Below are 121896 nucleotides of genomic sequence, written 5' to 3' on the forward strand. Positions count from 1 at the left end.
TTCCCTCAACTCCCTTCTCTCTCCATCTCCCCATGTCCTCCATGTTATTTGTTATGCTCCACAAATAAGTGAAACCATATGAAAATTGATTCTCTCTGCTTGACTTATTTCACTCAGCATAATCTCTTCCAGTCCCGTCCATGTTGCTACAAAAGTTGGGTATTCATCCTTTCTGATGGAGGCATAATACTCCATAGTGTATATGGACCACATCTTCCATATCCATTCATCCATTGAAGGGCATCTTGGTTCTTTCCACAGTTTGGTGACCGTGGCCATTGCTGCTATAAACATTGGGGTACAGATGGCCCTTCTTTTCACTACATCTCTATCTTTGGGGTAAATACCCAATAGTGTTTCCACTAATTTTTAAAATTCTTCTTTAATTTCCTGGTTGACCCATTCATTCTTTAGTAGGATGCTCATTAACCTCCAGGCATTTGTGTTCCAAATTTTCTCTCATGATTGAGTTTAAGTTTTAAAGTACTGTGGTCTATGACATTTTTCAAAGAGCTGGAACAAACAATCCTAAAATTTGTATGGAACCAGAAGAGATCCTGAAGTGCTAAGGAAATGTTGAAAAAGAAAAACAAAACTGGGGGCTTCATGTCGCCATTTCAAGCTTTACTACAAAGCTGTGGTCACCAAGACAGCATGGTACTGGCATGAAAACAGACACATAGACCAGTGGAACAGAGTAGAGAGCCCAGATATGGACCCTCAACTCTATGGTCAAATAATCTTTGACAAAGCAGGAAAAAATATACAGTGGAAAAAAGACAGTCTCTTCAATAAATGGTGCTGGGGAAATTGAACAGCTATGTGTAGAAGAATGAAACTCAAACATTCTCTTACACCATATACAAAGATAAACTTGAAATGGATAAAAGACTTCAACATGAGGAAGGAATCTATCAAAATCCTAGAGGAGAACATAGGCAGTAACCTCTTCAATATTGGCCACAGCAACTTCTTTCAAGATATGTCTTCAAAGACAAAGGAATCAAAAATGAACTTTTGGAACTTCATCAAGATCCAAAGCTTCTGCACAGCAAAGGAAACAGTCAACAAAACAAAGAGGCAACCCACGGAATGGGAGAAGATATTCTCAAATGACACTACTGAAAAAGGGCTGATATCCAAGATCTATAAAGAACTCCTCAAACTCAACACACACTAAACAGATAATCATGTCAAAAAATGGGCAGAAGACATGAACAGACACTTCTCCAAAGGAGACATACAAATGGCTGACAGGCACATGAAAAAATGTTCATCATCATTAGCAATTAGGGAGATTCAAATCAAAACCACATTGAGATAAAAATTTAAAACAGTTAGAATGGCCAAAGTTAACAAGACAATAAACACCAAGTGTTGGAGAGACACTGTTGGTGGGAATGCAAGTTGGTGCAGTCACTTTGGAAGACAGTGTGGAGCTTCCTTAAGAAATTAAAAATAGAGCTACCCTATGACCCTGCAATTACACTACTGGGTATTTACCCCAAAGATACAGATGTAGTGAAAAGCAGGACCACCTGTACCCCGATGTTCACAGCAGCAATGTCCACGGTTGCCAAACTGTGGAAAGAACCTAGATGCCCTTCAGTGGATGAATGGATAAAGAAGATATGGTCCATATGTACCATGGAGTATTATGCCTCCATCAGAAATGATGAATATTCAACTTTTATATCAACATGGATGGGACTGGAAGAGATTATGCTGAGTGAAGTAAGTCAAGCAGAGAGAGTCAAGTACCATATGGTTTCACTTACTTATGGAGCATAAGGACTAACATGGAGGACATTGGGAGATGGAGAGGAGAAGTGAGATGGGGGAAATCAGAGGGGGAGATGAACCATAAGAGGTTGTGGACTCTGAGAAACAAACTGAGGGTTTTGGGGGGGCGGGGGTGAATCTGACATGGTGGGTATTAAGGAGGGCACATATTACATGGAGCATTGAGTATGGTGCATAAACAATGCAAAACATAAACAAATAAATGTAAACAATTTTGGAACACTGAAAAGAAATAAAATAAAATAAAATAAAATGGAAAAAAAAAATAAAACACTGTGGTCTGAAAATATGTGGGGAATAATCCCAATATTTTGGTACCAGTTAAGACTTGATTTGTGACCCAGTATGTGATCTATTCTGGAAAATGTTCCATGTGCACTTGAGAAGAAGGTGTATTCTGTTGCTTTAGGGTGAAATGCTCTGAATATATCTGTGAAGTCCATTTGTTCCAGTGTGTCATTCAAAGCCCTTATTTCTTTGTTAATCTTCTGCTTAGATAACTTGTCCATTGCCATAAGTGGGGTGTTAAATTCCCCTACTGTTATTGTATTATTGCCAATGAGTTTCTTTAATTTTGTTATTAATTGGTGTATATAACTGGCTGCTCCCACTTTAGGGACTTAATATTTACAATTGTTAGGTCTTCTTGTTGGATAGACCCATTTATTATCATATAGTATGATATATGATATATGATATATATATCATATAGATATAGAATATATAGATAATATTATATCATATTCTACACTTCTTATTACAGTCTTTGGTTTAAAATCTAGTTTGTCTGATATAAGGATTGCTACCCCATCTTTCTCCTGACATCCATTAACATGATAAATGGTTCCCACACCCTCACTTCCAATCTTGAGGTCTCTTTGGATCTAAAATGAGTCTCCTGGGGCCACCTGGGTGGCTCAGTCAGTTAAAATGAGTCTTCTGTAGAAAGTATTTGGATAGGTCTTGCTTTTTCATCCAGTCTGTGTCTTTTGATTGTCTGGTAGAAGAATTGATACCCCACCTTAATTTTGATGTCCGTTAGCATGATAAATGATTCCCACTCCCTCACATGCAATCTGGAGGTCTCTTTGGATCTTAAATGAGGCTCTCGTAGACAGTATACAAATGAGTCTTTCTTTTTTATCCAGTCTGCCTTTTGATTGAGCATTTAGTCCATTTACATTCAGAGTAATTATAGAAAGATATGAACTTAGTGCAATTGAATTACTTGTAATGTTGCTGTTTCTGTAGATTGTCCCTGTTCCTTTGTGGTCTTTGTTACTTCTGGGCTCTCTCTCCTCTCAAAGGATCCCTTTTAATATTTTGTGCAGGGTTGTTTTAGTGATCACAAATCCCCTTAGCTTTTGTTTGTCCCGGAAACTCTTAATCTCTTCTATTCTGAATGATAGGCTTGCTGGATAAAGTATTCCTGGATGCATATTTTTCTCAGTTAGCACCTTAAATATATCATGCCAGTCCTTTCTGGCCTGCCAGGTCTTGTGGACAGGACTGCTGCAGTCTTAAGTTCCTACCCTTGTAGGTTAAGAACATCTTGTCCTGAGCTGCTTTCAGGATTTTCTCTTTATCTCTGAAATGCACCAGTTTCACTATTATATGCAGAGGTGTTGACCTATTTTTATTGATTTTGAGGGGGATTCTCTGTGCCTCCTAGACTTGAATGCCTGTTTCCTTCACCAGATTAGGGAAGTTCTCAGCTAAAATTTGTCCAAATAAACTTTTTCCTTCTCTCTCTTTATCCTCTTCTGGGACCCCTATTTTCTAATTTTATTTCACTTTATTGTATTGCCAATCTCTTGAATCCACCTTTGGCGATCCAGTAGTTGTTTTTATCTTTTTTTCTCTTCTGTATCACTGACTCTCTCTTCTGCCTCATTTATCGCAGCAGTGAGAGCTGCATCTGACTAATAGCCTTTTAAATTTTGGCCTGATTAGATTTTAGTTCTTTTATATATCCAGAAAGGGATTCTCTATGTCTTCTATGCTTTTTCAAGCCCAACTGTTCTCTTTATAATTATTGCTTTGAATTCTAGTTCTGACATCTTACTTATACCCATATTGATTAAATCCCTGGCTGTCAGTACTGCCTCTTGTTCTTTCCTTTGTGGTGAGTTGCTCTGTGTCATTGTTGTATCCAGAAAAGAGGAGATGAAAGAGAGAGAAAAGACAAAAATATAAACAACACCACCAGAAAAATACAAACCAATCAGAAGAAAAAGGTGAAACAAAAAAAAAGAGAGAGAAAAAATCAAATAAAAGTAAAAGAGAACAAAACAATAAACTAGATCCTGGGTGTATTTTGGTCTGTTTGTCAGAAGAAACTAGATGCTGGAGTAGGAAAGAGAGAAAAATTTATATATATACAAAAATAAAATTGAATACAATGAAAGGAAACCAAAGATAAATATATATATATATATATATATATATATATATATATATATATATCATGTAAATATAAAAATAAAAACTGAAGAGACAAAGAAAGAATTGATAAAAACAAGAAAGAAAATAGCTGAAAATGAAAAAAGTAAAAATTAAAGTATCGAAATAATAATTTAAAAAAAAAAACACACAACCCTATGAATGGTATGTATTGTTTTCCCCAACAGCCGAAATTTTCAGTTCTCTATCATCAGTAAACTTATTGTTAGAGGGATGTTCTTGCTGGTCTTCTGGAAGAGGGGCCTGTTGAGCTGATTCTCAGATGTCTTTGCCAAAACGGAATCCACCGCCCTTGCAGGGGGCCAGGGTCAGTGTAAGTGGCTCCAGATTGTACCATGTGGTGCTGTTTTGCTCCCGGAAGGCTGTCAGCACCGATTGGGGGTGATGAAAATGGCAGTGCCTCCATATCTAGCTCCAGAGCTGAAAGCTCCTGCCCCCCACTCTTCAGTGAGCCATCACAAAAAAGCAGTCACTCACTTTTGCCTCCCTGATTTCTGTCCAAACTCGGTGTTCACCCAGCCTGTGACCAAGTGTTTTTATCTCAGGCACACAACCCCCTTTTGAGTCTCCAAACTTCATGAACTCCTGTGGTGCACACCCATGCTCCTCCCAGAGGAGGGAATGGGGATCTTACCATGCTGCCTATTGCTGGGACGCTGCTTGAAGAGCATTTATCCGATGGTGCAGTCGTTCATGGTTTACAGAAACACCAAGCAGAAAGCTAGAACCTAGACTTGCTGTATGCAGCTCTACAACACTTGCAAACTCTGCCACACTTTGGCACCCCCATTCTTTTTGTGAGCCTGGGGATCCTGAGGCCATACTATCCCACCTGGGATTCTGCCCTACTTTGCCACTTGAGCCCCTTTCAGGCAGGAATGTCCCGCTCTGCAGCAGACTTCTGAAAGTTCCAATTTTGCACTCTGCTGCTTATACTACTTTCCAATAGCCAGTTTAAGGAAGTTCTCTCCCACCACAGTTTATCTTCCAATATATTACCTTGGACTCACATCTCCATACCTCCTACCTTGCAAAAAGTGGTCACTTTTCTATTCGTAGAATCGTAGCAATTCAACAGAACATTAAAAGAATCATTCACCATGATCAAATGGGATTTATTCTTGGGTTATAAGGGTGGTTCAATATTCACAAATCAATGTGAAACACCATGTTAATGAAAGAAAGGATAAGAACCATATGATTCTTTTAATAGATGCAGAAAAAACATTTGACAAAGTACAATATCCATTCATGATTTAAAAATAACCCTCAACAAGTGGGGATAGAGAGGATATACTTCAACATAATAAAGACCATATATGAAAAACCCACAGCTAATATCATCCTCAATGGGGAAATACTGAAAAGATTTTCCTCTATGGTCAGGGATAATAAGACAGGGATGTCCCCTCTCACCATTGTTATTTAACAAATACTGGAAATCCTAGCCTTGACAATCAGACAACAACAAAAATAAAAGGCATCCAAATGAGCAAGGAAGAAGTCAAACTTTCACTATTTACAGATGACATGATACATGAAAGACTTCACCAAAAAATTGTGAGAGCAGTTACCCAAATTCAGTAAAGTCACAGGATATAAAAATCAACATCCAGAAATCTGTTGCATTTCTAGACACTGGTAATGAAACCTCAAAAAGAGAAATCAAGGAATCAACCCCATTTACAATTGTACCAACACCCATAAGACACATAGGAATAATCCTAACCAAAGAAGTGAAAGACCTGTATTCTCAAATGTATAAAACACTGATGAAAGAAATGGAAGAGGAAAGACATTGGAATGGAAAAACGTACCATGCCCATGGATCAGAAGAACAAGCATTGTTAAATTGTCTATACTACCCAAAGACATCTACACATTATATGCAATCCCAATCAAAATACCGCTAGCATTTTTCACAGCGCTAGAACAAACGATCCTAAAATTTGTGTGGAACCACAAAAGACCCCAAACAAGGAAGGCTGGAGGCATCACATATCCAGACCTCAAGTTATATTACAATGTTGTAGTGATCAGGGCAGTACGGTACTGGGACAAATGCAGACACATAGATCAATGGGACAGAATAGAAAACCCAGAAATAAACCCACAATTATATGGTCACTAACTCTTCAACAAAGCAGGAAAGAATATCCAATGGAAAAGACAGTATTTTCAACAAATAGTGTTGGGAAAACTGGACAGCAACATGAAGAATGAAACTGGACCATTTTCTTACACTGTACACAAAAATAAGTTCAAAATGGATTAAAGAATAAAATCTGAGATTGGGGAATCATTAAAATGAGCTGTGTGGGGCTGTATGGGGCTCTTTCCATGGTATAATGGGACAGATAGGACCATGTCTGGAATCCTGGAGAACACTTGGATGCCACTTAGTATTTTATCTACTTAATAATAAATCTTAATGGAAAGTCTAATAACCTAATAAATACAGGACCAAAAAGGGTGCATATTCCCTAGGAATGAAGGTTCCCATTATACTACAAAGAGGTCACAGGCAGTAATCTCTTTCACACTGTCCTTTACAATTTCTTACTAAATATGTCTCCTGAGTCAGGGGAAACATAATAAAAAATAAACTATTGGGACTTCATCAAAATAAAAACTTCTGCACCGTGAAGGAACAATCAAGGAAACTAAAAGGCAACCTACAGAATGGGAGAAGATATCTTCAAATGACACAGCCGATAAACAGTTAGTATCCAAATATATAAAGAACCTATCAAATTCAACACCCCAAAAATGAATAATCCAATTAAAAAATGAACAGAAGACATAAACAGACATTTCTCCAAAGAAGATATACAGTCGATCAACAGACACATGAAAATATCCTCAACATCACTTGTCATCAGGGAAATACAAATCAAAGTACTTTGAGATATCACCTCACATCTGTCAGAATGGCTAAAATCAACAATATAAGACACAACAGTTCTTGGCAAGGATGTGGTGAAAGGGGAACCCTTTTTTTTTTAACTGTTGGTAGGAATGCAAGCTGGTGCTGTTTCTGTCCTGTTACCTCCATTCTGTTACCATGGGAAACAGTATGGAGGTTCCTCAAAAAGTTAAAAATATAACTACCCCTATGATCCAGCATTTTTTAAACAGATTTACCAGAAAAATACAAAAATGTTAATACAAAGTAATACATGCTCCTTATGTTTATAGCAGCATTATTTACCATACTTCAATTATGAAAACAGTCCAAATGTCCACGGACTGGTGAATGGATAAAGAAGATGTAGTGTGAGTGTGTGTGTGTGTGTATGTGTGTGCATGTGTGTGTATGTATGTGTATCACAAACAATGCAATATCACTCAGCCATAAAAAGAATGAGATCTTGTCATTTGCAACAACATGGATGGAGCTAGAGAGTATTATGCTAAGCCAAGTAAGTTAATAGGAGAAAGACACATACCATATGACTTCACTCCTATGTGGAATTTAAGAAACAAAACAACGAAACAAATGGAGAGAAGGAAGGAGAAAAAAAGAGAGAGAGAAAAGAGAGAGAGAGACCTCTATAGTAAACAAACTGATGGTTACCAGATGGGATGTGGGTGTGGGGATGGGCAAAATAGTTGATGGGGAATAAGGAGTACACTTGTCAGGCAATGGGTGTTGCATGGAATTGTTGAAACACTATATTGTACAAGTCAAACTAACACAACACTGTATGTTAACTATATTGAAATTTTAAAAAAAGAATATCCCCTAGCAAGGGGCCTCATTACATAGTGACATATTGTCTACCAGTAGGTCAAAGGCAGCCACTTTTCCCCCCCATTCTTTAAAAGCTAGTAACTTTAAATACCTTAACTTTAAGGTAATTTTAAATACTATTTTAAAACTTTATATAGTTTTTTAGTACAGCACCAATGAAATGCATGCCTGTATCTGGAATCCTGTTGTACAAGGGGGAAAAATATATCTCTACACACTAAACTCCTGCATGGTGTGTGAGGTACTCATAATTCATTCATTCATTCATTCATTCATGCATGCATGCATGAATTTTTGTCTCTCTCTGCTCCCTGTTGCTTTCTGAACATCTATTATCACATTTATATAAGCTAAAATTAAGGTGATTATATATACCAGTTTGTCCTGTAGAGTCCCATTATTAGACTCCTTTTACTCTCAAGGTATATTCCAGTTTGATCTATGAAGATACAATACAATAGACATCCTCATGATGAAGAGACAGTTCTAGCATTCTTTTGTTGGTGTTTATATATATCCATGTGGGTAACAGAGTATCATAAATTACACACAAAGAAATGATAATAATAATAATTATTATTATTAATAGTAATAATAATAATTCCAGTTCATGGTGATGTGCTAGTCAGTTTCCTGGTTTTGTTAATGTATTCTAGTTATATAAAGTGGTATCACTGGAGGAACCTGGATGAGGTATAAATTATCTTTCTGTACTATTTTTTAAATTTCTTATGAGTATATAATTATTTCAAAAGAAAAATTTTATATATTAAATTCATTTGGACAATAAATTATATGACCTCTCAGCTAAATGTACATAGTTTAGTCACACTTAACCCCCTTTCTTGACTTTACAGTTACTTCGTGCAACTTCCCTGATAGTGCAGCCAGTCTGGAAAACAGCCTGTAGTTTCCTCAAAAAGTTGAAAATAGGGCTACCTTATGAACCAGCAATTGCACTACTGGGTATTTACCCAAAGATACAAACGTAGTGATCCAAAGGGGCACCTGCACCCCAATATTCATAGCAACAATGTCCACAATAACCAAAATACGAAAATAGCCCAGATTTGCACTGACAGATGGATGGATAAAGAAGATGTGATTGGGGCACCTGGGTGGCTCAGTGGGTTAAGCCGCTGCCTTCAGCACAGGTCATGATCTCAGGGTCCTGGGATCGAGTCCCGCATCAGGCTCTCTGCTCAGCAGGGAGCCTGCTTCCCTTCCTCTCTCTCTGCCTACTTGTGATCTCTCTCTGTCAAATAAATAAATAAAATCTTTAAAAAAAAAAGAAGATGTGATTGATACACACACACACACACACACACACACACACATACACATATACATACACTGGAATATTGTGCAGCCATTAAAAAATGAAATCTTTCCCTTTGCAATGACATGGTTGGGACTAGAGGGTATTACGCTAAGCAAAATAAGTCAATCTGAGAAAAACAATTATCATATGATCCCACTCATATGTGGAATTTAAGAAACAAGGCAGAGGAATATAGGGGAAGAGAGAAAAAAAATAAAACAAGATGAAACCAGAGAGGGAAACAAACCATAAGAGACTCTTAATCCTAGGAAAAAAGCTGAGGATTGACAAAGGGGAGGTGGTGGAGGGATGAGGAAACTGGGTGATGGACATTGGGGAGGGTAAGTGTTATAATGAGCACTGGTTATTATAAAAGACAGATGAATCACAGACCTATACCCCTGAAACAAATAGTACAGTATATGTTAAATAATTGAATTTAAATTTACAGTAAAAAGAAAAAGAATGGTTTTTAAGTTTTTGGAGTCAGGATTTAAATGCAGATGGGATGGCAAAGCCAGTGCTCTTTGCCTTATGAGTGAGACCTCCTGACTACCAGCTTGGGAAACAATGGAAAGGATCCAAGAAACTATATTTAAGTTTTGAAAATTAAAGTAACTCTATTCAAAAAGGTGCACCACTTTGGAAGACATTTTGACAATTTTTAAATAAAGGCAAATACAGGCTTGCTATACAGCACAACAATCTTGCTCCTAGCTAGTTACCCAACTGATGTAAAAATAGGTCCATTTGATTCTTTTTGATTCTACATCAGTATTAAAACTTCTGCACAGCAAAAGAAACAACAGAATGAAAAGGCATCCTATTGAATGGGAGAAAATATTTGTAAATATCTCATGAAGTTATATATCCAAAGAAATGATATCAGGATCTCAAAAAGATATCTTCACTTCTGTGTTCATTGCAGCACATTATTTATAATAATCGAGATACGGAAACAATCCAAAAGTCCATCGACAGATAAATGAATAAAGAAAATGTAATATATACATACAATGGAATATCATTCAGCCTTTAAAAAGAAAGAAACCTTGATATTCAAGACAACAGGGATGAACTAAAGGCCATTAGGCTAAGCGAAAAAACCCAGTCACAGAAGGACAAATACTGCATGATTCCGTTTTAGATAGGAGGTATTTAAATAGCCACACTAGCAGACAATAAAAATTGAATAGTGCTTGTCAGGGGCCAGGGGGAGAAGGAAATGGAGAACTGTTGTGTTTTTTTTTCAATGGGTATAAGATGTTTTTGTTATAAAGGTGAGTAAGTTCTAAAGATCTGATGTACAATATAGTGCCTACAGTCAATAATATAGTATTGTACACTCTAAAATATATAAAGAGGATAGATTTCATGTTAAGTGTTCTTATCAAAAAAGAAAAGAAAAACCACAAAGGAACAGAAGGAAATCCTTGGAGATTAAGGATATATGTAATATCTTGGTTATGGTGATAGTATCATGGATATAGGGGTAAGTCTATACTCATCAAGATGTATACATTAAATGTGTGCAATTTTTATCACTTACACTTCTGTAAAGCTAAAAACCAAATGGAGTATAAGGGCAGTGAAAGCTTGGGGAAATATAAAGAGTTCATTTTTTTGCAGGTTGATTGAAGTTCTCATGGAGCACCAAGGGGAGATGTCTACTGTGAAGATGAAAATAAAAATTGGGAACTGGTGAAAGATCTGCAGATAGAGATGTGGCGCTAAGTAGAATATATGAAAGGATTAAAATAATGGATTTAGATGCCATCAGCTAGGGGAGACAACAGGAAACAAACCATCCAAAGTTGGGATTCTAGACAATGCCATACATGGGGTTAAGACTGAAAAATCAATGGCTTTGCCCTTTATGCTGAGGTTGGGGGGAAAGGAGAAGAAACCCTAAAATTAGACAGTCTGAGAAATTAAGTTCAATATTGACCAATTCTGGGACTTTGGCAAGCCATCAAATTCCACATATTCAATCTTTTTTTTTTTTTAAGATTTTATTTATTTATTTGACAGAGAGAGATCACAAGTAGGCAGAGAGGCAGGCAGAGAGAGTGAGAGGGAAGCAGGCTCCCCGCCAAGCAGAGAGCCCGACGCGGGACTCGATCCCAGGATCCCAGGACCCTGTAAAACTTGCTTAAAAATTCCAAAATACTAAGCAGAAGGGAGACACCCTTAAACAGTAAGGCTGTTAACCAGGCTCTGGCTTTCCCATACCTGTGGGAGTAACCTGCAAGGTCCTAGGTATACATTAGCTCCCAGGTAAAGACAAACTAAACTATTGTAGCAGACAGAAGGTCCACTTTAGGTTTAGGTCAGGTCAGAATGTAGACATGAAGATAAATCAGAGGAGAAAAGGTTAAAAGACAGAATGGTGTGAACCTGTGTTTGGGAAGAGGTAAGTAAAAATCTGCATTCAACAATGAAAGTCCAGTTTATCAGAGGTAAGCAGAGGGGCAAGATGCTTGAGTTTTAGTCAATATTGACCTGGGAGAGCAGGGTATTATGTAAAGCAGAGTTGTAGTTTAAAAAAAAAAATAAGCACACGACATATTAGTTGTTTAACAACTGGAGACAGAAAGATCAATTAAAAGCTTAAAAATAATGCTTCTTCAGTCACCTTGGAATAACAAAGAGAAAGACCTTGTTGGCAGGTCACTGAGACTCCCTTTTGCAGAGCAACTACACAACTCCACTTCTTTTATGTATTGAACCATTATCATGTCATTTTATTTTATTTGTGTATTTTTATTATGTTCAATTAGCCAACATATAGTACATCATTCGTTTTTGATGCAGTGTTCAACGATTCATTAGTTGTGCATAACACCCAGTGCTCATCACAACCCATGCCCTCCTTAATATCCATCACCTGGTTACCCCTTCTCTCCAACCCTCTCCCTTCTGAAACCCTCATTTTGTTCCCAGAGTCCAGAGTCTCTCACGGTTTGTTCCCCTCTCTGATTTCTTCCCATTCAGAGCTCCCTCACTGCCCATATGATTCTCCATGCTATTCCTTATGTTCCACATATGAGTGAAACCATATGATAATTGTCTTTCTCTGCTTGGCTGATTTCACACAGCATAATCCTCTCCAGTTCCATCCATGTTGATGCAAATGGTAGGCATTCATCCTTTCTGGTGGCTGAGTAATATTCCATTGTATATATGAACCACATCTTTATCCATTCATCTGTTGAAGGACATCTCAGTTCCTTCCACAGTTTGGATATTGTGGACATAACTGCTATGAAAAATGGCTTGCATATATCCCTTCTTTTTCACTACCTCTGTATCTATGGGGTAAATACCTAGTAGGGGAATTGTTGGGTTGTAAGGTAGCTCTATTTTTAACATTTGGAGGAACCCCCATACTGCTTTGCAGAGTGGATGTACCAGCTTGCATTACCACCACAGCGTAAGAGTGTTCCCCTTTCTTCCCCACACCCTTGCCCACATTTGTTGTTTACTGTCTTGTTAATTTTTGCCATTTTAACTGGTGTAAGGTGGTTTCTCATTGTGGCTTTGATTTGTATTCCCCTGATGGTGAGTGATGTTGAACATTTTTTCATGCGTTTGTTATCCATTTGTATGTTTTCTTTGGAGAAGTGTCTGTTCATGACTTCTGCCCCATTTCTTGACTGAATTTTTTTTCAGGTGTTGAGTTTGACAAATGACATTACAGATAAAGGGCTGGTATCCAAGATCTATAAAGAACTTATCAAACTCAAAAAAAAAACACCACCAACAACAACCAAATAATCCAGTTAAGAAATGGGGCAGAAGACATGAACAGACACTTCTCCAAAGAAAACATACGAATGGCTAACAGACACACGAAAAAATGTTCAACATCACTAACCATCAGGGAAATACAAATCAAAACCACAATTACATACCACCTTAAACCAGTTAAAATGGCAAAATTAACAAGATACCAGCCCTTTATTTGTAATGTCATTTCCAAATATTTTCTCCCATTCCATAGGTTGCCTTAGTTTTGTTGACTGTTTCCTTTGCTGTGCAGAAGCCTTTTATCTTGACGAAATCCCAAAAGTTCATTTTTGCTTTTGTTTCCCTTGCCTTTAAAGAGATGTCTTGAAAGAAATTGCTGTGGCCAATGTCAAAGAGGTTACTGGCTATGTTCTCCTCTAGGATTTTGATGGATTCCATCTCATGTCTTTCATCCATTCTGAGTTTGTCTTTATGTATAGTGTAACAGAATGGTCCAATTTCATTCTTCTGTGGCTGTACAATTTTCCCAGCACCACTTATTGAAAATACTGTCTTTTTTCCATTGGATATTTATTTCTGATATGTCAAAAATTAGTTGACCATGCAGTTCAAAGTCCATTTCTGGTATCATAAAAACCATCTATGAAAAGCCCACAGTGAATATCATTCTCAATGAGGAGAATCTGAGAGATTTTCCTTAAGGTCAGGAACACTACAGGGATGCCCACTCTCACCACGTTTGTTCAACTTATTACTAGAAGTCCTAGCATCAGCAATCAGACAACAAAAAGAAATAAAAGGCATTAAAATTGGCAAAGAAGAAGTCAAACTCTCTCTCTTCACAGATGACATGATACTTTATGTGGAAAATCCAAAAGACTCCACGTCAAAATTACTAGAACTAAAACAGCAATTCAGCAATGTGGCAGGATACAAAATAAATGCACAGAAATCAGCTGCATTTCTATATACTAACAATGTAACTGAAGAAAGAGAAATTAAAGAATCAATTCCATTCAAATAGCACCAAAACCATAAGATACCTAGGAATAAACCTAGCCAAAGAGGTAAAGGATCTATAGATCACTTATGAAAGAAATTGAGAAAGACACAAAGAGATGGAAAAACATTCCATGTTCATGGATTAGAAGAATAAACATTATTAAAATGTCTATGCTGCCCAAAGCAATCTACACTTTCAGTGGAATCCCTATCAAAATACAATCAACATTTTTCACAGAGCTGGAACAAACAATCCTAAAATTTATATGGAAACAGAAAAGACCCCAAATTGCCAGGGGAATGTTGAAAAACAAAACCAAAGCTGGGGGCATCACAGTCCCTGACTTCAAGCTATATTACAAAGCTGTGATCATCAAGACAGCATGGTATTGGCACAAAAACAGACATATAGATCAATGAAACAGAATAGTATGTTATTTAAACAGAAAGTGTCAGAGTGAAAAAAGGTCTGGGTCAATATTCTGATATTAATATCAATGTATCTACTTGATAAAATAATGTAAAAGTTCCCATCTTTACCATTATACAGGCAAGGTAATTTTCTTCTTGAAAAGAACTCTTCCCAGGGCCCCCTTCATGTCTCTGTTCCTTAGGCTGTAGATGAAGGGGTTCAGCATGGGGGTGACCACAGTGTACATCATGGCCATGACAGTCTCCTTAACAGTAGAATTATTAGCTGATGGGCACAAGTAGAGACCAATAACTGTCCCATAGAAGAGAGACACCACAGAGAGGTGGGAGCCACAGGTGGAGAAGGCTTTGTGAATACCCCTAGCAGAAGGGACCTTGAGGATGGAGGACACAATCCGTGCATAAGACATGATGATGAGCAGGAATGGGATGACAAGAATGAGCCCTCCCATGATAAATATCACCAACTCATTAACTCGAGTGTCAGAGCAGGCCAGCTTCAACAGAGCAGACATATCACAGAAAAAGTGGGGGACTTTGTTGTCTGCACAAAACCACAATCTGGCCATGAGCAGAGTGTGTAACATAGCATGGAACATGGTCAGCACCCAGGAAAGCACCACCAGGGAGAGACAGAGCTTGGGGCTCATAAGGCTGGTGTAGTGCAGAGGGAAGCAGATGGCCACATAGCGGTCATAGGCCATGGCCACCAGGAGGAAGCTCTCTAGATCTGTAAAAAACAGGAAGAAGTACATCTGGGTCAGGCAGCCAGCATAGGGAATGGAGGAGACTTGGCTCGGCATGGTTTGCAACAACTTGGGAATGGTCACAGAAGAGAAGCAGATATCAGAGAAAGACAAATTGCTGAGAAACAAATACATGGGCGTGTGGAGGTGGGAGTCCAGGCGAATGAGGATGATGATGAGAAGGTTCCCCAGGACGGTGGTAACATACATGGCCAGGAACAGGGCATAGAACAGGTCTCGCTGATCTGGATCAATGGGCAGGCCCAGGAGGACAAATTCTGAGATGATAGTTTGATTCTTTCTTGTCATGCTCTGTGTCCAGTATCTTTTGTCCATTATAAACCTGAGTAAAAATGAACAATTTCTATGACACACAGTAAGTTGTTCTGCAATAATTGATTTCATTCTCATTATCCAGAACAACATTCTGTAACCACAATATAACAAATCACTAAATCCAATTATTTTCAGACTTGTTTTTTTCATTTCTCACTCATTACCATTTAACAATGGTTGTTAAAATGTTAAATTGTTGACTCTTTCCTCTCTTCTGAAACACTTTTATCTCTTATCTTCTGTGCGATAATCCTGGTTCTCAGCCCTTCGTTCTCAGTAACTGATTGGTGTCTTCTATAACGGTATCTTATGTATTGGTGTTTTCTTGGGCTTTTCCCTCAATACTGTTCTCTTATAACACCACATATGCAGCCCTAAAAGAATGGCCTACTCCCATGGCACAAATTACCATTTAAATCTCATTGATAAACCTCTATCACCTCAGAAACTATATCATCAATTGCGTAGTGATTATCTCTTCATATACAATCACAAGCATCTTTGGTTCAAGAGATCACAAATAAAACTCATGATCTCACCCTGCCCCCCTCCCAATCTGTGCCTCTATATCTCTCACATCTCAATAAAAGCAATCCAAACACAAGTCATATACCTGAGAGCTTTCTTTCCTTCCATCCTCTCTCATCCTCAATATCCAATCTGTCAACACATCCTAAAGATTCAGCCACATTAAACCTCTGTCTCATTCATCCATTCCTTATCTCAACCTTCACTATCCTGACTGGGCTGACATCATGTCTTGTCTGTACTATTGGAACAGCCTCTTTTCTCTTCACTTTACTCCCTGCTTCCACACTTGAACATTTTCTCCTTCTGGACAGCTGAGTGGCTTTGTCCATTAAGCATCTGCCTTCTCAAGCCAGGAAGGGCTGGCAAAATATATTCAGAGTACTAAATGAGAAGAGCATGCAACCAAGAATACTCTATCCAGCAAGACTGACATTTAAAATGGATGGAGAGATAAAGAGTTTCCAAGACCGGCAAGGCTTAAAAGACTATGCAACCACCAAGCTGACACTGCAGGAAATATTGAGGGGGGTCCTATAAAAGAGAAAAAATCCTAAGAATATCATTGAACAGAAATATAGAAACAATCTACAGACAGAAAGACTTCAAAGGCAACACGATGTCAATAAAAACCTATCTCTCAATAATCACTCTCAATGTGAATGGCCTAAATGCGCCCATAAAACGACACAGGGTTGCAGATTGGATAAAACGGCAGGACCCATCTATATGTTGTCTACAAGAGACTCATTTTGAACCTAAGGATATACCCAGACTGAAAGTGAAGGGATGGAGAAGCATCTTTCATGCCAAGGGGCCTCAGAAGAAGGCCAGGGTAGCGATTCTCATATCAGATAAATTAGATTTTAAACTAAAGACTGTAGTCAGAGATACAGAAGGACACTACATAATTCTTAAAGGGACTATCCGCCAAGATGATCTAACAATTGTGAATATCTATGCCCCCAATATGGGAGCACCCAATTACATAAGAAAACTATTAATCAAGATAAAGAGTCATATTGATATGAATACAATAATAGTAGGAGATCTTAATACCCCTCTCTCAGAAATAGACAGATCATCGAAGCAGAAAATTAATAAAGAAATAAGAGCATTGAATGAAACATTGGACCAGATGGACCTCATCGACATATACAGAACATTCCACCCTAAAACAACAGAATACTCATTCTTCTCAAGTGCACATGGAACCTTCTCCAGAATAGACCACATACTTGGTCACAAAGCAGGACTCAACGGATACCAAAAGACTGACATTATTCCCTGCATATTCTCAGATCACAATGCTTTGAAACTGGAACTCAACCACAAGGAAAAGTTCAGAAGGAACTCAAACACCTGGAAGCTAAAGACCACCTTGCTTAAGAATGCTTGGATCAACCAGGAGATCAAAGATGAACTTAAACAATTCATGGAAACCAATGAGAATGAAGACACTTCGGTCCAAAACCTGTGGGATACAGCAAAGGCGGTTCAAAGGGGGAAATACATAGCCATCCAAGCCTCCCTCAAAAAAATTGAAAAATCCAGAATACACCAGCTGTCTCTACACCTTAAAGAACTGGAGAATCAGCAACAAATCAAACCAACTCCACATGGAAGAAGGGAAATAATCAAGATTAGAGCAGAGATCAATGAGGTAGAAACCAGAGATACAGTAGAACGTATCAATGAAACTAGAATCTGGTTTTTTGAAAGAATCAATAAGATCGATAAACCATTGGTCACACTAATCCAAAAGAAAAGAGAGTCAGCCCAAATTAATAAAATTATGAATGAAAAGGGAGAGATCACAACTAACACCAAGGAAATAGAAACAATCATCAGAAATTATTACCAACAGTTATATGCCAATAAGCTAAGCAACCTAGATGAAATGGATGCATTCCTGGAAAACTACAAACTCCCAAAATTGAACCAGGAAGAAATTGACAACCTGAATAGACCGCTATCTAGTAACGAGATTGAAGCAATGATCAAAAACCTCCCAGAAAACAAGAGCCCAGGACCTGACGGATTCCCTGGGGAATTCTACCAAACTTTCCAAGAAGAAATAACACCAATTCTCCTGAAGCTGTTCCAAAAAATTGAAGCAGAAGGAAAACTTCCAGACTCTTTTTATGAAGCCAGCATTACCCTGATCCCCAAACCAGGCAAAGACCCTACCAAAAAGGAGAATTTCAGACCAATATCACTGATGAATATGGATGCAAAGATTCTCAACAAGATCCTAGCAAACAGGATCCAGCAGCACATTAAAAAGATTATCCACCATGACCAGGTGGGATTCATCCCTGGGTTGCAAGGTTGGTTCAACATTCGCAAATCAATCAATGTGATAGAACAAATCAATAAGAGAAGAGAGAAGAACCACATGGTCCTCTCAATTGATGCAGAAAAAGCATTTGACAAAATCCAGCATCCGTTCCTGATGAAAACGCTTCAAAGTATAGGGATAGAGGCAACATTCCTGAACTTCATAAAATCGATCTATGAAAAACCCACAGCAAATATCATCCTCAATGGGAAAAAGCTTGCAGCCCTCCCGTTGAGATCAGGAACACGACAAGGATGCCCACTCTCACCACTCTTGTTCAACATAGTATTAGAAGTTCTAGCAACGGCAATCAGACAACAAAGAGAAATAAAAGGTATCCAAATTGGCAAGGAAGAAGTCAAACTCTCCCTCTTCACAGATGACATGATTCTTTATATGGAAAACCCCAAAGACTCCACCCCCAAACTACTAGAACTCATACAGCAATTCAGTAACGTGGCAGGATACAAAGTCAATGTACAGAAATCAGTGGTTTTCTTATACACCAACAATGAAAATACAGAAAAGGAAATTAGAGAATTGATTCCATTTACTATAGCACCAAGAACCATAAGATACCTGGGAATAAACCTAACCAAAGAGGTAAAGGACCTGTACTCAAGGAACTACAGAATACTCATGAAAGAAATTGAAGAAGACACAAAAAGATGGAAGACTGTTCCATGCTCTTGGATTGGAAGAATAAACATTGTTAAAATGTCTATACTGCCTAGAGCAATCAATACTTTTAATGCCATTCTGATCAAAATTCCACCAGTATTTTTCAAAGAGCTGGAGCAAATAATCCTAAAATTTGTATGGAATCAGAAGAGACCCCGAATTGCTAAGGAAATGTTGAAAAACAAAAACAAAACTGGCGGCATCACGTTACCCGATTTCAAGCTTTACTACAAAGCTGTGATCACCAAGACAGCGTGGTACTGGCATAAAAACAGACACATAGACCAGTGGAATAGAGTGGAGAGCCCAGATAGGGACCCTCAACTCTATGGTGAAATAATCTTCGACAAAACAGGAAAAAATATTCAATGGAAAAAAGACAGTCTCTTCAATAAATGGTGCTGGGAAAACTGGACAGCGATATGTAGAAGAATGAAACTCGACCATTCTCTTACACCGTACACAAAGATAAACTCGAAATGGATAAAAACCTCAACGTGAGACAGGAATCTATCAGAATCCTAGAGGAGAACATAGGCAGTAACCTCTTCGATATCAGCCACAGCAACTTCTTTCAAGATATGTCTCCAAAGGCCAAGGAAACAAAAGCAAAAAATGAACTTTTGGGACTTCATCAAGATCAAAAGCTTCTGCACAGCAAAGGAAACAGTCAACAAAACAAAAAGGCAAACCACGGAATGGGAGAAGATATTTGCAAATGACAGTACAGACGAAAGGTTGATATCCAGGATCTATAAAGAACTTCTCAAACTCAACACACACAAAACAGATAATCATATGAAAAAAATGGGCAGAAGATATGAACAGACACTTTTCCAATGAAGACATACAAATGGCTATCAGACACATGAAAAAATGCTCATCATCACTAGCCATCAGGGAGATTCAAATTAAAACCACGTTGAGATACCACCTGACACCAGTTAGAATGGCCAAAATTAGCAAGACAGGAAACAACGTGTGCTGGAGAGGATGTGGAGAAAGGGGAACCCTCTTACACTGTTGGTGGGAATGCAAGTTAGTGCAGCCACTTTGGAGAACAGTGTGGAGATTCCTGAAGAAATTAAGAATAGAGCTTCCCTATGACCCTGCAATTGCACTGCTGGGTATTTACCCCAAAGATACAGATGTAGTGAAAAGAAGGGCCATCTGTACCCCAATGTTTATTGCAGCAATGGCCACGGTCGTCAAACTGTGGAAAGAACCAAGATGCCCTTCAACAGATGAATGGATAAGGAAGATGTGGTACATATACACAATGGAGTATTATGCCTCCCTCAGAAAGTATGAATACCCAACTTTTGTAGCAACATGGACAGGACTGGAAGAAATTATGCTGAGCGAAATAAGTCAAGAAGAGAGAGTCAAGTATCATATGGTCTCACATATTTGTGGAGCATAACAAATAACATGGAGGACATGGGGAGATGGAGAGGAGAGGGAGTTTAGGGAAACTGGAAGGGGAGATGAACCATGAGAGACTATGGACTCTGAAAAACAACCAGAGGGTTTTGAAGGGGCGGGGGGGTGGGAGGTTGAGGAACCAGGTGGTGGGTAATAGGGAGGGCACGTACTGCATGGAGCACTGGGTGTGATGCCAAACAATGAACACTGTTATGCTGTAAATAAACAAATAAACAACAACAACAACAACAACAACAAAAAGCATCTGCCTTCTGCTCAGTTCATGATCCCGGAGTCCCAGGGTTGAGTCCCACATAAGGCTCCCCACTCAGTGGGGTGTCTGCTTCTCCTTCTTACCTCCCCTCACTCGTGCCCTCTCTCTTTCACTCTCACAAATAAATCTTTAAAAAAACAAACAACAACAAAAAAACACTCCCTCCTTCAATATCCTTCATTCATACTGTGGCATTCTAAGATGAAAATCTGAATCATCATTCTCCCTAACATCTTCATGGAATTCTCATTGCTCTTGAGATAAAAGTCAAGGGATGCCTGGATGGCTCAGTCAGTTAAGCATCTACTTTTGGCTCAGGTCATTACCCCAGAGTCCTGGGACTGAGTATTGCATCAGGCTCCTTGCTCTGCAGGGAGCCTGCTTCTCCCTCTGCCTCTCCCACCTGCTCATTCTCTTTCTCATACTCTCTCTCAAATAAATAGATAAAATCTCATTTTAAAAAGATAAAAAGCAAAATTCCTCTCAAAGGAATTGCACAAAAGATGCTTCAACATCTTGCTGACTTCCACAGCTTCACCTGGCCCCATAGTGACACTCACATTCACCTCTCCAGAAATGCTGGGCTTGAAAGGCACAATTTCTTGCCACCAGTCTTTTCTACTTGCTGTTCCCCTGCCTCACATCTTCCTCTCTCTGCTCCCTCTTCACCTGGTTTGTTCCTTCTTAGCCTTCAGCCATATTACATGTCATTTGCTCAGCTGTATCTCTCCTGGCCCCCTTCCCCAGACCAAGTAAGAACCTGCTACTATGTTTTCCAGGCATCCCATACTTGTCCCTCAAGCACTGAATGCCCAGGAGATTGGTTACAGCTGTTCTCCCTATTGGACTGTCAACATGGGGAAAGGCCACGTCTGCCTTCATGACCACAGAAGTGTCAGCACCTGGCACAGTGCCTCGTTATAGCCAATGTTTCGTAAATATTCACTGGCTGTGCTTCAGGCTGAGACATGCATTCCTTCAACTTTAGAGACAGCAAACTTCTATTAGAATATTTACTTCTACTAAATCATCCTAGAACAAAATTAATAACTTTCAGCACTTTATTATAGAATTGCCTGACATAACCTTGTTACTCATGGAAAATTTGAACTCCAACTATGCTGCTCTTTAACCTAACTACCAACCCAGTATACATCCACACCATCACTATTTCCTTTTGCTCTATCCACAAGATTCAGTGATATTGCTGTAAAAAAAAATGAACCTGATGGATCTCGAGATTTAGTAATTTGGGGATAAAAGGAAGAAATAAAGGTCATTTCTGGATTTGAGATCTTATATAGTAATATTTATGAATATTATCATTAAAAAAAGACAAAATGTAACTGGTGAACTGATGTAACTGATGGTGAACATTAGTCAAAATATTTCTAGAATGTAGGGAAGTCTCAGGAGGCAGGGAGATGAAGCAGAGGAGGATGGGGCGCCTGGGTGGCTCAGTGGGTTAAAGTCATGATCCTGGGGTCCTGGGATCGAGCCCCACATTGGGCTCTCTGCTCAGCAGGGAGCCTGCTTCCTCCTCTCTCTCTGCCTGCCTCTCTGCCTACTTGTGATCTGTCTGTCAAATAAATAAATAAAATCTTTAAAAAAAAAAAAAAGAGGAGGAGGAGGATTATCATACCTGAAGAACCTATCCTGCAGAATGTCATATAACCTGGGAAAACAAGACTCTTGGGTTAGAAGGACCCTAATGGACCAGCTCATTCACCCTCTGCCCAACCTACCCAGTATGCCTGAGGGTGACACCAGCACACTAACTTAAGGTCCTGTTTCCCTTTATCTACTAAGACATGTGAATTGCCAGCTTTTGTAGTCATCACCTGTCTCCGCAACATCCCTTCTCAAATCTCCCATTCTATACATCCCTGGGCCTAAGGGGCCCTGATCCCAGAGAAGTCTAGATCCTAAAGGAACTCATTAAAGACACAGAAATTACCCACGACCCTTGGGACAAATTCTCTGAGTCCAGGATCAGTGACTGATTACATCACTGATCACACCTGACTATACTTTGGGGGAAGGTGGGGAAGAAGAGAAGTTCATAATATGGATGCTTAATCATTCCCTGTTTAGGGAATTCCCATGGGGCTGGAGCCTTCCTTTTGGGAGGTGAAGGAGGATGCTTGGAGAAGCCACAGAAAGGAATAGGGACAAGGCTATGAATTCCCAAAATATCTTACAGGGTAGAAGGCTTTATCTTGAGGGCAAGAAGTCGTCATCAGTGGTCTTTGAACAAAGTGCCATGAAAGACGTATTTTGGAAATATTCCCAGGGTAGCATCACCTCTCACTACAACCCAGTTTCTCATAAACATACTCAAGGGGAGAGATAAACCTGCAGCTAATAAAGATTAGATCCCTATGACCCAATCATATGCAGATGCATAGGAAGTACTGGAATAAAAGGTAACTCTCCCAGATAATTTCAATTTTTCCTCATGCAGTGATGGAAAAGAAACACAGATTTTCATTCCATTGAGGTATGTTTAGCTTCTTACGTCTGTAGGAAACCTTAATAGCACCCTGCCACCACTATCCACATGTGTCAGATTACCTCCTAGTTTCCAGTTGTTTCTTACTCTCTATTGGTCATAAGGCCATAGCTAATATTTATAATTCCTTCTTCCATATTTCCTCTATGTGTATCACTGTAGCTACATGGTTTCTTTACATTCAACTTTCATTCCCTGTGAGCCCAAATCCTCAGTGTTGATGTCTTTATTGGGTCACTATGGTTTTCCATTTTCTTTTGCTAAGGAGTACTCCAAAGAACCTCCTGGATATCAGGCAGGGTCTTTCCTCATTGTGTAGAGAAATCCAATTTTCTATTGTTAATTTAGATTTAATTACTCCAGACAGTATCATAGCTCCTTTCTTTGCCTGTTGGTTCAGTAACACAAAAAAACTAAAATGGCTAAGTGGCAGTCTCAGCTTCCCATAGAATAGAACCATTAAAGCAATCCTGGTAGAAATATTCGTTAGGAGCTGTACCAGAAACTTCTTGTGCAGCACTTCAGATTCTCTCAGACATCTTTTATTCCAGCTACAGCTGCAGTAACCAGTTCTGCAGACTTTAACCAACTTCACATATGATCTAACTATATTACCTCAGACCTGCTCCACCTGATTATTGCATCCTGTCATAGGGTTTTTCTGCTTCCACGGAGTAGAATATCACAGGTAGCCAGTTTAATACTGATACATACACACCTAAAAATGTAAGGGAGTTCAGGACCCATGTGCCAACCCTTAAAGAAACAAGTGGTGGGAGCTAAGGAATATACGCTTCCCATTTTCACTAAGGTGGACGGTTCTATGATGCATTTCAACAAGCCTTATTCACCAGTAGTGGTCAACTTAATAAGCCACCCCAGTTATTGGTTGTCCTTTCTTCGTTATTTATACCCTTCTGTCTCTTCCTGTGAGATAACAGTACCAAAAAAATACTAGCAAATAATAAGATTTTGTTTGCATTTTGAGCAACCCAGACTATAACAGAAAGTAAGATCGCTAAACCAGAAGCCTAAAATTGTTGGGGTGGGAAGCAAAAATTTTGTGAGGTCATCATTTGGTGTAATAATGACAAAAGTGAGTCCTGCTACCACCTCTTGATTCCCAGACCCATATATCATGGCTGTGGGAGAAGTAGCACCATGTATGGGTTCCTGGTTCATATTCTATAGAAGTATACATCAATCTTTTGGGATGTGATCTCCCAACTGGCATCACACCTTTGGTATAAGGCAGTAACTGTGAAGCCAGAAAGAACTTGCTATCATCCTCTGCATCCTCCTTCCATGTACCTTCCAAGAGATTTCTCCATCTTAATTGCTTTTGAAGCTGGAGACTATTACTCCCCTCCACTTATTTGTTTTATAGAGCGGTGAGCAATTAAGATTGTAAAAATGAGGGCAGGGAGAGGAGGTAGGGAGGAAAGACTAGAGTGCAGATGCATTTTAGAAGAACAGATATAGGAAAATAGAGAATTAAGTGTTTAAATTAACATAGATATATAAATATATATTACATATGCACACTAAATCTTTGAAATAATTAAATAAACTGCATAGACTAGCAGTTCTTATATAAATTCTTAGTAACAGTACCGATAGTGGGCACCCTTGTCTTATTCCTGATTTTAGTGGGAATGTCCCTATATTTTCCCATTAAGCTTGATGCTGGCTTTTGGGATGACTCAAATATATTATTACATCATGTTAAATAAGCATCTATTCCTACTATTTTGAGGATTTTTATCTAGAAATGGTTGTTTAATTTTAGCAGATGTACCATTTTCATTAAAAAAAAAAAACGCGGGGAGGAGTCAAGATGGCGGAGAAGTAGCAGCCTGAGACTACATCAGGTAACAGGAGATCAGCTCGATAGCTTATCTAAACATAGCAAACACCCACAAATCCAACGGGAGAGCGAAGAGAAGAAGAACAGCAACTCTAGAAACAGAAAATCAACCACTTTCTGAAAGGTAGGACTGGCGGAGAAGTGAATCTAAAACGACGGGAAGATAGACCGCGGGGGGAGGGGCCGGCTCCCGGCAAGCGGCGGAGGAACGGAGCACAAAATCAGGACTTTTAAAAGTCTGTTCCACTGAGGGACATTGCTCCAGGGGCTAAACCGGGGTGAAGCCCACGCGGGGCCAGCGTGGCCCCAGGCCCCGCAAGGTCACAGAAGGATCGGGGGTGTCAGAGTGTCGGAGAGCTCGCAGGTATTAGAACGGAGAAACCGGCTGCAAAGACAGAGCCGAGGACTGAACTCTCAGCTCGGGGTTACCTTGAACTGGTCGCGGGCTGGGTGAGCTCGGAGCACGGCTAGAGGCTGGGGATACGGGAGTGATTGGGTGCTGTCCTCTGGGGGCGCACTGAGGAGTGGGGCCCCAGGCTCTCGGCTCCTCCGGGCCGGAGACTGGGAGGCCGCCATTTTCATTCCCGTCCTCCGGAACTCTACGGAAAGCGTTCAGGGAACAGAAGCTCCCAAAAGCGAACCCGAGCCGATTACTTAGTCCGGCCGCCGGTAAGGGCGGTGCAATCCCGCCTAGGGCAAAGACACTTGAGAGTCACTACAACAGGCCCCTCCCCCAGAAGATCAACAAAATATCCAGCCAGGACGAAGTTCATCTATCAAGGAGAAAGCAGATTCAATTCCTAAGACAGCAGAGCAATTCCAGAGGAGGAGAAAGCAAAGCACGGAACTCATGGCTTTCTCCCCATGATTCTTTAGTCTTGCGGCTACTTCAATTTTTTTTTCTTTTTTCAATTTTTTATTTTTTTTTCTTTTTTCAATTTTTTTTCTTTTTTCTTTTTTCTTCTTCTGCTAAATTTTTTTAAAAACTTTTACCCTTTTCTTTTTTAACGTTTTTTGACTAGTTCATCTAAATATATATATTTTTTCTTTCTTTTTAATTTTTTTTATTTTATTTTTTAAATTTTTTCTTTTTTTTTTTTTCTTTTTTTTCTTTTTTTTTCAGAACCTGTTTTTTATCCCCTTCCCCCCCCCCCCCCCCACAATTTGGGGTCTCTTCTGATTTGGTTACAGCGCATTTTTCCGGGGTCTTTGCCACCCTATTAGTAGTTTATTTGCTCCTTCATATCCTCTTATCTGGACAAAATGACAAGGCGGAAAAAATCACCACAAACAAAAGAACAAGAGACAGTACCGAAGGCTAGGGACCTAATCAACACAGACATTGGTACTATGTCAGATCAAGAGTTCAGAATGACGATTCTGAACATTCTAGCCGGGCTCGAAAAAGGCATGGAAGATATTAGAGAAACCCTCTCTGGAGATATTAAAGCCCTTTCTGGAGAAATTAAAGAACTAAAATCTAACCAAGTTGAAATAAAAAAAGCTATTAATGAGGTGCAATCAAAAATGGAGGCTCTCACTGCTAGGATCAATGAGGCAGAAGAAAGAATTAGTGATATAGAAGACCAAATGACAGAGAATAAGGAAGCCGAGCAAAAGAGGGACAAACAGCTACTGGACCATGAGGGGAGAATTCGAGAGATAAGTGACACCATAAGACGAAACAACATTAGAATAATTGGGATTCCAGAAGAAGAAGAAACCGAGAGGGGAGCAGAGGGTCTATTGGAGAGAATCATTGGAGAGAATTTCCCTAATATGGCAAAGGGAACAAGCATCAAAATCCAGGAGATGCAGAGAACCCCCCTCAAAGTCAACAAGAATAGGTCCACACCCCGTCACCTAATAGTAAAATTTACAAGTCTTAGTGACAAAGAGAAAATCCTGAAAGCAGCCCGAGAAAAGAAATCAGTAACATACAATGGTAAAAATATTAGATTGGCGGCAGACTTATCCACAGAGACCTGGCAGGCCAGAAAGAGCTGGCATGATATATTCAGAGCACTCAACGAGAAAAACATGCAGCCAAGAATACTCTATCCAGCTAGGCTATCATTGAAAATAGAAGGAGAGATCAAAAGCTTCCAGGACAAACAAAAACTGAAAGAATTTGCAAACACCAAACCAGCTCTACAGGAAATATTGAAAGGGGTCCTCTAAGCAAAGAGAGAGCCTAAAAGTAGTAGATCAGAAAGGTACAGAGACAATATACAGTAACAGTCACCTTACAGGCTACTAATGGCACTAAATTCATATCTCTCAATAGTTACCCTGAATGTTAATGGGCTAAATGCCCCAATCAAAAGACACAGGGTATCAGAATGGATAAAAAAACAAAACCCATCAGTATGTTGCCTACAAGAAACTCATTTTAGACGCGAAGACACCTCCAGATTTAAAGTGAGGGGGTGGAAAACAATTTACCATGCTAATGGGCATCAGAAGAAAGCTGGGGTGGCAATCCTTATATCAGATCAATTAGATTTTAAGCCAAAGACTATAATAAGAGATGAGGAAGGACACTATATCCTACTCAAAGGGTCTGTCCAACAAGAAGATCTAACAATTTTAAATATCTATGCCCCTAAGGTGGGAGCAGCCAACTATATCAACCAATTAATAACAAAATCAAAGAAACACATCAATAATAATACAATAATAGTAGGGGACTTGAACACTCCCCTCACCGAAATGGACAGATCATCCAAGCAAAAGATCAACAAGGAAATAAAGGCCTTAAATGACACACTGGACCAGATGGACATCACAGATATATTCAGAACATTTCATCCCAAAGCAACAGAATACACATTCTTCTCTAGTGCACATGGAACCTTCTCCAGAATAGATCACATCCTGGGTCACAAATCAGGTCTCAACCGGTATCAAAAGATTAGGATTATTCCCTGCATATTTTCAGACCACAATGCTCTGAAGCTAGAACTCAATCACAAGACGAAAGCTGGAAAGAACCCAAATACATGGAGACTAAACAGCATCCTTCTAAAGAATGAATGGGTCAACCAGGAAATGAAAGAAGAATTGAAAAAATTCATGGAAACAAATGATAATGAAAACACAACAGTTCAAAATCTGTGGGACACAGCAAAGGCAGTCCTGAGAGGAAAATATATAGCGGTACAAGCCTTTCTCAAGAAACAAGAAAGGTCTCAAGTACACAACCTAACCCTACGCGTAAAGGAGCTGGAGAAAGAACAAGAAAGAAACCCTAAACCCAGCAGGAGAAGAGAAATCATAAAGATCAGAGCAGAAATCAATGAAATAGAAACCAAAAAAAACAATAGAAAAAATCAATGAAACTAGGAGCTGGTTCTTTGAAAGAATCAATAGGATTGATAAACCCCTGGCCAGACTCATCAAAAAGAAAAGAGAAAGGACCCAAATCAATAAAATCATGAATGAAAGAGGAGAGATCACAACTAACACCAAAGAAATACAGACAATTATAAGAACATACTATGAGCAACTCTACGCCAACAAATTGGCCAATCTGGAAGAAATGGATACATTCCTAGAGACATATAAACTACCACAACTGAACCAGGAAGAAATAGAAAACCTGAACAGGCCCATAACCAGTAAGGAGATTGAAACAGTCATCAAAAACCTCTAAACAAACAAAAGCCCAGGGCCAGACGGCTTCCCAGGGGAATTCTACCAAACATTTAAAGAAGAACTCATTCCTATTCTCCTGAAACTGTTCCAAAAAATAGAAATGGAAGGAAAACTTCCAAACTCATTCTATGAGGCCAGCATCACCTTGATCCCCAAACCAGACAAGGATCCCACCAAAAAAGAGAACTACAGACCAATATCCTTGATGAACACAGACGCAAAAATTCTCGCCAAAATACTAGCCAATAGGATTCAACAGTACATTAAAAGGATTATTCACCACGATCAAGTGGGATTTATTCCAGGGCTGCAGGGTTGGTTCAACATCCGCAAATCAATCAATGTGATAGAACACATTAATAAAAGAAAGAACAAGAACCATATGATACTCTCCATAGATGCTGAAAAAGCATTTGACAAAGTACAGCATCCCTTCCTGATCAAAACTCTTCAAAGTGTAGGGATAGAGGGCACATACCTCAATATTATCAAAGCCATCTATGAAAAACCCACCGCAAATATCATTCTCAATGGAGAAAAACTGAAAGCTTTTCCATTAAGGTCAGGAACACGGCAGGGATGTCCATTATCACCACTGCTATTCAAAATAGTATTAGAAGTCCTAGCCTCAGCAATCAGACAACAAAAAGAAATTAAAGGCATCCAAATTGGTAAAGAAGAAGTCAAACTATCACTCTTCGCAGATGATATGATACTATATGTGGAAAACCCAAAAGACTCCACTCCAAAACTGCTAGAACTTGTACAGGAATTCAGTAAAGTGTCAGGATCTAAAATCAATGCACAGAAATCAGTTGCATTTCTGTACACCAACAACAAGACTGAAGAAAGAGAAATTAAGGAGTCAATCCCATTCACAATTGTACCCAAAACTATAAGATACCTAGGAATAAACCTAACCAAAGAGACTAAGAATCTATACACAGAAAATTATAAAGTACTCATGAAAGAAATTGAGGAAGACACAAAAAAATGGAAAAATGTTCCATGCTCCTGGATTGGAAGAATAAATATTGTGAAAATGTCTATGCTACCTAAAGCAATCTACACATTTAATGCAATCCCTATCAAAATACCATCCATTTTTTTCAAAGAAATGGAACAAATAATCCTAAAATTTATATGGAACCAGAAAAGACCTCGAATAGCCAAAGGAATATTGAAGAACAAAGCCAAAGTTGGTGGCATCACAATTCCGGACTTCAAGCTCTATTACAAAGCTGTCATCATCAAGACAGCATGGTACTGGCACAAAAACAGACACATAGATCAGTGGAACAGAATAGAGAGCCCAGAAATCGACCCTCAACTCTATGGTCAACTAATCTTCGACAAAGCAGGAAAGAATGTCCAATGGAAAAAAGACAGCCTCTTCAATAAATGGTGCTGGGAAAATTGGACAGCCACATGCAGAAAAATGAAATTGGACCACTTCCTTACACCACACACGAAAATAGACTCCAAATGGATGAAGGACCTCAATGTGAGAAAGGAATCCATCAAAATCCTTGAGGAGAACGCAGGCAGCAACCTCTTCGACCTCAGCCGCAGCAACATCTTCCTAGGAACAACGGCAAAGGCAAGGGAAGCAAGGGCGAAAATGAACTATTGGGATTTCATCAAGATCAAAAGCTTTTGCACAGCAAAGGAAACAGTTAACAAAACCAAAAGACAGCTGACAGAATGGGAGAAGATATTTGCAAACGACATATCAGATAAAGGGCTAGTATCCAAAATCTATAAGGAACTTAGCAAACTCAACACCCAAAGAACAAACAATCCAATCAAGAAATGGGCAGAGGACATGAACAGACATTTCTGCAAAGAAGACATCCAGATGGCCAACAGACACATGAAAAAGTGCTCCACGTCACTCGGCATCAGGGAAATACAAATCAAAACCACAATGAGATATCACCTCACACCAGTCAGAATGGCTAAAATTAACAAGTCAGGAAATGACAGATGCTGGAGAGGATGTGGAGAAAGGGGAACCCTCCTTCACTGTTGGTGGGAATGCAAGCTGGTCCAACCACTCTGGAAAACAGCATGGAGGTTCCTCAAAATGTTGAAAATAGAACTACCCTATGACCCAGCAATTGCACTACTGGGTATTTACCCTAAAGATACAAACATAGTGATCCGAAGGGGCACGTGTACCCGAATGTTTATAGCAGCAATGTCTACAACAGCCAGACTATGGAAAGAACCTAGATGTCCATCAACAGATGAATGGATCAAGAAGAAGTGGTATATATACACAATGGAATACTATGCAGCCATCAAAAGAAATGAAATCTTGCCATTTGCGACGACGTGGATGGAACTAGAGCGTATCATGCTTAGTGAAATAAGTCAATCGGAGAAAGACAACTATCATATGATCTCCCTGATATGAGGACATGGAGAAGCAACATGGGGGGGTAGGGGGATAGGAGAAGAATAAATGAAACAAGATGGGATTGGGAGGGAGACAAACCATAAATGACTCTTAATCTCACAAAACAAACTGGGGGTTGCTGGGGGGAGGTGGGATTGGGAGAGGGGGAGCGGGCTATGGACATTGGGGAGGGGAGGCGAACCATAAGAGACTATGGACTCTGAAAAACAACCTGAGGGTTTCGAAGGGTCAGGGGTGGGAGGTTGGGGGAACAGGTGGTGGGTGATGGGGAGGGCACGTTTTGCATGGAGCACTGGGTGTTGTGCAAAAAGAATGAATACTGTTACGCTGAAAAAATAAAAAGGGAAAAAAAAAAAACGCCACATTTAAAAGGATTGAAATATTTTAATTCAACAAATGAACTACAAAAAACAGCAGCTATAAGCATGGAGATGATCATTTAAACAATAGGAAAGTGCATTAAATTATAATATTTAACTTCTCTTATTACTATTTAAATTTCATTCATTGTATCAGTATAATACTTCATCTCAGCATCTACAATTTTAACAAATGCTTGGAAAGTTTTTTGTTCAGAAACAGATGCTGGTCTAACAGAAACGCATTTGAAAATATTCTTTTTCTGGTCATAGTTTCCAACACACCTATGAACTCGGCCTCTAATCAGTCTTGGAAGTTCACGATCCTGTTTTAAAAAAAATAAATATCAAAGAAGTTATTATTTATTTCATCTGAATTTCAGTTTTTTAAAACTAATCATATGACGAACTAAATATGAATCACCCCAAAAAGCTGTAATTCCCTCAACCTGATTTAGGGCCCCACTGCCTGTAAGACCAAGATAGCTAGGCATATATGGGTGTCCTGCCATAGAGGAAAGACATTAACTTGGGTAGGGCTTCTTACAAGCTGGTAAGCTATTGGTCTTTTTTTTTTTTTTAAAGATTTTATTTATTTATTTGACAGAGAGAGATCATAAGTAGGCAGAGAGGCAAACAGAGAGAGTGAGAGGGAAGCAGGCTCCCTGCAGAGCAGAGAGCCGGGCGTGGGACCCTGAGATCATGACCTGACTTGATCCAGGACCCTGAGATCATGACATGAGCCAAAGGCAGTGGCTTAAACCACTGAGCCACCCTTAGGCGCCCCTAAGCTACTGGTCTTAAAAGACTGAATAACTCCCAGTGTAATGGCACATGAATGATTCACTTTATTATACTGCTAGAGTTCCACTTCCAGTAGACAGCAGACCAGGTAGTTCCACCAACTCTCTAGCTAAGAACAACTCAAATAGGTAGATGAAATATTTTTAAATCTCCTCATAGACATTAGAGAGATACCAATGCAGTGAGGGAGGAGAGAGACTCCCACCTGGGAAAAGACAGAAGTCCAAAGTGGGGCTTGACATTTAGGAATGTTTCCCCTTGAGATTATCTGTTAAGAACAGTCAAGGCAGTTGAGAGTCTAAGAAACTGAGCAGAGGTTTTGAAAGGCTCCTAGGACTGGGAGATAAAAAACAGAATCAGAGGCTCCCAAGGAAAAGAGATTCTGGTCACCACTCTCACCCTCACCCTTGGGTTAGGGTTGGTACCCAAAAGGGCTACACCTTTCATGGGACTAGTAAAATGGAAAAAGACCAGCCAGCATCAAATCTTCTGAATCATTAATTAAAGGTGAGTATTCTAGAATTCCCTTCACCAAATGGTCATAAAAAACACTAGGTATAAAAGGTAGCATTGATAATTGCTAAAAAGGCTATATTAATTTGTTCCTCAACAGCCATCACTAAGACTAAAAAAGCAGGGCCTCGTGTGGCTTAGTCATTAAGCATCTGCCTTCAGCTCGGGTCATGATCGAGCCTGGCATCGAGCCCGGCATTGAATCCCACATCAGGCTCCCTACTTGGCGGGAAGCCTACTTCTCCCTCTCTCACTCCCCTGCCTGTATTTCCTCTCTCACTGTGTCTCTGTCAAATAAATAAATACATCTTTAAAAAAAATAAAAGACTAAAAAAGCAAACTATGGAGTATGAGAAAAAATTTGCAATACAATTAATGGACAAATAACTTGTACCCAAAATAGTCACACACAAAAAACCTTCGATAAATCAGTAAGGATAAAACAATAACTCAATAGAAAAGAGTAAGAGGTCTGAAAAGACTTTACAGAAGAAAGTGTCTAAGTGGCCAGTAAACACACAAGGTTTTCAACCTCATTAGTTACCAGGGAACTGCAGAAAAGTAAGGTAGCACTAAAAACCTACATAGCTGAAATTAAAAAGACTGACAGTACTAAGTGTTGATAAGAAGCAGAAAAACTGTTAATTTCTCTACACTGATTGTGAGAGTGTAAATAAGTATAAGCCTTTGGAAAATTCTTTGGTAAATAACTACTATATTGGAACATACGCATGAACTATGATGCAGTGATTTTACTTCTAGGTATATGCTCAACAGAAATGTGTGTATATGCACAAGAGATATATACAAGACTATTCATAGAATATTATTCATAACAGCAAAAAAATCTGGAAACTTGGATATCACCAACAGTAGAATAGAAAGCTAAATTGTTTTACAACAGAATATTGTACATGGAAATATAAATAAATAGACTACAGCTACACGAAATAACAGATGAATCTTGCAAACATTGTACTGAGGGAAAGACTTTAAAGACATACCATATAATACATTTATATAAGGTTCAAAACTAAACAGATTTATTTTGTGATATTAAAAAGCAGCATAGTAGTTGCTTTTAGGTAGGAGAGAGGAGGTCAAGAATGGGAGGAGACACAGGATGCATGGAGTGACAGCAATGTTCTTTTTCTTAGCCTTGGTAATAATGTCCACTTTGTGATACGTTATAGGTACATCACAGAACTGTACAATTATGATTTGTATACTTTTAGGTATATGTTATACGTCAATAAAAGATTTTTTTAAAGATTCTATTCATTCATTCATGAGAAACAGAGAGAGAAGAGGCAAAGGGAGAAGCAGGCTCCCCACTTGAGCAGGAAGCCTGATACGGAACTCAATCCCAGGACCCCGGGACCATGACCTGGGCCGAAGGCAGACGCCCAACCAACTGAGCCACCCAGGTGCCCTCAATAAAAGATTTTAAAACTTAACAGGCTAGAGAAAAATAAGCATTAAAGATAATATAGAAATTAGTAATATAATTATTTTTTAATCTACTATGTGTCAGAAGATGTACATTCATATATGTTATTATCTAATCTCCAAAACAACCTTTCAGTAGGAATTAGTCTTCCCATTTTACAGATTAAAAAAACTCAGGGAATTTAAGCAGCTTACTCAAGGTCATAAAGCTAGTAAATAGTGGGGTAAAAACTGGAATCTAAGTCTGAATTAATACCAAACTCTTCTACAAAGTATGTAAGTTTTACAAAGCCTCCAGCCTCCGTTGTCACCTGCAGCCTTATTCGTCAGCAAGAATCTTTCCTAAATCCCAACCCACTCCCTGCCTTTCTCCAACTTCAGAACCACTGTCCTTCCACACTCTGTTGATTATAAACTATGTGCAGTTTCCTCTACAATCCATGCTCTCAGCTTCATGCCCTTGCATATGCTGCCCTCTCACCGAAGAATTCATTCCTCCTACCTCTCCCCTCCCCCAACACACTTTGGCTTCATTTATTACTCTTTAAACATGTAAGATAACTTACTACATTCTTGAAAAGTCTTTCTCTGACCTGCTCCATCCTGTCTACTTTTATAGCACACTGTACATACCTCTACCTACCACTTATCACACCACAATGTAACATTTATGTACCTCTTTCTATCTGAGACTACAATAAACTCTGAGAGAAAGAGCTGTTTAGCACTTGTATTCTACTTTGTATCCCTTGCATCTAGTACAGCACCTGGCACACAGTGGTTATCTCTATTAGCTGAACAAATAAACTTTAAAGTCAGAATTAAAACCAAACAAAATGTTGAAAGTAATACTAAATTGTTAACAGAATTTCTGCTATGATGGAATTATAGCCAGCCTTTGTATGTTTGGTTGGCACAAGCTTTGCAAAGAATATGTAAACAAATACTCACTATTTCATAAAATACACAAGGCAGAGTGTTTTTCCCATCTCTCATAAGAAAGGTCTTTGAATAATACGGACCAGGTGTAACAGCTGAATCGAGAACAGCTAAGCAACATTAAAATAGGGGAGAAAATCAGTGCTGGTAAAACGCAAATAAAATTTAACAGTGGGAACTAATATTTAAATAATTACTCCTACACAAAGCTCTTCTAGTTTTATCTATACAATAATAAAGACTACATCTGAAGCGGGAACAATATCTCTGAAACTGTTATATACTAAGGAAAACAAAATTTCTGGCCCTATTCAACTCAGGAGTTAAGACAGAGCGCCTGTAACAATCTTTCCCATTTTAACATTATGAATCAGAAGAATACTACCAAAAATAACTAAATATGTCTTAAGTCACACAAATCAATAACAAATCTAAGAAAGGAAGAAAATCCTAATAAACCATAATCTCCTTTTGCAAATTTTATTTTTAAGATCCCCTAGGTATTCCCATAGACATTCAAAACTATTGTCTAAATAGTATTACTGAGGTTTTCCAAAGTACTATACCTACCCAATATTTCAAAAAGAAGTACAGTCTTCTGTGCATGTTCACGCCAGTACTTCATGCTTTCAATAACTGCAGATATAATTCTTAAAGAATTATCTTTTTCCTTAAGCTTTAACTGATACAATGAGCTTTCCTTTTGAAAAATAAAAACATAGCATTAGAAAAAACTTTCTTTTTTTTTTTACACTTGATCTTAGCCAAAAGGCTGAGAAGCGATTCATTTTTTTTTTTCTTGTCATACTCTTTCACTTTCCATGTAAAGATTCTAGGTCCTTATGTATAGAATATATAAGAAAATATTGAAAATTGTAGAAGTTATTCCCTTAAATTAAAGACATCATTAGCAGTTTATAGGAGGAGAAACTAGGATATACTTGAAGACAATAAACCAAGAAGAAAATTATTTGTATGGACATTCACGCACTCATTTACTTATTCACTGAATATTTTTAGAGCATTGTGTGCCAATCCTCTGATAAACACAGGTGCATAAAACACAGTTCCTTTCCCTAATGTGTTCACACTCTAACAGGGGAGTCAAACACACTCACTCGTTCATTCCAAAAGTACTTACTGGCATTTACTATGTGCCACACACAGCTAATGAGGAACCAGCACTGAACAAAACAGACAAGATACCTCACCGATATTGCCCTCTAAGGGAGTATTCAGAAAATAAACAAATAAATACATAATAGAATGTCAGGAATTAATATATCCTATGAATTAAAGAAAAAACAGAGTAAAAGGATAAAGAGAAATAGAAATTACTATTTTAAATAGGTTGTTAAGTGAGGGTTGAAGGAACAGCAAAATATAGAGGCCCTAAGATGAGAATGTGTTTGGCATTTTTAAAGATCAACTAAGAATACAGTACGTCAAGTACTAATTTCAGGGGGGAAGAGGGTACTTTCCCTTGTGAGGGTGGCAGCACATCGAAGAACACTTGGTGGGACTTTTTTTTCTAACTACAGTTACCTTCCTTCCTCCTCCCCTTCCTAACCAAGATACGAATACCTCCCATTGAGAGTTACTGCCATAATGAACACTTGTTACTAAGGTAACTATCATTCTTTTGTACAAGGAAACATAAGGTTGAAAGCCACTGTGATATATGCTACATTAGTCAGATTTCTAGCAAAAAAAAAATTACCCCAAATGGCTTGAGAAGACTTCTTAACAGGTGTATGGGCAAAACAAACAGGGTACTTATGCCCTCCAGACTAACAACAACAAGAGACTTCTATTATTCCTAGGCTGAAAGGACAAGGGAAAGAAATAAAGTTACCACACCTATGAAAGCTGGACTCATGGAGGAGCTGTATCATTTGGGGACAGCTACTGCCCACAATACAACATTTAAACAGGGAGAAAATAGGAAAATCCAACCTCTCCCCCTCCCCTCTGATTTCCTGCCAGTGACTCCCATTGGCTGACCCCTAATAAGAGCTAGCCTGGGGACCTCAGGAGGCTGCACTACGTAGGACAACTCAGCCTTCCAGAGCACAGACAGTGGAGAGTAAAGAATCTCTTGGGCCAGGGTACAAGGGAAGGAAGGTAGCGAACAATCAGCACACAAAATATATAAAAGATATTTACAAAGAACAATTAGAGCAAAGAGTGGTGAGAGGAGGAAGTAAGGGTGATGTATAGATAGAGAGAAAAAAATAAACCAAAGCAGAGTCATATTAGAGTACATATCATGTTCAGAGAATTGTGAAAGATCTGAAATGGCTAGTATATAAGAGACTTTGTAGATTATGGAATATGAAGCTGGAAGAGTAAAATAAACTCTGGCTTGAAGTCCAAATCTAACCTGTTGTCTGTTTTTGTAAACTTTTATTGGAACGCAGCCAAGTCTATTATTTATGCATTGTCTATGGTTGCTTTCAAACTACAATGGTAGAGCTGAGTGGTATACTTAAAAGAGACAATATGACTCATAAAGTAAAAAAAAAATTTACTATCTGGCCCTTTAAAAAAAGAGTTTGCTGACCCCTGTTACAAAAAATTAGACTGACACATAAAGAACTGGGAGAAATTTCTGTAAGTAATGGATAAACTCTCATCATCTCAATAATCAGTCAACAGTGAGATTCAGAACCCAGTGAGATTCAGAACCCAGTAGGACACTCTAAGGCAACCATAAAAAGGAGCAGTTATTCATAATCACAAAGAAAATATTTTGAAACATTCGTCTACACCAGGGACCAGGCATTTGTGTTAATCATGTAATGCATGCCATGAGATTGATTTTTAAATGCTCTTATCCCTGTAATTTAAGTATTTATCTCATATTTTTAAATGTAAATGATCCATATTTATAAAGTTTACCTTAAGACTACTTTTTTCTGGAATATCATCCAACATTTTCTTCTTAAATAGACTTTGTTGAAAACTAGGCTCAAATGCCTGTAAAGCACTGCTTTTGTCTAGACCTCTCATTGTAGAGCCAGGTATTTCTGACGAATGTGTTTGTCTGAGTACTTTGGCTTCTCTTTGGTGAGAGAAGTTAGGAGGTTCTGATATTCTTAATTGTTTCCCTTGCTGAGCTCCCCAACAGGAATTTATTCCATCATTTCCCACCAGGTTTGTTCTTTTGCATTGAGGCCTAACATCATTTCTGTCCGATGTTTTCCAGCTGGTATTTTTGCTGCCATCCCTGTAGCTGTAATAGATTTTTTAAAAATTAATATTAGCTTTTTGTTTCTACATACTTCTTCTTTTAAAAAATTCATAGGAGGCGAACCATAAGAGACTATGGACTCTGAAAAACAACCTGAGGGTTTTGAAGGGTCAGGGGTGGGAGGTTGGGGGAACAGGTGGTGGGTAATGGGGAGGGCACGTTTTGCAAGGAGCACTGGGTGTTGTGCAAAAAGAATGAATACTGTTACGCTGAAAAAATAAATAAAATGAAAAAAAAAATTCATAGTGAAAAATTATGATTTATAACATACTTTGTAACTACTGAGTAGTTGGACTTCCAAATACATTATCACAACTCAACAAAAGATCATACCTCTCTTTTTAGGTGATGAAACCGAGGAAGTAACTTGCCTGAAGTTATACAGCAAGTTATTGTCAATCTGGAACCCAGAGAATCCTGGTCTCCTAACTCAGAGTCTAGTGTTACAAAGTATATATTTTTTTAACTGTAGGCTTTCATATGATAGTGGTTGTCTCTGAGTGGTAAGATTCTGAGGATATTTGCCTTCTTCTTTATGCATTTATTTTTTAAATTTTCTACGATAAAATTTCAACAAGTTAAGTTATGGCTTATAGGTGATTTTAAATCACAAGGAGAATAAATAAAAGCAGTGTAGATAACTTTGATTAGAAATTTTATGCTTTTACTACATAGCTTAAAAGTCCAATTAATGAATCTGTTGCAAAATTTTAGTAACTACATTAATCTAAGTGAATTATATTAGCTGATGAGAACATGATGTTAATGAAGCCAAAATCCAAAGTATAATTTCTAAGCAGACCAGTTAAGAGTTCAACAGGGAGAAACTAATCCAGGTCACAAATTCTTATTTCTGGGTAATTTTCTTGGAAATATCACTTGTATTACAAGGGGGCAAATAATACAACTCATCCCTTGTTAGAGAAAATAATACAGGTTCCCTAGTGACCACGCACAAGTCCAGACTGTATGGGGCCTGAAGCTTGTTAATGTGGGCAGCCTTCTTAAGTAAATTAGGTGCAAAATTAGGTATGAAAATAAGGGCAGAAGAAATCATGAATAATTTCAAACCTTTAAAAGTTGATAAATCTCACAAACTTCAAAATATCCGGGAACCGTAAGAGACTATGGACTCTGAAAAACAACCTGAGGGTTTTGAGGGGTCAGGGGTGGGAGGTTGGGGGAACAGGTGGTGGGTAATGGGGAGGGCACGTTTTGCATGGAGCACTGGGTGTTGTGAAAAAAGAATGAATACTGTTACGCTGAAAAAATAAATAAAATGGAAAAAAAAAATATCCGGGAAAAAAATCACTTGTATTTTTATTAATTGTCTGATACACCTCTTTAAAATTTTTTCCTACATTCACCACCTCTTCATATGACAGCAATTTTATTTTCAGTAGAGAGAACAGAAACCAAACTTCGCCTTTCTCCTCTCATGGCTATAAAAATTATGTTTATTATTCAATTTAGAAAAGTTTCTTTGTTTCACAACTCCTTATTTTTTTTTAAGATTTTATTTATTTATTTGACAGATAAGTAGGCAGAGAGGCAGGCAGAGAGAGAGGAGGAAGCAGGCTCCCTGCTGAGCAGAGAGCCTGATAAGGAGCTTGATCCCAGGATCCGAGCTAAGGGCAGAGGCTTTAACCCACTGAGCCACCCAAGCACCCCTCACAGCTCCTTACTGATAATGCATTTTAACTTCTTCCCACATTATTGTCTAGGAGGCGCTCCTGGCCTGGGGACAAGCCCTGGAAGAACCACAGTCCTTTGACCTTCCTGAGTGAGCCCACCAAGGATGCTGCTTCAGCAGCCAATCTAGCTCAGCCACATACTCAAATCCCAACCAGACCATGAAAGGTACTAAAGCTGTAGTGGCTTCTGAGAAGGGAAGGGGAGTGTCTGCTTTGGATCCTTCTCTTTGGATCTAGGTGTCCAATGAGATCCCAAGAACAAGCTCTTAACAGGGGCTACATCGATGTGAAGATAAAGCAGAGATTCTAAACCTAAGCAGAGAACCAGTTAAAAGAGCTTCAGCAGATTACCAGCCACCTACCTGGGTTTTCAAATGGTTTTGCTCCTGGATTTTCTGTTGTTATAGTCCAACTGTCTGATAGATTATCTATGATTTCAAATTGGAATATCTAGTACTGACTGCCTGTTACCTAATTCTCAAATGCCAGTCCGAAGGCATTTTGTTACAGCATCTGCAGGTGAAACTGTGCCTCTGAGGATGATCTCAAACCACTGAATGGCCTAGGTAGTAAGCCCTGGTTCTAAAGAAAGTAAGTAACTGGCTCTGAGGAAACCAGCATGATCAAAACTATTTTAAAATATATATATTGTTTTGATGTACTTATTAAGTATTTTACTAATGTTTCTCCCCTTTAAAAAATATGGTATCTCAAACATAGTGATCCGAAGGGGCACGTGTACCCGAATGTTTATAGCAGCAATGTCTACAATAGCCAGACTATGGAAAGAACCTAGATGTCCATCAACAGATGAATGGATAAAGAAGATGTGGTATATATACACAATGGAATACTATGCAGCCATCAAAAGAAATGAAATCATGCCATTTGCGACGACGTGGATGGAACTAGAGCGTATCATGCTTAGTGAAATAAGTCAATCGGAGAAAGACAACTATCATATGATCTCCCTGATATGAGGACATGGAGAAGCAACATGGGGGGGTAGGGGGATAGGAGAAGAGTAAATGAAACAAGATGGGATTGGACTCTTAATCTCACAAAACAAACTGGGGGTTGCTGGGGGGAGGTGGGATTGGGAGAGGGGGAGCGGGCTATGGACATTGGGGAGGGGAGGCGAACCATAAGAGACTATGGACTCTGAAAAACAACCTGAGGGTTTTGAAGGGTCAGGGGTGGGAGGTTGGGGCAACCTGAGGGTTTTGAAGGGTCAGGGGTGGGAGGTTGGGGGAACAGGTGGTGGGTAATGGGGAGGGCACATTTTGCATGGAGCACTGGGTGTTGTGCAAAAAGAATGAATACTGTTACACTGAAAAAATAAATAAAATGAAAAAAATGAAAAAAAAATATGGTATCTCTAATAAAAGTGAAGGTAATGTTAACTTTACAAGATTGCTGTAAGGATTATTAAAATAATGTATCACAGCACTAAACAAGACTGATACAAGATATATGTTTGATGTTGTTTCTCTAATATTTTGTTCCCAAAATTATTTCCTTCGGTAGTTACTAGTTACTCAAGAATACTAAAATCCAACCTAACAAATAATCCATGTCCTTTCCCTAACTATTTATTTCTTCATCATATTTAGGGATTAATCTTAGACTCTTATAGCAATAATCCAGGAGCATTCTCACCATCTTCCTTGATGGTCATCTTCATTTCCTGAGAACCTACCACTGTTTATGTACACGCATTTTGGTCATCATCTTTCTTTCTTACTCTGTTCTGTTTATGGAGCTGACTGTCTTACTAAGGTGAGATTTACCATTCTATTTGGTTGGCAGTTCCTAAATATATCCAACACTAAAATACAGTTATTCCTGACTCTTTACCTACTGCCAATTAGATGATTAATGATCTGTAGCATGATGACAAATATAGGCAGAAATTTCGATATAACGTGAAGAACGCTTTGGAAACATACTCACTGACAAATTTGCCCATTTTTTTAAAAATTTGCCTATTTTTAAAGTCTTATATAGCATTTTTAAACTTCTTTTACAAACTGTAGCTAATACTGCTATGGGGTTAGTTACTATTTAGCATAAACATTTCTAAATGTAATTTTGCCTGAGAAAGGAAGAAGAGATGAAGGAAGAGGGAATGGAGGAGAGAAAAAGAGGGGGAAGAGAAGGGATAGAAAAAAGAAAAATCTTAAGTAAACTCACCTCCAGTGACTCTTGCTTCTTTCAGTATTTAATTGAATAGACTTAGACATGGAATCTTGACTTCTCAGAGGATTCAGAGAAACTGAATGTGGTATTTGCCTTTCAAAGAAATAGGTCTAATTAAATATTAATAGTTTGTTTCCAAACTGACAAATGTAAAATATACAATGAAGAATAACATCAGTCAGTAACAGACACATATAGTCAGTGGTATATATTTTTCCACCTACCCTGTGTTCACTGTTTTCATTAAAGGAGGAAACTCTGGATTCACAGCTTCCCAAGCCCAATCTCAAAAGATACAAATAGCATAGACAAAAGTAAGATATGTATCATTTTTTAAAGATAATCACTTCATATTTATTTAATAGGTGGAAAACTAAAAGCCTGGAGAAGAAAAGGACTTGGAAGTTATGGGTATGTTGTTCAAACAGCACTTTATTGTGGAATTTGTCACAGCCTGCCTTATTAATTTTCATAGATGTCTCCCGTTCTCATTGTATTTTAAACAAGGTAGTAGTTTAATCTGTATCTTTTCCATGATCAGTTCTGGCGTAGTACCTTGTACTTTGTAGCATGAATATAGTATAATCAATGTTTCTTCAATTTTTTTGAACCCAACCCACAGCAGAAAGTACATCATAGCCCAGAATATATGCGTGCACACACACACACACGCATGGTGTACATGAGAGAGAGAGAGAGAGACAAAGGAGAGAGAGCATAATAAAACTGCAATATCAATTTGATCCTTACCATGTGTGATGCACCCTGACATTTTCTATTCTACTCTATTCTCTTCTATTTCCTTCTTTAAAGATTGTATCCCAACCAAACTAATGGATCAAGACGAAAATTTGAGTAACACTGATCTAGCCCTATCTCTTACCCAATACAAGAATCATATTACATCTCTGACAGATTTTAATCCTGCTCAGAGCTTGGACAGTCCAGGATTTCAGGAGGATGAACATTTCCCTATGGAGGACAACATTTATGCTATTTATAAAAATACTTTAAGTGTCAGAGAATTTTTTTAGATGGCAGAGGATGATCAGATAAATGCCAATTTATGCACATCCATATGGATTTTTTCTTTCATCAATAAAAATGAAAATAATATAAAATTCCTACTGTGAATTCCTCAAATGTGGAAGAAAAGAAAATAATTATAGATTTACAAGCAGACTAAGGCCTGGAGGGGTGAGGGAGACAGAGGAAGGGAGAGAAATTTTAAAATTCTAGTTGCAAAAGATCTTATTAAAGATTTTTAAAGTATCCTCAAAAATATATAAATGTATACAATCAGCATATACCAAGTATATTTCAGAACGCCTGCCTGTCCGTGCCTTTTTCTGAAGAGAAATAAAAGTCAGCAAACATTAAGACCTCTCAGCACCCACAACCACAGCTGACTGTTGCAGAGATGAGAGACCTAATCATAAAGCTAAACCAGAATTTTAGTGACCTTACTTAAAAAGATGTGCTGAACCAAAGGCTGTCTTTAGAACTTAATCAAAAGATACAGAAGGCAGTCAACAGTGGACTCTGAGAACTAGAAGTAAAAGGCTATGTTAACTTCCAGCAAGGACAATTTATTTCACGGGCTAGTTGAAGTTATAAGGAAGCCAACTGGATAGAGAAATAAAGTAACAAATGAAGAAAAGCAAAAATGCTCAGAAAAGAAAAAAGCCAAGCAGTAGAAATTTTAGGCTTCTACCCTTCCTAAGGTCTAAATTTTCTCCCATTTTTCCCGTGTTCATGTGTACACATATCCCACTTCCTGAGGCAACTTGAGTTTCTCCACTCTTTATCACCACATGCCCAAGTCACAGTATCCATATATCTTGAAAAAGAAAAAAAAAAAACAAATCTTTACAATGTGGGTTACAACTTCATTAGAACAAAGGCTTCAGATCTAAGATACTCCATTTAAATGCTAAGCCACCCTTGTAGACAAGGAAACTCAAACTACTGTACTGGAATGTTCAGAAAGAGCCAAGTAATCCCTATATTTGGATAGGGGAAAGAAGAAAAAAAAATAAACTTTCTATTCCCATTGTAATAAAATTAAAATGTTAATTTTCTATAATCTTAATTCCCATTTTTTGAAAATTTTCACCGTATTTCCTTACCTGGTGGTAAAGGAGGGAAATCATAACTGTCAGAAGTAGTACTGCTACTTGCATCATTTGTAAGTGGATTGGATGTTAATGGCTGTCTATTCCTCTTCTTCTGATTGAACAATGGTACAGGCAAACAGCCTAAGTTGAATGTACCAATAAATTAGTACATAATAGGCAAATAGATCTAGTTATAGAATAATGGTGTATAATAACAACTTTGATTTGTCTACTTCTTTATGTTAATTTTGAATTTATTGCAGATATATTTCTGTATCTTTGGATTGACTTTTACATTCTTTTTAAGGTCCCAAATAACCTCATTTTTCTCTATTAAAAACTCCTTTCCTGTTCTACATTAACACTGATTTAATTTCACTTGTTTGGAAGTAATTCCCATCTCCTTCCTCACCCCCAACCCTTTCCAAATCCACTTTTTGTTTTCCTTATTTCCTTTCTGTGCTTGTTATTACCATGTCAACTGGAGGGGGCCCTTCAAATACAGTAGAGGTGAGGGAGAACCAAACTCTGACCCATGCTTTCCAAAACCCTAACCACTCTTTGGACTGTGACAGCACACCCTAGAGGGTCACAGTTCTCCAACTTTAGTCTGGCTAAAATTTACATGGAATTTTCCTTAACATGCCAGTTCCTAGACCCCACTCTCATGGATTTTATTTCAACAGATTTAGTTTGGAATCCAAAACTTTGCAATTTTAACATGCACTCCAGGTGTCTGTAATGCGTATTTTCTGTGGATCATTTTCTGAATGCTTAAAGTGATAATATTCAATCCACATGAGGATAAATAAACAATACTACGTAAAAGCCCTCCAGATGGGAGACCTGGGATCTCAAGTCAAGCCAAAAGTCAGAATTTATAAACACTAAAACTAGAAGGGATCTCAGACAAAAAGGGTCTGAAAAGCTTGCACAGTGCCTAGATAGGACCCAAGCTTCCTAAATCTCAGTTCAGATTATCTTGCCACTAGATCATACCCTAGCTGATCTATCAACACATGTACTATGGGGAAAATATAGACTCTGTAATAACTGTATGATAAAAGGCTGGGAAAATTATGTGAGCTCTGAAATCAGACTGCCTGAGTTTGAATCACAACTTCAAAGTATAAATTTGGGCAATTTCCTTAACTCATTCTGTTATTAGGACATACACAGAGGAGGGAAATATACTAATTAAGAGCATGAACACTAGAGCCAGATTCCTAGGTCCAAATGCTGGCTCTGCCACTTCATAAATTACTTATTTAACCTCTCTGTGCCTAAGTTTCTCATCTGGAAAACAGGAATGATAATTATAATGCCTATCCCAGAGGGCTGGTGTAAGGATTAAATAAATTAATACATTTAATTAAATGGCTAGAATACAGTACAGCTATCATAAATAGCTATTACTGTCTTCACTGCGCATTATCACTAGATTCCTGGTTCTCTTCATCCTTATCCTCTCTCCTCTTACTAACTAATACACTGGGAAAGCAGGAATGGTAGGGGAAGTTGTTAGGGAGATAGAAGTATTTTAAATAAGAAAGTCACAAATACAAATAGAAATAAATCTATTTCTATGTTTTCAGCTTAAAAGTGAACAACTCAAGCACATAAAGTTTGTAGAAAGAATGCTAGGGTAAATCCAGGAATGTTTCATTTTACTCCTACCTCTGCCACTAAATGTTTTGACTAAGTTATTTTATTTCCTTGGACCTAAAAAGTAAAGAGGCTAGACTATATGTTCAATCTTTTAAAAATGTTCCATCTATAAACTTCACAAGGTTTACATGGTATATAAAAATATACAAAATTTAAAATAAAAATTTAATAAAATTGAATATAATTGTTCAATACCTGTTGTACTTCGAGTTGAATTTTCACTTAGGTTTCTCTTCATTTTTTTCAATATCAAAGTCTGTAACGTTTCTTTATCATTCCAAATTTACAAATGAAGTTGTTTGACTAAATCTTCAAAGAAAGAAATTTGCAACTCAAATTGTATCAACAAAATAAGCTAATGCTCAGCCTAGTAATTACTGAAATTATGACTTAACACTATGGTTTCAAACCTGATAACGGAATCACTTTACAGCATCTTTTCTTCCTGCATAAGAATTTGTAACAATCTACTTTTCCAACTCTGTTCCAGATTGGTTAGGACTAAAGTGGCGATACCTCTCTTCCTAAACATGCAGGGATTTTCACACACTCTACATCATGTATTCTAGGGCCAAGGACCCACAATAGCAACAGTTCTGAAACAAATTTATAAAGAGGGAAATGGACAACACTGGCAAATTGGTATGCTTACAAGGCAACCAACGAAACAAAAACAATTGAACTAACCGCATGAGAACAAGCTCTATCTCACTTTAAAACACTGTGCAGAGGGGCGGCTGGGTGGTTCAGTGGGTTAAGCCTCTGCCTTCAGCTCAGGTCATGATCCCAGGGTTCTGGGATCCAACTCCACTTTCAGCTTTCCGCTCAGCAGGGAGCCTGCTTCTATCTCTCTATCTGCCTGCCTCTCTGCCTACTTGTGATCTCTGCCTGTCAAATAAATAAATAAAATCTTAAAAAACAAAAAAAAAATAACAAAACAAAAAAAAACCACTGTGCAGATCACTTGCTTTGGCCATTAATTTGAGACCCCTGTATTATATAATATCAAAGATTAAAGCCACAAAATCCAGAATAATTGTAACGATAAGTTTCTATTCAGTGGGGCGCCTGGGTGGCTCAGCGGGTTAAAGCCTCTGCCTTCAGCTCAGGTCATGATCCCGGGGTGCTGGGATCGAGCCCCGCATCGGGCTCTTTGCTTAGCTGGGAGCCTGCTTCCTCCTCTCTCTCTGCCTGCCTCTCTGCCTACTTGTAATCTCTATCTGTCAAATAAATAAATCTTTAAAAAAAAAAAAAAAAGTTTCTATTCAGTGTCTACATAACTCCAAGTGAAAGAAGTTTGTTTTTGTTTTTTCTTCTACAACAAAGTATGTTGTAATTTTTTCCATGTTTAGCATCCTAATATATTTCAATCCCAATTTAATTCAACAAACACCTATTACATGAAAAGGCAAAACACAAATGTAAACAAGGTAACTTTCTGTTCCTAAACTCACTATCCAATGAGGAAAACAGACATGAATACACAACGTAAATTGCACTGAGATAAACATTAATGTCCAAATACCACTTATAGAAATAAAACTTGGGAAACGTTAAGTGCAGAGACTGTTTCTGCTTTGTTTCCACATCCTGGGCTTGAAGCCGGATATAGCAGGCCCTTTAGAAAATATTCTTGGTATCATTCTAGGAAGAAAAAGAGAGGTTGTGCGACTTTTTCTCATCACAGAAATACCAATGTAACTCACACACTGAACCTAGAGAGGGGCTTACAGGGGCTATTACATTTCTGAATACCACGCAAACAAAAGAAGCATCCTCCCCCAGACCATGGAGTCAGGGACCCTGAGTTGCTCGACCCCAACTTCTAACTGGACCCCGATGGCAGTAATGCGGTTGACAGCGTCGATGAGCAAAAAGTATGTCCAATGTACACACGCACGTGCGCGCGCGCACACACACACACCCTCCCCCAATTGCCTCCGCCAAAGCCCACTGTCTCAAATGGCGACCAGGAGGGCCTATTATGGCTCCTCCTAGGCGGCCCAGTCAGGGGTTAAGTTCTCTTCCAACGACCTCTGCTGATCTGGGGACGGGGGAAGTTTAGTAACTAGGGATAATACAGTCTTTCCCTTCTTGACCCTCCAGCTAACACGACACGCAACTTCAACCTTCAGGTTCCTACGCCTCCCAAAACAGTCGTCTTCCGCCTCTTGCCTCCCGCGGACACACTCCAGTCAGCTGAGGCCCACTTCCCCGCCTCCGAAAAAGCGCGAGAAGTTGAGCTTCACACAGACGCGCCGCCACCCGCGCCTCCAATTGCGCAGGCGCAGAGGTCAGCTGCGTTTGGGTCATTGGTGCAAATGGTGTCCTCTGCCCCGTGGGCAATGAGAAGGACACATGCTCCATATCTTAGGAAGGAGAACGTTAACGTACCTCCCACTCACAACTGTGAGGTACGTAGCACAGGAATGGCTGTAGGGACAAACCTGTTTCTTTTTTTTTTCTTTTTTTCTTTTTTTTTTAATTAATTTATTTTTATTGTTTATTTACAGCATAACAGTGTTTATTGTTTTGGCATCACATCCAGTGCTCCATGCAGTACGTGCCCTCCCTATTACCCACCACCTGGTTCCTCAACCTCCCACCCCCTCCCCCCCACCCCCCCACCCCCGCCGCCCCTTCATAACCCTCTGGTTGTTTTTCAGAGTCCATAGTCTCTGATGGTTCATCTCCCCTTCCAGTTTCCCTCAACTCCCTCTCCTCTCCATATCCCCATGTCCTCCATGACAAACCTGTTTCTGTTCACTGCTGAGGTGTACACAGGTGGCCCAACACACTACCCACCCCCACCACGCGCACGTATATTTTAGGTTCTAGACGTCAATTTGTAAGATGCTGGGAATTCACTTAGAAGAGAGTAACTAGAGGCCACAGGCCTCAAAACCAGGCCATAGGGTTTGTTTCAACTCCCTTGGTCATAGCTGGGAATTAAAGTCGCTTGGCAGCCAGTGGGAGAGCTGAGGCTGGGTTAAGAGGGCCCTGCAAATCCAAGTAGAGTCCGTAAGGCTGGGCCTGTGCTGTGCAAGCTCGGTGGAGAACAAGCACTTGAGACCGGGAGAGGAAACGGAATGGTGCAGTGACCGGGGCTCTGACCCTCACATGATAGACGGTCACTGCCTGGCCCCCTGGTCTTGGGCAAGTTATTGGCCTCCTCTAAACCTACATTTCGCTTCCAATATAACTATTTAATTAACTGTCCTCAAAGTATTAAAATAGAGAACGAACAGTCCTGGCACACAGTAAATGCTCAATAAATGTTAGCCTTTATTTAGTAACAGTAGCTATTTACTGAATGTTTACTAGAGGCCAGAAATAGTAATCCTAGCTCCATCTGGAGTCCAAGACATGTTTTGTTGTTACTATAACTTATGACCATTTGAAGACTGGGATATGGGGCGCCTGGGTGGCTCAGTGGGTTAAAGCCTCTTCCTTCGGCTCAGGTTGTGATCCCAGGATCCCATGTGGGGCTCCTTGCTCAGCAGGGAGCCTGCTTCTCTCTCTGCCTCTGCATGCCTGCTTCCTCCTCTCTCTGCCTGCCTCTCTGCCTACTTGTGATCTCTCTCTCTGTCAAATAAATAAATAAACATTAAAAAAAAAGACTGGGATAGGTGAACAGAAATGTGCAGAGGGTCTAGAGATGGAAGGTTATTGGTACAGGCCTAGGATTATGAAACCATGAGACATGTACAGTTGACCCTTGAACAGCACAGCTTTGAACCGTGCAGGTCGAGTTACACATGGATTTTTAAAAAAAAAGATTTTATTTAGGGGGCGCCTGGGTGGCTCAGTGGTTTAAGCCACTGCCTTTGGCTCAGGCCATGATCTCAGGGTCCTGGGATCGAGTCCCACATCGGGCTCTCTGCTCGGCAGGGAGCCTGCTTCCCTCTCACTCTCTCTGCCTGCCTCTCTGCCTACTTGTGATCTCTCTCTGTCAAAAAAAAAAAAAATCTAAAAAAGAAAAAAAGATTTTATTTATTTATTTGACAGAGACACAGCAAGAGAGGGAACACAAGCAGAGGGAGTGGGAGAGAGAGAGAAGCAGGCTTCCCACCAAGCAGGGAGCCTTATGTGGGGCTTGATCCCAAGAGCCTGGGATCATGACCTGAGCTGAAGGGAGACACCCAAGGACTGAGCTACACAGGAGCCCCTATATATGGATTTTTTTTAGAGTACGATACTGTACATGTATTTTCTCTGCCATGATTTTCTTAACATTTTCTTTTCTCGAGCGTACTTTATTGTAAGGATACAGTATATAATACATACACATAATACGTGTTAATTGTCCCTTGGTAAGGCTTCTAGTCAGCAGTAGTCTGTTAGTAATTTAAGTTGTTAGGGAATCAGAAGTTATACAAGGATTTTCAACTGTTTGGAGGTCAACACCCCTAGCCCCTGTGTTGTTGGAGGGTCAGTTCTTTTAAGATTAAGTCAGAAGAAGAATGAGGGGCGGCTGGGTGGTTCAGTCAATTAAGGCACGGACTCTTGATTTTGGCTTTTGTCGTGATCTCAGGGTTGTGAGATAGAGCCCTACATCAGGCTCCCCACTAGATGTGGAGCCTGCATATGAGTCTCTCTCTCCTTCTCTTTCTGACCCTCTCCCTCCTTAAAAAAAAAAAAAAAAAAAAAGAATAAGTATGAATGCCAAACTAAGGAATAACTTTGAAAGAATAGTGTCTTCATTTAATCTGAAAAAGATATTTCACACAATAAAATGTCTGAAGATTTGTAAGTTGTCATAGTTCCAAAAAAGAGACCTTTAAAAATGACTAAAAGCTTTTTACCGAATTTTACCTTACACACACACACCCCCCCACACACACACCCCCAAAATGGATTTCTCATTAAAAACAAATACTTAAACCCACTGTGAGCAACATGTGTGTTACGTCTGTCAGGACTACAGACATGATCAATGTGGAATCTTTACTAGCAGTGTATAAACTTACCTATTTTATACTGATCTTGTTTTGGCTACATTGATTTGTTTTCATCTGGAAAGTTGGTCAGAATGGGTGACAGCAAGAAGGCCACAAAGGAAGGAAAAAATTTAAACAGTGAGAGTAGTTTGATTACATGACTGCTGGACAACTGCATTATGAATGAGATACCTTCCTTATATGTAATATTGGAGAGAAGACCCTCCTTATCCTCCTGTCATACTATTTTGTAAACAACTTAAATGTGTCTCCTACAAAATTTTTTGCATGCATTTATTGGATGACCAAGACTATGAAAAATTTATTCTCCCTTTGTTTTATACTACATTATTTTACTAATAAATCAGGCACCATCACCCCTACAAAACATTTATAGTGCTGGAAATTACTAGGCTTATTCTTTTCAATACTTCCGAACATTAAATATTCAACCTAATAGTGAGATGGTGATAACTAGAAAGGGTTCCACTTTGTATACCATCAGTTCTTTGAATTTTCAAAACAGAATTAGACTAATAAAACTTTTTAGATATTGTAGAGCTCAAAAATTTGGTGTGCTTTGGGAAACAGGGAGTTAAAAATCATTCGGAAGTTAACTTGGTATAAGAGTATGAAAAGCCTCTGTTGCTCTAGTTCTAAGGAAGTGCTCTCCTTTTTTTCTAATAAAGCTTTCTGCAGAAGACGAACTGTACACAATAAACGAGGTAAGTATAGGACAGAATTGCTGTAATTCTTTAACTCTCAAAAAAGTTATTCATTTGACATGTAAGGGAAACTTTATTTGTGAATGTTAAATGTGCTTCAAAGTGTTGATCTGTTAAAATTCCATAAAACAAGCCTCGAAATGCCAGTCATTTGTGCCAGCTACGAGTAAATAACCAAGGCAGCATTTCCAGAGAGACTAGGGCAAAGGACAGAACTAACCACAATCAGCAGAAAAGAAATAAAACATAATCAAATGTTAATAATTCACCATAGTTACAACTCTTAAAACAAAAGTAAACAATACAACTGTCATTTGTTCACATTTAGGCTTGTTTTCAGAATCTCTACATTGAAGTGTTCTGTGTAAGTTGATGTGGATAGAAAATTAAAGGCTACAGAGGCATTTTCTTAGGTTAGAATGGTAATTTTAATGTGTAAATTTGGATTTCATTATTTTGCTTTCTCTAGCTCTGTATTACAGTTTTTTAAAGGAAGAACATAGGTATTAGTTTATTAAATATTATAAAACAGTCACATTTTATATTCTCCAACATGTGTTTTGTTTATATGCTTGTTGTTTCCTGAGCACACTGTAGTAACTGCTTATGTGAATTCCAAAAGAACAAAATTAGAACTTTGGGAAAGTCCAAAAATAACAGGAAGCACCCTGTTCTGTAAAAAACACTGGGCTTATAATCAGAAAACTTGGTTCCCAGCTTGATTTTCTCCTGGTAACTGAGGGACTTTTCCTTTAACACTGCAACGGGAATGTCAATACCTTACCCACCCTATCTTAAAAAGTGAATATATGAATAAACTGAGATAACGTGGGAAATTTAATTATAAATCAAACTTTTCTTTGGTTGTAATGAATTTCTCTTGTTGTACCCCATCAAACAATGTGGCATTACTAGTACATAATATTTCCAATACTTGAATGTATTTTCCTTTCTGGATGATTGAACATGAAATCAATTCTGATTTGGTTCAGAGGCATTTTTCCAAAGGAATGTAATCATCTTAGTGTTCTGGATAGTTTCCCCTAATAAGACCGCCTATTGAGTAACACATTCCAGTGAAAAGTCTGTGCTGACAGTAAGTTAGACTGTGTATTGCAATAAACTCTTAATTTAGTTAGTATATATAGCATGCCCTAAGACATTTTCCCAAGCATTACAAAGACTTGAAAATTATCCCCAGTTGCTTTTCCTTTAGAATTAAGGCAAAAAATGAGGATGATTCCTAAAGAAATTGATGGAATTATCAAAAGCTCAATCAGAAAGAAATTAAAGCATATTTCAAAGTAGCTTTTTAAGTCCTAGGAATCATTTATTTGGTTCTTATGTCTCTGACCATGAAAAAGCTACTGAAAGAAACAATGCTGTTTCTTTCAGTAGAGAAGTAGAGAAGGTCTCTTAGGACCTGTCTGTGGCTGTTTTAGTGAGATTCAAATGTCCTCTGATGATAAAACGGATTTGAACTCATTTCAGAGTAGAAATGTTTTCAAATGTGAGTGGAAACATAAATATCAAATAATAGCATGCATATTATGAGCCACTTCTTTTTTTATATATTTTTAAGTTATTTATATTTTTAAGGATTAGAAAAATATAAACTATGTTTACTATCACAAGTAGTTGTAGAAGCACCAATAGGTGACCTTCTCGCTGAAAGAAAAACAGAATTTTGTATTAGTATGAGATGCTGATTTATTATTGCATTTAGAGCGACTGACCATGTGAGGGAGTAAGAAGTTAAACAGTTGTCTCTAGTTCATCTCCGCATATTTTAATCCAAATATGGTAAAGGGCAGGGCTAAAGATGGGAGTGTCCCTATAATAAACAGGGCTCTGAACTTGTAACAGAATATTAAATTATACTCCACTCACGAGAACTCTGCACTTTGCACTTTGGTTAAAGTCTCGTTTAAATTTAAATTACTAAACTTGTCTTAAGAAATTGGGTTTTATTTGATCTCCTCTTTTCTGAATTGCAGAAATCAGATAAAACTACTTGATAAAAATGACTTCTTGTCATGTTACTAAAGATCCTATAAAAAAGGTTGCTATCTTTGGAGGAACTCATGGGAATGAGTTAACAGGAGTATTTCTAGTTAAGCACTGGCTGGAGAATGGCACTGAGATTCAGAGAACAGGGCTAGAAGTAAAACCATTTATTACCAACCCAAGAGCAGTGAAGAAGTGTACCAGATACATTGACTGTGACCTGAATCGAGTTTTTGACCCTGAAAATCTTGGGTAAGACTATATTTTGTGTTGTATGCATGGGTACATGTATGGGTGTGTGTGTGTGAAAAGTGGTACGTGTGAGAGAATATATATGTGTAGCACATGATACACAAATCCATACATATAATTGCTGTTATAAATAAGATCACTTTCACTTTTAATCATACTATACTATGAATTTCTCAGTGACCTAAACTGGGCATTCACATGCTCTCTTATAAACTTTTGAAAGCATCAGACTGTTCTTAACTGATTTTCTTTTAAAATGCATTCTGTAAAGACTGAGACAAAAAATAACAATGTTTTTTTATTTTTAAGCCATATCTTTAAAGAAACAGATTTAATGGTCTTATAATTTGTTAGTGTTTGGCCACTTCACTTGCATACATATTTGTTAGTTTCTAGGTGGTTTGCCACTATGTGTTTATACAACTATGTTTATGGTAGTACATAAAGTTCTAGTCAAGAATATTGTAACATTTCAATTAATATTTAATGAAAAATGTGAATAAATGCCCATCACCAAAAAAAAAGAAATATATCAGGCCACCCTGTGAAATGAGGAGTAGATGTACTGGCTTCAGTGGTGGATCACTGAGAGTTAAAGATACTTCACCTGCATGTTCTGAATTTATATTGGAACTGGCTTATCATATATTGCACACAATATGCAATAATAATACTCTAGGTATTAATTATGATACATAATATAAATAAGTATTTTTCCTTCGTTTACATCTTTGTAGCTCCTAGTGTAGATATATATGCCTCTTAGTATTATTTGCTTATCACATTCTTTAATTTACCTAAAAATATTATTAAACACCTACTCTTTATGGGGCGCTGTGCGAGGTACGTGGGAGTACAAAGCTATGTACAAAATGGTTTTTGCCGGCAACAAGTGGGAAGATTACTAAGATAGAAGACATGCAAAGGAACAACAAATACAGCACTGATTTATGGACTCATTTTCTAATAAAGACTAAATTCAGTTTAGAGTTTCTTAAATTTGATCTCACAGCCAGTCAAAAGATGGTTATGGGGGCACCTGGGTGGCTCAGTGGGCTAAAGCCTCTGCTTTCGGCTCAGGTCATGATCCCAGGGTCCTGGGATCGAGCCCCGCGTCGGGCTCTCTGCTCCGTGGAGAGCCTGCTTCCTCCTCTCTCTCTGCCTAGTTGTGATTTCTCTCTGTCCAATAAATAAAATATTAAAAAAAAAAAAAAAAAAAAAAAAAAAAAAAGATGGTTATGACTTTTAGTACAAGTATGCCTCACTTTATGAAATAGATATTTTCTTTTTTTTTTAGTTTTTTTTTAATTTATTTGATAAAGAGATAGCACAAGTACGCAGAGCAGCAGGAGAGGGAGAAGCAGGCTCTCTGCTGAGCAGGGAGCCCAATGTGGGGCTCGATCCCAGGACCCAGGGATCATGACCTGAGCCGAAGGCAGCTGCTTAACCAACTGAGCCACCCAGGAGGCCCAAGAAATAGATATTTCCTCGGGAAAATTATAATTAGTTATGTTCTGTGAATCAAATAATATTTTTTTACTGGCATATGTTTTAATTTCAGAAATACTTTATCTTCATGACTGAGCTTATGTTGATACAATTAAGGTTTATCTAGTCACCTAAAATAACTTTTTAACTAACTCTTTTAAGAATTTGTTGAAGAATAACTCTTTTAGGCAACTTCTCAAATAACTCTGAAATGAACAGGGGTGAGTCTTCTTATTATGACCACTCGATAGTGTACATTTTCAATGAGAGCAGTCTTTTAAATTCATTTTCTACTTCTTATACTTGAATACTCTTCAGAGGCTAGACAGTTCTCTGCCAGGGTGGTTATAAAACTTATAGATAAGCTAATTACATTCTCCAGTCTTCCCTCTCCCAAAATCTGTTCCTTTTCCTGTATTTACCCTTTCAGTGATGTCACCAATACCCACCAAATCCACTATGGAAATCAACTTGGAACCTTCCCTGTTCCTCAAGCCCCATGTCTAGTAAGTCACTAAATCTTCCCATTTGTTCAAGTATTGAATATTTTGCAAATACAATCTTCCTCTGCATTCTCACTTCCTTAGTTTATTTCTTCTGTGGACAGTTAAAGTAGCCTCCTAAAGAATCTCGGCATCTAGCCCTACTCCAGTCCTTCCTGCTATTCACTCATAGGGACCATCCTGACCAGCAAATCTTATCATGTCTGTCCTCAGCTGAAAATTCTTCAAAAAGCTCCTATCCAGCATAGATTTAAGTAACTTAGTATTGCTGCTGTGCCTTTTCTGAGCTTGCCCTTGCCTATTGTTTGAGCTTCATCCCTTGGGACTCCTCCTATGAGAACTGGACCCCAGGTGTGAAAACGCAGTGTCCATTATCTTTTAAGACTCCAGTCCTTAGGGGTGCCTGGGTGGCTCAGTGGGTTAAAGCCTCTGCCTTCAGCTCAGGTCATGATCCCAGGGACCTGGGATTGAGCCCTGCATCCGGCTCTCTGCTCAGCAGGGAGCCTGCTTCCTCCTCTCTCCTCTCTCTGCCTGCCTCTCTGCCTACTTGTGACCTCTGTCAAATAATAAATAAAATCTTTAAAAAAAAAAAAGACTCCAGTCCTTAGCTCTGAGCAACTGGACAGCTAGCAATGCCAATTATTCACCTGAGGGAGAATTAGAAGCAAATCAGTTGGGAGTAGAGGAAACTCGCAGTTTTGTTCTCTGAATTAACTTTTGAAATGCATGTCTGGGTGGCTTAATTGTTGGGTGACTGGCTCTTGATTGAAGCTTACAGGGTTCTGGTATAAATCCCCACATCGGGCTCCATGCTCAGAGGAAAGTCTGCTTGAGATTCACTTTTTCCCTCTGAATCTGCTCCTCCGCCCTAAAATAAATAAATAAATTTAAAAAAAAATACTTATCTATCTATTAGGAACTGTGTTTCGTTGCATATAAAAACCTGAACACAGTGGCTTAAATAAATGGTTTCTTTTTCACAAATAAGTGAAGAGGTTGGCAGTCCAGCAATGGTTGCAGTGGTTCAATAATATCATTAGTGTCACAGGTCTCTTCTGTCTTCCCACTGTACTATCCTTACTATGAAGCTTTTGTCCTCATAGTTTTGGTTTATGGTCAAAAATGGCTGCTTCATTTTTGACTGCTTGATTACCTTTCAGGCAGAAATTACCCAGGTTCAAACTGTAGGTCCCTTGATGATACCAACAAAAATAGTCAGGGAACAGAAATAGATGGAATTATAGAGAAGTGGTTGAATTAAACCATTGTTTAATGAGGAATAATAAACTTACATCATCATCCTGTACAGTAAGAAAAAAAAAGTACCCTAAAGTGTAAGAGGAGATAGAGACTCATTTGAGAATTCAATAAAAACTCATCCCAGAAAAAAATATATATATATGCATATACCTGCGAAATTTTGGCATTTTCTTAGAGCTTAATAGATGTTGTAAAGCTTGCCGTAGACCACTAGTGGTACCCTGATCTCCATTAGAATCCCTAATTAGATAACATGATCACCTAAGTTTGACTATTTTCATGCACTAGAAAATCAGCGAGAGGAAGAAGAAATTCTAGCCCCATAAAATAGCCCAGTGCACATAACTTTTTTAAAAACTGTTGATTAAATTAATGAATAAATTTTTTTCAACATTGAAGTCAGATGGTAAATTCTATTTGAAATGTCTTTTCTGGGATCAGCCACATAAATGAAATATTATTTGTGAGCAGGCCAATGCACCATTACATAAAATCAAATGGAGAAAAAAGGGAATTTTTTTATTTATGAAGTTTTCAAATAAGTTCCACTTCCCTTACAGATTTTTCATATTAAAGGTTTGGCAACTGTTTCCTTATACACTATGTTCTTATTAGATATTTATGTTATCTTAGCCACAGATGTTTTTAATCTTTTTCTTTCTGCTAATAACAGCAAAAAAATGTCAAAGGATTTGCCATATGAAGTGAGAAGGGCTCAAGAAATAAATCATTTGTTTGGCCCAAAAGACGATGAAGATTCCTATGACATTATTTTTGACCTTCACAACACTACTTCTAACATGGGATGCACTCTTATTCTTGAAGATTCCAGAAATGACTTTTTAATTCAGATGTTTCATTATATTAAGGTAATGTCAATGTTATTAATTTATATGTTAGTATAGTTCTTGTACTTTTAAGCCAGTTATAGGTATAAGACAACCAGAAAAGGATCAGGATATGAAGGAGTGTCCAAGAGAGATGAGGGAATGAGAAGGACACTAGAATAGAGGCAGTGTTGACAAGCAGGACAAAAGGTGAGGAAATGAGTAAAATAAGAAATACAGTGAATAAAATAATGAGACCGTTGTAGATACTTGTGTCTATAAAATTATAAATCTTTTATCCAGACAGCCACCAAGTCATAGGCTATTTGGTAAAATTAATAACAATGTTTAAATTGGTGTGGTTGAAGAAGCTCAATTCTAGTTTTAGGAAGCTCAAGAAATAGTCATTTAATGTTGACTAAAGGTCAGTGTTAAAAGGAGTGGCTCTTTTTATTTCTGCCTTTGTCTGCATTTGATTCAGATACCCCAGCACATCTGTTCGTCTGGTACTTGATAAAGTTAATCATTTTAAGGCTCAGAAATTTACAGGATGAAAAATTCAGCAATCCAGTGCCTATAGCTAGAGAATTGCTAAACTACAGCAAAACCACAAATAATAAACTCTATGTTTATTTCTCTGTAATGGGTACTCTTCCTTCCAGAGTGCTAGTATGATCTAGTGAAAGAGTTTGACCCACGGAGCCAGGAGAACCTAGGTTTATAAGTGTCTTTTTTTTTTTTTTTTTGACAGATAGAGATCACAAGCAGGCAGAGAGAGAGAGAGAGAAGAAAGCAGGCTCCCTGATCAGCAGAGAGCCCGATGTGGGGCTTGATCCTGGGATCATGACCAGAGCCAAAGGCAGAGGCTTTAACCCACTGAGCTACACAGGCACCCCAGAACCTAGGTTTATAATCCTCACTAACCTTGGACAAGATACCCCACTCCCAAAACTGTGCTTTCCTTGTTGTATAAAATTGGCATACCAGCAAAACTTACCCATATGGCTGTTAAAGCCTTAAATGAGAAGTATTTATGTATTTAAAGCATTTACCTTCAAATCTAGCATACAGTAAAGAATAATTGTTATTTTCATTTCGCTTGAGTTTTTTATAATAAGTAGATAGTTCTGGTTGGAGATCATAATGGAGCAATTCTTTGTTGCTTATTGAAGGGAGAGTCAAATGCTCTGGTTGCCAGGTATAGAAGCAGCATGGCTGACATTGTCATCAAAACCTGGAGGACTTTCTTGAATTCTCACTCAGATAAGTGGAGGTGGGGGAAGTCACCCAACATCTACACAGACCTGGACTGTAGGGGTAGAAGCAGAATTCATTATGTGATCAATACAAAGCTAAATAGTAACTGTAAGCAGCAGTGAAAACAAAAATAACCAAATCCATCCAGAAGGAAAAATTATTTCCTGTGCTTCGATCATGGTGCTTGAGAATTGTTTAATGTACCTTCTACCCAGAAAGTTATGCAGGATTCAATTTTATATGTAATTCATTGGTGTGTGTTCAAGTTATAATAATAACACTGAATCTTAGAGTATTTCATAAAGCTGCCTTGCTAATCTTAGCTGATGTGGTAAAACATATTGAAGGCATTATTGGCTCTCCAGTGGAAAAGAGAACAAAGCAAATGGTCTTTACATAATAAGAAAGATGTTTTAAATTCTTTTCAGACTTCTTTGGCTCCATTACCCTGCTATGTTTATCTTATTGAACATCCTTGCCTCAAATATGCAACCACTCGTTCTATAGCCAAGTATCCTATTGGTAAGTCATATTTTCCATTGTCACAACTGCACAAAATGTATCCTAGGTGAAACTCTGAGAAAATTATTTTTTAAGAATATTTATAGCTATCTTGCTAATTATTATGGCTTATAACTATCAGTTAATAAGCAAACTAACTCCAGGCAGGCTCTAATTATACCAAATTTCTTCAATTTCATTGAGCAGCTTTCTGCATTCCAGGAGAGAAACAGTGAGCTGAAGGAACTTCAGTCTTTTATAATGAGCAGTAAACATGCCTACCTTTTGTCCCTAGAAAGAGATCATCCCCATTTTCCAGGACTGTTCACTATACAAACATTCTTTTTTTTTTTTTTAAAGATTTTATTTATTTATTTATTTGACAGAGAAAGAGGCAGAGAGGCAGGCAGAGAGAGAAGGGGAAGCAGACTCCCTGCTGAGCAGAGAGCCCAACGTGGGGCCCGATCCCAGGACCCCGAGATCACAACCCGAGCCGAAGGCAGAGGCTTAACCCCAACCCACTGAGCCACCCAGGTGCCCCACTATACAAACATTCTTAAAAAATAATCTGGAACCAGGGCAGTCAGTGTCTTGCTGGGAAGACATGCAGAAACACAAAAGACCCATGAAAAATCTTGTGTCAACATTCTTCTGAGCACCTGCTTTGCATTCATGTCTCCCATAAACTGTTTGCTATCCATTCATTTGTTTGCCCTGAATGTTACTTGGCTGTGAATTCATCTTTGCCTTCTAGCAACTTCCAACATGGAGGTTTGCATACTCAGTCTCTTTTTTCTGTATTCCACTCTCTTCCTGAGTGACCTACTAACATAGTTGTTTGCAGATATACTACGATCATTAAAATTGCTATTACAACTTAAAATCCTTTTTTGTTGATGGTTTTAACCAAGAGTAATTTAATTTAAATACAAGTTGTCAAACAATATAAGCAAATTTAAAGTCATCCTCATTATTCAGTTGTTGATAACTTGGTGTAAAATCAGGGATCTCCTGGGGCAGGCTAAATATCCAAGTATGGGTAATTATTTGAAACAAACCAAATGCTTAACAATAAAGGATAGAGAGCCTGTTTCTCTGGGACACCAAACAAATCAAAAGATTTCCACACTTTGAAAAAGCAGTCTTGGTTTGTGATGTTTGTGGGGCAATGCTGCTCTTAGCTAGAACAAATATCTACCAGTATGTTTGGTCCTAAAAAATAAAGCCAAATATTTCAAACATTTTAATATGACAGAGTATTAAGATCATCATAAATATGTTAGAAATACTGTATGTTCTTCCTGCAATTTTGCTATTTGGAATATTTTTATACCATCGGCTCATTGGGGGAAAAAAACACTTAAGATCAGAGGAAAAACTATCTGCAACTCAACATTTTATTTTATTCTTTTTAAGACTTTATTTATTTATTTATTCGGGGGAAGATCGCAAGCAAGGGGAGAGAGAGGAGAGAAGAAGCAGACTCCCCACTGAGCTGGGAGCCAGATGTGGGGGCTTGATCCCAGGACCCTGGATTCATGACTTGAGCTGAAGATAGCCCCTTAACTGACTGAGCCACCCAGGTGCCCCTCAACATTTTATAATACACCTATAACTTCTGCTCATAGAAATTTTCTTTAGCTTCTATTGACCTTCTACAAGGACTCCTTTTGCATTCTTTTGCCAAGGCACCTAAAATGTGGCAGGATCATTCCAGATAAACTTTATTCCAGAAAGAAGTTGTTTGCTTCAGTCAGCCTTAAGATCATTCCTAGAATCTTCTTCATTTTCTGTCCGTATCTCTGTCTGTCATGTGTGCATGGGCATGCGTACACGCGCGCACACACACAGAAGAGAGACTAAACAGAATTTTCTACTAACTGTCCCAAGTCGACCATGGCCTCATTAGAGACTCAGAAGATTTAATTTTATGACCATTACTTCTTCAGCTCCACTCAGGACTATGCCATGGCCATTTTCTACAAATCTAAACATTCTTCTCTGACACAGGATCTTGTGTCAAGGTTAATTGCTGGTTTAGAAAATAAGGCCGCCCTATTACCTTCCACTGACAATCAGAAAGGGAAAAAACTGTCAATAACTGACTTCTGGGTCAAATACCCACTCCTAATCATCATATCTTCTCTCCATATAGGACTGCCCCACACTACACCTTCCATCTCCCCCCATCTCCCCCCAGAACAAGGAAATGTAGAACATTTTTTGGCTGCAAGAAGCTCAAATGGCTTAAGCAATAAGTTAAATTTATTATTTCATGTAACAGCTCAACAGCATCATGAGGGGCTAGGTTCTTCTAACTAGAAAGTCTACCATTGTTAGCATTTTTTTAGCAGCCCCAGGGCCACAAGATGTCCACTGTAATTTTAAGCATCATATGCCAACAAGATAATATCTAGTGAGTGAAAGAACTCCCCTGCAGACCTTCTATTATAACCACTTGGTTAGAACTGGGTCACATATCCATTCTTAAATCAATCACTAGGGTAATGGGAGTACTCTAATGACTTATTTTATTCCACATTTGCACTTGATCTGGAGAAAAGTTTCCTTACCTGGAAGATTGGACACCCAACCAAAATAAGGACTCTGTTAACGGAAGAAGGTAGAATGGCTTTTGGATGGGCAGCCAACAATGTCTTCAACAGCACAGATGTAGACATGTCCTTGAACATGTTTTCACACATCTGTACAAATCATTTATACACAAGATGCTTACCTCGGCCACACTTACACCACATACTTAAATATATGTCCAAAGGTGTATACGAGGAAGCTAAGCCTAGGGGTGCCTGGATGGCTCAGTGGGTTAATAAGCCTCTGCCTTCGTCTCAGGTCATGATCTCAGGGTCCTGGGATAGAGCCCCACATCTGGGTCTCTGCTCATTGGGGAGCCTGCTTCCCCCTCTCTCTCTGCCTGCCTCTCTGCCTAATTGTGATCTCTCTCTCTCTCTCTGTCAAATAAATAAATAAAATCTTAAAAAAAGAAAGAAAGCTAAGCACAACAAATAAAAAATGTTGATCGGGGCACCTGCATGGCTCAGTGGGTTAAGCCTCGACCTTCAGCTCAGGTCATGATCCCAGGGTCCTGGGATCAAGTCCCACATGGGGGTGGCGGAGGGGGGCGTCCTTGCTCGGCGGGGAGCCTGCTTCTCCCTCTCAAATAAATAAAATTCTTTTAAAAATGTAGATCAAATACAGAAAGATTGTGTGAATCAAGATATGAGAGACGTGAGTGAAAATAGAATGGGTGAAAAAATATGTATATGAATACATATGAATTGTCTGGAAGAGAATGGATGATATTATACTTGGTAAATGGTTTAAAAGTAGAGGAGGTAAGAATTGGAGGAATAACTGTGTTGGAGGGATAACTGTAGGGATTGGAGGGAACAGGAGGGAGGTGACTAGATATTTAGTGTAAGATTGGATTGGCACTCGGGGCACCTGGGTGGCTCAGTGGGGTAATCCTCTGCCTTTGACTCAGGTCATGATCTCAGGGTCCTGGGATCAAGCCCCGCATAGGGCGCTCTGCTCAGCGGGGAACCTGTTTCCCTTCTCTCTCTGCCTGCTGCTCTGCCTACTTCGGATCTCTCTCTGTCAAATAAATAAGATCTTTTAAAAAAAAAAAAAGATTGGATTGGCTAGGAGTGAAAAATAAATACAAATTTATTCTAAGGAAAACTAAAACTGTCACACTATCATGTCAGGATGGGTTGTTATGAAAGGGTAAGTAAGAGTGTTGCTCTAGGGTCACATAGATTGTCATGTTGTCTTACATCCATGGCTCTAGATTTCTCTGACTTAAACGGATGACTTTCCTCCAGTCAAAACTAAATATTAGGTCTATGACAGTTTCTCTTTGTGGCCACTTACTATTTTGTCAGTATAAATTTGTCTACTCTGTTTATTAGGTTATGATATTTAAGCATTTTGACAGTAATGAAGGAAATTTGAAGAAAAATGACCCCAGTATTTTAATATTTTAATATAACTCTTTGATATTTTTCCATGTTTTTTCCCAGTCTTGATTCATTATGCTTAAAGCATGTACATGCAGATGTTCTGCTTTTATTTTTTGCCTAACATTGTCTCAAATATTTTCCATGGTGCTACATGGTCTACCTTTTTAATAATTTTAATGATGGGATTATAGATCTTTATACATTAAAATGATCAATTTTATAATGTGTTGCAATACTCGTTGTATAAATATGACTATTTCCCCTTTTGTACCGAGGTATAGAAGTTGGTCCCCAGCCTCAAGGGGTTCTGAGAGCTGATATTTTGGATCAAATGAGAAAAATGATTAAACATGCTCTTGATTTTATACATAATTTCAATGAAGGTAAGTAAGAGGTAGGAACTGTTTCCTTGTTAGCGTATGTGTGTGTGTGTAAAAAAATCAGAAAAGGGAGGGGCGCCTGGGTGGCTCAGTGGGTTGGAGCCCCTGCCTTCGGCTCAGGTCATGATCCTGGGGTCCTGGGATCAAGCCCCACATCGGGCTCTCTGCTCAGTTGGGAGCCTGCTTCCTTTCCTCTCTCTCTGCCTTCCTCTCTCTCTGCCTGCCTCGCTGCCTCCTTGTGATCTCTGTCTGTTGAGTTTATGAATAAAATCTTAAAAAAAAAATCAGAAAAGGGAGCTGATGAACACACAGTGACTTAACCACTGAACACTGAAATAGCAATTGTTAAATTTACCATGCCCATGGTTGTAGATGGATTTTTTCCCCTTTTTATTAATTTTTTCAGCGTAACAGTATTCATTCTTTTTGCACAACACCCAGTGCTCCATGCAAAACGTGCCCTCCCCATCACCCACCACCTGTTCCCCCAACCTCCCACCCCTGACCCTTCAAAACCCTCAGGTTGTTTTTCAGAGTCCATAGTCTCTTATGGTTCGCCTCCCCTCCCCAATGTCCATAGCCCGCTCCCCCTCTCCCAATCCCACCTCCCCCCAGCAACCCCCAGTTTGTTTTTAAAAATGTTATTCACTTCAGCCATTCTTCAGTGACCAGAGTAGACAGTTAAGAAAAGCAGCTACTAAATAAAGCTCTCCAAATAAAATCCTCATTTTCTAATTTCCAGTTTAAAAAGCAAATACTAAGAAATTAAAATGTCCAGTAAATGTATAAAAAGATATCCAATATTACTAGTTATCAGAGAAATGCAAATTAAAATGAGAAACCATTTTCTCCCATTAGAGTGAAAAAAATATTAAAATCTGATAATATTAACTGTTAGTAAGTGTATACGAAAAGAGATGCTCTCATCCCTGATGGTTTAAATTGGTAAGGGCACTTTAGAGATAATTTTTACAGTATCCACTTTTTAAAATACACAAATCCTGTGATCCAGCATTTCCATATCTCAAAGAAACACAAACACATGCACACCCAATACAACATACACAAGGGTGGGTATCAGTGGCAACAGTAACAGCAAACATAGAAATGACCTGAATGCCGATCCATTGGTGAACAATTAAATAAACTAATGTGGAAAGATCTTCAAAATATATTTTTAATTATAGAAAAGAAGCTACAGACCAAAACATGCAGTATACCAATTAGCTTACAATAATAGTAATAGTAATAAATGCTTGCTAGAATATATCTACACATATATCTTAATACACAGGAAAAGTTCTAGAGGAAAATACACCAAACTCATAACCATGATTATTGGGGAAGGGAGTAAAAAAACAGATTAATTTTGTTTTTATTGTTTTCAAGGTGAATGATGCATTCATTTATTATTTGTGTAATTAAAAAATAATTAAATGGGGCTGGTGGTAGGGTGATATATGGAACTCTACTATCTGCTCCTTTATTTGGTAAACCTAAAACTTCAGCAAAAAAAAGTCTTATTAGTTACTAAAATTACTAAAAAATGGATTTTTTTCTTTCAAAAGAATATTTTTTTAATTTAAGTTCATTTAACAAACATATAGTACATCATTAGTTTTTGATGTAGTGTTCAGTGATTTATTAGTTGTGTACAACACCCAGGGTTCATCACATCAATGCCCATCACCCAGTTATCCCATTCCTTCACCCCCCTCCCTTCTGCAACCTTAGGTTTGTTTCCTGAAGGGAGTGAGGAATCTCTCATAGTTTGTCTCCCTCTCTGATTTTCTTTAAAATTTAAAAATAAAGTATAATTAAAACCAAAGAGACCTTCAAAGAGCTGGAGCAAATAATCCTAAAGTTTGTATGGAATCAGAAGAGACCCTGAATTGCTAAGGAAATGTTGAAAAACAAAAACAAAACTGGTGGCATCACATTACCCGATTTCAAGCTTTACTACAAAGCTGTGATCACCAAGACAGCATGGTACTGGCATAAAAACAGACACATTGACCAGTGGAACAGAGTGGAGAGCCCAGATATGGACCCTCAACTCTATGGTCAAATAATCTTTGACAAAACAGGAAAAAATATACAATGGAAAAAAGACAGTCTCTTCAATAAATGGTGCTGGGAAAACTGGACAGCAATATGTAGAAGAATGAAACTCGACCATTCTCTTACACCGTACACAAAGATAAACTCAAAATCGATAAAAGACCTCAACGTGAGACAGGAATCCATCAGAATCCTAGAGGAGAACATAGGCAGTAACCTCTTCGATATCAGCCACAGCAACTTCTTTCAAGATATGTCTCCAAAGGCCAAGGAAACAAAAGCGAAAATGAACTTTTGGGACTTCATCAAGATCAAAAGCTTCTGCAGAGCAAAGGAAACAGTCAACAAAACAAAGAGGCAACCCACGGAATGGGAGAAGATATTTGCAAATGACAGTACAGACAAAAGGTTGATATCCAGGATCTATGAAGAACTCCTCAAACTCAACACACACAAAACAGATAACTGTATCAAAAAATGGGCAGAAGATATGAACAGACACTTCTCCAATGAAGACATACAAATGGCTATCAGACACATGAAAAATGTTCATCATCACTAGCCCTCAGGGAGATTCAAACTAAAACCACATTGAGATACCACCTGACACCAGTTAGAATGGCCAAAATTAGCAAGACAGGAAACAACCTGTGTTGGAGAGGATGTGGAAAAAGGGGAACCCTCTTACACTGTTGGTGGGAATGCAAGTTGGTGCAGCCACTTTGGAGAACAGTGTGGATATTCCTCAAGAAATTAAGAATAGAGCTTCCCTATGACCCTGCAATTGCATTGCTGGGTATTTACCCCAAAGAGACAGATGTAGTGAAAAGAAGGGCCATCTGTACCCCAATGTTTATTGCAGCAATGGCCACGGTCGCCAAACTGTGGAAAGAACCAAGATGCCCTTCAACGGACGAATGGATAAGGAAGATGTGGTGCATATACACAATGGAGTATTATGCCTCCATCAGAAAGGATGAATACCCAACTTTTGTAGCAACATGGACGGGACTAGAAGAGATTATGCTGAGTGAAATAAGTCAAGCAGGGAGAGTCAAGTATCATATGGTCTCACTTATTTGTGGAGCATAACAAAGAACACGGTGGTCATGGGGAGATGGAGAGGAGAGGGAGTTGAGGGAAACTGGAAGGGGAGATGAACCATGAGAGACTATGGACTCTGAAAAACAACCTGGGGGTTTTGAAGGGGCCGGGGGGTGGGAGGTTGAGGAACCAGGTGGTGGGTAATAGGGAGGGCACGTACTGCATGGAGCACTGGGTGTGATGCAAAAACAATGAACACTGCTATGCTGAAAATGAACATATAAAATTTAAAAAAAATTAAAAATAAATAAAAATTAAAAAAAAGAGACCTGAAGCTAATATAACACTGTATATTAATTATCCTGGAATTAAAATTTTAAAAACTTTTGGGGTGCCTGGGTGGCTCAGTGGGTTAAAACTTCTGCCTTCACACATACAAGTTCTCTTGGAGAGTGATGGTGGCCATGATTATAAGTTCAAAAACATTAGCATGAGAGATTGTGGTGAAGGGTGGTGTATTCTGGTTTTCCTTGGAGTCGGTGGACTCAGTTGTACCTAGATAGGCTTTTGCTGATTCGTGGGCAAATGTCCATGCAATCCTCTGCTCCTACTTTAGTAGCTTTTAACACCATTTTCAGTACTGCCTGAGTTGACCCCTGAATGGATCTTTCTAAGTAAAAGTGTGTTATCAGTTGCAAAGCACTATGAAAATGTTAGTTGCAGCTGTTTTAGCAACTGGTATTTTGAGGCAGGAAAAGAAATTCATTTTGGCTCTTCTCTTCTTAAAATTGAGAAGCTCTGAACTCTGACACTTAATTGTTCTTTCTCATAATTATAGTGAGAGGGAGAATTAAAACTAAAATTCAAGCAATTACACGTGCAAGGGCAAAAGTGGCGACTATGTTAAAATGCATGGCCCGTTTTCACATTAGTTAAGATGGCTGTTAAGAAAAAAAAAATCTGAGATGCAGGAGGTGGGGGCAGGGCCTATCATGTGAAGATCTTGACCTCATAGTCCCATGACTGTGTTTTTTTTTTAATTTATTTATTTTTTCAGCGTAACAGTATTCATTGTTTTTGCACAACACCCAGTGCTCCATGCAAAACGTGCCCTCCCTATTACCCACCACCTGTTCCCCCAAACTCCCACCCTTGACCCTCAGGTTGTTTTTCAGAGTCCATAGTCTCTTATGGTTCGCCTCCCCTTCCAATTTTTTTTTATAAACATATAATGTATTTTTTTATAAACATATAATGTATAAACATATAATGTATATAATATATTTATAAACATACCAGGGGTACAGGTCAGTGAATCGCCAGGTTTACACTCTTCACAGCACTCACGATAGCACATACCCTCCCCAATGTCCATAACCCCCTCCCCCTCTCCCAAAACCACCTCCCCCCAACAACCCCCAGTTTCTTTTGTGAGATTAAGAGTCATTTATGGTTTGTCTCCCTCCCAATCCCATCTTGTTTCATTTATTCTTCTCCTATCCCCCAACCCCCCATGTTGCATCTCCACGTCCTCATATCAGGGAGATCATATGATAGTTGTCTTTCTCCGATTGACTTATTTCACTAAACATGATACCCTCTAGTTCCATCTACGTCGTCGCAAATGGCAAGATTTCATTTCTTCTGATGGCTGCATAGTATTCCATTGTGTATATATACCACATCTTCTTTATCCATTCGTCTGTTGATGGACATCTAGGTTCTTTCCATAGTTTGGCTATTGTAGACATTGCTGCTATAAACATTCAGGTACACATGCCCCTTCGGATCACAACGTTTGTATCTTTAGGGTAAATACCCAGTAGTGCAATTGCTGGGTCATAGGGTAGTTCTATTTTCAACATTTTGAGGAACCTCCATGCTGTTTTCCAGAGTGGTTGCCCCAGCTTGCATTCCCACCAACAGTGGAGGAGGGTTCCCCTTTCTCCGCATCCTCGCCAGCATCTGTCATTTCCTGACTTGTTAATTTTAGCCATTCTGACTGGTGTGAGGTGATATCTCATTGTGGTTTTGATTTGTATTTCCCTGATGCCGAGTGACGTGGAGCACTTTTTCATGTGTCTGTTGGCCATCTGGATGTCTTCTTTGCAGAAATGTCTGTTCATGTCCTCTGCCCATTTCTTGATTGGATTGTTTGTTCTTTGGGTGTTGAGTTTGCTAAGTTCCTTATAGATTTTGGATACTAGCCCTTTATCTGATGTGTCGTTTGCAAATATCTTCTCCCATTCTGTCAGTTGTCTTTTGGTTTTGTTAACTGTTTCCTTTGCTGTGCAAAAGCTTTTGATCTTGATGAAATCCCAATAGTTCATTTTTGCCCTGGCTTCCCTTGCCTTTGCCGTTGTTCCTAGGAAGATGTTGCTGCGGCTGAGGTCGAAGAGGTTGCTACCTGTGTTCTCCTCAAGGATTTTGATGGATTCCTTTCTCACATTGAGGTTCTTCATCCATTTGGAGTCTATTTTCGTGTGTGGTGTAAGGAAGTGGTCCAATTTCATTTTTCTGCATGTGGCTGTCCAATTTTCCCAGCACCATTTATTGAAGAGGCTGTCTTTTTTCCATTGGACATTCTTTCCTGCTTTGTCGAAGATTAGTTGACCATAGAGTTGAGGGTCAATTTCTGGGCTCTCTATTCTGTTCCACTGATCTATGTGTCTGATTTTGTGCCAGTACCATGCTGTCTTGATGATGACAGCTTTGTAATAGAGCTTGAAGTCCGGAATTGTGATGCCACCAACTTTGGCTTTCTTTTTCAATATTCCTTTGGCTATTCGAGGTCTTTTCTGGTTCCATATAAATTTTAGGATTATTTGTTCCATTTCTTTGAAAAAAATGGATGGTATTTTGATAGGGATTGCATTAAATGTGTAGATTGCTTTAGGTAGCATAGACATTTTCACAATATTTATTCTTCCAATCCAGGAGCATGGAACATTTTTCCATTTCTTTGTGTCTTCCTCAATTTCTTTCATGAGTACTTTATGGTTTTCTGCGTATAGATTCTTAGCCTCTTTGGTTAGGTTTATTCCTAGGTATCTTATAGTTTTGGGTGCAATTGTAAATGGGATTGACTCCTTAATTTCTCTTTCTTCTGTCTTGTTGTTGGTGTAGAGGAATGCAACTGATTTCTGTGCATTGATTTTATATCCTGACACTTTACTGAATTCCTGTACAAGTTCTAGCAGTTTTAGAGTGGAGTCTTTTGGGTTTTCCACATATAGTATCATATCATCTGCGAAGAGTGATAGTTTGACTTCTTCTTTGCCAATTTGGATGCCTTTAATTTCTTTTTGTTGTCTGATTGCTGAGGCTAGGACTTCTAGTACTATGTTGAATAGCAGTGGTGATAATGGATATCCCTGCCATGTTCCTGACCTTAGTGGAAAAGTTTTCAGTTTTTCTCCATTGAGAATGATACTTGCGGTGGGTTTTTCATAGATGGCTTTGATAATATTGAGGTATGTGCCCTCTATCCCTACACTTTGAAAAGTTTTGATCAGGAAGGGATGCTGTACTTTGTCAAATGCTTTTTCAGCATCTATGGAGAGTATCATATGGTTCTTGTTCTTTCTTTTATTAAAGTGTTCTATCACATTGATTGATTTGCGGATGTTGAACCAACCCTGCAGCCCTGGAATAAATCCCACTTGATCGTGGTGAATAATCCTTTTAATGTACTGTTGAATCCTATTGGCTAGTATTTTGGCAAGAATTTTTGCATCTGTGTTCATCAAGGATATTGGTCTGTAGTTCTCTTTTTTGGTGGGATCCTTGTCTGGTTTTGGGATCAAGGTGATGCTGGCCTCATAAAATGAGTTTGGAAGTTTTCCTTCCATTTCTATTTTTTTGAACAGTTTCAGGAGAATAGGAGTTAGTTCTTCTTTAAATGGTTGCTAGAATTCCCCTGGGAAGCCGTCTGGCCCTGGGCTTTTGTTTGTTTGGAGATTTTGGATGACTGTTTCAATCTCCTTACTGGTTATGGGCCTGTTCAGGTTTTCTATTTCTTCCTGGTTCAGTTGTAGTAGTTTATATGTCTCTAGGAATGTATCCATTTCTTCCAGATTGTCAAATTTGTTGGCGTAGAGTTGCTCATAGTATGTTCTTGTAATTGTCTGTATTTCCTTGGTGTTAGTTGTGATCTCTCCTCTTTCATTCATGATTTTATTTATTTGGGTCCTTTCTCTTTTCGTTTTGATGAGTCTGGCCAGGGGTTTATCAATCTTATTGATTCTTTCAAAGAACCAGCTCCTAGTTTCATTGATTTTTTCTATTGTTTTTTTGGTTTCTATTTCATTGATTTCTGCTCTGATCTTTATGATTTCTCTTCTCCTGCTGGGTTTAGGGTTTCTTTCTTGTTCTTTCTCCAGCTCCTTTACGTGTAGGGTTAGGTTGTGTACTTGAGACCTTTCTTGTTTCTTGAGAAAGGCTTGTACCGCTGTATATTTAACTCTCAGGACTGCCTTTGCTGTGTCCCACAGATTTTGAACCGTTGTGTTTTCATTATCATTTGTTTCCATGAATTTTTTCAGTTCTTCTTTAATTTCCTGGTTGACCCATTCATTCTTTAGAAGGATGCTGTTTAGTCTCCATGTATTTGGGTTCTTTCCAGCTTTCCTCTTGTGATTGAGTTCTAGCTTCAGAGCATTATGGTCTGAAAATATGCAGGGAATGATCCTAATCTTTTGATACCGGTTGAGACCTGATTTGTGACCCAGGATGTGATCTATTCTGGAGAAGGTTCCATGTGCACTAGAGAAGAATGTGTATTCTGTTGCTTTGGGATGAAATGTTCTGAATATATCTGTGATGTCCATCTGGTCCAGTGTGTCATTTAAGGCCTTTATTTCCTTGTTGATCTTTGGCTTGGATGATCTGTCCATTTCAGTGAGGGGAGTGTTAAAGTCCCTTACTATTATTGTATTATTATTGATGTGTTTCTTTGATTTTGTTATTAATTGGTTGATATAGTTGGCTGCTCCCACCTTAGGGGCATAGATATTTAAAATTGTTAGATCTTCTTGTTGGACAGACCCTTTGAGTAGGATATAGTGTCCTTCCTCATCTCTTATTGATGAGATGTCTTTGGCTTAAAATCTAATTGATCTGATATAAGGATTGCCACCCCAGCTTTCTTCTGATGCCCATTAGCATGGTAAATTGTTTTCCACCCCCTCACTTTAAATCTGGAGGTGTCTTCGCGTCTCAAATGAGTTTCTTGTAGGCAACATACTGATGGGTTTTGTTTTTTTATCCATTCTGGTACCCTGTGTCTTTTGATTGGGGCATTTAGCCCATTAACATTCAGGGTAACTATTGAGAGATATGAATTTAGTGCCATTATTAGCCTGTAAGGTGACTGTTACTGTATATTGTCTCTGTATCTTTCTGATCTACTACTTTTAGGCTCTCTCTTTGCTTAGAGGACCGCTTTCAATATTTCCTGTAGAGCTGGTTTGGTGTTTGCAAATTCTTTCAGTTTTTGTTTGTCCTGGAAGCTTTTTATCTCTCCTTCTATTTTCAATGATAGCCTAGCTGGATAGAGTATTCTTGGCTGCATGTTTTTCTCGTTTAGTGCTCTGAATATATCATGCCAGCTCTTTCTGGCCTGCCAGGTCTCTGTGGATAAGTCTGCTGCTGATCTAATATTTTTACCATTGTATGTTATAGACTTCTTTTCCCGGGCTGCTTTCAGGATTTTCTCTTTGTCACTAAGACTTGTAAATTTTACTATTAGGTGATGGGGTGTGGACCTATTCTTGTTGACTTTGAGGGGGGTTCTCTGCATCTCCTGGATTTTGATGCTTGTTCCCTTTGCCATATTAGGGAAATTCTCTCCAATAATTCTCTCCAATATACCTTCTGCTCCCCTCTCTCTTTCTTCTTCTTCTGGAATCCCAATTATTCTAATGTTGTTTCGTCTTATGGTGTCACTTATCTCTCGAATTCTCCCCTTGTGGTCTAGTAGCTGTTTTTCCCTCTTTTGCTTGGCTTCTTTATTCTCCATCATTTGGTCTTCTATATCACTAATTCTTTCTTCTGCCTCATTGATCCTAGCAGTGACAGCCTCCATTTTTGATTGCACCTCATTAATAGCTTTTCTGATTTCTACTTGGTTAGATTTTAGTTCTTTAATTTCTCCAGAAAGGGCTTTTATATCTCCAGAGAGGGTTTCTCTAATATCTTCCATGCCTTTTTCGAGCCCGGCTAGAACGTTCAGAATCATCATTCTGAACTCTTGATCTGACATATTACCAATGTCAATGTTGATTAAGTCCCTAGCCTTCAGTACTGCCTCTTGTTCTTTTGTTTGTGGTGATTTTTTCCGCCTTGTCATTTTGTCCAGATAAGAGGATATGAAGGATCAAATAAAATACTAAAAGGGTGGCAAAGACCCCAGATAAATGTGCTGTAACGAAGTCAGAAGAGACCCCAAATTGTGGGGGGGGGGGGGAGAAAGGGGATAAAAAGAGGTTCAGAAAAAAAAAGAAAAAAATTTTAAAAAAAACAAATAAAGAAAAAATATAAAAAAGAAAGAAAAAATATATATATTTAGATAAACTAGTCAAAAAACGTTAAAAAAGAAAAGGGTAAAAGTTTTAAAAAATTTAGCAGAAGAAGAAAAAAGAAAAAAGAAAGAAATTGAAAAAAGAAAAAAAAATTGAATTAGCCGCAAGACTAAAGAATCATGGGGAGAAAGCCATGAGTTCCGTGCTTTACTTTCTCCTCCTCTGGAATTGCGCTGCTGTCTTAGGAATTGAACCTGCTTTCCTTGATAGATGAACTTCGTCCTGGCTGGATATTTTGTTGATCTTCTGGGGGAGGGGCCTGTTGTAGTGACTCTCAAGTGTCTTTGCCCGAGGCGGGATTGCACCGCCCTTACCGGCGGCCGGACTTAGTAATCGGCTCGGGTTCACTTTTGGGAGCTTCTGTTCCCTGAACGCTTTCCGTAGAGTTCCAGAGGACGGGAATGAAAATGGCGGCCTCCCAGTCTCCGGCCCGGAGGAGCCGAGAGCCTGGGGCCCCACTCCTCAGTGCGCCCCCAGAGGACAGCACCCAATCACTCCCGTATCCCCAGCCTCTAGCCGCGCTCCGAGCTCACCCAGCCCGCGACCAGTTCAAGGTAACCCCGAGCACTCTGACACCCCCGATCCTTCTGTGACCTTGCGGGACCTGGGGCCACGCTGACCCCGCGTGGGCTTCACCCTGGTTTAGCCTCTAGAGCAATGTCCCTCAGTGGAACAGACTTTTAAAAGTCCTGATTTTGTGCTCCGTTCCTCCGCCGCTTGCCGGGAGCCGGCCCCTCCCCCCCCCCCCCCCCCCCCCCCGCGGTCTATCTTCCCGTCGTTTTAGATTCACTTCTCTGCCAGTCCTACCTTTCAGAAAGTGGTTGATTTTCTGTTTCTAGAATTGCTGTTCTTCTTCTCTTCGATCTCCCGTTGCATTTGTAGGTGTTTGCAATGTTTAGATAAGCTATTGAGCTGATCTCCTGCTACCTGATGTAGTCTCAACCTGCTACTTCGCCATCTTGACTCCTCCCCCCCCATGACTGTGTTTTTAATTCTTTCAGCCCCAAATAAATGTCTTAGATCAAAAAAAAAAAAAAAAACCCTCTGCCTTCAGCTCAGGTCATGATCCCAGGGTCCTGGGATCAAGGCCCACATCAGACTCTCTGCTTGGCGGGGAGCCTGCTTCCCCCTCTCTCTCTCTGCCTGCCTCTCTGCCTACTTGTGATCTCTCTCTGTCAAATAAATAAATAAAATCTTTTTTTGAAAATTTTTAAACTTTTAAATATTCCTAAAAGAAAGAGAGAGAGAGAGAAAATCCTATGGAAATAATTATTCCAGAAGGCTGAATCGAAATTGTTGTGGAGTTGGTCATTATAGTGACAAGGCTGGAGAATAGTTCAGTGTTGTGGGGGATATAATTCCTTAATGTCAGATTGTGCACCCTACTTCAATCACAGAAATTTCTTTTCTGCTTAGGAATCCTTTGACTCCAAAGTCATAAAGACTGAAAATCAGATTTTACCACCTTTGTCTGAGGACAAGGTCGATAGCATTGAATGGACCTGGTATTGGGAAGGTCACCACTAATTTACAAGAAACCCTTCCAATAATAAGTGTGGGACTACAGTATATTAAGAAATGATGTAGCAGGTAGAAGGCCACAAACCTGAGTGGAGAAACATGGTTTCCAAATCAGAGTCCACAGAATCCTACTCCAGGGGTGGGGGTCTCCTAGCTGCCCAGTAGCTCTGGGACAGTACAGGGACAGTTGCTCCAGAGGAGTTCTACTGCTTTATTGCTCTTCCATGTAACATTTCACTTAAGCAAAAGATTCTAAAGTTCAGAAATGTTAAACCATTATAACTTTTTAGTTTGGTGGATTTTTAACTAACATGGAAAGAGCACAATTACCCAAAGAATGCTGACAAAGAGATAACCACCTAGAGAAAAATCTCTAGAAATGTGCAGAAGAGCTCTGTCCTTGACTCTGTGCTACTCAAAATTATCAGTAAGTTGGATAAAGATATATGTGACATGCTTATATAAATGAAAGGTGGCAGGAAACTTGCAGGAAAATATTCGGGGTCAGGAGGTGGATCCAAAAAGTCCTGACAATCTTTAACAATTGCATGAAGCAAATGCTTTAAGTTAAAGACATTACAGGTACAAAGTTTGCTTTTATGTTTAAAAATAAAAAATCCAGGAGGTGATGGTCTCTCTCCTGCGTTGAATAAACACCACTTGGGGAACTGTGAATAAATTCTGAGTCCATATTAGTGGTTAGCCAAGGAGTAAATTAAGAATGCTAAAAGGTTTGAAAACCAAAATAAGAGTAATCCCTAAGACACACACAAAACTTGAGTTTACAAAGTACCTTCACATAGAACCTCATGAACGTGACCACGTAGGAGTAGTGAATAAGAATATTTAGATCAGGGGCGCCTGGGTGGCTCAGTGGGTTAAGCCTCTGTCTTCAGCTCAGGTCATGATCTCGGGGTCCTGGGATTGAGCCCCACATGGGGCTCTCTGCTCAGCAGGGAGCCTGCTTCCTCCTGTCTCTCTACCTGCCTCTCTGCCTACTTGTGATCTCTCTCTCTCTGTCAAATAAATAAATAAAATCTTTAAAAATATATATATTTAGATCAGCAAAAGAAGAATTTATATTGGCATTTTAGAAGTGTTTTATTGGAAAGCAATTAGACTTGTTTTCTGTGACTGAGGGCAGAGTAGAATTAACAACACTGACCACACTTTGTGAAGCTTTCCGAGCTAGAGTAAGATGACCACCAGTGGGCCAGAAAGAGATGGAGAATACTCAAGCACTGATGAAGTTAGGCATCTGAGGCTCCTTCAGACTCTGAGATTCAAAGTAGCAAAAACATGCTACTTTATTTTTTACCACTTTTTCCTTTACTCCCAATGGACCTTATGCTTTAAAGAGAGGACACCTGGTAAGTTTCCATCTTCCCCTGAAAGGTGGGGTAGATTGTAAAAATGGCCACAAATTCTTTCCTTCTCTGCGTCCATGTTCTTACAATGTGCTGTTTTAGATCCTTCTACCAAGAAATGGAGTCTATTTCCCTACCTCCTGAATCTTACATGTTTTGTGCCACAGAAGAAATTTGAAAGGACTTGCCCTCTGGGGGTTTCTCTCTTGCTCCCCTTGCCAGTATGTGGATCAGCCTGGCCTAGCCTCTTAAATAATGGGAGGTTATGAGGCAGAGGACTCAGACACCCGAGCTCTAGCCAATAGGCCTGTCAGATGCCAGACATGAGAGTAAGACCATCTTAGATCATCCAGCCCCCAGCTGACCTGCTAGCTTACCACAAACACATGAGCAAGCCAGTCAGAAATCAGCAAGCCAGCCCAAACCAGACAAACTGCTCAAACAACCCACAGAGTCATGACTAAATTGAAGGTCCTTGTATGACACCATTGCGTTCGGGGAAGTGTGTTAAGCAGCAAAAACTAACTGATACAGAAGTGATCATAGGTTACCACATTCCAACCCAGGCTTTACTTTCTGCTCTAAAGACAAAAGATTTTTCTTTGAGTTGCAACCATAGTGCACTATGAGCCCTATGTTGGATGAAACTTCATCCTGTTTACTCAAGGTTGCCTGGTATACATGTACACTACTTCTTTTCCAAGTTTCTGGGCTGTTTGATGTTGCTGCATCTTTGGAAGGAGGACCCCACTGTTGGCAGGTTGCCTGTTTCCCTGTGTCTCACAATACTATGTTACAAGAAGGGGCACAATGCTGAAGTCATCTAACCTGCTGGAAGTCCTCCTGAGGTTTTGTGATCATAGAATGTCAAAGCTAGAAGGAACCTCCAAGAGAAGATAATTCAAAATCTTCATTTGACAGGTGAAGAAAGTGAGCCTCAAGAAGTTAAGCATCTTGCAGGGCGCCTGGGTGGCTCAGTGGGTTAAAGCCTCTGCCTTTGGCTCAGGTCATGATCCCGGGGTCCTGGGATCGAGCCCCACATTGGGCTCTCTGCTCTGCAGGGAGCCTGCTTCCTCCTCTCTCTCTGCCTGCCTCTCTGCCTACTTGTGATCTCTGCCTATCAAATAAATAAATAAAATCTTAAAAAAAAAAAAAAGAAGTTAAGCATCTTGCTCAAGATTACACGCTGGATTAAAGCCTGGGTATCTTGACTTCCAACCTAGCCTCTTTTTCTCCCACACTGGCTTCTCAAGTCCTGTTATCTACTTCTATCCATTAGTGTATCTGTGGACAATGTACGAATAGGAGTAATTTGAGAACTTCTTTTGGCCAGATGTTGTTTATGAATATCTTTAACTAAAATGGTATGTTCTTGTAATTGTCTTCATTTTTTGGTGGTTGTTTTTCCCTTAAAGTGTCAACTTCCTTTTTTTTCAAGAGGCAGTTTTAGTCACCAAATATACATATTGTTTTCACCATAGGAAAAGAATTTCCTCCATGTGCTATTGAAGTCTATAAAATAATGGAGAAAGTTGATTATCCCAGGAATGAAAATGGAGATATTGCTGCTATTATCCACCCTAATCTGCAGGTAACATTTGCTGTTTCTTTAAAGTATTCAAAATAATGATGCTCCACCTTCCAATAGAACTTTAGAGTTTATAAACAATTTTACATACATTAGCTCATTTGTGTTCTCAAAAACCCTACAGTATAGGTAAGACATTCAAATCTTCATTCAGTAAATATTTACTGAGTAGATCCATGCTGGCTCTGGGGGTACACAGATACTTTTGTGGTATTTACAAAGCAGATGTACTAAACGCTAAACTGGCTTAGAAATCAAGATAACCAGATGCTATAACAGAATAATGATGTAGGGAGGAAGGGGTCAGGCAAGACCTCTCAGGGAAGGTGAAATTCCTGCCCAAGTGCAATGGGCAGGAATCAGTGTATCTATTTTAACTTAAGAAAACTGAGGTTCACACAGGCTTCCACTTATGGAATGGATAAGTCACAGGGTAAAAGGCAGAACACAGGGAATACGGTCAATGCTATTGTAATAGCGTTGTACTCTGACAGATAGTAGCTACGCTTGGGGTGAGCATAGTATAAACTATGCTGTACACCTAAACTAGTGTAATACTGTGTGTCAACTACATTCAAAAAAAAATTTTTTAAAGAAAACAGAAGCTCAGAAGTTAGATCTTCCCCATAGTCCTGTAGCTATCCATGGCAGATCTAGAACTAATGTTCTTTGCAGTTTGATCACATTGATGCCACCTCCCTGCGCTCCATACTGAATAAGTTAGAGCAAATTCAAATTTCTTCCTTTGCAATGTTTTCGGCCACATTCCTCACTCTCCTCAGAACCCTAGTATCTGTTCCTTGTCTGGCTTGATCAATTATGGCATAGTTAAGGGAGAAGAAAAGGCTCTTGGGAGAGTTTAAAGCTGGGAAAGTCAACAGTAGAAAAAAGGAGGAGCAAAGATTCCAAAAAGCTAAAACATCCATTCCCATTGTGAGTACCCTACTCACCCTTAGACATCAGAGATGGAAGAGACCTGGTGGATTATCTAATCGGGGGCTTTCAGCTCTGGCTACATATTGCCTAGAGAGCCTTTGAAAAATAATGATGCCAGGATCCCACTCAGATAATCTGATCTTATTGGCCTGAGTAATCAAGGTGGAGAACCACTGATCCAAGTTCAGATTCCTATTTAATGACCCTACTACTAGTCATCCAGACTTACAACTTAAAAAAGTAGCCTGCCCAAAAATACAGATAATTGGAACAAATTGTTCTTGGTGCCTTTGTGGGATCCAGGTAGACACCAGAAGGAACCTTGGGCAGTGATTTTAAAAAAAGAAAGATAAAGAGTGAGGGAGAAAGAGGAAGTCCTACAGAAAACAAAAATAGCAAGTCCAGAAACAGAGGCCAAGATGTTGATGTCCTAACTGACTATAACACGGGATTTTTTTAAAGAATTTGTATTTCTCGGGGATCCTTGAATAGTACAAAAATCATCATGGGGAGGCCGAGAAGAACAGTTAACAAACAGGGTTAGTGGTAGGTGTTGAAAGGAAGGTTAGTGTTGTTCTGATGGCTCTGTATTCTACAAGGAAAAGTGATTCATTAGTTATTGCAAAAAATATATTTGAGTGACTAAGCCTATTCTGGGCCCTGAGATTCAAGATAGACAAAGTCCCTCATGGAGCTTCCATACCAATCAGGGGAGAACACACCGTGAATAAGTAAACAATACATAAACCAGTTCATTTCAAATTGTAATGAGTACTATAAAAGAAATAAGCAGAATAATAGAGGCTAGCAGATGGTTCCTATTAGATGAAATGGTCTGAAAGAGTCACCTCTGAGATGATGGCATTGAAGCTGGATACTGGACCACGAGAAGTCAACCACGTGGAGAACAAGTCCAAAGGCCCTGGGGCTGGAAGAAACTTGGAGTGTTTGAGGACCAGCAAGACCAGTGTCAGTGTAGAGCAGGGGGTGAACAGAGAGGACAGTAGGCCCTGGAGCTAGAGACACAGTCCAGGTTTTATGCTAAGAGTGACGGTTCTTAATCAGGATGTTCACTGGAGTGACCTCAAGAATGTACCGCCAAATGCTGGGAGCCCATTACAAAAGCACCAACACAGTGCTTCTCACAGGAGGGGTGCCTGGGTGGCCCAGTCGGTTGAGCGTCTCTGCCTTCGGCTCAGGTCCTGATCTCAGACTTCTGGAATCGAGTCCATGTTAGGATCCCTGCTCAGTTGGAAGTCTGCGTCTCCCTCTGCCTGCTGCTCCCCCGGTGCTTTCTCTCTCTGTCAAATAAATAAATAAAATCTTAAACAAAACAAAACTTAGGCCACAGTAGAATCACCTGAGGAGCTTTGAAAAATCTTGATTCCCAGGTCCCATCCCCGGAGATTCTGATTTAATTCATCAAGGTGGACACCAGATATCAGTTAGGCTCACCAGGTGATTTTCCCATGGCTCCAGTCTGGGTAGCCCTGCCTGACCTTGGCATCACTGCAGGTGTGGCAAAGCGGCTGTGTCACTTGTTCCAGAGGCACATCTCTGGCTGCAAATCACTGGTCCAGAGCAGCTTTTCACACACTGTCCTACAGAGTCACCTGGGGCTTTGAAAAACAAAACCAGCCAACAGGGAACTATAAATAGTGAAGCGAGGGAGGGGTGTGATGGAATCATGCACCTTCGTTCCATATTCTGTGCTTACCTGACTCTCTACTGTGCATATCCCAACTCATAGAACAGTGCATAAAAATGAACAAATTTTACTCTATGTAAATTTTGAAATAAATGTTTTTAAATTAATGGTGCCTGAGCCCCACCCTTGAGATTCTAGTTTCATGTATCTGTGGTGCAGGCAGCCCTTCTACTCATCTATAGTTTTTAAACATCCCAGGTGATTATAATGTGCAGTCGTGGTTGAGAAAATTGCCATAATGCAGTGCTTTCCAAACTTCAATGTTGTGCATGTAAATATCTGGAGATTTGTTAACATGAAGATTTCGATTTAGCAAGTTTGCAGTAGGGAATGAAATTGTGCTTTTCTAATGAACTCTCATGTGCTGCTGGGAAATGTTAGAAATGCAGACTCATGGGCTCTGCCCCAAACCCATAGAATCCAAATCTGCATTTCAACAAAATCCATACACCACCTGCAAATATGTCAAAGTTTGGGAAGAACTGGTTTAGGGTTCCTGTGGTGTTACAGCATTGGGGTTTGAGGGCTCAGAGGTCCAGATCCCTGGTGTGGGACATTTTAGATAACTCAGTTTTTACCATGGAATACACTCACCTTATCCTAGATTTGCCCCAGCCCACCCCCACTGTCTATGCTCGAAGCCCATCCAAGTAAAATCCCTTTGCAGGCAGGCACAATGGTACCATTTTCACATCCCCAGCAGTATAATGCCCAGCACACTGAAGGGTCTTAATGGTATTTCCTAAATTTTGCTGAACAGGTAGAATATACACTTAAAGAGACACGTGTTATTTTTGTCCTTTCATACTCTAATCTCCTTGGCAACAATCAAGACAAACTTGGTATTGAGGCAAACTCTAATTACATGTATCAGTTATAAAAATTAAATGCGAACTCTTAAAACTGCAGCCCAAAGTCATGGTTCGGCCTCAGTTTAGTGAGATCATGGTGTGCTTCCTAACACATCTGTCAGGTATCTCCTTATTTATACAGTGCTGCAATCTGTTAGTTGTCTAGAGCCCGGCTTAAACCTTTAAAAACAAGGGAAAAAACCAAATGTAACTTACATTATTTTCATTATTTCCTGAGAGGATCAAGACTGGAAACCGCTGCACCCTGGGGATCCTGTGTTTTTAACTCTTGACGGACAGATAATTCCATTGGGCGGAAACGATACTGTGTACCCAGTGTTTGTAAATGAGGCTGCGTATTATGAAAAGAGGGAAGCTTTCGCAAAGACAACCAAACTAACACTCAGTGCAAAGAGTATTCGCTCCTCTTTACATTAGGAATCGCTTCTAACCCCCTGTGTACACTATCTCTACTAGTTTGTAAGCTCTTGAAGGGCAGGATCATGCCTTCTTCAGCTTCATAAGCCTAGCACCTAGTCCAGTGCCTTGCACACAGTGGGCATTGAGGCAAGAATTTTCCGAATGAATGAATAAACGATTTAATGAGTATCTTTAAAAGTATCATATTGGATAGGTAGCTTATTCAAAGAGGTGCATTTTTTATTTCTGTATAGCTCCTTATATATTATACTTTGATAGTTTAAGATTCTGAATAAAACCACCTTTAAATTCACATTTCAAAATTGAAATGGATATTATCTAAAAAAAGTTATTAATTTGAGCATAGAATTAAATGTGTTTTCAAGTAATGCATAAATGTTACTAGAAACTAATGGTGCAGACTTGGCTATTTTTAAATTTTTCACATTTGAATTAATGATAATATATTAAGTATCCCATCTGTAAACTTTACCAATAGTTGTGATATCCATAGGAGGTTTTTAATTGCTCTTTTGAAGATGAAATGTGAACAGGAAATGAGGGCTGATTAGAAACTGAATGGACCTCTGTCCACAGAAAGACTGTAACCCACACACAGCATCGCTGCTCTCACATGGTTGCTTGTTCCGTGCTGACCTCCGGGAGCGGGGAGCCTCCTCCAGACATCTCACAAGCGCCTTGGGAAGTTAACATCCCTTCCCAACTTGGGAAAATCTGGAAGAGGCGCAGTCCTCCAACTGTCGCTTCTGTTTGAAGGAATGCACTTGCCTTTGTCCCCAGCCAACATGTGAGGAAGTCTTGGGGCTCCTACAGCATAGGTGGTGAAGACAGAAATAGCAGAGGGCAGGGGACACTGTGGAAATGCGACCCAAACTCATGGCTCTGATCAAATGCGTTCTTTCAAGAAAGCACCCATGACTGAAGTGGGAGATTTTTCTGAAGGAGATTTTTCTCCTCAAAGTTCTCCCTCTCCCTCCAGCCCCTACAAGGAACTGCGCCTGTCTCTTCTCTTAGGCCCCCACGACCAAGTTAATGAGAGTTTTTATCCTATGATTTGGGCCCAAATGAACCCATGTTTATAGTTTCAAATATATGTACCAAAATCATACTAATATTATTGGAAACAAAGATATCTCATTCTTCCAGAGCAAACCCCATTAAGCCAATTTCATTTGCATATTCAGTGTTTTATAAAGTGCAAGTAAACTGTTTCTAAATTTTTCAGCACCAATATTTTTGTACTTTGCCAAAATGATTTTTATTGGAATAAACTCTCTTCCTTCTGAATTCTGAAATAAAAATTCAATTTATCAATAAGCTTTCATACATAACAAGTTTTACCAATCTTCTTTCCCCCACTGTGAAAACGCCTTCTGTTTTATGTCCGAGTCCAATTTTTCTGGGTCAGTTTTTTCCAGATGTAAATGTTGACCAGAGTCCTTTTACTCTTCCATCAAATTTGAGTTACCAGGGCGCCTGGGTGGCTCAGCGGGTTAAAGCCTCTGCCTTCGGCTCAGGTCATGATCCCAGGGTCCTGGGATCGAGCCCCGCATCGGGCTCTCTGCTTGGCTGGGAGCCTGCTTCCTCCTCTCTCTCTCTCTGCCTGCCTCTCTGTCTACTTGCCTACTTGTAATCTCTATCTATCAAATAAATAAATCTTTAAAAAAAAAATTTGAGTTACCTATAAAATTTTACCAATGCAAAAAAAAAAAAAAAATTACCAATGCAAAGTCTTATTTATTCTGACTCAGTATTTACTGAATTCAGAGTTTCTAAATTAAATGTGATTTTTTTAAAAAAATCTAGAGCATAGTGCTGTTTGGTTTTAGCCACTTTCAGTTTTGTTCTATTTTGATTATTTCTAACAGTCTGCGCATTCGGTTTTTGCATTTGTAAAATGGGGGTGATCATAATAGTGTCCCTCTCTTGGAATTGTTATAGAGAATAAGTGGACTGATACAGACAAGTACTTAGCACAGTGCCCAACACAGAATAACAAGTTATTCAAGTTCAAATTCCTAATACAAGAGGCCTTTTATGATTTACTGTTCTCTCCCCCACAACCTCTCTAGATGCTTTGCCTTTCAGGTCCTCTCTGTTCTAGCCCATTTCACATTGTTTTATTCCTATACGCCTTCACACAGACTGGTCCTTCCACTCAGAATTCTCTCCCTCCTTCCTCTACCCCTCACCCTCATTCGGCCCTCGCTCTAGCTAATTCCTCCTCTTCCTTCAAAATGCTCCTTAACTCTCCTTTCATCTTAAAGACTTTTTGGCCTGACCCTTTGCCCCTTTCTGCTTTCATCCCATCTTGAAGACATTACCGGTATCTTTTCCAGTATCTGAAATCTATAAGCGCCCAGTAAAGTTTAGTCGACTGAGTGTGCTTAAACATCCCTTCTCTACTGAAGTGTCTTCATATTCCACCAGTGTCCTTGCCTTCTTTCCTTCTCTCCCATCACTCTCAGTTGAAATTCACTTCATTGTACACTGTTCAAACATTATTGTGTCCCAAAGGATGGCAGGGGGGAACATATACCCTTTTAAGCCTGCAATCCCATTGCAAAAACCCCTAGGGGAATGTTCAGATTTAATCATTCCTCTCTGTAAAGCCTTTTAGTAGCTTCCTCTAAACTTGATATGAAAGCTGAACATGTCCTATGTGCTCTGGCCTCTGCCTACCTCTCCAGCCCTATTTCATGTCACTTGTCCCTTTGTTCCCAGCAGTTTGGCCACACAGATTCCTCCATCCTCAGCTGCATCAAGCTCCCTAGTACCTTAAGGTCTTTGCCCACATTGTTACCTCTTCTTGAAGCCCTATCCCACCCCACACTCCCTTTACCTGGATGAGACGTATTCTTAAATGTGACTCGGCTAGGCTAGCACGACTGACTAGCACTAACTTTCTGATCTCTACGTGGACCCATGGTTTTATAGCCACACTAAATAAATTGATAGGCCGCAGGACATGGTGGACAGAGCACTGCTTGTGGGTCATGTAAGCCTGAGCCGCTGACATTTTCTGGCTGTGATACTTTGGGCCTGTCATTTCAACTCTCTTAGCCCCTCTTTACTCAAACTGGTTATAGAGTTGTTGCATGGCTCAGCTAGGGTATTGGACATCAATATATTGTGAGATGTAAACACTGTTCAAAGGTGACCTGTCTCACAGTGTGCTGACTCTGTCCCTGAGTTGGGACCAATATTTCAGGTCCAAAAAGTGGGCATTCCTTTGCCTTAGATTAAGCAACACTCTAGGATTCCTAGTTGGTCTTCATAGTAGCATACATAAAATAAGGGATAAACTACAAAGCAAGGCAAAATATTTATTAGAAATCATGAAAGCATTTCTTCAATGGCACTAAAATGTTCTTTATTTATGACTTCTTAATTAAACACAGAGTTTCACACACACACACAACACTAAGAACAAATTAAATTAAAATTTAAAATTGACAAGGATCAGGCACATTCAATGAGAACAAGCTGATAATTCTATGTTTGGAACCAAGATCACAGTATAAACATGTAAATCAATGCAAAACTCAAGTATGGCTTACAGGCCAGGAATAAGGCCCATCCACCTGGGACCCGCCCAGAGCAAAAGGACACAGTTAAACCAGGCCTTGAGGAAGGAAAGGAACTTCAGTAATACTGGGCTCTCTCAGGCAGGAGCCTTCTAAGAGCTTCATTACTTCACAGTACAATCTCGTACCCTTCTGCTACATCCCAGAGAGGAAGGTCAGCAGCATTTTTATTCCAGGTGCATACATCACATAATGTCTAGAATAATAGATTCCTCCTGAGGCAGTTTAGCCAAAGGAAAACTCCCAGGCAAAACCATTATCTGAGCAAGGGGGATTCCATCCCTGGAAAAATGCCTATCCCTTAAATTACTGAAATGTAAATCCTGAAGTTTTAAGATGTCCTGATATGCCGGTGGATTCGGTGTGATGTGGTGTGTGTATGTGTGCGTGTGTGTGTGTGTGGTTTGTGCACACCTATGTGCACACTTGAGTTTTAAACCTTTCCTAGGGATCATTGGGACAATGTAGACTGTCAACATGAATCATCTGAGCAAAATCCCTTAGCCCCCTGGCATAATATATGTGGCAACCACAAAGGCAGGCTCAAATTTACTGAATAACTATGTTGAAACTGTGCTGGGAGAAACCTGTGGCCCAGGAGTCAGAGCACTCTGACAGCAGTTCTGATGTGACTTCCCACATGACTGTATGGCTTTAAGCAAGTCCACTTTCTTTTCTGGTCTTTAGTTTCCAGGTATAAAATGAGGGAACCGATTCTTTCAAAGCAATGATCTTTGACTCATTGCTTCCTTTCGCCTTGGTAAACCTACCCTGACTCAGATGACCTTGGCTGAAAGTCTTTCAGGGATGAATACGGTATAGAAAATGCCCCTGCCAACAAATTCCATCCAGATCCACAGATAACAGCTCTTCAGATGCGTGAGAGGACCAAGATCCCATTATTGATTTCCATTCGCCTCACCCCGCAGCCTTTGTTCAAGTGGGAAATGGAGAGCTGTGCAACTTCATCCATTCCTATCCAAATCAAAACAATCCTGGAATTCCCAGATCATGGCACCATGGATCCCAATGGCTGCCCTTCAGACCAGGACATCTGCTCTGGATATACACAAGTAGGGAACTCCAGACACAGGATGCTGACCTCCAGGCTAAAAGGACCTCACAGTCCATCTGACTGTGATCCTTAACAACATGCCTAATGAGTTCTGCTTAAACATCTTCAATATCTGGAGCATTTGCTAGACTGGAGGGAACCAAAATCTTTGTCCTTGAAATTTCCTTTGGCCCTGTTTCTGCCCATCTGGGACACAGGTGCTCCTCCTGCCTCCAGGACAACCCTTCTCCCTCAATCATCTGTTTCCAGAGAACATACCTCATCCCTGCTACCCCTGCTCACACCAGAGCTTGATCTGAGCACCACAGCTTAGAGCCCTGGTCAGCTTCAGCTGGGAGTACAGGGGCTGCAGCGAAGTGTGCAGGTCTCAGGCTCGTCCTAGGCCCACCCCACCTCTCCCAGCCCCGGCTCATCAGGGACACAAAGGCCAAGTGTCCACTCACCCGGGGAAGCTGGCACACAGAGCAGCCCAGAGTGGAGAAAAGGGCCCAGAGTGGCCCAGAGTGCTTGGCTCACACTCCTCAGTTTGCCTCAAGTCAGCTTCGCTAGCCAATTGCCAAGTTGTCTAAAAGGCCAAATTTATTTGTACGCCCTTTAAAATTCAAACTCTTGGTTAATACCTTGATAATCCCGCCTCCAGAAACTCTCACATGAATCCTTTGACCGGATTCCTAAGGCAGAGCAGATTTTATGCCGGTGGATTCGGTGGATTAAGTTCCAGTGATCTGGAAGAAGTCTCCCATCCCCACTTCACCTCTGCCTCAGACTGAATCTGCGTAATTTCACGGGGGAGAAAAATCAGAGGATGAGGCTCTAAAAAGAAGCCCTATGTTTTGGCAGACACTCCTTTCTCACACTCCCTCTCTTCAGCCTCAAAATTCACAGTTAACAAAAACATTTAATACCAGAGCATTCTGGGTATTTTGTTAAATTCCTCCAATGAGAAGTACTGATATATAATAGTAACCTCTGAGATTTAAGACCATGGAAACAGAGCAGCTGCTATTTCTGTATCAGAAGAAGCCCGGCTCCCAGCTGGGAGGCATGCATGACCGCAGGGCCAGAACGAGGACGAGAGCCAAGCTCTCCCACCCAGGTCACAGCAGCCCACACAGGCCCTGCCTGGCACGTCCCATGTGGACTTTTGTGTGTGTAAAGAAAAGCTTTTTGTCCCTGCTCTGGCCACACTGAGGGCAAGTATATAATACTTATATCCAGCCCCAAATCCCCAAATCTGTTTCTCAGCTTTTAAAATCACATACTTCATCTGAAGTAACTTTCATTCAAAACTGAAATGTTTTTTCTCTATTGAAAATAAAAACCCTGTGTTAATTACTCTACTAAAAATGTCTCTTAGTTTGAAACAGTTCGAGCCTTGGAGTACCAAGGCACTCATTCCAAGGGTAGTTTCCTGTTCCCTGAAGGGTCCAGAAGGGCATTTCCATAGCTCAGTCCCTTCGACCCTCAGGATGTCCGACTTAGTTCAGTCCTGTTTGTTCTGGGATGGGATGGGATCAAGAATTGCTTAAATTCAGGCGATCCAGTCACAGTAAGGGAGACAGTGGAAAGTGAGGGCTGGGGGACTGGGGGCTGTTGAGGAGATGTTGGCAGGAAGGAAGTTCTGCTCCTCAGGCCTCTGCCCCTTCCCCGCCACCCCTTTCTCCCAGCCAAGCTGTCCTGCAGTTGGTGAGCCCAGGCCTTTGCCCTGGACTTCAAGGACTCCTAGCCATGAGTTTACACAAACCCTTTGCTGAGTAAAAAAAATAATCCAGGGTGTTTCCCATACAAGCAGACTGACAGCTGCCTCTTAGCTCAGCCACCACTTGGCATGAGGTTGCTTTCCACTTCTGGGCATGCAGTGCAAGGCCACATTCTGCTGTAGGCCCTTAGCACAGAGTCCAGGACCCAGACTGCAGCGCCAGACAGCCCAGGCTCACACCAGCTCTGGATTTTGCTTCTACACCGAAGTTTCTGGAAACTCATCTATTTCATCAAATGCGTTGAGGGTGGTTTTGCTGTTGCTTCTGGAAGAATCTTGGATTTTGCTGAAATCTGCTTTAAAAACAAAACACCAAAACCACTATTTCAGAAAGGTGGTGCTCTGTAATGTGGGATTCCATGTCTAGCACACCACCTTATTCTTTTATCCCCACCTGATTGTTAAAAGTTATTCCTACTAGGGATATAAAATGTCACAGCCTGAAAGGGACCTGAGAACCCATTTAATTCAACCTCCTATTTTGCAGATGGGGAAAATCAGGGCCCCCAGACACAGTTTACCCATGGTCACGTGGTCAGACAGGCATGGTCAGCACACTTTGAGACAGCAACAGTACCTGTCCGTCTCACGGGCCCCGGGTCTTCATTGAGGAAGGAGACATGTGTTTTCCATTCAGTCCACTTCACCTCATTGATCCTGCAATTGTGATAATCATTCTCACTACTTCTCAACTGCACCTCATTAAGTGCAAACAACTAGCATGACATTTGGAGTGTTCTAAACAGCTCCCCTTCTTTCCATCCCAGGGATCTGGGACTCCCACCTCACATGGCCATTCAGCAGTTTTGGGGTTAAGGTTGCACTAGGAGAATGCAGTTAGGGTTCAGACCCCAGTAAGAGTGGGCAGAGTCTAAGGTGCTAGATTGCAACCGAGGCAATGGTTTGGCTGAAGTTCACATTCAGGAGCAGCTCTAGAATCTAGAATGAGGGTGTGAACATTATTTGTCAGGGTAAGCGTTATAGAGCTGGAAACGGTGGTTTCCACAGTGTGGGACTTTCAGTCAGAGAAGCTGGGCACGGTGAGGTATACATGGAAGGCATCCATAAGGTCAGGCAGTCAGCCAGAGGATAAAGTAGACTCATCATCAGAAAAGTTGGTCATGGCATGTGCAGGTACTTTTTTTTTTTTTTTAAAGATTTTATTTATTTATTTGACAGAGAGAGAGATCACAAGTAGGCAGAGAGGCAGGCAGAGAGAGAGGAGGAAGCAGGCTTCCTGCAGAGCAGAGAGCCCGATGTGGGGCTCGATCCCAGGACCCTGAGATCATGACCTGAGCCGAAGGCAGCGGCTTAATCCACTGAGCCACCCAGGCGCCCCGTGCAGGTACTTTTTAAAAAACCAAAAAGCTTGATATCGTCCCAAGTAGCTGTCTCACTCTCCAGTCACCCATGACAAACATGGCTCAGGTCCCCTGGTATTCCATGAACCCACAGAGGCTAGAGAAAAGGACAGAGACTTCTGGGTCAGCAAATCTTTCCTAAACAAGAGAGTGGACCGGGAGAGGCCACGGAGGCAGCTGCATGGGCAGAGAGGGGAACAGCCACCAGCAGTCTCCTTCCCTCTCCCTGCAGAAACTGGAGAAGCTTTGTCCCAGCGCTAGCAACCACATAGGAGCAAATTCCATGTTCTAAGGAGGCCAGAACCGACTGCAGGTGTGGTTTGGGAAACAAAGGGCAGCACCATTTCTCTGACATTCACTGACTCCTCTCTCTTCACCCCCGCAAAGACACCCACCAAGGGGCCCCTTTCCCTTTGTTACCGCAAACACAGCCGGAAATCTTCCTCTGCTACTTTACATAGCTCTCCCATCCGGAATCTGCTCCTCAGCCATTCTGGTAACATCTTCTCAAACTCCAAAATCGTCCTGGCTCTCTGGGGACATACATGAACACATCAATGAGAAGCCGGCCCAGGAACACAGCTCTGTATGAATGTGCAGACACCTCCCCCCACACACATGCACACACACGCACACACAGACACACACCACCAAACAGCCAGCTTCACCTCCAACTGGAAGCTTAATGCACAGATCCGAAGGGTCCAGCTAATCTACAGATTTCAAAAATGAGAAACCAGTAAGTTAGGAAAAGGTACTCAAATTACTTTAAACACAACATAAACACTGTTTCTGGAAGTCCAGGAGCTTCCTAACTGAAAATGCTAGGATCCTGGGATCCCACGGTGAAGAGAGGTGCTGACATCATGTAATCTTACCTGCATCCCAGGCTTGGAATCCCCTCACCGTTTAACTATCAATAATTTGTCAGATCTCTCCTGAATGGAATCAACAATCCAATTAAGAAGGCCCTAATAATCAGAAACTTCCTCGTGACAAAGCAAAGCTTTTCTCCCTGTCATTGCCCATATACCTCAGTTCTGCTATCTGGGGCCACAGAAGGAAGCTGTCCCTTCACAAGTAGCTCTGCAGATACATGAAGAAACTCTTACTTTTTTTTTTTTAGATTTTATTTATTTGACAGAGATCACAAGTAGGCAGAGAGGCGGACAGAGAGAGAGAGGAAGGGAAGCAGGCTCCCCGCTGAGAAGAGAGCCCGATGCGGGGCTCGATCCCAGGATCCTGAGATCATGACCTGAGCCGAAGGCAGAGGCTTTAACCCACTGAGCCACCCAGGCGCCCCGAAACTCTTACCTTTTCAACCCTAGTCCCAATACCATTTCTTGTGAGGCACAGTTTCCAAGTCCTCTCCTAAGCCTGGTAACCCGCTGTGGACCATCCTGTGGGTTACTGTCCTCAGTGTGTAAGACCCCCAGCATGTAAGGAACGTTGCAGCCAGGATGAAGGAGTGTAGAATTGTCACCTCCATTGTCCTATACCGTATACTCCTCTTAATGCAATCAAAGGTCATATTTCAACATCCATACATCACACCAGACTCTGAGCAGATCATGCCTGTAAGCCTGAGTTTTTCTCACCTGTGCTGCTGTCCAGTCATACTGCCCGGACCCTAGACTAAGATCTCCCCAAACCTGGCCAATCACAGGGAGCTGATGCAGATTCCCAGGCCCCACCCCAGGTCCCTGGTACAGACAGCTGTCCATACAACGTGCTGAATGGAGTCCCCAGGAAGATCCTCATAGCAGGGGCCCTGCCAGGCTCACCTGTAGACGCCAGATGCGCTCACTCTCCTTGGAGACATTCTCTACGGTTTCTCCCATCAGGGCGATGAGCATGTTGAGGAGGAGGACGAAGGTGAGGATGACGTAAGTGATAAGCAGGAACAGAAAGAGGATAGGGTACTTGGAGTTCTGCTGTATGTTCAGGTCACCCAGACCAATGGTGAGCTTGAAGAGTTCCAGAACAGCATCACTGAAGCTGCCGTAGGAGCTGCAGTCCTCATTGTCACTGGGACACTTCTCAATCAGAGAGGCCAGGGCTGGGAGGACAGAAGAGGGTGTTTTCCTCTGGTGCTCTGGCTGCTTAATTACCCAACAAGCTCCTGCACACTTGCATGTACACACACGCCCCTCCCCCATACACCCTGCAGGCCTACAGCCTCAGCCTCTCTGCTTATTTAAATTTCACCTCCAGCCTCCCTCAGCTCCTAGAAGTTTCCTCATGGCATGCTTCTCTTGCCATGACCTCCTGTAAAAAACTCTTCCTGCCTAAGAAAGCCCACACTCTTCTCTCCTTCCTCTACTCTGCCATTCAGCCCTTGATCACTCCCAGCCTTGCAGAGTTGCAATCTATCATCTCTGCATGTCCCGCTTTGGGCTCCCAGCTTCCTGTAGCCTGGGTCATCTCCTCCAAGACTGTAAGGTCCTAGGTCTCTTCCTCACGCTCTGTAGGGAGATCCCCTGGCCAAGAAGACTGGGGCCTCTTTCTTATCCTCTTTCCAACACACCATAGCAGTGTCTTATTGCTAAATGGATAGACAGGTGGATGGATGGATGGTCAAATGAATGAGTGAGTAAATGCATGGATGAATAAACAGGCAAGTGAAGGAGCAAATAAATAAACACATTGTGGCCCAGCAAAGGTACCAGAAGATGTGAATGTCTGCCTAATTTCAAATGCCAATGATCATGGCTGGGGATGAGGGGTGGGGTAGGGGGATGGAGGAGACGGGAAAATTCAATGATACCTCTCTATGCAGAAGCTAGAAATAAAATCAGGTTGTACAAATGAAGAGACTTTAAGAGGGGGCTCCCCGTCCCCAGTCCCCAGGAGAGCAGAGGCCCTCACAGATATATCTGAACCAAACCGCAAGTAACATGATGTGGGGAGCCAAAGGAGCTTACCTCGATGCATTAATTTATTCCTATTTTTCAAAGACCATCAGTCACATTGCTGCAGACTCTAGCTTTCCTGTCTGTAAAATGGGGCCAACACCACCTACCAATCCTCTCTCTGGTTGTGGGGGCCACGTAAGATGCTGGATGTGAATGCGGGAGGCACAGCCCACAGTGTGGATGGACAAGAGTGACAGGTCTGATTCTTAGCCTCAGTTACCTTACAACCAGGGACGATGGCTCCCCCTTGGTCAAGATATTGAGAGAAATAAAAAGACAATGCCTGAAAAATGCTAAGTACGGCAAGTGCTCCGCTGGCTGCTGGGGACGCTGTCATTTTGACATCTGTATAAAGTGCTTTACGAATGTGGCAGTTCCTATTATCTATAAATAAATTACCTACTCCAAATCCAAGTAAGAACACGATATATACAAACAAGAACTTCAGAACATCATGCAAAATGACCTATAAAGGGAGAAACATGATTTAAAGGTAAGATTTGAGTACATATTCACTAGACCCTGATCTCCTTACTGCTTCCCATCTTCCTCCAACCCCCGCCCTGACCACGCCTTCCCCCAGACCATTCTCCCTTCCCTTAGCAAACCCTTCTGATGCCCCAAAGCTCCGCTCCGGGTCCCATATCCTCCAAAAAGCCTTCCCTTCCGTTCCTCCTCTCCTCCCTCCCCCTTCTGGCACATAGTCTGTGCCTGTCCCTGGTGATTCACTCTGTACGTGAGCACCTCTTTTCATAGTGTCTCGTGTCAGAAACCCTCATGCTTCCTGGGGGCAGTAGTGTGCTGGGGCCTGATGTCAGCTCATTAGAGCTGTTACATTCTTATCAATTCTTATCAATTTTGTAACCTGGCTGTTAAACAGAACCATTATGAAAAATTAAATCACGTAAACTTATAATTAAAGGAAATTATAGTAAAACAAAGATAATAAATATTCAAAACTCATCACTCACTTTACAATTATCTAAGTGACTAAGGTTATTTACGTCACTGGCAGCCACACTGTGTACCTACTATATCTTGCATTACTGAGCATCTCTTCCTGACTCTGTGTTTAACTCCATCATCCTGGCAGCTGGAAATCAGCCGTGCTAGGATTTACACTATGGGAATCGGTGAATGGGACAAATCACAGACTCATGATTTTGCTGACTGTCTAGACCTAGATTTGTCTAGATCTAGATTTAAGACGACAATAGAGATGATGGTAAGGCAGATTAAAATTTAAAATGTGCCCTATCTGTAGCTGTTGTGTCATAAACAAAACAGTAACATTCAAGAAGTAGTCTTCCAATATTTGAGAACTATTATTCAAGTCAGCGAGTAAGTAGTTCACATCATTGACAAGCAAGGGAAGTTCTCATAAGGCTGCGCTTTTTCACTTTCATCTTACTCCTTAAAGAAAACATCAACCGATACTGACATATCTGTCACTTGCAACCATAAATGGGCAGCAGATACAGGAGTCCAAGAAAAACCAACAAATGCTTCTGGCGATGTGGAATTTAAATAAAGGCCATTATATAGATTATTATTTGTAAATATCCTTTGGGTGATAAACTTGTTAAAGTCTTACCAGCACACCACAGCCTGGGGGTGAGATCATTCTTCCCGGGGCCCAACAAACCTGGGTGTTTCAAGGTCTAGACTCTTAAAGCCTGGCCACAAGCAAAGGGAGACAGTGGTGTTTGGGAGGGAGAGAAGCAGGCTTCTCTCCCAACCTGCTTCCCCATTGGAAAAATGGACGTTCTCTGAGGACTCCCCATCTCCCCAACATAGATGTCTGTGTATCTGTGATACTCACGAGCCCCCAACGCACCTTCTGGATCATGACGCTGTACATGCCCATGGACTGGAATCCCCGCGTGTAGTAGAGCATGTTTGCCCAGCCCAAGGCCATGGCCAGCACGAGGCAGGCGAGGTACTCTTTGTAGGCAAACAAGTACAAGAAGACAGACAGTATCACAAGCACAGCTTGGACAAAACTGTTCAGGAGACACAGGAGACAAGGGCCTTACTTACTTCTCAGCATCCAGGGAGACATTCCAACCCCAATCGCCCTTCCACCCCGGAACTGGCACCCTGAAGGGTAAGGCGGAAGAGACAGGTAAGGTTGCCCCAGACCCTCTCGACTCGAACATCCAGCCTTGCAGATGGCATCAGCAGACGTGTGTCAGAGCCAACAGCAGGTGGACTGCAGCTGGCAGGGACTTTTTAAAAAATACAGATCCTGAGGATTCAAGGAGATTCTGGTTCAGAAGCCCATATACCTTAACTGACACATGTGATTTCTGATGCCCATGTAGATCAGGGAACCGCTGGCGTAGACTAAGGGATGTAAGTGACTGATTGCATTTTTAACAAAAATGATGAAAGCTAACAACGTCTATACTTAAAAGCCAATCATAACAAAAGTCTTTTAACAACTAAAATATGTGCTAGATGATAGCTCTGTTGAACATACTGGTTGCATAACAATATGAATGTACTTAATACCATTGAACTGTACGCTTAAAATGGTTAAGATGGCAACTTTTAGGTTATATATATTTTACCACCATTATAATTTTTAAAGTACAACATATAACAAACACACAGGACCAGCATCAACTCCTAAACATCACTACATCATCAGTGATGCAGACATCTAGATAAAAAGCTCCATTGCTTAGAACATCAGACGGTCTCCATGATTATAAAATATCCAATGAGTTAAAGTTAGGACACAGGCAACCTTGCTTTTCATGTGCAGTGAAAAGCAAATGATTGGACGATCGATGCATTTTAGACTGAAGTGAGGAAGCATGATGTATCCCTCGTTAACAAAACACCTAAGAAGCTGAAAAGCAGGGCAATGCACTGGTGCCTTTTGTCGGCACTAAAGCCAGTGGCTGGATAAACAAACACTTCACTGGAATTCTCATATTTTCTCAAAGGCGGAAGACTCCCATGAGGGAGATATCGTGGGGTCCATCTACTCACTGAAGTATCTGGGCACCCTACTTGCCCACAGGGATGAAGAATTCCATTTATGCCTCTAGAAGGCAGGTGCATACATAATAAACACCTAGGTATTTGGAAACATTGGGCCAAGATTTAAGGTCCTATAGATCCAGCTTCCCAAATACTCTGAGGCAGGACTTCGGTGGGATCTGCAGAGCTGAAGAGCCCAACATACTTCGTTCCACACTGCAAGTCCTATTTCCTTTGCATGGCAGCAATGTTGAATCAGCCTTTGTTCCTTGAGAGACAGGTGTCTTATAAGCCTCTGATGTCAACTCGTAACCTCATTCAGAGAGGCTGCTGAGCTGGGCTTCCTGGCCCCATGGTAACCACCCCTGCTCTAGCATAAGGTGAAGATGACGGGGTGCCTGGGGCTGGCTCTGACACCACCGAGGCTTGGTGTGACCTTGAGTAACTCATTTCCCTGCTCTGGGCTTTGGTTTTTGTGCCTATGGATGAGACTTGATGATTTCTCTGGTGTTTTCCAGCCCTGATCTGCCAGAGTCCAAGATGGCAACCTCTAGACCCCACAAAACTAGGAGGAACTGGCCCAGACCATCTCTTCCTAAAGAAGTAAACCACTACTAAGCCTCTTCCTGCCTTCTTTGCCACACCTGCCAGGGTAGAGACAGTCATCACTGCAACCTGATGGTGGGCAATGTGCTAGGCTCTTCTGGTCCTCTCCATGGGTGTCCATGGGCTTCTCTCACTAGAAGGGAGAGGAGGTCCCTGGCCACGAGGCTATGGCCAAATGACTGGGACATGGTGACATGGGAGGGTGGTTCCAAAGGACACAGCAGCCACCATACAGGACTTCGGCCCTGTGGTGCAGTGGTGACCAAATGGGACAGACCTACTTACAAGACAAAGTGAAACCAGGCATCAGAGAGAATGGACTGCAGATCTGAGGGTCTCAGCAGGAAGATCGCGATGCCCTGAGGCCAAAAAGGAAAGAAAAGCTGCACCCTCTGCATGCCTCTCACTGGAGGATCTGAGGAAGGCAGTGTTTCCTCAGGACTGAGACTCGGTGAGGGGGAGGGCACGAAGGCCAAGCCAGAGCCCAGGTGAGAAATACAGAAGGGGACCTATGCCCGGGAGCAGAGGCATCCCAGGGCAGGAGTGGCTGCACCCCCAAATCCTCTCACATCTCTCACTCCCCCCGCTTTATCCTCACCCAGACCCTGCAAAGCAGCACAGTCACACAATTCCCTGCCATTCCCCAGACACAGCCTAGCTTCTAAAGCCAGAAACAAGAAACAACAGGTGTTGGTGAGGATGTGGGGAAAAAGGAACCCTCTTGCACTGTTGGTGGGAGTGCAAACTGGGGCAGCCACTGTGGAAAACAGTGTGGAGTTTCCTCAAAACTTAAAAACAGAAATATCATATGATCCAGTAATCGCACTACTGGGTATCTACCCAAACAATACAAAAACACAAAATCAAAAAGATACATGCACCCTTATATTTATTGCAGCATTATTTATAATAGCCAAAGTATGGAAGCAGCCCAAGTGTCCCCTGATAGATGAACGAATAAGGAAGATGGGACATATATACAATGTAATATTACTCAGCCATAAAAAAGAATGAAATTTTGCCATTTTCAATGACATGGTAGAGCTAGAGAGCATTATGCTAAATGATATAAATTAGAGAAAAACAAATGCCATATGATTTCACTTACATGTAAAATTTAAGAAATGAAACAAATGAACAAAGTGAAAAAATAGAGACAAAGCAAGAAACAGACTCTTAACTATGGAGAACAAACTGATGGTGGCCAGAGGGGAGGAGGGTAGGGTCTGGGGGAAACTAGGTAAAGGGGATTATGAATACACTTGTGATGAGTACTGAGTCTTGTACAGAACTGCTGAATCACTATATTGTACAAAGGAAACTAATATAACACTGTAAGTTAACTACACTAGAATTCAAATTAAAATTTTAATTAAAAGACAAAAATAGATATGGATTAGCTCTCCTGCCTCTGAGCCTTTTAATGCTGTTCCTCCTGCCCACTCTGTAATGACCTTCTCTCCAATGTCCTCATGCCAGATCCCACCCTTGCAGACTAAATACCACCTCTGCTTTCATGCCTTCCCTCCCTGTCCTGTCCCCAGATAAAAGTCATCTCTCTTCCTCTGAGTGCTAGTCTGAACCCCACACGGGACCCTTTTCATCATCCATTTTAGGCTCCAGATGTTTGTGCCTATCTGAAATCCCCCACAAGACTGTGAGTTTAAAGAGGACAAACTCCCTCTCTCCATCTCACCTCCCCCAGGGCTCCACATATAGAAGGTGTTCGAAATATACCTGTTGATTCATTGGTTGGATGGTTGACAAGGGACTGATGGATAAACCCAGACGAAGGGCTGGGTCAGGGAGAGAAGTGACTGAATGTGTGGATGGAGGGACAGGAGGATGGGGCACTGAGTGGCTGGGAGGGTAGATGGCTGATAGAGGGATAGAGGGGTGGATAGATAAAGTAGGTGGGACAGGTCTGCCTAAGAAACTAACTTTGGATCTACAAAATCTGAAGCTTAGAAAGGAAGTACTCCCCAGAACCCCCCTCCCCAGAGTCAGGCAGAACAGGGTGGATCAAAGCCAGGCCTGTGGTCACTCTGCCTGCCTTGCAAAGGGCTTAGTGGGCCACTCACCTCTTTCACAGAAATGCACATGGCCCAAATGAGCACGAACATCCTTCCTAACAGCTGCAGCCACCCCATCTTGTGCGTCAGGGCCAAAGGGTGTGGGAGGGCCTGGGAAGAAGGGAAGGAATGGATGGGTGCAAGACGGGGGATGAGGAAGGCCCCTCTGGGTGTAGGATTCACACACACGTGCCAAGACCACTAGTTGAGCTGGAGGCCAACGGGAAGCCCAAACTCGGTACAATGGGAGAGAAAGAACGGCAGCTCTGTGCCCCTGTCCCCACCCACAGTGGGACCCAGAACTCTACGGTCTAATCCATGCTAACGACCCCTCACACCTCATGGCATTTGTTCATTCCAGAACCCATTCATATCCAAACACTTACAGGACACTCAAAGCTAAAACTCTGCCCCCTGTAATGAATGGGAAATTGAGGCCCAGAGTGGGGAAATCCCCCCTCCCATTTCTGTGACCCTCATGGCAGAAACACCCGATTAGCTCTAGATTTAGGTGGAACCTGGGTCTTCCAACCCTCCAGATTTCCCCACATTTGCCGAGGACCAGAGACGTATTCAATTCCCTAGAAGTTGTGAAGGATGACAACTGGGGAACGCCATGCAAATGTCTTGGTCATTCTGGGCCTCAGTTTCCTCATCTGCACATGGGACTCTCCAAGCTCCTGGAGCTCTGACCACCCCACCCGCCTCCCTCCAAGGGCCCACGTACCTCCTCTTCCCGGGGGCGGTAATAGGAGACTAGAGTCAGGGTGATGTTGTAGAAGAAATAAAAGCAGAATGACAAGAAGAACATGTATTTGGCAAACTTCTTCCACTTCATATGCAGCAGCGTGTGCAAGGGCTCCAGGGTCAGCATCTCATGCCGGTTCTGGGGGTAAAACACCACCCCCACTTTCAAAGGGCCCTCGTTCCAAAGGGAGCTCTGAGTCAGCACCACCCCTGGCAGAAGGGGCCAATCATTCTGTCCCATGGGCTGGAAATGTGCGGAGAGTCATTTCTAGCTCCTGCAGCTCCTTCCCAGTGCCCCCAGGCAGCAGCCAAACCCCACAGGAGCTGGGCTTCCAGTGGGAGGACCCACTGCTCAGTGGGGAGCAAGAGCCGCAAGGGGGAAGGGTCATGACTGGAACCAACTTGGCCCCTTCACTGTGTAACCTTAGGAAAACCCCCAATACTCCCAGGGCCTCAATTTCCTCATCCATAAAACTGAAATCAACTAAACTGCCCTACCAACCAGTAGACTGTGAGGGTTCTGGGAGACCCCAGACAAGGCAGGCTCCAGTAAGCATGGCTCTTGGTAACATGGGGCTGATGAAGGTCTAATCTGCTGCCTCGATTCCCCCCCAAAAGCTGAAAACCTCTCACTGCTGATCCTCTCACTTCCCCTCCAGCTTCAGTGATCTTCACCCCAGCCCTTGCCTCCTCCAGGAAGGCCTCCCTGATTGCTGCAGCTGTGCCTTCTCTGTGGGTAGGGGAGATTATAGAACCATTAAGGAAGAGAAGGAGAAACAAGATGGAGAAGATCAACACCAATCATCCCACCCGCCGTCTCACACGGCCCAGGATTCTGGGGCCAGGAGACCCTCACCACAGAAGTTTATAACGCAAGGTTAGCTAGGAACAAGTAAACACAGCACCGGCCCTAGCCCTGCCCTTTCTGTGTTGACTCTCCCCACCGAGGTAAAGAACTAGAGGACCACCGACATGTCCGGCTAGTGCCAGAGGTCTTCCCATTGCGGCCTGACACCCAGCCCCTCATCCCCAGCCCTCCCCCAGCCCCCCTGAGAGACCCACATCAAGGTTGGTGTTGTAGACGATGATTTCCAGCACGGAGTTGTCTGTCGTAGTGTCCACGTTGGTGAGGTCGTAGAGTGAGGATGACACAGGCCCATATGCCCAGTCTGTGAACTTCCTGGACAGACTCCGGAGTGGCTTTTCCTTGATCTCACGACTGAGGATATACTTCAAGATCTGGGGACAGAAAGAGGAACAGCCATTGAACAGGGCTGGGAAGATGTTCCCACCTGGATGGATTGAGTGCCCCCTCGGCACCTGCCACCGTAAGCCCTGAGCTCGGCTTCCACTGCAGAATCCGTGTGAACCTCACTGCTCTGCCTAGTTCACCAGGGACTGAGAATACAAGGGACAAAAGGTGCGGAGGCCCTTTGCAGGTGCAGAAAGCTGCACAGTAAGATCATAAAACCTTGTACCAGTTGAGGACTCCATTCAGTGAAGCATCTGAGAACTGACAATTCTGAGAAATAATTTCTATTTGACCTGGATGGGAGAAGAAACTAGAACTTTTTCCAGCTTCCATAGCCTACCCTCAGTCAAGACCATTCCAACTGAGGCTCACTGTGGGCCATACAAGATGCCAACCTGGAAGAGAGGCCTGAGATATCCACTCTCCAGGTGACCCTCAAACTCTGGTACACAGTAGAGTCACTTAGGGACACTCGACAATCCCACACCACTGACTAATTCAGTCCAAAGCTCTGCAGGTGGGACCCAGATACTATGTTGTGTAAAGCTCCACGGGCAGTTCCGAAGTGCAGGCAAGGTGGAGAGCCACTGTTCTCCAGTTCACTCCTTTCCAAAACTGGGGCCAGAGCTTCCTGGGGGACCAAATCGAGACCGAGGAAGAGGGTTCTGTTGGGGAGAACAGTGTCAGAGCCCTGGTTTCACACCACCCAGTGGGGTTCCCATCTCATCTCATGTGGGAGCCTTGTCCTCACAGTCCAGGCAGAGAGCCTCCGGACACAGGGCCAGTCTCCCCATCCTGGGCCCCAGCCTCAAAGAGCCCCAAGGAACAGGGTCTGTGTCTAAGCATCTCCGCACCCTCCACTCCCAGCATAGTGGCCAACTTGGGCAGCATCCAGAAAGGTTTTCCAAAGAACACTGAATGAAGAAGAGAGAGGGCCAGGAATGGGGGAGTCACCTCTCCAGGACTGGCCACGGGGGAGCAAATTATCCTCGAGAGAGTCAACAGGTCATGGGGCCATGCTCCAAGCACCACAGCCCATGCCACAGCAGCTATCAGGAAGCTCCACTTGCAACCCTAATCTGACTCTCTTCAAAGCCCCCCCCAAACTGTGTTCCTGGGGGAGGGTAGGAGATGGTAGGGAGGGTGGGAAGGCACACAATTTCTCCTTTGTCAAAGCCAATCTCCAACACTTCCTTCCCCCACAAGAGAATGAAAAGGTCCCTTGTGGGCCCCAGCCCTGGCCACTGACACTGGGCCCAAGGCCCTCAAGGCCCCCGCCTCCCCTGTCAGCTGCCCTGAGGCGGGCACAGCTGTGATTGTTCAATAGGCCCCTGCACCCACCCAGTCCTCTAACAGCCTCCCAGGAGCCTCAGTCCACTCCTAGGGCTTGGACACATGGAGACTGAAGAGCAAGCTACTCTGGGCCTTGCCCTCGGGCCCACCTGAGTCCTGACCTTGATCTCAGACCGAGCTGTGACTCCAGGCACTCACAGCGATGGGAGCCCGCCTCAACGCAAGTCTTCACCAAGGTTAAGCTTTGAGCTCCTCAGCCACTCCACACAGAGCACAAAGGGCTACAAACAACCACACTTTCTGCTGGGGACCTGGCTCAGAGTTTCAACATGACAGAGAGAGGTCTCTCCAGACTCGGGCAACCCACTGTCTCTGGATGCAGAGCCGGCATTCTGGGACTCCTCGCCTCCTGAGAGAGGCTGAAGGCCCTGAGGGTCTTCAGACATAGCCTCGGCTTGTGTGCCTGCCTCACACCACACAGGAATCCTCAGCCACAAAGCCTGTGATGTCCCATGTCACCACAGCCTTCAAGTTCCTCCACTCTGACCCCAGATGGCAGTCCCAGAGCAGGGCATAGAAACACAGAGTTTCAGGGACTAAAGTCCAGAGGGGGCCCCCATGTGCCATATTTCCGTGTAGTCACTCAGAACAAACCCACCCCAGGCCACAAATGTACTTCCTAGACTTCAGGCTGACCTTTCCCAGGCCAAAGTACAATCTGGAGGGTCCCCAGAAAGGCCAAAGCACTGGCCAGGAGCCTCCTTGCCCTCCTTCCTGCCCCCTCCCGCCCTGAGGCCCCACCTCGGCCTTGCCCATCTTGGCAGCCAGCTGCAGCGGTGTGAGCCCGTCCTTGTTGTGCATGGTCTCCAGCTCCCACGTCCCACTCCTTAGTAGGATCATGTCGTACATGCGCTTCACAAAGTCGTTCTGTGTCTTGAAGTCCTCAGCCACTGTCACCAACGCGTGTAGGATGTTGTTTCCCCGTGAGTCCTGCGAGGTGATCTCAGTCTGCTCATTCTCCATCAGCAGCTGCACAATCTCAGGCTGGTTGGTACACGCCGCCAGAGCCAGTGGGGTCTCGCCTGGGGCAGTAGGGAGCACTGGACCTCACTTCTCTCCTAGACCTGCCCAGTTTCCCCAAGCCCTAGGACTGAGGCCCACGTCCTCAGTAGGACTGACACCCGAGCTTCCCCGTAATTCCCCCCACCTTCTGCCTTGTACAGGGAGAGCGGGGAGACCAAAGCTGGATCACTGCCATTACCTCCCAACTGATCTCTCTACTTCCATCCCAGGCCTCCATCACTATCCTCAGCATAGACCCTAGTGACACAAAAGAGTCACCTCACCCAGAATAAAAGCCCAGGTTCCAGCAAAAGCCCACAGGCCCTGCATGTTCAGACATCACCTCCTGTCTTAACTCCACTCACCCTTCTCCGGCCCAATGGCCTTCTTCCTTTTCCTAGAACATGCCAAGGCATTTTTCCTACTTTACGGCCTTTGCACAGGCTGTTCCCCTCGCTTTTAGTACTGTTTCTCAGCATCTGCCTTGTGCATCTCCACACCTCTACCAAGTCTTCACTCAAACATCACCTTTTTAACGAGTCACCCTAATTGCACTATTTAAAATTGAAATCCACTTCCCTGCCCTGGAACTCCTGACCCCCTTTCCCTGCCTTGTTTTTTTATATTTTCATAGCACTTATCATTTTTTAACATATTACATAGTGTTATTTATTATGTTTATTATTGATCATTTTCCTCCAGTCTAGAACATAAGTTCCATGAGGCTAGGAATCTTTGTTTCGTTCACTGATACATTTCAAACACCTAGAACTGTGCCTGGTGTGTATAGTAAGTGATCAATAAATGTTTTTTAAGAAAATAGAAGGCAGGTGACTCATACGTGGTCACACAGCAAGCCTGGGATGGAACTAGGACTGGACAGGAGGTCTCCAACTGTTTCCCTTTCAATCTCCTCCTGTTCCCTCTCTTCATCCCACCTGACAGACATTTCCCAACACTGGTTCCAACAAGGTCTAATGTTGGACAATGGACTGGACAAGACCCTGTCCTCATGGCTGCTCAGACCCAGCTAGCCCTACAGATAAAAACCAAACAAACAAACAAAAAACCACCCAGAAGAGAAAACAGGTCAGTGGTTGCAGCCAAGGGCTGGAGTAGGAAAAGGGGTTGACAAATTTGCGGGGGCAAAGTTTCTGGTGTGATGGGACTATTTACACCCTGCCCTCATGGTGGTGATTAGTCAACTGTATACATTTGTGGGGCTGAACTGAACTATCCATTAAAACGGGTGAATTTCACTATATCTAAATTATGCATTACAATCTTTTTTTCTACCCAGAGTATCCTAACCCCAATTCCTTTTGAACTCCTTAATTTGTCATTCAGGGAATCTTCCTCTCTGACTCTTGACTGCTGTGTTTGCAGTCCTGGAAGGCACTGGGCGCAGGGGCAGAGGCAAAGTTGAGTCTGCTCATGTGGATGCCCACTCACGCCCCCTCCCCCAGTTCAGAAGGCTCTATCCCAGCGGCCTCCCCAGGCACTGTCCCTCTGGGCCTGGGGCGGGTCCACGTGTCCACGTGCCTAGCAGGCAGGAACCGGCAGTGAGGGCTCCAGGCCAGCCGGCTAGCGCCTCCTGGGACAGGGTGGGTCGGGAAGGCCGGGCGGGGGGAGGGGGCAGCACCCACCAAAGTAGAAGCCCTCGTGCAGGTACTTGGGGTTGAAGAAGACCCCCCTGGCGTGGGCGTTGACGTCGGCGCCCGCAGCAATGAGCAGCGCGGTGATGTCTCCCTGCCGCCGCTCGATGGCGATGTTCAGCGCCGTCTGCCCTGCGAACGGAGCGGGGAGGGAGGAAGGGGGGTGCTCAGCGGCTGGGCCCTGGGGGACAGACCCCTGGCCCCCGAACTCCCCGCGGAGCCACAGCAAAATACTAGCTGCCTTCCTGCTCCATGCTCCGGTGAGACTTCAGTGCTACCATACTGGGAGTCGCAAGGGCTGGGGGACCTAAAGCGGGGCGGGGCGGGGCGAATCGAGACTGCATAAGCCAGGTTAAGAGGTTAGAACTTTATCCTAAGTGCTGTGGGAAGTCACTAGTCATTGAAGCAGGCAAGGGACACGACCAGAGTTTTGAGTTTTGCACACGTGTATTTTCGGATCACTATGGATGCAAAATTGGAGGATGCATTAGAAGGAGCCCAGACTTGGCAGGAACTGCCACTTCAGTGGAGAAAGAGATGATGAGGGCCAGAGACCCATGGGAGAAAGAGTCCTCAGAATGGCCTGTGGGGGCTGGGAAAGAAGGGATGACTGGCCTAGGAGCTGAGAGAGTGGTGCCACAATGACTGAGGAACAGAACAGGAGAAAGCAGCAGGAAGGGACTGGAGGGACGTTAATCCAGCTGGTGGAGTCTGTGGACTCTCCAGATGGAAGGCTCCGAAAGGCTGGGGGAGGGGATAGGTCTAGGAATTTCCCACCAGAAACAGCATTTTCCAAAGAGCTGCCACCATTCCATATACAAAAATAAATTCCTGGTGGATTAAAGAAGTATGCGTTTAAAAAAACCAAAAATTCATTGATAACTAATCTTTTCATAAGGAAGAACTTCTTAAGCAAAATCTAAAAATGCAGAAACAACCACAAAGAAAAAACTAACATGTCGGCTCACAAAGAAAAAAATTTAAGGTTTCTGTAATTCAAAAGACATCGTAAAAAAAGTTAAAAGGTAAGTGATAGGCTGGGGAAAATATCTGAGACATAAATAAAGAGACAGTAGGTTTTTTAAAGTTCCTAATATATTAAGACCATTTACAAATCAACAGACAAACAACTTAAAAGAAAACTGAGAAAAAATTAACAAACATCTCACAGAGAAGAAAATACACATGGCCAATAGAGAAAGTGAAACATGATTGGAATCACTGATAATTGAGAAAATGAAGTTAGAATCTAGCAAGTTAACACTTTTCTACTTTTCACTGACTGGATTGGCAAAACAAAACAAAAAACAAAGCAGAGCCAAACAAACAAAAAAGATAATTTCCAGTATTAATGAAAGGTGAGAGAATGAGGGAATTAATACTTTGTATTTCGAGGAGAATAAATTAGTACCTTTTGGAAGCAAATCTGACAATTATCATTACAAATTTTAATGTGCATGCCTTTGAACACAGAAAATCCAATTCAAAGTATTTTCCTAAACCGTGTGCACTGAGCATGGGGTCATAGGCAAGAATATGTACTGTGATATTTTCATAGTGAAAAATTGAAGAACATCCATATATATATGTATATATATCAACAGGGGATAAAAGAAATTAGCCACAGGATAGCCACACTCAGACTAGGCAGGTAAAAAGAAGGCAGACTTGCATATTCTGGGATGAGAAGGTATCTAAGGCATAGAGTTAAAAAAAAAAATGCAAGGTGTAGAACAATGCAAACAGTATACTATTGTTCTATGTTAAATAGATACATGAATAAACAAACATGTTTCTATGTTCACATATACACATGTGTAAAAAGCCTAGGAAAGTCCTCAAGGTCTACACATAATTATTTCTAGAGAGGAGAGTGGAAATACAGGCAAAGGGTTTTTGTTTTTTTTTTAACTTAATTAAATACTTGAATTTCTTTTATGGTCTAAGGGATTTATTTTTAAATTTTAAAAAAGATTTTATTTATTTATTTATTTATTTATTTAGAGTGTGTGCAGGGGGAGGGGCAGAGGGAGAGAGAGACTCTCCAGCAGGCTCCTTGCTGAGCACAGAGCCCAATGTGGGACTTGATCTCATGACCCTGAGGTCAAGACCTGAGCAGACATCAGTTGCTTAACTGACTGAGCCACCTAGGAGCGCCTCAATGGGTTTTTAAAATCTGGAAATGTAGGTCCTTCAGGTCTGGAAAATATTTTTGTATTACTCCTTTGACCATGGACTCCCTTACATTTTCTCTATTCTGCATTTCTTCTGTTGGGCTTCCTAGGTAGATCTTTTGCTTTCCTTATTTTTTTTTCTCTCCTCTTTTGCATACCTTTATTTACTTATTTATTTATTTACTTTCTCAAAGGTTTCCTTGACTCTATCTTCCAAACCCTCCTGTTGGCTACTTTATTTCTGCTGCCATATTTTCTTTCTTTTTATTTGAATGTTTTACAATGAAACTTTTCATGTGTTATTTATGTAATTAAAAATAATTATGTTGAATTGCAATGATGGATATAAAATCATTCATTATATTAATCTCAAATGCATGTTTAAAATTTTTAATAATAATTTTTAGTTGAATACATTGCTTTAAAAAAGGCAAATTTCTAAAGGCCTTTAACAAAATGTTAAAAATAATATTTTAAAAGTTGCCTTTGGATCCTCTTAGCAGCATAGGAAGGAAATATTAGCCCCTGACAGATGGAGGAACGAGACTCAGAAAGGCAAAGTAACGTGCCCAAAGTGAGGAAAAATGACTCCTACTCCCCATGGTGCTGTAGCCCCTCAGCCCCCAGTGGCGGGGAGTACCCACCCAGACACTGGAGGGAAGGTACGAGCAGATACCATCAGAGGGAAGAATGGGGAGTCAGTTTCTGAGAAGACAGAAATAAATGGCTCCTCCCACCATGCAGAGAGAGTGCTCACAGCCCCCAACAAGGCCACCAGCAAAAGACAAAGTATGAAAGAAGGAAGTGATAAGGGAAGGCTAAGAAAGAAATAAGGAATTGCAGCCAGGACAGCAACGCCTTAATAGTAACCTTCATTTATTCACTCATTCAAAAAACATTTATTAAGGACCTCTTACATGAGACCCCAAGGGGCCCAGGGAATTCACTATGGGCAAGACAGACTCCATCCCTGGCCTCAAGGGGAACATGCTTCTAGAAAGAGGTGTAAGTGTCTATATACTGACAAGAAGAAAGAAGGGGACAGAAAGGGACTGAAAAGGGGGATGAATCAAGACTAACCTAAAACTTGAAGCACTGACCTAAAACTCCTTGGCTAAGGACTAGTATAGCTCCCTAGTGACAGGCTGAGAACATTATACACAGCTCATCTAGTTTCTGTCTTTGCTTTGGCTACCAGGGAGCTCAGCATGCAGTTCAGCACTCAGCTGTAGCCATCTTCCCTGGATTCCCTCTCTTCCAATGAACAGTGTTAGTTTTCACAATCCTTTACTTTTTCTTGAATATAGCAAAAATGCTTGTGAACATCTGGAGTATAAATAAATAAATAAAAATTTAAAAATGACTTTTTCCCATGAGAAAAGTTGAGGGCCCAAGCTAGACCATCCCCTGCAAAAAGCAATGTTCAGCACCCGTTGGCATGTCAGCAAGATAGCATCTGGTCATTCCTGAGCTCATCATGTTTGCACGTTATTAGAGATGAACAGGATGTTTACTGAGTCCAAAAACTCCAGTGAGGGCATACCTTACCGATTATTCACAACAGATTTTCTGGGCAGGGAAACATCATCCCAAATTTGGTCTTCTGCCCCTTTCTAGTCCACTTAACAGAGAAGCCACAAAATTGAGACCCAAATGGGGCAGTAGTGATGATGATGATGGTGAGACTGACAGTGGCCGTGTGTGGGCCCCGCCCAGCTATCTGACAGCATCTCTGTCCCGCTTCCCATTGCCCTGATAGGCCAAACTCGTTCCCATCTCGGGCTTCAGCCCTTGCCCTGCTCCCAGTCTTCCTCATCATGCCAACCTCAGGCCAAATGTTCCCTCCCTGCTCACCCACTCTAAAGTTGCCCATACCCAGGCACTTCAGATCATTTTCCTAGCGTTTTCCATCTGAAATTACTTTATTTAAAGCCTACGTCTGTCTTGTTCATCACTGCACCCCAGTGCTGAAAACAAGGCCTGCCTGGCGTGTGGTGAGCACTCGAATCTCTCTACACAACCAAGGATGGAGGCCGGGAGGGCCTGCTATGTGGTACTGAAGCACGCTTCGTGCTTTGGGTCCACAGTGACAGTGGGGGGCTCCGCATGGCTTGGTTCCCACCCCACCCCCTGTCCACATGGCACCTCCCACAGGTAGCATACCTTCGTAGGCCTCCTCTGTGTATGCAGCGTTGATGAACCTGTCCAGGATGTCATTCTCCTCCGCGAAAGCCAGCAGAATCCGCACAATCTCCTTGGTGTTGGGGTTGATGTTTAACAAGGCCTTCATCAGGCAGGTCTTTCCCGTGTCAGAGGCCGTCAGCTTGTGCATGAGGAAGTCTGCAGGCAGGGTCATGGGGTGAGCCACGGGAGGGACCCCGGCTGCCCCTAGGCCTCCCAGCCCTGAGCAGGGGAGGCCAGGGTGTGGGGGCTGCAGTCTCAGATCTTGAGACACCCATGCCGTGCCCTCCACTGGCCTCCTGGAGCCTGTGCTACCGGCTCCCCTCCTCCCTCTCCAACTTTTCCCCCCTTGAGGCCCCCGAAAGCGTTATGTGAGGCCTTTTGCTCTCTGCCTTCTGCACCTGCTACCTTGGAGGGGGCAATCTCACCCACTGCATGCCTTCCCACCATCCACCTCAGTGCTGACACCCGAAATCTCCAGCCTGCCACCTCCTGGCAGCCTACAAATAAAGCTTATCACCTCCCTCTAACAAGCTATTCCCCAGCCCCCCAGACAACGTGGGCCCCACCAGCCAGCCAGTCGCCAAAGGTGCTACCCGGGAATCCTCCCTTTCTCTCACTCCCTTTGTCCTTGGTTCCAGACAGTTCCCCTGCTGAGGAGCTGGTCACCTTCCCCCAGGTCTGCTGCTGTGATCCCAGCATTGCCTGAATAGTGTCCTTCTCCAGTTTTACACCCGCCCTCCATGCAGTAACCAGACATGTCCTTCACCTGTCTAAGCCCTTCTGTGGCTCCACATTGCCCTCAGAGTCAGGTTCAAAGTCCCCATCCCAACCTTCTGGGCTCCTCACATGCCCCCCTCATGGGTTGTTGTGGGGAAAGGTGGACAGCAGGAGCCAAGCTGGGGCCCCAGCCCCACACTCCCTCTGCTAGAGCCAGGCACTGACCAGCCACGTCCAGGCCACGACGCCGTTTGCAGAGTTCCTGCAGCTCCCCCAGCAGCTCCAGCAGCTCCTCCACGCAGCCCTCTGCCGCGGCTGCAAAGATGCGCTGCTTCAGCCGCTTCTTCTTCCGCCTCTGCTCTTCCTTGGCCAAGTTTGCACTGAGGCCAGAAAGTATCTCCAATTCACCATGTGTGTGCCACCAACCTACTCTCCCCCTCCTCCTGCCAGGGCCACTGTGCCTGCCCAGAGCTGCACCACAGCGGGGTCCATAGCCCCAGACACCACAGCCGCAGCTCCACAGCCAGTCACCAGGCCCCAGACATCTTCCATCAGCGCCCTGGGCCCCTGGCATCCATGTGGCCCCATGCAGGCTTCCCTCCAAATCCAAATGCAATCACGGTTTTTCAAACTGTATATTTGGATACACATAGCAAAGATGACTAGAAAGGACAATTAATAGTGATTATCTTAAAAAGTATGAGATGAAACTAAGGAAAATCCTACTTTCATCTTTGGCAGTTTTTGAATTTTTAAACTCTGTCTCTCCCTGCCCCCACACTCCAAAGAGACAGCCATGGCAATGTGTATTTTTTTGTTTGTATGTGTTCTTGTAAAATGCACATGGTGTTTCATGGTTTAGGTGCATGTATTTTTAATTAACTTGTATGGGATTGTGTTACAGTTCTCCCTCTGCTGCACTGTTGTCTGAATATTTTCTAATGAATGGGTAATACTTCTTATAGTTTATGAAATGTAATACTCCCCCCACAAAAGAAAATTCCTACATGCCACAGCCATGGGCCCAGACATTTGTCCCAGCCCCAGGAATGGAGGCTATTTTCTCTTCCCTGGGTTATGATGCCCGTGCCTCTGACACCCACCTGGTGGACACAGTGGGCGGAAGGGAATGGCCAGGCTTACCTGGGGCTGTTGGGATTGGACGGGGTCTCTGTCACATCGTCCTGAGGAGACTGTGGTGAGTCCATGTCATCACAGTTCCCAGAGAGGCTGTGGGGGCGTGGGGAAGAAAGAGAGAGAGACAAGTTTAAAAGAGAGAGACAACCAGGCCTGGCCATTTGGGCCTGGTTGAGTCACTGCCCATCCTAGAGTGGAGGGCTGGACTGGAGTAGGGGCTGGCAAGGGGGCCAGTACTCACCACTGCCGGATGTTGGAGTCCATAGGCTTGGAGAAGATGGGGGGAGAGGTCTTGGAGACAGTGGGGTTGGGATCGAACCCTTCTATCTCCAGGAAGAAGTGTGCACTGTGGGGACACCCAAGCAAGGCCATTAGAGCGGGACAGGGACTGTCCACCCACATGCCCTCTACCCTGAGAGTGACCTGCCACACAGCACACTCACCCTTGGCTGGCTCCACACTAGACTCCATCCCTCATGGCTTTGCTCAAGCCCCACAGCTGCCCTCTCAGATGGGTACCATCCCAATCATCCACACTTGACAGGTGGGCATGTGGAGGCTCTGAGGTCAAGCTACTTGCCCAAGCTCACACAGCAAGCAGGTGGCAGAGCTTGGATTCGAAGCTGGGTCTGGGTGACTCTTGTCACTAAAAATACCGGGAGATGAGCCCAGGGGTCTCTGCTGGGGTGGCCTAGCATCTGAGGGGGACTTTCCTGTCTGCAGCTTCCTCCAGGTGCGAGGACGCACCAGAGATGGGGGACATGATAACAAGAGCTACAATTCCCCATCATCTCCGGCAATAGCCCCTCTGGCCTCAGGTCTGAAGAAGAGCCCTTCCAGGGGGCAGTCCCTAGATGCTGACATCGACAAAGGCCTTTCCTGGCTGCCAGGGCATATTCAACCCCCTTTGATCATCTCTTATACAGTTTTGTCGACACAGAAAACAGACCTAGAGCTAAGAGGGCATGTAAAAGTTCAGGGTACAAGACTAAGACTCCTCATCAAGAAGGAAAACTCAGGAGACCACTTTGGACAGTGGACATGAGGAGAAGTAGACGGGCAAGTGAAGGGCACACTTTCTCCCAGGGTTGGAAGAGAGATGTGGGCCCAGGGCCTGTGACCTGACTAAGCCCCAGGGAAGGGGACAGACTCACTGGCCACTCAGAGGTGAGACACACATCCAAGATATAACTCCCGAGCCAGACACCCACAAACAGAGACACGCATGCTCACAGAACCCACAATCACACACTCAGGGACAAGCCTTCCCATGACAACCAGGATGATGAGAACCAGGACAAGGGTCGGTTACTACGATACCCCCCACCCCGTGACTGCGGCCATGTACCTGCTGGCTCTGTGACCTGGCCTGGGAGAGTGGCCTCCTGACCAGCTGCTCTTTCTCCTAAGTGTCTTTGCTGCCTGTTTCCTTCTCACGCACAGGAGGATCGACATGGCCCCTCCCATTCTCATAAGGCCACAAAAGAGCTCCCAAAGTACAGTTCCAGCCATGTCAAGTTCAGAAGGGTAGCAGGGAAAGGATTGTGGCCCCATTCTATAAATGAGGGAACTAAGGCCCAGGATGGAGCAGCAGATCACCATGGATATCCTTTTACCCCAAGGATAGAAGCCATGTTGGTCAGAGAACTGACTTGTGATTCCAGGCTCACAGTCTATACCATTATCTGTGCTGCTCTCCTCTCAGCCCTCTGGATCTTCTTCTAGCCAAACTGGTTCTAGTGATTAGCTGAAAGTGGACACTGCCCAACATAGCCACTTCCCCAGATGGGCAGGCATGAGCGAGTCCTGGGTATTCCAGGGTCTTCTAGGGTCTTCCAGGACTTTCCCAGGCAAGACCCAGGGCTTCCTCTCCTGTCCTCCAGAAACAGACAAGACTGGAAGGCTCAGAACCAATCCAGAACTGGGGCATCGATGGGGTGGGGAGGCAGCACTGACTGGCACATTGGCCCTCACCCTCCTGTCTTCTGCCCATCAAGAGGAACTTTCTGACCTGAACTAAAATCAAATCCTTCTTCCAAAAGAGAAGTACACCCCTGACTGGGAAACCAAAACCTGGGTTCTAGTCTGTCTTTGCCTCTGCCTCTGCTTCCTGTGTGACCCGAGGATGGAGAGTGGTTGGGCCAGATGATCTTGGACTCTGCAGCCAGGACTGCTCTAAATCATCCACAAATGGACTGTGTAGCTAAAGTGGGCATCAGAGGTCATCCAGTAGGATCACCACTCCCAGCATCCCTGAAGTGCCCCAGAAATGCCACCCTAAAAGCTATTCTTATTTGTCTAGTCTCCTTGGTAGTACATCTACTCAACAAATATTTATTGAGCACCTACCGTGTGCCCAGCACTGTTCTAGGAGATGGGGATTAGATGGTGCACAAATGAGCAAAAATCCATTTGAAGAGCTATTGTTCTGGTGAACTGGTCAGAACTGGTCCCAAGGATTGGACCAGGGCCCAGGGCATAGCACAATGAGGTCATTGCTTTCCCTGCTCCAGATAACACACCGACCTTCAACTGTAAGATCCTCAATGGGAGGAAATACACTTGCAGTGTCCTTAATTCTCCAGAACCCAATACTTGTTCTGACATGTGGAAGACTTAACTGAACAGGAGAGCAGAATATGGATAGATAATGTGTGAAAGGAAGGGAAAATGGCTCATCAGATAGATGGACAGATAAGTTGGATGAATAAATAAGATGGTTAGAAGGCTGGATGGATGCGTGAATGGCTGAGGAATGAGTAGTTGGGTGGGCAGAATGGCAGATAGATACAGAGGTGGGTGGAATGAACCAATAAACAGACAGACCAGTATAAACCTCAGGTGACTCCTATTGGGCTCTCTCTTGCCCAAAGCTCTCATCTTTTTCTCAGTCTTTCCCAAGAAGTTGAGGAAGGGTCCTTTGCCTTTCCTCCAACTCCTCTCCTTCTCAAGGTCTCCTCCCAGAGTCCATAGGGGGCCCCCAGGGTGGACCAAAAACCAAATCATGGCAGCATCTATCTATTCCAGGCCTGAAAACCAAAGGGACAGAGGGAGTGGAGGAAATGTATCCTCATCTCACCATGAAGTGTCCTCATTTGTGCTGAGGGACTGTGCTGCACCCCCAGGACACTTACTCATCAGCTCACCTACTCTGTCTCTTGTTGTCTCACCTGCTCTTGCACCGACCCACCTACTTATTCAAAAACTACTAATATGCTCCATGTAGGAAATGTGGGAAACAGGGAAGGAAGAGATGACCCTTCTAGGAACCTTGTCCTCAGAGACAAGGGAAAATCCCCAGAAGCAGGGAGAGCAGGTAGAAGAAAAGCTTCTGCGGCAAAAGGTGAGGACTATGTCAGAGGAAGTCTTCAGTGGCTAGGAAGGAGAGTGGTGAAAGTCAGACTGGAAAGATCCCTGACTGTGAACAAGGACCCAGTTCCTGGGATAAGGAGCTGTAGACCATGACAATCTATCCCACACACGCCCTAATTGCCACTGCACATGCCACATCTCACCTGCCACGGTGACAGATGGTGATGTCTTGGCCATGTGACAGCCTGGCTTCTAACCTGCAGCATATGCTGTTTGTTTATTCCTACCTTTGATCCAGACCAAAGGACACCTCACAGGTGTTGTTAACTCAGGTAAGTACATAGCTCTCCATCATCTCTCCTTCATTTCTGTCCCTTTGAAGATGGTGAACTATCCCTGAGCATCCCCGGGGCTGGGAAGGAGGCTGTGTGACCAACTACTTTGTACCAAAAATTGTCCAAGTGCTCTGATCTCCAAAAGGCCAGCTCCTCCGTAACCTTCATCAGCCCATTTCTACCTCAGGGCATTTGCCTTGCACAGGTTTCAGGAAAGAGGCCACAGTGGTAACTGCTCATGAGAAATAGCATGATGACTCAGGAAAAGCTCCGGGTCCAAAAACCTCTCCCTACTTAGACTTCTTGGTATCTTCAATCCCGCCATTAGTACAGATTTCCTTACTGGACAGACTGGCCTTCTTTATTTACATTGAATTTTTTCTTTTCTTTTCTTTTCCTATCTAGGTTGAGTCCTATACTCAGTGTTGAGGGAGATGCTCAAACCTTCAGGGAGAAGTAGGCACTTGAGGGCCCACAAGGAGCCCTTGGATAGAAGGTGCTACTGCTTCGTGAGATGAAGTTCACATCTCACACCCAGGCCATTGGCTGTGTGAGGCCATAGGTAGAGCTGAGTATGAGGCTAAGTTCATGAACAGGGATGGGCTCAGAAATGGCAGCTTGACTGTGGGAAGATCCTGGGATTTTCCTGAAACCATGTTCACCATCTTTCCCAAACCTCCCCTAGGAATGGGAGAAGGCAGGAAAGGGAAAGAGAGGCAGGAGGGTGGTGTTTGGTGGCTTGGATCTGGAATCTCTGCCCTTACCTAGACAACTAAGACTGCCCCTTAAGCCCCAAGTCTGCCCAGTTTTCTCTCCTGCACTCCAGATGGAGCCTCTACCTGAACGTCCCTCGGGCACTTCTCAGACAACATTCACACCTGAACTTGGCTTGTCTCTCCTCATCTTGCTCCTTTTCCTCTGATGTGCTCATGTCAGAGATGGCCCCATCAACCCTCCCATCAAATGAAGGGGATGTCTCTTGGTTTGCCTTGTCCCTCCCTTCTCATAGTTGATCCTGAAGACCCCATGATCCTGATAAATTTCTGACCTGACCCCCTCTTCCCCATCCCTGATCAACCAGGTTCAGACCTTACCAGCTGTCACTCAAGCTTCCCAAGAGCCTCCTTGTCATCTTCCTGCTCCCAGTCTACCCTCTAATCCATCATCCACATAGATCACCCAGACTATCCTTTCCAAAATGCAAATCTCACCATGCCCTCTATCTCACATGAAATACCTCTGTGGCTCCTGACTGCCCTCAGGTTTGTCCAAACTCCTTAACCAACCCCCAAGACCCAGCCCCCATGGGACTCATGTTCTCCAAGATTCCAGCACCCATCCAGCACTTCAGTTACACATTTCCTCAATGGTCCCTGCCCCAAGCCTCCATCTGGGGATGTCATTGCCCCTCCTCTCCACCTGCCATCACCCATGTTAAACCAACTCATCCAGGAAGTGCCCTGAGACTGCCCACAGTCTTCTCAGATCCCTGCTCAGATCCCTTCTCAGATCCCATCTCAGAAGTTGGGACACATCTCACATTCTTCTGGGTGCCCTTCTCACCAGACTGTGAGCAGGGATAGGTATTCTTTCTCTCTGCGTCTCAGTCTCCCCAGCCTGGGCCCTGGTGCACAGAAAACTTCAGTAATTATTACTCAAAACAACAGACAGAAGGGAAATCACCATTCTCACCTCCGGCCCAAGCAGGGGCTGGGGCTGGGGCCAGAGGAGGCAGGGCAAACAAGCTAAATCACATCCGGGGCCCACCAGGGCCCAGTGAAGACACAGCTTGTGGTGAGGAAGGGCATTTGGGCTGAAAGGGCTTGGGCGACTGCCACGGAAGCAGCTCAGGCACCAGGGATGACCCTGGAGAAACACTCCCGTGCTTTGCTTCCTCCACATTCCCAGCTGGGAAGTAGTCGTAATCATCCCAGTCCTATTCAGTTCCCAGAGGCCCCTTAGAGTGACAATAACAATGACAGTGATGAAGATGAAGCTCCAAGTAACAAAAACACCATCAACACGTGTGTGCAGGATGCCAACTCCCTGCCGACAACCCCAGCAAACCATCGCCTTATGAGCTGATGCCTTTGCTTCTTACCCATTACACAGGTGGTATTTAAGAGCTTGAACACCCTGGCTGGGCACCCAATGGATGGGAAAGCAGTTGGTGTATATGAAAAGAGCATTCATTTGGGGATCCATGTTGCCTGGAATGTCCATGCCTCTTTCTGCTCCTTGTCTCAAGGATGGCTCCAGGGATCCCTTGCCTCCCCGAGAAGCCCTCCTGAATATTATTGCCTCAGCACCTCTGATCCCTTCAAGGAGGCCTCCCTGATTATTCCCATTGTACTGGCTTCCCTAGCTCAGCCCCTGAACATGTAGGGCTGTTTCCCCACCTTCCCCTCATTTATACCTAGCTGGATACCAGGTCACCACAGATGAGACAGAGTCTTGTGTTGACCACAGGCAAGGGCTGCCTGAGGGTGGGCATCAGAATCCCTCTTGTGCCCCCACAGCACAGTGCCCAAGCCTGCCCGTCCTACCTCTTCTTGGTGGGGGTGATCTCTGTTGGCCTCTTCTCCTGCAGGACGGCAGGGTTCCCACTGGGGACAGCAGCTCTTCTGCCCATGAGGGGCACCATCTCCTTGGGGTGGGCATTCATGGCTGGAGCAAAATCGTAGCACAGATGCTTAGGTTGAGTGGACATGGGGGAGCTCTAGGGGGCTTCAGATGCCCATGTGGCACCAGGTGGTCCCTACTCATACCCCTAGGACAAGGAGCTCACTCTCTACCCTCCAAGCCTGCCAACTTCCCTGCAATTCCTCCTGTTCCCTGCTCCATCACCTCTGTCCTTGTGTATCCTAGGAGAGCCCAACAGAGCTTCCAGTCAGAGACCACCATGACCTTAGCTTCTCTCAAGACATCATCTCCACCCACAATCTTCAGGCAGACTCCTAAGAATTAGCTCTGCTTTTTCCATTTCACCATCAGATGTTGCATTCAGTGATATCCTCAACAGAACAGGACTACCTTCTCCTTTGTCCTAGACACTCTGCTCCTAGTAATACAGCTTCAGGCCTCTTTGGTGCTTTGGATTTCTTACTACCCTGGTGGCCTCTGCAGCTAACACACTCATTATCTTTGTCTCATCCCCAAGAGCTGAGTGCCACCAGCCTTGTGGCTATCTGTCCGTTAGATTCCCTTCTCACCTGAAGCGAGCAGCTGAGCTCCCTCCCCAGAGGCAGGCAAGGCAACCCCTCAGATGTGCTCAGTACAGACTGGACTCCATGCTGGGCTCAGAGGGATGTGCTGGGGAGAGGGACTGACATGTCTTTTGAGAACTCTAAGGGGACCTTAGAGGTTTCTGTGTAGATGAAGGACAATCTGGGCAGAGGGGACAGCTTGAGCAAAGATCACGGGTCAAGAAAGATAGCAAGTGGCAAGGAGCTGGTGTGGCTGCAGAACCCGGGGAGTTCTGGGGACCACTGGCGTGAGAGGCTCCAAAAGCAGGGGGGCCATGTTGTGAGGGCCTAATACACCAGTGAGGAGTTGTAGCTGGTCCCAAGGGCAGCGGGCATGGGAGGGCTTACACAGGAGACAGACATGTTAGAGATAGCAGGCTATGAAGGATGAAGGAGACTAGCACATGAAGCTAGGAGCAAGCTAGCTAGCAGAAGGCTACTGTGGGGGCAGTATATGGCAGCACCCATGGAGAAGGGTGGGCTGGCCATATAGGATAAAATGGACAGGACAAAGGGCTCGTGGATAAGAGGTGACTCTGCAGTCAACAGGGGGCCATTCTCAGCTTGAGCAGCCCTCAGAGAACACCCTCAGGGTCATGGAGATAGGAGCAAGGGACAGATCCTCTAAGAAGAGCCTAGCTAGGTGGGGTAGAGCTGGGGCCACTGGTAATCCTGGTCCAGATAGGAAAGCTTCCTGGAAAAAGTATCCAGAACCGTTCGTTATCAGATGGCAATGAGGTTTGGAAATGGGACAGCTGCCCTCCCCAAAGTAAGCAGCCCTGGGAGAGGAGGAGTTACCCAAAGGAAGGCTTTGGCCTTGGAGTGCAGGGAACTTGGAGCCAGAGAGAAGTGTCCTACTGAGAAAGAATCATGAGCATTTAGGTCCCTGACTGTATCCACAGTCACAGAATGAGGGTGGGTGGGCTTTAACTCCTTCTTCAGCCAGGAGTGGTCTATGGACAAATAGGTCTAAAAGGCCAAGCTAAACCAAGACTGAGGCAGGGGTTTGGGGGTGGGGGAGGGTGGAGGGCATGTCTCTTACCCTGGGCCTCTGTTTTCCCCTCTGATGAATGAGCTGAAAGGACCCCAAGGACCCTAGAGTGCTCACCCATGACAGCCGGCTGCTCCATCCTCCCAGTACTGGGCCCATGAGTTAGGGCAGCCCTGGGAAGCTGGGGCAGGAGAGGGTCAAGAAAACTCTGGGCTGGAGCTATAATTAGCGGTGATAATTAGCTCCCTGAGTCACCCCATAAACTCTGGATTCTCACCTGTGGGACTCTCTCACTGCCTTGCCCTCCCTCCCTGGGTTTGGCCTTCCTCATTGGAGAAGTGCTCCCAAGCTGTGATACTGACTGAACGGCCTTTCCCGGGAGACAGGCCAGACCTGGGGCCCACAGGGAGCCCCTGCAGCTGCAGGATCAGCCCCTGTGAGGTGCCTGGGCCTTGTCTCTCTCAAGCTCTGGGCTACCTCATCTCATCCTGAACACCTCCCTCACTTTCCTGCACTGGAGAGCCACATCCCAGGGCCCACTAGTGGTGACAAGAGCCTCACCTTTGCCCCTAAGTGGTTGTGAGCCCTTCCCCCTCCCAAGATCTCCAAACCTCAGGGAAGTTTCTTGGGTCCATCAGAACCTGGGCTCTGCACTTACTCGCCGGGCCAAGAGCTCACACCTCACTTTGTTTCTCCTGCTAGAGATCCAAGCTTCTTCCCAACCCCTCCCCCAAGGCCTATCAGCAAAGGGCAGATGAGACCTAAAGGACCCCTTGGGTTCTCACTCCAGGGTCCCCTAGGACCTTGGAGAGTGCTGGCTGCCATGTGTGGTGAGGACTCACCTGGTGAGGTCTGGGTGGTGGTGGCTGCCTTTGCTCTGAGATCACCGCATGTCCTGGGCCCAGGGACCCCTGGAGGGACTGCGGTTGAGGCGGCGGGAGGCTCTCATCCTAGGCAGAGAGAGGGTTGAAATGAGGCGTCAGAGGCAGAACTGGCTGGGCCACCTGCCCTAGGCGTCAGGCAGGCCACACCCACCAGCCAGAGCTGCAGTGCCTGCCCACCCACATGCCCTGCCTGAGTCACCCCACACCCACACAGCAGCCCAGCCTAGGAGAAGGCAGGGGAGGCAACAGGTGCCAAGGCCAAAGTTTTGGTCCCAACTCTTTTCTCTCCTGTAATTGATGCTTCCCATCACAGGCCTCAATTTCCCCAACTGGGAAATGGGAATTACAACTAATTTCCAAGGATGCTGTGAAGAGTCAAAGAGATCATGCTGGTGGGAGAGCCTAATGTATGGTCAAGTGCTCTGTCCTGAGCCCTGGGAGGAAAGGCCACAAATGAGCACTGGCTTGGTCAATCCCAGGGTAGCCAGTACCAAAACTCGGTATCTGTCCTTCAAAGTCTGGGATCAGATCCTTTAAGAGACAAAGGAAGTCCCCATTCAAAGACTACCACCAGGGGCACCTGGGTGGCTCAGTTGGTTAAGCGTCTGCCTTTGGCTTAGGACATGATCCTGGAGTTCCAGGATCAAGTCCCACATCAGGCTTTCTGCTGAGCAGGAAGTCTGATGCTCCCTCTGGCCCTGCCCGCCCCCCACCCCCCGCCCCATGTTCTCTCACTCTCTCCCTCTTTCATTCTCTCTCTCTCTCAAATAAATAAGTAAAATCTTTCAAAACAAAACAAAACACAACTTACCACCAGAAATTATTCACTTCAGACCTTGGTGTCAGACAACCTCACCCCTCTCTGGCTCTATGATCTTGAGCAAGTCATTTCTCCCATTTCCTGTCTGTGAAATGTGCATAATAAATCCACTTTGCAGGGACACCTGGGTGGCTCAGTCAGTGAAGCATCTACCTTTGGCTCAGGTCGTGATCCCAGCGTCTTGGGATTAAGTCCCACATCAGGGTCCCTGCTCAGTGAAGAGCTTGCTCCCTCTGCCTGCCGCTCCCCCCACTTGTACTCTCTCTCTCTCTCCCTGACAAATAAATAAAAATCTTAAAAAAAAAAATCTGCCTTGCAGAATTACTTGAGAAAACACATAGAAAGGACTTCAACAAGACCCAGAGGACAGAAAGAACTCAATAAACAGTGACAGTCATTAATTCTTACTGGTCCCTTCCCCCAGCAACCACCTGGGCCACCTGCCTCCAGGCCAGATGTTGGGGAAGATTCTACACCCTCCCTCCTCAAGCAGGCCACGGCTGTGAAGGGGGCGGAACGAGTCTGGGGCAGCCCTGACTGCCTCCTGTCACTCAGGAATCACACACCTGTCCCCTTGGGCAGACAAGATTGGGAGGGAGCAGGAAGTCTTGCTGACAGGGAGGGTGCCCATGACTGATGCAGCAGGGATTTTCCCAGCTGCCCTCCGGGGCCAGTCCCTCCATCCTTCATCACCACAACCTTCCAGCCTGGGCAGAGGCAGGCGGCAGACTCAGTCTTCTGACCATAGGGCAGCAGGACCTATGGCCAGTAAGGGACAGGAAACCTGGCTTCAGGACCAACAAATGTGGGTTGCTTTGTTGGTTTTACATCAAGTGGTCCTGAAGTTCCCACAAACATTGCCTGAAACTCCATCATGATAGCTTGACCTTGGATCAATCATAGCCTTCCTTCTATTACTCAATTAATTTCCCCTTCTGAATCAGCCCCTTGTCCCTCTTAGCTTTACTTCTCGTGGCCTCAGAACCCTAGGGACACGGTTGTTGTCAAATTTCAGCATTTACATTTTGCCTGGTGTTGGCATTTTTTCTCAAAGGCCAGGCTGGAACCTCTCTAAAAGACCCCTGTCCCCACCCAAAGTCCCACACTGTGCCTGGCAAAGAGTTTGCTGTTTGTGGGATCAGGAACCATATTGCAGCAGTCAGAGCCACTACCCACCCCCCACCCTGCTCCT

The 121896-nt window shown here is 42.2% G+C and overlaps 4 protein-coding genes across 8 annotated transcripts; 1 reads left to right on the forward strand and 3 right to left on the reverse strand.

The window, feature by feature from the left end:
• Positions 1-14411: 14411 nt before the first annotated feature.
• Positions 14412-16466, reverse strand: LOC123929925 (olfactory receptor-like protein DTMT). Its single transcript, XM_045986102.1, has one exon. The coding sequence runs from the start codon at positions 15755-15757 to the stop codon at positions 14636-14638; it is 1122 nt and encodes a 373-aa protein (XP_045842058.1). The 5' UTR covers positions 15758-16466; the 3' UTR covers positions 14412-14635.
• Positions 16467-31807: 15341 nt separating this feature from the next.
• Positions 31808-46547, reverse strand: SPATA22 (spermatogenesis associated 22). The gene is made up of 8 exons (XM_045986103.1): positions 46505-46547; positions 44654-44782; positions 42749-42809; positions 42519-42617; positions 38280-38613; positions 35949-36078; positions 35391-35488; positions 31808-31999 (listed from the first exon to the last, which is right to left on the reverse strand). Exons 1-8 carry the CDS (start codon positions 46545-46547, stop codon positions 31808-31810), a joined length of 1086 nt encoding a protein of 361 aa, XP_045842059.1.
• A 7307-nt stretch (positions 46548-53854) lies between these two features.
• ASPA (aspartoacylase) lies at positions 53855-83858 on the forward strand. 2 transcript variants are annotated; one of them, XM_045985998.1, is made up of 6 exons: positions 53855-54233; positions 58158-58353; positions 59997-60090; positions 64328-64435; positions 78488-78597; positions 82330-83858. In XM_045985998.1, exons 1-6 carry the CDS (start codon positions 53998-54000, stop codon positions 82525-82527), a joined length of 942 nt encoding a protein of 313 aa, XP_045841954.1. In that variant the 5' UTR covers positions 53855-53997; the 3' UTR covers positions 82528-83858. The 2 variants fall into 2 exon arrangements, with proteins under 2 accessions (XP_045841954.1, XP_045841956.1); XM_045986000.1 differs by having other exon boundaries at positions 64334-64435.
• A 1648-nt stretch (positions 83859-85506) lies between these two features.
• On the reverse strand, positions 85507-120774 carry TRPV3 (transient receptor potential cation channel subfamily V member 3). Of its 4 annotated transcripts, none has more exons than XM_045986335.1 (19): positions 120696-120774; positions 119843-119950; positions 117311-117431; positions 111359-111463; positions 111124-111210; positions 110206-110360; positions 109243-109419; positions 104897-105037; positions 102990-103270; positions 100706-100882; positions 99624-99782; positions 98906-99007; positions 97110-97183; positions 95065-95230; positions 93627-93693; positions 92097-92371; positions 90733-90845; positions 89529-89608; positions 85507-89244 (listed from the first exon to the last, which is right to left on the reverse strand). In XM_045986335.1, the coding sequence occupies exons 3-19, from the start codon at positions 117427-117429 to the stop codon at positions 89150-89152; spliced, it is 2373 nt and encodes a 790-aa protein (XP_045842291.1). In that variant the 5' UTR covers positions 117430-117431; positions 119843-119950; positions 120696-120774; the 3' UTR covers positions 85507-89149. The 4 variants fall into 4 exon arrangements, with proteins under 4 accessions (XP_045842291.1, XP_045842290.1, XP_045842293.1 ...); XM_045986334.1 differs by having other exon boundaries at positions 85507-89247; XM_045986337.1 differs by lacking the exons at positions 110206-110360; positions 117311-117431; positions 119843-119950; positions 120696-120774 and having other exon boundaries at positions 85507-89247; positions 111359-111399.
• Positions 120775-121896: the final 1122 nt, after the last annotated feature.

Source organism: Meles meles, chromosome 18, assembly GCF_922984935.1.
Source record: "Meles meles chromosome 18, mMelMel3.1 paternal haplotype, whole genome shotgun sequence".
NCBI classification, from domain to species: Eukaryota; Metazoa; Chordata; class Mammalia; order Carnivora; family Mustelidae; genus Meles; species Meles meles.

Bases quoted from the DNA above. Each gene is read 5' to 3' on its own strand.
- LOC123929925 (XM_045986102.1), bottom strand. From the start codon at position 15,757: ATGAAAAAAACAAGTCTGAAAATAATTGGATTTAGTGATTTGTTATAT.
- SPATA22 (XM_045986103.1), bottom strand. From the start codon at position 46,547: ATGAAGAGAAACCTAAGTGAAAATTCAACTCGAAGTACAACAG. The intron at 44,783-46,504 runs GTATTGAACAAT...CATTCAACTTAG, and splicing joins TTCAACTCGAAGTACAACAG to GCTGTTTGCCTGTACCATTG. The intron at 38,614-42,518 runs GTGAGTTTACTT...AATCTATTACAG, and splicing joins AGAAGCAAGAGTCACTGGAG to CTACAGGGATGGCAGCAAAA.
- ASPA (XM_045985998.1), top strand. From the start codon at position 53,998: ATGACTTCTTGTCATGTTACTAAAGATCCTATAAAAAAGGTTGCTATC. The intron at 54,234-58,157 runs GTAAGACTATAT...TGCTAATAACAG, and splicing joins TTTGACCCTGAAAATCTTGG to CAAAAAAATGTCAAAGGATT. The intron at 78,598-82,329 runs GTAACATTTGCT...ATTTCCTGAGAG, and splicing joins TTATCCACCCTAATCTGCAG to GATCAAGACTGGAAACCGCT.
- TRPV3 (XM_045986334.1), bottom strand. From the start codon at position 117,429: ATGAATGCCCACCCCAAGGAGATGGTGCCCCTCATGGGCAGAAGAGCT. The intron at 111,464-117,310 runs GTAGGACGGGCA...GTGTCCCCACAG, and splicing joins ATCACCCCCACCAAGAAGAG to TGCACACTTCTTCCTGGAGA. The intron at 103,271-104,896 runs GTGGGTGCTGCC...CTACTGCCCCAG, and splicing joins GCACGAGGGCTTCTACTTTG to GCGAGACCCCACTGGCTCTG.